This window comes from Lontra canadensis, unplaced genomic scaffold, assembly GCF_010015895.1.
Source record: "Lontra canadensis isolate GAN:19392208 unplaced genomic scaffold, GSC_riverotter_1.0 scaffold205, whole genome shotgun sequence".
In the NCBI taxonomy this organism is placed as follows: Eukaryota; Metazoa; Chordata; class Mammalia; order Carnivora; family Mustelidae; genus Lontra; species Lontra canadensis.
The window spans coordinates 113,107-241,010 of record NW_022631199.1 but is presented as its reverse complement, the minus strand read 5'-3'; the positions used below and the strand labels follow the sequence as shown (position 1 = coordinate 241,010).

Genomic DNA, 127,904 nt, shown 5'->3' with positions numbered 1-127,904 from the left:
TTATTTATAATAATATAATGATTAGATATCCATTAATATATTAATATAATATTATATAAATATATAATATATTACCTATTATATATTTATATAATATATAATATTTATATATTATATAATAATAACATTATTATATATAATAGAATAATTTAATAATTACATATCATATAATAATATATAATGTAATAATATATGACATGTAATAATATATAATATAATATATAAATAAGTTATCTATTATATCATTAATTTTATTAATATAATACATATTACTATTATGTATAATAGAAATGTATAGAAACATAAAAACACATACGTATTTATATTATATATATTAAAGTACAGTAATGTATATACTGTATGTGCGCTTTCATAGACGTCTGCAGCCTTGTAACGGCGGAGTCCCGGAATTCGGGCTGCAGAGCTCCGGCAGCTGAGGGGCGCCGGGCAGGCCAGCGCGCGCCGGTGCCCTCACCGCCCGCTGCAGGCCGAGCGGGCCGGCCGGTCTGCGCGCCGCGCCGTCGCAGAGCACGCACCCGCCGCCGCAGAGCACGCGCCCGCCGCCGCAGAGCACGCGCCCGCCGCCGCAGAGCACGCGCCCGCCGCCGCAGAGCACGCGCCCGCCGCCGCAGAGCACGCGCCCGCCGCCGCAGAGCACGCGCCCGCCGCCGCAGAGCACGCGCCCGCCGCGCGCGGAGGACTCTCCGGAACGGAGCATATTCTAGGTCGAGAAACGACCCTTGTGAATGTAAAGGGCCGACGTCCTACGAATCGTGTCCTCGCCAGGACGAGACGCCGCGAAGCGGACACTGGAGTGAAACACGGGGGTCCGCACACGTGCGGAGCCCCGCAGCTCCGGCCTCGGTCGCGGGTGCGTCAGAGAAAATACCGCGGGCTAAGCTCGCAAACGCTGCGCGCGGAGCGGCGGTGAGCGCCCAAAGTCGCAGCCTGCCGGGGCGCACGGACGCGGCTGCCACGGGTGCGCGCGGCCCGCCGAGCTTCGAACGCCACGGGAAGCCCAGGACAGCTCGCGAAGCCCTGCCGAACCTGCCCGTCCAGCGGCAGGAGCCGCGGAACCGGCGCGCAGCAGACGCAAGTGAGGCCTGACAAAGCGGAGAGCAGGCCAATGAAGCGTGAAACAGACATCGACAAAACTGAAGTTCTTCAGCAAGACCCACAAACCTGACCGCCTTGACCGAGGCTGACGACGGCAAGCAGGAAGACTCACACAACAAAATCAGAATAATTTACACCAAAAGGTCTGTGAGGGAGTGCCGTGGACAGCTGCTTGCGGGCTGTTGAGAAACGGAGGTGGAACGGACGGGTTCGTGGAAAGGCACGGACCACCTAAAGTGGCCCCAGTAAAGTACAGTGTCTGAATAGACCCATGACAAGACATTGAATTAGTAATTTTGAGATATTCCAGAAAGAAAAACCCAAGACCAGCGGCTTTTGGGGGTGAATTCTACCAAGCATTTAAAGAAGGAACACTCATTCACAAGGTCTTCCAAGATAGAAAATAAGGGAGTGCTTTCAATTCATTCCTTAAGGCTAGAAGTTCCTAGACCAGACAAAGACACCCCACAACAGAGACCTACTGACCACTATCTCTCATGACACAGAAGCAAAAGTCCTCAATAACACGCTATCACCTGCATCCAGCGGCAGAATCAAAGCATTTGACACCAGGAACAAGTGGTATTTGTTGGCTTAAGATGCAAACATCAATGTAATAAACTGTATTAAATAGACTAAGGACAAATTCCACATGATCATCTCAATAGGGGCAGAAAAATCATCTGAAAAAGTCAACACTTTTTACAATAAAATACTCCACAGACTGTGAATGGGAGGGATTTCCTTGGCCTGACAAGGAGAATATACAAAAACCCCATAGCTAGCATCATACTTAAGGGTGGAAAACAGTGTCTTTTCTGTAAGATGAGGAATAGGACAAGGATATCTGGCCGCACCAGTTCTATTCTACTCAGCATTCTGCTGGAGGCTCCAGCCAGAGAAATTAGAGGAGAATAGAAATAAAAGGCAACTAGATTGGAAAGTAAGCAGCCAGATGATCTCCACTTACAGATGACATGATCTTGTGTATAGAAAGCCCTCAGGAATTCCACGAAAACTGGTTAGAATTTCTACTTGTTGTAAGATACAACAACAATATGTAGAATCAGTCGATTTCTGTATACTAGCAATTTGAAAATGCAATTAAGAAAACAATTCCATTTACAATACTACCAAAAAGGATAACACATTGAGGGATAAATTAAACAGAAGATGTGGAAGATTTGTACACTGAAAACTACAAAGCCTTGTGGAAAAAAATTAAAGAACTTCTAAAGAATAGAAAGATGTTCAATGTACATCGGTCAGAGGCTTAGAATTGTTAGGATGGCAAGTTGATTACTATAGAGTCAGTGCGGTCCCTAAGGAAATGCCAGGCGTGCTCCTTTGCAGAAATCAAGAAACTGATCCTAAAATTCATATGGAAATTCAAGGAATCCAGAACTGCTAAACCATTCTTGAGAAAAAACAAGGGAGACTTGTATTCCAGATTTCAAAGCTACTAAGTTACACCATGACAGTGTGGTGTTGGCATAAGGATATACACAGAGATCAATGGAAAACAAACTCAGTTATCTGTGGTCAAGACAGTTTAATGGGAACAGAATAATTTCTTCAATAAATGGTGCTGGGACAATGAATATCCACCTGCAAAAGGTTAATTGGACCCCTACTTCACACCATGCTTAAAAATTAGTTCATGGATCATCGGGGGGCCTGGCAGGCTCAGTTGGTAGAGTGAGCGACTCTTGATCTTGAGGTCATGAATTTGAGCCCCATATTGGATGTACAGATTATTTAAATCAATAAACTTTACAAAAAAGGACCATAAACCTAAATGTAAGGGCTAAAACTATACAACTCTTAGAAGAAAACATAAGGGTAAATCTTCATGATTTGAGATTAGGCAATGTTTTCTTAGATTTGGTATAAATCCCATTTCATCATGGTATAAAATCTTTTTCACGTTTCTATTTATTATATGCTCCTTGAACGCAAACTGGTGCAGCCACTTTGGAGAACAGTGTGGAGATTCCTCAAAAAGTTAAAAATAGAGCTACCCTATGACCCAGCAATTGAACTACTAGGTATTTACCCCAAAAATACAGATGTAGTGAAAAGAAGGGCCGTCTGTACCCCATTGTTCATAGCAGCAATGGCCACAGTTGCCAAACTGTGGAAAGATCCAAGACGCCCTTCAACGGACACATGGATAAAGAAGATGTGGTCCATATGTACTATGGAGTACTATGCAGTCATCAAAAGAAACAAAATCTTGCCATTTGCAACGACGTGGATGGAACTACAGGGTATTACACTGAGTGAGATAATTCATTCAGAGAAAGATAATTATCATATGAGGAATTTAAGAAACAAAACAGGTGAACATACAGGAGGGGGAGAAAAGAGAAGAGGGCAAGAAACCCTAGAGACTCCACGATTGAGAAGAGGACAGGGGCTGTTGGAGGGAAGCGGGGGGGGGCGATGGATACCAAGGGGGCAGTCGTTAGGGTGAACATTACACGTTGTGTGGAAGTGATGAAACACTGGATTCTACCCCTGCATGCTAACTAACTAGAATTTAAATAAAATTTTGAAAAAGAAAAAAAAATGCTCCTTGTGTCACAATTTTGATTGATTTCCAAAGTTCTGAAAGAGCGGGTTTGGACAGCTTTCGAAGCTGTTGACTGGGAGAGTGAACTTTCAGGGCAGTGTGATTCTAAAGGGGTGGGCAATGGAGGGTCTCCACACCATTTTGGGACCCGCTGCCCAGAGCTGCACACACGTGGGTTTGTAAAGGTGAGACCTTGCCAAGGACCAAGGGGACATGGGACTCTCCATGCTTTATAGTTTGCAGCTTCTTGCACATTCTTGATCCTTTCATCCTGAGCCCGGCCCCCTCCCCAGCCGACTCCTGGACGTGACTCTGACATGCTCCAGGCAACACGAGCACCATCTCAGCTCTAGTGCCAGCCTCACCAGCCCTCTCCTCACCCGGCTGAACCGTGCTTTCTGAAGGGGTCTCTTGTCTGTGCCATCCACACCTGGGCTATGCCACCCCTGAGGGGCTCTGGGCAGACCTCTCGGCCCCTGGCCACTCTGGGTCTCCCTCCCACACCCCAGCCTTACCTCTGAGTTCCCATCCTGGTCTGCCCTTTGCTGCCCCCATAGACGGTCCCTGCCTTGCTCCCGGCATAGCCCGCGCAGCACAACCAGCCTGGGGATGGAGTGGGCAGGTGGTTTGCCGCTGACCCACAAAGGGAAAAGCCCAACCACGGTGCCCTGTCTGAACCACGGCATGTCACCTAGAAGGCTTCCAGAAAGGGGACTGCAAGTAGCCTTTGCATGCAACTGCTGCAGAATTGGGCACAATCCCCTGATAGGACTTGGGAACACTCCTCCACCTGACCTGCAGCCCCTCCACTCTATCACCAGCCCCTAACAGAAAGCCTCCCTCCTGGCCGTCCACAGACTCCACGCAGTCCGGGCACAGAGCTGGAGGACCTCAAAGAGCAGCACACCCTGAGCACAGGCTCTGGGGTCGGAAACCAGGTTCAAATCTCAGAACCTAGGGGTCTGGAAGAATCACATAGCCTTTGAATTCAAAGGGAAAGCTCAGCTCCTACCACAAGGAAGGAAGGCAGTGCAGCTGCCCGAGGACCCCTGCTGTGCAAGGGTCTGTCATTAGTGACTGGGGGTGACCACTCTCCATCGGCCATCAGGACAGGGTCCTGCTGCCAAACCTGACCACATTGATGAAGACCTGTGATGGCAATGGGACAGCCTTCTCCTGTGTCTGATTTACAGAAGAAAACATTGCACCCAGAGGGCCTGGGCCCATGCAATCAGCAAGGCATTATGGAAGAGAAAGAGGAGTCAGGAGTCTCCAGGCCTGGGAAGACAAGGACATCCAGGGCAGACTGGGGAACAGGGAGATCTAGGACAGACTTCAGGGACAAGAACATCTAGGACATGTTTGGGGGACAGGGAGATCTCAGACAGGCCAGGAGACTGGGATGTCTGGGATATGTCTGGGGACAGAGATATCCAGGCCTTGTCTGTGGACAGGGAGATCCAGGACAGACCTGGAGAATAGGGAGATCTAGGACAGACATGGGGACAGAGACAACTATGACATGTCTGGAGATAGAGACATCCAAGATATGTCTGTGGACAGGGAGATATAGGACGGACCAGGGGATGGGGACAAGTAGGACAGATCTTGGGGACAGGGACATCCAGAACATGATTAGGGGACAGGGAGATCTCGGACAGGCCAGGGAACTGTGATGTCTAGGATATGTCTGGGGACAGAGAGATCCAGGACATGTCTGTGACAGGGAGATCTACGACAAGCCTGAGGACAGGGATATCTAGGACATTCTGGGGACACGGAGATCTGGGACAGATCATGGGGACAGGGACCTCTAGGACAGGCTGGGGGACAATGACATCTAGGACAGAGTGGGGGTCAGGGTCATCCAGAATAGATCTCAGGGACAGGGAGGTCTAGGATATACTTGGGGGCCAGAGAGATTTAGGATATGTCTGGGGACAGGGAGATCTAAGATATGTGTGGGGACAAAGAGATCTAGGACAGACCAGAGGACAGGGAGACCTAGGACAGATCTCAGGGACAGAGACAACCAGGACATGTCTGTGGAGAGGGAGAGCAAGGACAGGCCAGGGGCATGGAGATCTAGGACAGAACTGAGGACAGAGACATCCAGGACATGTTTGGGGACAGGGACATCCAGGTCAGGCCTCAGTGGCAGCAAGGGCTGATGTTTGGTTGGAACTGACAGCGCCGCAGGACAGCTTGGCACCTAGCACCGTCCGCCCTGTCATCCTTCCCATCCCTGTCCCTGTCAGGGACTTGATAAAGTGTGGGGTTTGGGGCAGGCTGCGGGCAGCACTCTGGAGGCTGGACCTCTGAACGTTAGATTACCTGGCAAGTTAGGGAACTTTCCCCAGCCAGAGCCACAGGACGAGGCCCCACATGCGGGTCAGGCAAGGGCCAAGTCTGCACAGACCAAGATGTCCCGCGGTCCAGCTGAGCCAGGCCGCTCCAACCACCTTGGCACCCACATCGCATCTCTGTGGAGGTCCCATGAGTGCAGGCCTGCAGGAGGGCCCCTGGGACCAGGAGCCAGAAGCCCCAGGGGAGAACAGGTGCCTGCTGGTGGGGGCCACTCACCTCCATCCCATGGGGTGGGGGTGGGCCCGGAGGAGAGGGGGACACACCCCACCAGCACGTCGTGATTGCAAGGGCAGCGTCCCACTGGCCTCTGTTCCCATGCACTGTGCACCCCCTCACCAGGACACTCTCCAGCGGCTCAGGGTCCCCTGGGGGCCACATGGTGACATAGGCAAGGCCTGCCCCTCTGGAGCTCCTTCCTGGGCCCTGAAGCCATTCCCCGGCCATTGCGATGAGAAGGAGCAGGGCCAGCCAGCGGCCTCCCCCAGGAAGGGGGCAGCAGCCGCCAAGGCACATTCTCCGGATACAGCCGCCCCCAGCAGGGGCACCCAAATACAGCCCTACACCCAGCTCCGGTGCACGGTAGTGGGGGCCTCCCCTGGCAGGGCCCTTCCAGCAACACTACCTGGTAGCTGCGACTGTCCCTTCGCCTCCAGGTCAGGTCCCACTGCTCACGCCCTCCGCTCCTCACGGGTGTTCGTTATCTCGGTCACCCCACGAAAATCATCATTGTCAACCTTGACCAACAATGCCCCATTCTGCAGCCCCAACTGCTGTTCCTGTGGGTTTAACTGTCCCCTACAGGCCTGGTCCTTCACCCGCATGCCCTCCTGTGTCCCTTGGGCTGTCCCCACTGACCTCCTTCACCCCCACTTTGTCCTGCGTCCCCGGGGCTGTCTCCCTGCACTAGGGACACACTACACCCACACCTTGGTCTTTGCTCTGCTGCCCCCTAACCCAAGAATTGCTCTGGGGAGCTCCAAAATGGACCAAGCCAGGCCACGCCTGTGACACCCGGAACGGAGGGCCTGGCCCTCACGTGGGTCTAGGGTGTCAGCAGCAGGTCGTGGAGTCCTAAGGGCGGGCTCAGCCCAGCCATGGTCACCACCATGTCCCATGCCTGAGCTGGGTCTCACCCATGGCCTGCCCCACCCTCTGTCGAAAGCCCCCCACGAGGCCCCCCCTTAGACCCTGGGCCACCTCCCTGTGCCTCTCATCCCCGGGCTTCCCCAGCAGCCCCGTGCTGACGGTCTGAGAAACATCCCCAGTGACCCGGGTGGGGAGAAATGCACGTGCCCGGGGGAGGCTGGGGGCACCCAGGAATAGGGAGGCAAAGAGGGGCACACCTGCATGTAGGCCTCACCACAGGGCATGTGGGGGCCACACATGGTGGGCCTGGGGACTCAGAGTGCACTCAGCCTGCCTGGAGGGGCCCCATATAGGGCGCTGCCCTGGGCCTCAGCTTCCCCAGCTGTGAAAAGAGGGTCTCACTGGATCTGCCCTGAGAGGTGGTATGAACAGGGAGTACCTGGCCTGTTCTTCCAGACGCGCACGCCCTCCCACAGCTGGTTCCCGTTAGAGCAAGCCTTGCTCCCCCAGCTTGTCAGGCAAATGGGGAAACCGGATCCCCCCAGGCTCATCCCACATTCCAGCCTTGGGAGCAGGCGAGCAGCTCCTCCTGCCTCCTCAGGCCCGCTGGCACCCCACTCTCAAGCGGCTCTAGAAGGTGGACAGGGGCTCCTGGGAAGAGGCGGCCGTGCCATCAGGAGAATCCTTTACAGAGACCCCACTGCAGGGCTTGGCTTCCAGGCTGCTGGGACTTTGAGGGGCGCCAGGGAGCTCCACCCCTTTCCAAGCCCAAACACCAACCCTTCCTGCATCCCCCATGGAGGGCGGGTGGGATTCCCAGGACGGTGAAGGTCCCCATCCCTTGCCCTTCAAGGACCTAGCCAGCCAGAAGGAAGGCAGAAGAAGTCCCAAGACTTCCATCAGCCCACCCTGCGTGCGTGCACAGGGCCAACCCTGACTGCTAGGACCCCAGGTGGCCTCCCCACAGTGGGTCAGCCTCTGGCCTGGCCAAGCCCTGGGGTCCCATCTCCTGACCTCCTTTCCCCACGGGCTTCGCTGTGTCCTCCACAGGCCCTGCTGCAGGTTCCTTGGCCTCAGACAGAGGTTAAAGGGACAGAGAAGGGGTAATCCTTGCGGTGTGTACGTGTGTGTGTACATGTGCGTGTGTGCGCCATGTGTGTGCCTGCGGGCGGCATGCGCCGTGTGCACACTGTGTGCCCTCCATGTGGGCACCTCAGATGGCCCAGGAGCGCTGGGGCCCTCGTTCTCACCCCTGGGCTGACCTTGAGGACAGCGAGGCTGACATGGTCTTGTCTGGCCTGGAGGCAGAGGCCTCCTCCCGCTCCTGCTGGCGTCAGTGGGAGAAGCTGCCATGAGCCTTCACTCCGGAGAGAAGCCTGTGCCACCGGCTAGACACGAACCTGGCCTGGATCCTGACTCTGGGCTCTCTCGCTGGGCCTGCCGGGAGAAGGATGGCCAGGGGAGGGGGCGCTGAGTTCTCTTGCAGACCCAGACTCACACCAGGCTCTGTTCCCCATGCCCCCCTGCCCAAGGGTGCATGCCCAGGGACTTCCTGAGCTGGTGGGGCTGGCGGGTGTGGCAACCTCCTCTTTCTGCTCCCTGGAATCCTGGGATTAGAGGGGGGCCCAAGGCAGCAGAGGCAGGGGCCTGGTGGGCCTGGCACCGGTGCCAGCCAGGCAAGGGTGGACAGTGGTCAACGCCAGCCAAGACCAGCAGGGACCCTGGAGGCTGCCCTGCTCTCGGCCCCACCGGCTTTGTGCTCTGAATGCTGCAGGACTGTCCTGCTTGGGTCCAGCCCATCCCTGGGTCCTGTGACTGCAGGATTCTTGGAAACTGGCAGACAAGGTCTCCACAGCAGGTCCTGCTGCTTCCCGACCCTCCGTGGAGGCTCACCACTGCCCAGGGATTCTGCCCAGACACCACCCCACCCCAGGTGTCCACCTCCCTGTCCATTCCCTCTGTGCCTGGGGCCTGTCCTCGCCACTGCCCAGACCTTAGCCCTCCAGCCAGCACTCAGGCTCTGCACTTTTGTGCAATCTTGCTCCCCGCCAGGAGGCCTCAGTCCCACCTTGCCCTTTGTCAGCCACTGAGGGAAACAATGATCCACACTGGGCATTGAGACAGGGCCATGGGAACACACACACACACGCACACACACACCTGTGTACACACTTGTATGCACACACGCACCTGTACGCGCACATGCATCCACACACTCACGATGACGCGTGCACACACATGAGCACGCACACATGCATGCACGCACACGTGCGTGTACACACAGGAAAACACAGCCACGCACAAACCCTGTGCACATGCATACAAGATGCTCACACACACCAACACTTACACACATGGGATGACACTCACAAGCACTCACGTCCACGCGGGCTCTGGCCACACCAGCTGTGACTACCTGCACCCACACAACCATGTGTTTCCTTCCGAGGACTTTGAGCTGTGGCTGCCCCCACACCTACCCCCTCTCTGGGGGTCCAGTCACATGAGCTTCCTCTGTGCAACAGTGGGCCCCTCAGGGCAGCTCCTGTGGTCACTTGTCCCCATAGGGAGGGCAGGACAGTCCCACACACACCCCTGTGTCCAACAGATGCCAACCTAGTTTAACCGGCAGCGACTCATTCTGGCTCCAGCCGTCTGGGCGACTCTGAGGTCCTGGGCCCAGGAGTGGGGGAGCAGGAATGATGGGGCTCAGCCCCTCGAGGCAGTACGTCACCCACCGCTACAAGGCAGCTAGCCCAGGTCACCCCACAGAAGCTGGGGGACTGGGATCTGTGCCCAGTGCCGGGGGTGTCCAAGCTGGGCCTTAGCAGGTGCATACACAAGCCCACCAAGGGAGGCGTGCCCAGACCTGGGCCCCGGGGCTCTGATGCATCCCCACTCCTGACAGGGAGGCCCGGGGACAAGGTGTGGTGCACCTGGGCTCTGGGCATGCAGTGGAGGCTCAGGCCCAGCGCCTCCGGAAAGGACGGGTTGCATGGAGGTGGGTGGAGGACGGGAGGAGAAGGACCCAGGGCTCCACATCCTCAGGGAGAGCGCCCAGGACAGACACAGGTGGCTCCTGGCAGCTGTGTCTTTAGAGGGAGGCACGGCTAAGCCCCTGTTCTGCAGATGAGAGACTAAGGCCCAAGAGGGACAGGGAGTGAGAAGGAAAGCTGAGCGGGGCTTGGACCCAGGCACCCAAGGGGAAACGGGATCAAGGTGAGGCCAAGGGAACAGCCTGGCGGAGCTGTGGTCCGGGGACACACACAGTCACCTGGAACTTTCAGCGGAAGGAACCATCTCCCCCAAACAGTGCTGGGTTGACTGCGTAGACCCCCTTCCTCCGATAAACCCCCTAAATGAACCAAAATGCATCAGAGACTTAAAACCATACAACTCTTAGAAGAAAATCAAGGCCCAAATCTTAATGACCTGAGATTTGTCAATAGATTCTTGGATGTGACACCAAAAACACAATAATAAGAGAAAAATGGGCCAGTTTGACTTCATCAGAATGAAAGCTTTGTCCATCCGAAGACACAATCAAGGGAGCAATAAGACGACACACAGAATGGAAGAAAATGTGTGCACATCACATACCTAAGAATCTAGTTGCAGGAAACAGAATTCTTACAGAGCAACCACAAGAAAACCATCTAGTGACAAACTGGCCGAGGAGGGTGGAGTGGCCCTCGAGGGCTCGAAAGGATGCCCGTCACGACGGGTCAGCAGGGAAATGTAGGTCAGAACCATTTCGCACCTGCTGATGTGGCTGGGATTAAACAAGCCGGGGGTTGTGCAGAGATGGGAATGTATGCTCACTGGTAGAAGGTGCGTCCATGGTGGATGCGGGGACGGTTTCCCCGGTTAGTCACAGAATGGTCTGAGGACCCAGCAATCCAATGCCTTGGACTGAACAGAGACTCAAGCAAGTACGGGCACCCGACACGCCCACAGCCCTGTCCACAGGCGCCAGAGAGTGGAACGCCTGCCCCGTCGTGCGTGAGGGGAGCAGCTCCCAGCCATCAAAGGGCACGAGGCGTTGTCGCATGCTGAGCAAGGGAAGCCAGACGCGCAGGGCTGCACTGACAGGGCATGTCCAGAGCGCACGCGTCCATAGCCGGCCAGCAGGCTGGTGGTTGCCAGGGGCTAGCGAAGGGGCCAGGATATGAGGTTTTGTTCCAGGGAAACGGGATGCTTCTGAACTAGACAGATATGGTGATGCGAATGCCCCAAATATCGCTTTGGAGAAGGGACCAGGGGTCTTCTCTAAGGCTGCTGGCAGCCCGCCCGCTGGGGGCTGGGGGTCTGGAAGGGATGTCACTGGAGCCCTTGGTCTCCTGCACAGCCACCTGCAGCCTCCCACACACCTCTGTTCCCAGGCCTCCATGCTGGTCCCAGGTCAGTCTAGGAGCTGGGGGAGTCAGACAGGGCCAGGGCCCATGGCCATGGGAGTGGGTCCCGTGGGCCTGCGGTGTTGGTTTCCTCTGATGTCTGTCAGGCTGCTGCCTCATGGGGGCGGGGCTGGGACCTGGCAGACCTTGTGGACAGGGTGTGTGCCCAGTGCCCTAGCCCAACCCAGGCCTGCCCAGCCCCATCCCCCACCCCAGGCCTGTCCAGCCCCACCCCCACCCCAGGCCTGTCCAGCCCCACCCCCACCCCAGGCCCCTATGAGCTCTGTGATGCTACCTCAGTGCCTCTGACTGCCCCTCCAGCCTCAGAGATGTCCACACAGGCCAGCACCCTGAGCTGCTCCACCTCTCCAGGCTACTCCATCTCCCCAGGCTGCTCCATCTCTCCTGGGCTTCTCCATCTTCCCTGAGCTGCTCCACCTCCCCTGCACCTGAGGCAGACTCTGCAGCTCACTCCTCAAATGCTTCTGGATAAAGTCCTGAGGCCTACAGGTTTTGCATTCTATTTTTCGTGTGGGGAAGACCGGATGTAAAGACACCTCAGCTGTTATAAGCTCTATACAGACTCAGAAGGGTCCTGACCGTGCACCAGCCCTGAGAGCATCCTGGGCCCTGGGTGGGGTATTCTCCTGAGTTTTTGCTTCCCTTCCTCTTCAACTTTCCCAGCTGCCTGCTGGCATCTGTCAGGTTAGCATTTGCCCTTGTCCTAGTCTGAGGTCCCAGCCGTGGTTTGCCTCCCACCGTGTGAATGCGGAGGCGGGCCTGAGCAGCCCAACACTCACGTACAAGGGCTTCCCGTTCACGGGCCGGATGGCCAAGCTGGGAAGAGCCTGGAGAGTCAGGAAAATGCCTGAGGCCCCATGTCCACACAGCTGTGACCGTGTCTTGGCTGCCAACCCTTCTTCCATCCTAGCAAAGGGCCAAGATGGTGACACAGGGGGGTCCAAAGGTGACCCCGCCCCTTCTCAAAGCACTCTCTCTAATCCCCAAACCACGTGTGACCCCAAAACAACACCCCCCATGGCCCCGTGATGATCCTGGTAAATGCCAGAGCCAGAGCATTCACCTGGGGCATGAGAGACGAACAGGCTGCGGGGGCAGTGTGCACCCTCAGAGGCCTCAGAGGAGCCCGTCCAGTCCCCCAGAGGCACGACCGCATGCCAGGCGTCATTCTGTGCACTCACAAATGTGGCTCAGAAGGTCCTGCGCTCCGCACGGTGATGCCGTCCAAAGATGCCCGGTGGGAGCCTATGCCTGCCGGGTAACCTCACGTCCCATAGGCCAGGCACGTCGCGAGGGACTGGGAGCATCGCTGTGTTCCGTTAGCTCTCCGCCTACTGCCACCTGTTGTCACTGTCCTGAGCTTGGCTTTCTTGCAGTTCATTCTCAGAGCTGGTTTCGACAGACTGAGAACATGACGCACTGAGCAAACCCTGTGTGTGCGTGCTTGTCTGCATGTTTCCCCATGTCTGTGTGCCTCTGCATACACACACACACACGAGGAACTTAACTGCATAATACCTTCTAAGCCAGGGAGATGGAGAAGTCCTAGGGTGGCCTTCTCACTGGTCTGAGTGGGTTGGCGTGTGTCCTGGGAGCCCGTGGGACAGAGGGCATGCTTCCACGATGTGGCCGCAGAGGAGACGGGGAACACAAACTTGTTCAGGCCCAGCTCCATGGGAAAGGGGTTTGTGTAGAAACATTGTATACATTACAAATGCACCTGACCCCACAGGAAGACACGACACTGACCGGTCACCCCCATGGAGACTGGTAGCCCAGGCCATGCCATGGCTCTCGGTATGTGAACTTCCGGACTCACATTCTGTCTGCAGGTCACCATTTTGCCTGAAAACAAGCTCTGTTTCCTTTTGTGGGTGAAAAAGTAACCGGAGGGGCACCTGGCGAAGTCAGGCGGCTGACGTCCGTCCGCACTGGACCTCGTCTCGGGTCTTAATCTCAGGGTCATGACTTCAAGCTGCAGGCTGGGCTCCTGGTTGGGTGTGGAGCCTACTTAGAAAGACATGTAACTAGAGAAGAAAACTACTTTCTGACATGAATCCCCGTTCCCCTGTCTTGCAAATATGTTGGCTAACGTAGTTTTGGGAGTGCCAGCCCAAGTGGACAGCAGACATCCGCTCTGGAGGGGAGGATGGACCTCGGGCTTGGGGAGAATGTGTCTGCACCATGGCTCTTCAGTTGCTCTGAGCAGAGATCAAAGTTGAACCATAGACCCACCCATCAATCCAACATGCGGAGCAGTCCCCAAGAGATCTGGATTTCACATGTGTCTACGCGGCCTGGGCAGGAAGGGGACACCTCATGGCCCAGTCTTGGCTCCGTTTCCCCGGAAGTTCACACAGCGCATTCAGCATCTGGGCCCTTCAGCTCGCCAGGCCACATCACGTCCCATCATAACCAAACTCACCTGCCAGCCCCAGACAGTGGGTACCTCCTCTCTCCTCAGAGGATGGGGGGCAGCGGCTGCTTTCCTTCCAGGAGAAACTCTCAGGGGTCCCATAAGGGTCTGGGCCCTTGGGCCCGTCAGGGGCTCAGGCACCGTGTCAGCCCTGGTGTCCCCAGCCCGTCCCACCCGTCAGATGCATCACATGGGGCCGTGTACCGCTGGGGGCTGAACCTTGCAGGGCGCCGGTGAGTACACGGTCCTCGTCCTGTGGGGTCTAGCGCCAGATGCTCCCCCAAGGGAGGGTGTAGCCGAGCTTGAGACTCGCCAGTGGGGGTCTGACCACTCACAAGGCCCACGCATTGCTTCTTTAGGGCTCCCTGCAGACCCCGCTTCCACTACAGGTCCTTGACAGTGGGCTGGGTGCCGGCTAGGGCCAGGTTGCTGGCCTCCCACAGGCACTGACCGCCTGGCCCGCGGCTTGCACTGCTGGGCGGCCCGTGGAGTCACAGGCATGCTCTACGTGGAGGGGGTGCGGCTGACTGCTGTGTGGGGAGTGCTCAGAGGGCAGTTTCCGGCACCAGCCAGGGTGCAAGGACGGCTCCCCTGCGTGGGGAGAGTCCGCAGACACCTGCAGCGCGTACCGCAACTGGTTCAGGGCAGTGCAAGTGAGGATGACAGCTCAGGTTCTGCTCAGCTGCAGCCGGAACCGCCAGCAGCCAAGAGCTGAGAGGAGTGTCCACTGCGCAGCTCGGGCACACCACCCAGATGTGCCACATGCACACGCCACATGCACCACATACCTGAGCCCTGACACACACACCTGTGCACACGTGCACTGGGAAATCCCCACACACATGCACATACGTACTCATAGACACACACCCAAGGCCTCACACACACCTGTGCGCACACGCACACGCACCCAAACCTGCACACACCCATGAGAACACAGTCACACAGACCCACGTCCATGCACACACAACCACAGACATTCATGCACGCACCAAGCACACACAGCACGCGCACATTCACACAAACACCTTGCACACACGCCGCGTGTCCTGTGCTGCGTCTCCACCCAGGGCTGGGAACGCCGCCAGCAACTGCCCTGAGGGAGCCTGGTGAGCTGTGGGGACGAGCACTCCCTCCTCCTGGCCGCTCCGTCCCGGAGCCACGCCAGACTTCCCTTTCCCACCATGCTTCTGTTCCCACTGCAGCCACAGACAGCTCCAGGCCTGTGTCCCTGACTGAGCCCAGCTCTGGAGTTGAGGGGAAGAGCTCAGACCTGGTCAGTGGACGGAGGCCCCAGCAGCGGAGGTCAGGATCTGAGCAGGCCATGGGTCTGGTTAGAAGGTGGAACCCTACCCGGGGGGCTTGGAGCGTGTAGTGGTCAGCTGATGCTCACCTGGGCTGCAGGGAGGGTGAGTGTTGACGCGCTTGTCTGGAAGGCTCTCCAGCGTGGACGGGCACCTCGGGGTCACTCTGTGTGTTTCCTGATCACTCTGCAGGGCTTGGAGGCTGGAGGATGTGGGTCCTTTGCTCCCCAACCCTGATGCTTCCAGCAAGTCTCCCTCATAAAGGGAGACAGTTCAGCACCCGTCCCCTTCCTGCCTTCCGCACACGCTGGGTTCCAGCGGCTGGGGGTTGTCACCGGAGATCTGCACAACCCAGTCCATCCCCAGTGTGTTGCCGCCCGGACGGCCTGTGTCCACTACGCTCCTCCGCTACTCAGCCCACGGCACTCTGCGCCTTCCCACTATGGCCGTCAGCTCCCCCCTGTACCCTCCCGGGGCTCTGGAGGGCAGGGTCCGGACGTGACACGTGCCGAGGTGCACGGCCCACGAAGGAGGGGCCAGTCACTTCCTCCAGCTCAGAGCCGGTCCTGACCCCTGCAGGCCACACGCATAGCAGAACTGCATTAGCTCTGGGGCCCCAACTGCTGCTCGTCTTTATCAGACTCCGAACATAAGGAAAGAATCAAGCCGGGAAGGACGTATCATTTCCAAATCTAAGCGGAGGGTTTTGTTTTGGAAACTTCTCCTTTGAAAACCCCAGCAAGCCAGTGCTGACAGGCATACTTTCCTCTGAACTGGAGAGAGTTTTATTGATTCAGGCCCTACGCGCTCTGGGATGGCGTCTGGAGATAGACATCTGCTTCTGGTGAGAGCCTGCGATTCCGTCGTGCCCGGCACACAGCTAGCTCAGCCCTGCCAAAGCAAGAGGCTGGTGGGGGGCGGGCACCCAGGCTGGAGCCCTCCTCCAGGGACGGCTGCTTGCCCTCACTGGCCTCTGCCTTATAGGACGGGACCTGGACATGGCCACCCCATTCTCCCTGGGGCCCCACTCCAGGCTGTGAGTCTCTGCGTCCTGCTTCTGCCCCATGAGACCCAAGTGGGGAGCTGGGGGCTCCATCCAAAGTCACTCCGCTCAGGGGCACAGGCCTTGGGAACTGGGCATCAGGCAGCCACAGCCCTAAGTAGGGTGTGCACCAGCTGCCAGGCACGCCCTTGTGGGTACAGATGGTGCCATCAGACCTCAGCAGGCCCCTCTGGAAGGGTAGGCGAGCCCAGCTGCACGTGGGCTTTGCTGATGCGCTCAGACCCAGATTGGCACTCCGTGTCATCCATGGGCCTGCCTGGGGCTCACCCTGGACACTGATGTCATCTTGCTGCCTCCAGCCCGTCCTTGCCCAGGGGGAGAGCCCAGGTAGCGGGCAGCCCAGAGGCTGCGCTGCTCAGGACTGGGTCCTCGCCAGGCACTGCACCCGGCATTAGCGGGAGCCTGCTGGTCTCGCCCAGGCATCTGCAGGGCTGAGGGACCCTGTGCAGCAGAGCAAGCTCCAGAGATATCCAGACCTTCAGGCCTCCATCTCTCCCTGCCTCTCCCCCTCCCCAAGCACGCCTGTGCCCACAGACAGTGGGCAAACTGACATGCGCAGTCACTGACCGAGCTCATTCCCATGCATACTAGGGGGGGGAGGTCCAGAGCCCACAGTGACCTGCTGTCCCCGCTAGAGGGGGGGGGTCCAGGGTCCACAGTGACCTGCTGTCCCTGCTGGAGGGGGCTCCAGAGCCCACAGTGACCTGCTGTCCCTGCTGGAGGGGGGTCCAGGGTCCACAGTGACCTGCTGTCCCTGCTGGAGGGGTGTCCAGGCCCCACAGTGACCTCCTTTCTGTGCTGAAGGGAGGGTCCTGTGCCCACAGTGACCTCCTGTCCATGCTGGAGGGGGATCCAGGGCCCATAGTGACCTGCTGTCCCTGCTGGAGGGGGCTCCAGAGCCCACAGTGACCTGCTGTCCATGCTGGAGGGGGGACCAGGGCCCACAGTGACCTCCTGTCCGTGCTGGAGGGGGGTCCAAGGCCCACAGGGACCTCCTCTCTGGGCTGGAGGGGGGTCCAGGGCCCACAGGGACCTCCTTTCTGAGCTGGAGGGCGATCCTGGGCCCACAGTGATCTGCCGTCTGTGCTGGCTTCTGCTGTAAACACATGACCACGGTAGAAAGCATTCCATTGAAAACATGTCAGACATTTGAACACGTGGGCACATTTCTGTGCATGGGGCTTGTGTCCACCAGCCTCCAGCTTCAGCTCCTGGCTGCCCCTCCCTGGCTGCTGCCAGTTCTGGTCTGGCTGTCAGCCTGCGCTCAGCTCCCTGGGACACAGGAGGGTGTCTTGGGGACTCCTCTCGCCCGCCAGGCTGCTGCCCTCATGACGGGTTTCCTCACGTTCCTTCTGTGTCCACGTGGGGAGAGGCAGGGCCCTCTCCAGGGCTGCAGCTCTGCAGGACTCCTGGAAGAGGACAGTGACCGGAGAGGCTGTAGTGGTCCAGGCTGGGGCTCTGAAGGGCAGGGACATGGGCTCCTCTGGAGCTCACAGCTTTGTTGCGGAAATGGAGGTTCAGTGGTGGGAAGTGAATTCCTGCAGGTGGCAAGGAAGGGTCCCTGAGGGCCGAGGTGTATACTCCCTGCGGTACGCGGGCAGTGGGAGCCAGACCACAGCTCTGCTGAAAACGGAGGGGCAGAACCCCAGTGCCCCCAGCATCCCTGTTCTGCTGAGCACACAGCCCCTCCTGGTACTCAGCAGTCCTGAGGGTGCTGGGATGGGTTCTGCAGACAGAGTGAGGGTCCCGGATCAGTGGACCAGCAGACATAGCCGGGTGGGCCTGCCCTCATCACCTGAGGTCCTTTCCAGCTGGTGGTCGCGGGAGGGAGTCTGACATTTCCAGCCTGGAAAGGGTCAGCCGTGAGCTGAGAAATGTGGGTAACTCACCTCAGGAGCTTGGAGCGGAAAGCGGGACATCGGCAAGGAGCCAGATTCTGCCAGCAACCTGGGTGTGACCCCAGGAGCCCCGGGAAGCAGTCCGGCCGCAGCCCCGCCTGATTCTAGCATCCGGGGCCATGAGAAAACACATCTGTCTTGCTTCAAGGCACCCACTTTGTGCTGCTTTGTTCCGCAGCCCCAGGAAACTAGCACAGACCCCCTTCCTGTTGTGGGGCCCCACACTGTGCACATGGGGAGTGGCTGGAGAATTCTGAGACACACGGGAAAAAAGCCTCAGGCTTCCTGGAGCAGTCGGCTGTCCAAGAGGGCCAGCAGGTGCCAGCCGAGGTGGAGGGCACCTGTCACGGTGGCAGAGGCCTCCCTCTCCCACCTGGGGAGATCCCCGTGCTGGGGGAGGAGGGGGCGGCCTGGCTTGGAGCCCCATGGAAACCAACGGAGGAGGACGCGCAGAGCCACTCCTGACGGGGTGGGAAGGTCTCTGCCTGTCCATGCTGCAGACTTCCATGGTTGGGAGCGACCCCGTGGGGGCTCTCGGGCACCCAGGCTTCTCTGCAGAACCCAGAGCAGAGGCCGAGCGGCCCATGAGGGCATGGAGAACGCCGTGTTGGTGCAGGTACTACCCACTTAGATGGGGGAGACCAGGGGAGACAGGGTAGTGGGTGTCCAGACTTGGGGCACTGAACAGGCTGTGGACAGGCCCTTCCTGGCAGGAAGACCGAGCAGAGAGCAGGGTCCTGAGTCCCAGGACTTGAACCCTACCAGAGCTCGCCCTGTGGATTTCAGGGTTTCCTTTCCTCCCCCGCTCATGGCCTTCTTCATAGACTCTACTCCTGAGAGCACTTTTAGGTTCGCAGCAGAACTGAGTGGAAGGCCAGAGTTCCCACAGATGTTCTGATCCCATAAATCACAGCTTCTCTCGCTGTCAGAATCCCACGGCAGAGGTGTGTGTTTCCTCCGACAGAAGAGCCCCTGCTGACACATGGCGGTCCCCCTGGGTCCACGGTGTAAGCAGGACGCGGTCCCGGTGTCCAGCGCTCCATGGGGTCAGGTCCCCTGGGTTCATGGTGTAAGCAGGTCGCGGTCTTGTTGCCCAGTGCTCCGTGCGGTCAGACAAATCCATGCACGTTCCAGCGGCATCACCCCGAGCCCCGCTGGGTTCCCCCGCGTCCCCCGGCACCCACGGAGGGGTGTGTCTCCCATCTCCACAGTCTCGCCTTCTCCAGAACGCTGCCTGTACTCGGGATCATAGGGCAAGTGGCCTGGTCGGACGGGTTTCTTTCCCCCAGGGGCATATGACTCCACTTCCGCTGCGTCTTCTAGTGGTGGGGAGTTCGTTTCTTTGCAGCGCTGGTGGTGGGGTGGTCCGGGTGGACCACAGTTCGTTGACCCCTTCTGTCCTCTGGATAACTGTCCTTCCTCAGCTACTCCTTCTGCGAAAAGTGTCTCATGGCCTTGACGGTGTTTCCTGGAGCAGAAGACGTATGTGTGATGAAGGCCCGTCCTCCCTTACGTCCGCTGCAGCTGTGCCCTAGGGACAGGTGTAAAAGGCCTCACTGCACCCAAGGCTGTCTGGGTTCCCCCGTAGTGTCTCCTAGGTTTAGCTCCACATGGCTTACATTTGGGCCCAGACCCATTTTTGAGTTAATTTCTATGAAGGACAGAAGGTCTCTGTCTAGACGTTTTCTTTCTTTGGCCTGTGGATGGGCAGCACGAGTTGGCGTGGAGACTGCCTTGGCTTTTTGCTTTTTGCCCACGACCTGCGGGCTGTGTGTTGGGGGTGTACGCCTGGTCTGCTGCTTGTCCCAGGGAAGCCCCTTGTGTCCTCCTTCACTGCTTCTAGACTGTCTTGATGGTGGTGCCTTCACAGCGAGTCTCCAACAGTCTTTGGCAGCTCTTCTCACTCCGCAGGAGTTGCCTACTCTGAGCCTTTTGATCCTGAAAACACACCTTGTCCTCAGCTTGTTGACATCCTCAGAATAAGCTGCTGGGATTTTAACTGGGATTGCACTAAATCTGTACATCATGTTCGGAAAGGCTAACACCTTGACAGGATTGGATCTTCTCATCTGCAGTTTCCTCCCTTTTCCAATCCATGTATTTCCTCCATCTTGTTGTGTTAGCTAGGGCTTCCAGGATGACGCTGAAAAGAAATGGCAAAAGAGAGCACTTTGCCTACTTCATGATCCGAGTGGGAGATTTTCTGGTTTCTCACCATTAAATATGATGGTAGCTGCAGATGCTTTATAGATGTTCTTTATGAGGTTGAGAAACTTTCCTTCTGTTCTTATTGTTCTGGAAACTGGTTTTTCTTTTCTTTCTTTTTTTTTTTTTTACATGAATGGGAGTTGGAACTTGTCATGTGCTTTCTCTACATCTATTAATACAATCATATAGTTTCTCTTTGGTCTGTTGATGTGATGGATTCTATTAACTGATTTTTGGACGGTGACCCAGCCTTGCACACCGCTTGGTCATGGCGTGTAATTATTTTATGCATTGTTGGATTAGAAGTGCTAATGTTTTGTTGAGGATTTTTGCAGCTATGGTCACGAGACTTATTTTCTGTAGTTCCCTTGTAATGTCTTTGTCAGATTTGTATTAGGGTAATGCTGGCCGCGTAGAATGGGTTAGGAAGTACTTTCTCTGCTTCTATCCTCTGCAAGAGACTGCAGATAATTACTGTAACTTCTTTTTTATGTGTTTGGTAGAATTCAGCAGTAAACCCATCTGGGTCTGGTGCTTTTTATTTGGGTTGGCTATGAAATCACTGATTCACTTTCTCCAATAGATACATGTCTACTCAAATTGTCTATCTTTTGTAATGTGAGTTTTGGCAGATTTTGTTCTTCAAGGACTTGGTCCATTTCACCTTGATTATCAAATTTGTGGGCAAAACTGTTCATAATATTCCTTTATTATCATTTTAATGTCCATGAGATCTGCTCAGTTGTAGGTAAGGTGATTTTCCCCCTTTGGCTTGTTTCAGGAGTTTTTGTCTTTGTTTTTTTAAAGTTTGATTATGATATGCCTGGGTTTAGGGTTTTTCATTCTTGGTTTGCTTTTGCACTGATCTTGTTTGTTGTGCTCTAAGATTCCTGAATCCATAGTTTGGTGTCAGGAGTTAACAAGTGGGGACATTTTCAGTTGTCACTGCTTCTGTTCTCTTCTTTCTTGCTTCTCCTGGTCTTCCCTGCAAATGTATGCTTCACCTTTTGTAGCTGTCCCACGGCCTTGGAGAATCTGGGTTCCTTGTTTTCTGGCCTTGTTTTTCTTTGCTTTCATCTTGGAAATTTCTGTTGACACAGCCCCAAGCTCACAGAATCTTTCTTCAGCTGTGTCCACCATGCCGACGAGCCCGTCAAAAGCATTTCTCTTTTCTGTCATGGTGTTCCTGATCTCTAGCATTTCTCTCCCTCTGCAAACTGTTCTTGGGTGCTGCCTACTGTATCCACTAGGCTCCTAAGCCGTTTTCAATTCCTGGTCTGATAATTTGAGTACAACCTGCTTGCCTGGCTCTGGTGCTGCTCTGCCTCTTCAAGCCGTGTTGTGTCTTTTAGTGTGCCTTGTGATTTTCTCTTGATAGCAACACATGATGTTCCAGGTGAAAGGAATCTCTGTGAATAGGCCTTTGCTGATATGGTGAGGGATGAGGAGGTGTCGGTCTTCAGTGAGCTGGACCCGTCACTGGGGTCTTCACCTGTGCTCGGTTTCATGCACACCCCCGCTGGTGGGGCAGATGGCTCAGCAAGCTGCAGGTTATTTCCCTTCCAGATTCCTTCCAGATGCCTTCCCTGTTGGGAAGACAGGTGGGTGCTCTGGAGTATTTCACAATGGCTATGTCCCCCTCCCTGGCAGGAAAATAAGGGGACACTTTCTCTAATCTTTCCTGGGAGAACCTGGTGCCTCCCCACCCCCGGAGTCTTAACTCTGTCTTGTCCACACAGAGCCTCCAGCAACCTGTTAGAGGGTTACGCACAAGCGGAGTGTCTGCTCCAGTAGTTGTAATTCTCTGGGTTCAGCTGTCTCCAGATTTGGGGGCAACCATTTGCCCCATGACCTCACTTCTCTGAGGGACCAAAAGAGAGCTGCTTTCTCACTTCATTCAGCTTTTGTCTGGCTGGATGTTGGGATGGGGTGGAGACTTCCCAGCTCCTAGTGTGGGCGACCAGAGCAGGAACTATGGTGATGTTTCTGACTTCCATGTTTTTCTCTTGGAGTAGGGACAGTCTGCTGCTCTTGTCCTAGGCCTGTCCCACCAAGTAGTCTGGAAGCAGGTGATTTGCTTTCTGGCTTCAGAAGCCAGAGATGGAGAGGAATGCTGCCCTAGGGTGGCCACACTGAGTCTCCCCCTCCAGCACCAGACTGAGGGGACTCAGATAATGGAGGAGCCAGTGAAATTTAGATGAGACTAGACAAAGATGTGTAAAGAGTTGAGACTTTTGAAGACGTTGGGATGGAGCGAATATATTTTGTATGTGGCATGTGAGTTCAGAGCAATAGAGGGCAGAGTGTAATGGGTTGACTTGTTGCCCTCGAAAAGATATGTCTAAGTCCTGGTTCCAGGATCCCGGAAATGTGACCTCACGCGGAAGAAAGGTCTCTGCAGGCGCACTTACGTCAAGGAGCTGGAGGTCGTACTGGGTTATTTTGTGGGCACGGGATCCATGACAAGCGTCCTCCAGACAGACACAGAGAGAAGGCAGTAATGCCAATGTGGGGGAGATGGAGAGAGGGTCTCAGGCGCCAGCAGGTACCGAGGCGGGGGGGCGGGGGGTCTCCTCTGGGGCCCCTGAGGGTAGTGACGCCCTGACCACACCTTGGTTGCAGAGCATAAATTGTTGTCCCAAGCACCCAAGTGTAGTAGTTCCTTATGGAAGCCCCAGTAACATCACACACCCACAATTTGTTTCCAGGCTAGGTGATAGGGAGACCCCCACCCAGGCTGGCAGTTCTGCGCATGGTGAGGGTTGGGTTCCTACGCTGGGCTGTGCAACAAGGGAGCGTGTTCATGGTAGCAGGTCTTGGACTGTGGGCACCCTAGGGTCAGGGTGTGAATTACTTTGCCAAATGTAGAGGTCAGAGAGAGCTTGGACGAGATGCAGCGATCTCCTTTCTCATGACCTGAACACTTCTGAGGGCGCACAAAGCACGTGAGGCTGCAGGTTTGGGCACCTCCTAATTTCCTGATTTGGGCTGGTCTGGAAGGATCACAGCATGGTTGCTATGCATGCTGTCTTGCTCTGTTCCCCCAGCAATTTCTCCAACCCCTCAGTGACACCCTTTGTCTGGGCCATGTCCTGTGTGCATAGGCCAGTTGGAAAGAAAGCTGGTTTAGCAGGCAGCCACTGATTCCAGAAGGAAATCCATTTCCTGTGGGATGGGGCATACAAGGGTGGGTTTGGATCTACACACTGAGCAGCCCTGGTGCCTCTGGGCCCCATCCTGCGACCTGAGCCCCTCCTCTTCCTTCCCCTCCACACTGTCCTCCCTTCAGGCTCGCTCCTGCTGGCCAGTTGGGATTTCATGTGCAGAGTGGACGGTATCTGCCATAGGCTTCAGGGCTACTCTGGGGCCCCTCCATGAGCCCTCAGAGCAAGACCACACACAGGGGCAGACATGTCTGATTCGCGGATGAAGCATTCACTCAGCACTTGGGGTGGTGCCAGGGCCTTACCCTCTTGACCAACCCCAGCAGTGCCTCTCAGAGCCACTGCCACATTTGGAACCAGTGTTGCATCCACTGGGAAACACAGCCTGTGGTTCCAATGGCGACACCCGAGATTACATCATGAGGCTGTATGTTCCCTGCTTTTCCTTGTTAACCTGAAAAGTTTTTTTGTTTTTTTTTTTTTATGTTGGTCACCATACAGTACTTCCTTAGTTTTTGATGCAGTGTTCTGTGGGTCATTGTTTGTGTATTACACCCAGTGCTGCATGCAATATGTGTCCACCTTAGTACCCACCACCAGGCTCACCCATCCCCCACCACACTCCCCTCCAAAACCCTCAGCTTGTTTCTCAGAGTCACAGTCTCTTATGGTTTGTCTCCCCCTCCAATTTCCCCCAATTCACTTTTCCTCTTCAACTCCCAAGGTCCTCCATGTTATTCCTTATGCTCCTCGAATAAGCAAAACCATATGATAATTGACTCTGCTTGACTTATCTCACTCAGCATAATCTCTTCCAGTCCCGTCCATGTTGATACAAGAGTATTCATCCTTTCTGAAGGAGGCATAATACTTCATTGTATATATGGACCGTATCTTTTTTATCCATTCGTCCGTTGAAGGGCATCTTGGTTCTTTCTGCAGTTTGGTGATTGTGGCCATTGCTGCTATGAACCCTTCTTTTCACTACATCTGTATCTTTGGGGTAAACACCCAGTAGTGCAATGGCAGGGTCATAGGGAAGCTCTATTTTTAATTTCTTGAGGGATCTCCACACTGTTTTGCAAAGTGGCTGCACCAACTTGCATTCCCACCAACAGTGTAAGAGGGTTCCCCTTTCTCCACATCATCTCCAATACTTGTTGTTTCCTGTCTTGTTGATGTTGGCCGTTCTAACTGGTGTAAGCTTGTATCCTAATGTGGTTTTGATTTATCTATAAAGAACTCCTCAAACTCAACACCCAAGGGGTAGATAATCATACCAAAAAATGGGTAGAAGACATGAACAGACACTTCTCCAAAGAAGACATACAAATGGCGATCAGACACATGAAAAAATGTTCATCGTTAGCCATCAAGGAAATTCAACTGAACTAGTTATTTTATCAGCAAGAATGGGTTTATTCCGGGATAAGACAGAATTGCAATTCCTGACACTAACAGTTTCTCATTGGCTGGACCGAAGGGTGGTCGATTTCTGGTAGAACATGCAGTGCATACCTTTTCCTTCCGGGCCTGTACCTGATGACTTTCTGGTTGAGCATGCTTCTCTTGGGGTCTGTGATTCTGAAATGACAACTCTTCGTGCCCCCCTTCTGGCCTCCCTGGCTAGCATTTGAGTCAAGTTTAGGGACTCTTCCTTCATTTTCACCTCCTTGCCTTACAGTGGCTGCCCCCACCCTCCCCAGAGCATCTGGGCACCTCTATGCAAGGATCAGCCTCACCAACTTCTGTGCCAGTGCATGGCCAGGCCACTGTGTGTGGGTGGGGCAGCCCCAAGGGCAGTGGTGTTGGCTGTGTCAGCACTTCCCGGGAGGCCTGTGAGGCCCTGACCCTCCTCCACCTACACCTGGGTTTCTGCACCCTGCAACCAGAGGGACACAAGCCCTTTGCTCCTTCTTGGGAAGATGCACTTTTCCTGACCTCCCTGTCTGCTCCAAGCAGGTCAGTCGGGGAAAGCAAGCCATCTGTCCTCGGCTCAACTTCTCTTCTTAGGGTGAGAGAAAAAGGCAGGGGTGGGGACAGGAGATGGCGAGCAACATCTAAAGGACCCTGCGCAATCTGGTGGGAGAATGAGCCAGAGGGTCGGTGTGGAGCACTGCCCTGGGATGGCAGTTGTGCCTGACAAGGTACCAACCGTGCTTGGAGGACATGCTTGCCCACACCTGCTGGAGCCCTGGGCATGCAGGCCAGGCTGACAGAGCCCAGTCTGCACGCCGGTCCTACCCACCACTCCCTGCCCCCGCAGCCTAGGGCTGCTTACTGGGCAGCATGGCCCCCCACCCTGGACACCGAGTGCAGCTCCTGGGATCTGCAAAGCGATACCCTCCCTCTGCTCCTGCCTGCCTGCTTGTGCTGAGGAAACCAGGGGCCGGGACTGAGCGGCCCTTCTGGGAAGCAGGACCACCCTTGCCTCCAGCCCTGTGGCTTTTCACTTTCAAAATGAATCAGGGAAAATTACCTCCTGGACAGGCTCACTGCTGTTCCAAGTTTCCAGATGGGTGCCAGAAGTTTGAAATATTATGTGAATGTGGAAATCAGTTGCAAATGTGAAAACTGACTACAACTTGCATCTTTCAAGTTTTACGCAAACCTATAGCTAATAATTTCAACTGGCAGCAGGTGAGAACGGAGGGGCTCCTTGCAGGTGAGGCTGGAGGTCTCACGCCAGGATCGATCCCCAACCAACAGAGCTGCCTCCGAGAGAAGTTTGATCAGACCCCAAACCCAAGCAAGAGCCCCCACCCTGACTGCCTGCACATAGTCAAGTTCTGGTGTGTGTGGTGTCGGAAAATGTCTCAAGGATGTTTGTTTTTTCCTCTCCTAAAATGTCTGCGTGTGCGGATTTGGGGGTCTGTAGAGAAAACCACTGTAGAAACCAGTGCCAGTCATTCCCCCCCTCACCGTCCACCCCTCTCCCAGCTCTGCCTTTTAAGGGGCCGGGACTATTGCCATCGCTACAGCCTCTGAAGCTCGGGGCAGCTGAGCACGGACCAGGAACGTGTGGCGATCTCTCGGCCCAGGCCACACTCGAGTTTGGGGCTGAAGAGGGCCATGTGTCACCCTCCAGGACAAGGCCAAGTACAGCCTCATAAGGAACACACACCCCTGCGCAGGTGGTGGGCCTGCCACGCGTCCTACAGCTTGCGTGCTGGGACGAGTTTAAAATTCAAGTAGTTCAAAGGTAACATCCAGAAAAGAAACATTTCACGACACATGGAATTAATGCCACTCAGATGTCATGGGCAGCTTTATCCGAACACAGCAAACCCATCTGCTTACAAGTCCAGGCTGCGGTCTCGTAAACAGCCACCTCCGGTGCTGCAATGGGCATCCCACGGCTCAAAAGGTGAAGGAGTTACTTCTGGGCCTTTTATAGAAGATATGTGCCCATCCCTGCCCCAAAACACTGAGTAACTCAGGACTGTTCGGTCTTGAGAACCAGCAGTCTCATGTCAGCCCAAGGCTGGAGTCGCCGCTGCAAAGAGTCTTGCTTCTGGCCCAGTTATGCCGAGCAAAACCCAAAAGCATGTTGTGTTTCAGGGTGTGCACGCACCTCACAGGGGGACAATGGACCAAGACAATCCCACTCATCAGCTGAAAGGCAAACCAATTTTGATACAGGAACAAAGCACCTGGGGACCTCAGCCCCACGCCAGGACTGAGTGCCAAAGTCAGAGTTCAAGTCCACATCAGGAAAGTAAAACAGGAAGGAGGAGATGCCAGAGGCCCCATTCCAAAGAGCTGGGGGCTGCTGACTACAGTCAGACCAGGATGATCGTCCTCACACTCCCCAGAGTCTACTCACCTGACCCAGAGAACTCGGCTCCAGCCAACGCAGCAGTTCCCAGGCTACCCGAGGATCACAGGAGAGACCCTAAGCCACACTACTCACCTGCTTCCCCTAGTCCAGCTTTCAGGAGCTATGCTGTGGCCACTCCTGGTATGTTCTCTACAAGACTCCAAAACATGGAGGCAGAGGCAGGCGACCCAAACCAGGGTACAGTAGGAGGAGAAGGAGTGAGTGCCCATAAAGAGAAGCGTGATAGGGATAAAGTTAGAGCCCCTGGAGAGGGGAGCACTGTAGAGTGCAGTTGGAGCACTCGGGGTGGGAGCAGTGGGGCGTGGGGTTACAGTACTCGGGGTGGAGAGAAGTGGGGATAGAGTTAGAGCACTTAGGGTGAGGGGCAGTTGTGGGAACCGTGGCAGGTGGTGGGGTACACCTGAGCTGGAGTTGGGCTTTAAGTTACTGCCGGTTTCAAAGGGTTTTGCACTTCTGTGTCTGCCATGGAGACGAGCAGTCAGTGCCACAGGTCGGGTTCGGTGCTGAGGCTCCGGGCACATTGGGTTTGGCTATGGATTTTGTGCCACTGGAAGGGTCTAAGGTGAACAAGTCTGGGGTCAAGTCAAGGTTAGTAAATACCATGAGACGATCCTGATGGACCTTTCTTCTCAACACGGTAATTCCGCAGAGAAACAGAGTGTAGTTTCTATCACTGAGGTGTTTATGGGAGAGAACGGCCCGGACAACGGCCCTCTAATAACGGCACCATGCCTTCAGTGCCACACACCTTCTCGCCCGCGGTCCCGGGCTGTAAGCATCCCAGCAACAGCAGACTCGCTCTGGGCAGACTCCTGTCACTGGCCGAAGTGTGTGCGGTCCCTGGGCCCCCGGGTGCCGAGCAGTGCCTGTCTTCAGGACAAGTGCATGCTGGCTGACCTCCCTAGCAGCACCCTCCAGCGACTCAGGACAGGGTCACAGAAGGGCAGGCTTGTTTCCCCTCTGCTCAGGGCTCTCTCCACAGACGGATATGGATCCTCACTGTGCTGGGAGCGCTTGGGAGCAACCGCTCATGCCAGTGCTAGAGAGGACAGGAGCACTTCTCACTGGCAAGGTCGAGCAGTACAGAGCGAATACGGCAGCTGGAGATGAGCAACAGAGTTCAGCACACTGAAAGAAGGGGCAGAAGGCCTAACCATGGGCCTGGAGAAGCTCTGTGCACACAGAAGGCAGGGTCCCGGCGGGCGGACTCAGAACTGGAAGGACCCTGCGAAGGCTATTTTCTGCGACTGCTCCTTCCTGTGTCTTCAAGAACAGGTCAGCCTCCAGAAGGCAAAGGGCTCCTGGAGGACTCCGCCAAACCTTGGAATGAGACCTTAGTGGAAACTGCCACACAACGCAAAGGTGGGCCCGACGAGCCAAGGGATGGGCGATTTCAGAGCGGACAGTGGCAGAGGACAGGATAGGAGGAGATGCAGCCACGGGCCCAGAATCCCTGGCCCCGCCCCCCTGAGCTGGGAGAGGCAGGAGGGAGCCCTGGAGCCTTCAGAGGGAACAGGGCCCTGTGACACCCTGCTGGCAGACTCCTGGTCTCCAGACCCAGGAGACGACACAGCCTGCTGTCCTGAGGCCCCTCATTTGTGGTCACTCATTAGCAGCCCCAGAAAACCAGCTGGGACTCAGAACGCCAGCACAGGGCCTGTGGAGGAGAACCAGAGAATAGGTGCCTCAAAGGGGCAGCTCGGCAAGGCCCAAGGGCAGCTGTGGGTGCACTGCCCTCGGGGACCCTACTCCACGGCAGTCCGGAGGGACCTGCTCTGCCAGGACAGGGGAAGGGGTCACCTACCTCTCCAACCTGCCCTGTCTGTCCTTCCCCAAGGGGCCCTCCCACTAAGACACTCAAAGCCAAGCAAAAGGCAGCAGAAATGCAGGTCTTCAAAATATATTCTAAAACTATGATTGCTCTTTTGTTTCTGGACAGAAATGGGGCATTTTAAGAAAAAAAAAATCAACAGTTCTTAAAATAGGTACAATATGTATTATCTTCACACTTGGCTACAGGTGAGCAGTGAAAAGAATACTCCCGGTGTTTGCAGGACAACCTCGAGACATACTGGACTTCAGGTAAAAGTCAGTCTGACCAACAAGAAACCGGCCTGTCAGAAAAAACCAGAACCTGCGACTAGGGAGGGGCACGTGCAGAGGAGCCTCAGAGGGGAGGCAGGCGTGGGCCTAACCATGGTCCTGGAGAAGTTCTGTGGACACAGAAGGCAGGGTCCCGGCGGGCGGACGCAGAAATCAGCACATTCTTTCACAGATTTACACTGCCCTTTTACCGCTAGCAAGAACAGAGAGAGAAGACAGTTCAGCCGGTGGGGACGCTGGCCATGCAAAGCAGCTACCGAGCCCTGGGTGCAGCCGGCCTTGCAGGAAGGGCCGTCCTGCTGCTGTGACCCTCTGAAGCGCTCAAGTATGAGTGGGGAGCCTGGGCCTGCCTAGAGCAGGGCAGAAGGAGCCGCGGCCTGCAGGGAGCAGGGGAGAAGGGAGCTGGAGCCTGCAGGAGGCAGAGGAGAAGGCAGCTGAAGCCTGCGGGGAGGGGGGCAGACGGGAGCTGGGGCCTGCAGGTTGTTGGGGGGGGCGTGGGAGAAGGATCTGGGGCCCAGGGAAGCAGGGGTGTAAGGAGCTGGGGCCCGTGGGAGGCAGCGGGGAGAAGGAACTGGGGCCCTCGAGAAGCAGGGGAGTACGGAGCTGGGACCTGCAGAAGGCAGGGGAGAAGGGAGCTGGGGCCTACGGGCTGTAGGGGAAGAAGGAACTGGGGCCACCATAGTGGGTGTGGGGCTGGGGGTGGCTTGCTGGATCTGCAGGCAGAACTCCCCTCCCCGGGGCCGCCTCCTTCCTGCGTGTGCTGTGCTCTGGGTCACATCACACAAGCCCTCCACCCTGAGGCAAGCCTGCACCTTCTGCCGCAGAGCCTCCGGCTACTAACGGGCCCCTGGGATGACTCCCGCGTGCACGTGCTGAGAACAAAGTACTCGGAGCCGTGACTGTCGTGAAAACCAGGCACGTCTTCGCTCTCCTGTGCTAGGTCAGTTTTTTGGCACGTCGGGTGTGCTTGTCGATGGTTACGGTGGTCCGGTCAACAGCCGCAGTGATGCCGTCCAGGGCCTCATCCTGCCTCTCCAGCTCTGTCTCCGTGTCCAGGGCGAGACTCTTCAGCTTCCTCAGGATCTGTAAGAGTAGCGCACAGGGCAGGAGGGGCTGCCATTTCTTAAACTCTCAACAACAGACGGTATCTCTGTCCATCCCTTTTACAGTACTTTGGAAATTGTGAGTTGGGGGGATGACAAACACTCTGTCCTCCCATTCTGGGTTTGGGTCTCGGCTCTGCAGCTCACCAGCACTGACCCCCAGGGTGGCACCAACCCCCAGGGTGGCACGGACCCCCCAGGGAGCGCTGACCCAGGATGGCACTGACCATCAGGGGGCACCGACCACCAGGGAGCTCTGGCCTCCAGGGCACACTGAACCCCAGAGAGCTCTGACCCCGGATGGCATTGCCCCAGGGAGCTCTGGCCCAGGATGGCACTGAACCCGAGGGAGCTCTGACCCCTCGGGAGCTCTGGCCCCCAGGATGCAGTGAGCCCCAGGGAGCTCTGACCCCTTGGGAGCTCTGGCCCCCAGGACGCATTGAACCCCCAGGGAGCTCTGGCCCAGGATGGCACTGAACCCGAGGGAGCTCTGACCCCTCGGGAGCTCTGGCCCCCAGGACGCACTGAACCCCAGGGAGCTCTGACCCTGGATGGCACCGACCCCCAGGGAGCTCTGGCCCCCAGGACACACTGAGCCCCAGGGCAGCAGAGCTGAAAGAAAGGTGAGGGGTCAGCCCTCTGGCCCTGCTCCAGGCCACAGCCCCCACGCCTCCTGACAAAGTCCCTGGGGCACTGCTCTTCCAGTCACACAGGAGCAGGGAGGGCTGGCCCAGGGTACAAGCACGACCCAGTCCTGGTCTTCATTACCTGTCTACATCCGTGTCCTGACTGCCGAATGGGATTTAAAAGGAAAAGCCAGCCCCGTTTCTTGCTGATCTGTAGAAAACCCCTCACTATACCTCCACACGGCTTGAGGGGAGGAAGCAGCTACCAAACACAGCCCTGGGGGCACTGTAAGAAGAGGGGCTACCCGTGGAACAGCAGGCCCCTCAGCCTTCTGGGGACTCACGTCACGCTGCAGGCGTCTCAGGCACTGCTGAGAACGGCCGCTTTCCTGCAAGCCCGTCGAGACCACTTGCACTGTGAAATGTGGTGAGCCTGCACTGAAAAATTTAATACCCTCAAGCTGACAACAAAAAGGAATGATTTTAAGAAGAATCGTAATGACCACCTACCTGCAGGTAAGTGTTACTACCTCTTGGAAGGAGAGTGTCAGGCCGCTGGCTGCGTTAGGATGAAGGACCTACAGACTGTCGGTCCTCTGAGGAGTCCTGGGTGCCATTTACCACCTTCCAAGGGATCTAGCGGGTACAGCTGCGCTCCAAGTCCGCTGCCCCACGGGGATGGGAGTTGGCAGCGAGGGCCCCAGACCTAACGCAGCCAGCAGCGCGCCACACACGGATGTCGTGGTCACGGCTCGGCCGGTGGCGCTGCAGCCTGGGGGCGGCCCAGGCCGAGGAGGGCATGTGGCACCTGGGGGCAGGGGGACGGCGTGGCCACAGTGCCCATGCGCTTCCATGAGGCGGCCTCGTGCCGCCCACCACCACGTGGAGCAGATCAGAGGCAGGGAGGTGGTTAGAGGCCAGTAAGGTCAAGCGGGGAGGCTGGAATGAGCTCACAAATGCGAACAAGCTGTGAAAACTACGAAGTGGGGCGTGAGGAGCCCCCGCCAAGTCCTGGAAGGCTCCGCGGCAGGGGCCCCGCTGCAGCCGTGCCGCGGAGGGCCTGAGGCTGCGTGCGGTCCGGTGCCCGGACGCGGACAGGCTAAGCCGCACCTCTGTGCGCACACGTGGCCTCATCCCTCAGAGCCCCGTCCGGGCGCAGGGGCACGTCCCTGACCCAGGCAACAGGCTCAGACGCCAAGCTCTGTGCCCTCTGGGAGCCGCTGAGTCACTGGAAAACCGGGACGTGGCTCCGGAAAGTACATTGTGGGGTCAGCCGGCTCCGAGGGATGGGCTGCATGACCTCATGTAGGAGGTCTTTTCCACCACGTTCCTATGACCTCATGTGGCCGAGGCCCAAACGGCACAGTAAACAGCTCAGCACCGTGGGAGGCAGGTCCTCCGTGCCGCTCTGCTCAACGACCCCTCCCCATCGGCCTGCAGGTCCCCGTGCACCAGGTATACGCACACCACAGCCCCGGGGAGGCTGGCTGTGGACACACGCTCACACCTGGCTTCACACCCACGAGCGGCCCCTGCCCTGCGTGGGTCCTTCAGGCCGCCCGTGCTGCTGACAACCTTTGTGTCCTCGTCAACCACAATGATGGTCCTTCGGGGCCAGCAGGCTCTGTGACCGGTCAGCACTGTCCTGCTCCCGGACTCACGCTGCAAGGAGGAGGTCAGGACACAGGACTAGAGAAGAAAGGAAACGTCCTGAACCCAGTCAGACAAGCAGTGCGAGTGGCACAGGGGCGTGACCCTGTCCACGCAGCTCCGTCTCCTGCTTCCTTGTCCCCACCTGTCCTGAATGAGGGTGAGGGCCGCGGGGCTCTCTGAACCCTCAAACGGACTGTTTCACACGCTGGGCTGAGAGGGTGTGCCCAAGACCCCACGCTCTGTCTGCAGCTGCCCACAGCACGGCCCAGATGCAAAGAGCCGGCACTTGCGTGTCCCCACATGAGGACGCAGACGTCACGGCACTGGCACTGACAGGAATAGCACAGGTCTCTTAACAAGGCAAAGTGACCTTCCCAGGGATCAGCAGCCATTCAGGCAGCCCTGGGAAGGTGGCCTGAGAGCCTGGTTTGCTCCTGGAGCTGAGAGCAGCTATGGCGAAGGTCCCATGTAAGAAGAGCCACACCTGTGACTTTAGATTCTCCAACGCTCACATTCTCAACGGTAAAAAAGAAGCATTTCTTAAAATTTTATTTCTTTAAGTAATCTCTACATCCTCACATGGGGCTCGAACTTACGACCCCAAGATTAGTCGGCTCTGATGGAGCCAATTGGTGCCCTGCAAAAATGAGAAACATGGCTGGTGTGACCCAATCGGATAAAAAGTCATCGTCTCCACACGAAAGCAACACACGGAACAAAACACAAGATCGGTCCTTTGCTGCTTGATGAATGCTGTGCTCTCTGCACATGTCCGCAGGGTTCCCCGGCTGAGGGCCCCACTCTGGGATGGCCCCGCTATCCCCCGCCCAGAGGAGAGCCACCATGGCCCGCAGGTAACCCACTCACGCACAGACACGCAGCAGTAACAGGCACTGCACTCCCTTTGTGAGCAAGACCAAGCAACTCTAACCTTTCATGGAGTCTAGGGCGTCCACACAGGGCTCCTCCCCGCCGACTGGTCCAACTGCCGCGCCGTCTCACCAGGACCCCCCTCCCCGTTCAACGGTCCAACCGCGATGCCATCTCATGGGGACCCCCAACCCTGTCGATTGGTCTGACCGCAGCGCCGTGTCATCGGGACCCCCTCCCTGTCCAACGGTCTGACCGCGACATCTCATCGGGACCCCCGACACCGTCGATCAGTCCGACCGCAACGCTGTCTCGCTGGGATCCCCCCTCCCTGTTCAACGGTCCGCCCAAGACGCTGTCTCATTGGAAACACCCCAGCAGCTGTGAATGCCTCACACTGCACCTGAAGTGACCTCACAGTGCAAAACCCCGAGGGACCTGCACGGCTCGTGAGTCTGCAGAGAGGACTGAGGAAGCTTCCAGCTAGGGTCCCTCTGGAGCACTGACTGGTCCGGCGCTTTTCCCTTTAAGGAAGAACATGGGTGGAAAGAATGGGGAACGCCAAGTCTGGCCGGACCGTCATGCAGCTGTGACTTCTGCGGCCCAGGATGACAAGCTGTCCAGTCATCAGTGTGTCAGGATGCCAGACTCTGAAGTATCAGCTGGCAGGAGGCTGTGTGCTTTCTTCTGGAGCCCCTGCCTCGCTAGAAGTGGGCCTGTGACTGGCCCTGTCTGCGGACACGTCTACCCCCACACAGCACATGCACAGAGCTGAGGGGGAAGCAGCCCTCCGTGCACACGTGCACAGGCAGACTCTGTCCTGCAGTAGCATCAGGAGAGAAACCGCAGACATGCTCAGTGATCTGGAGCCCGAGGGCCGCAGACGCTCCACCAGGTCTGCGCACGGGTGGGGTGTGTCCGAAACCAGAAGGCAGTGGGGACACGTGCATCTAGAGAGCCTGGGCTGGGAGCGGGACATGGTCCCCGGGACAGAGCACACACTCCTGTGGTCTCTGCTGCCCTGGCCACACACGGCATGACGGCCTCTACTTGCCAACAACAGACACAAGCAGACGCAGAGACGTCTCCATTGTGTGCGTACAGACGGGGGAACGGCTCCTCCAACCGAGGAGCTATGCTCACTGAGGCAAATGTGCTTAACCACATGTGTGCCCCTCAGGGAGGCCGTCCCGGTGTGGGCTTCGGGGAGCCCGAGGCCCTGGAGGGCCCCGCCTCGGGTGTCCACCACGTACCTGCAGCGGGGAGGGCACACAGAGTGTTCCCACGACCCTGTAGTGTGCTTGTGGCCTCACCCATGGTCTGAAGGAAGACGTTCTGCTCTACTTTGCGATGAGACTCCAGGACTCAGAGCACTCCTGTGTTCGCAAGAAGTACCTACAGTGAGTTTAGCATGAGCTAGGCTGTCTGCCCTCGTTTTGTTATGCAGCTGACTCACTGGAAAACTGTGAATTTTCTGACAGTGAGAAATTAGCAACCCTTTAAGAACAGAGCTGGGATAAATCAAGCTGTCTGCACGTCCAAACAGTTCTACCAGTTGGGGCCATTAGTGTGCCACAGGGAAGGCAGAGAGGGAAAAAGTGGCTTCCAGCACAGTCAGAGCTCTGGAGACTGTACAGAACATTCTAGGCTACGATCTGTCACATTCAGCACTCACAGACCACCCCCGCGTCCCACCCGTCCCTTCGGCTGCATTCCTGCAGGCCACAAGGGCCATCTGTGGACAACAGCACAGGCTTCCTTCCAGGGAGGCCCCTGCCGCGGCCCCTCCTCCACACCCCTCCGAGCAGCTGTAGGGGGAAGCGGACGCTCCAGGTCCCCACAGCACTGCATTCCCACAGCCAGACTCCGAGCACTGAGTCCTCAGGGATCCGTCAGCGCTCGCTGCAGCTCCCAGTGGCCTCCCAAGGTCCAGACATGGCCAGCACAGGGCGAACACCTCCCAGGGCTAGAGGGGGACCCTGGGGACTGGCCTGCTCGTTGCCAGGTCACGATGGGTCCAAATAGGATTCATCCCAGAATGTAAGAAAATAGACCAAAGTCCTAAAAACCACACATCACACTGAAAGATATTAACGAAGACCGAAACAGTGAGGGGGTCCTGTGTTCCCGGATGAGCAAGACGCCCAGACGCCTCCAAGTGACTTACACAGTCGACGCAATCCACATTAGGTTTCCAGCAGCCTCTTTACCCCCCCAGAAATGGAAAAAAGGATCCGCAAATCCATTCAAAACCGCGAGGAGCCAGAGCAATCCTTTTCTTTATTCGTGTGAGAGTTGAAGCAGGGAGAGCTGCACGGGGCGAGGGAGAAGCAGCTTCCCTGCAGAGCGGGGAGCCCAATACGGACTCGATCCCAGGACCCCAGGATTGTGACCCGAGCCAAGGCAGGCGTCCGCTTCACTGACTGAGCCCCCCAGGTGCCCCAGAGGAATCCTGACAGAGAAGAAGGAAGCTGCAGGACTCACTTCCCTCATCCGTCGCCGGCGGGAATGTGAAACGCTGTGGCCGTTATGGACAGCAGCCTTGCCGCTCCACGTGGAACTATCCCAAACGGAGCAATTCCACCCTGCGCATGCTATGCGCCCCCGAGGAGCAGAGACGTGACCCACAGATGCCATGTGTGGCGTTTGCGCGACCACTGCGGACAGCGAGCCCCCTGCAGTATGCACCACTGCACTGTGAAAGGAAAGACAGATCAGCCTGAAAACACAGCGGGAAGTGAGGACAGCCGGGCTTGAGAGGTCATGTGTGTGGCAGAGAGAAGGCCACCTGGGGCAGGGCACAGCACGGCACTCGCGTGCCGTCGCTGGGTGGAAAGGCAGCAGTCAGCACCCTAAAATCAGCATTCTAGAAGACAACCGGGCGCTCGACAGTAAGACTCCCGCAGAGCAGAGGTGAGCACTTCAGGAAGGTGGGACGGCGTCCGCTCCCTGGCCCTCACAGGCCCTTGCCCTCCTCCCTGCACAGCCCTGCAGCGCTCTGAAGATGCTCGCTGAGTCATGGAATCTCTGGAACCCTAAGGCCCCTCATCTGGCACTCCCACCCCGCTCGTGTTTCTGCGACAGTAGAGGGACAGCCTGTGGTCCGTGCCTTCGTACGGCCCAGCTCTGTCCCAGCTCGGTCAGAGCGGGTGGGGGCCCACCAGCCCCAGACAGCACACAGGCCTGCCCTGCAGTGGGGCCACAGCTGACAGAACATGAGCCCTGCAGCAGCCCAGCCCAGGGGAGGGGTGCACAGGAAACCAAAGGGGGCCGGGGCGGGGTGGGGGGCGTGACAGCAGGCTCGACGCTACCAGTGACCACGGTAATGGCACAGCAGATGGGAAACCCATGATGTTGTCCCGTGAGTCAGCTTGCGTCACTGTGGACGTTTCTGCGGCAGGCGGGGACTGGGCCAGGGAGGCACGCGGCCCCCCCAGGGATGTTGGGGCTGACAGGGCAGGGCTCCTCCTGCGACACGTGTCCTCTCGCTGAAATGTCAACCGCCACAGACGTCAGAAGCGACAAGGCCCCTCATCCCCATGACCCAGGCTCCTCTCATGGTTTAACAGATGACACAGGACAGGACGAACACTTGTGAGTAACACCTGGACTGGTATTAAAGCCACAAGCACAAACGCTGACAACCTCCTCCCCTTTTTACTGTGCCCGGAGAGTAATGAAAGGAACGAACCACATGGAAAACAGCTCACAGGACCTGTCCCCCTGCCTGGCACGAAGGTGCGGGTCGGTGGGTTTGTGGACATGAGTGGCTCTTCGCAGAGCCCCCTCCAGCAAGGCACCTGCGTGCCCTCCCAGGGCTGGAAGGCATCAGCCCTAGCCCGCCGTCACCCAGCTACCCGCACAGCCAACCCCTCTTCCAGGGACGTGTCAATTCTGGAATGCCTGTCCTGCCATCGCTACGACAGGAAGCAGGGAGGCGGGCTCCACGGCTGGTGTGACGCCCCGGGACTCTGCGCGGGCAGCCATCCAAAAATCCGAGCTCGGTCGCTCCTGCGATGTTAACACGCCCAGGCCAGGGAAAGTGCGACGCGGACAAGACATTAATTTTGAAGCGAAGAACAATGCGTTAAGCCCGATGCTCTTGCGTCAAGGTGGCATGGGAGAAAGGCCGGGAGGGGCTCACGGGCACTAGGACAGGCTTGAACACTGGCTATAGACACGGGAGAGGAGAGCTGGCGTGAAAGGAATTCTGCTCCTCCTGCACGGGGACGAGACACTAGCTCTGCAGAATCCCAGCACTCGGCCGGCACCAGCAGGAGAAGGCACAGGCAGAGGGCATGCGGGACCTCGCGCTGCTCCTGTGCTCCCTCCCGCCACGAGCCCGAGCTGCGCCATCTGTGAACCAACCCTCGGTCTCCCTGCCGGATCCTGGGCTCTGTGGTTCCTGCCTATGGAGCATCACACGTGGACGGCACAATGGCGGCGCTGCCTAAGCTCAGGTAAGTCCAAATCCACGACCTGAACCCTGGGGCCCCGCGCTGCACCCCCGCCATGGGGACCGCGACCCAACGCCCGGGGTCCCTGCGCCACCCCACCACAGAGGCTGCAACCCGAAGCCCCGGGTCCCCGTGCCGCGCCCCCGCCATAGGGACCGCGACCTGACGCCCCGAGCGCCCGTGAAGGACAGGAGCGCCTACCGGCCCCCGTCCTATGCCGTGCTCACTGTTTCTTCAGGTCTGGGGTGCGGAAAGGCAGAGGCGGGACGGGACAGAGCAGTGAGGGGAGAAGTCTGGGAGAGAAGCTGGGGACACTGGGATGCCCTGAGGCAACAGGAGCGACATAACCAGGGGCGGGGACAGACACAGATTTCGTAACGAAGCGGCAGCAGCAGCTCCGAGGCAGGACGGGCACATCAGACCAGAGAGGGTTCAGGGCGCTCTGCCAAACCCATCCCAGCACATCCACTTCCTTTCCGGCCACCGACACCACACGCCCTCCCCGTGGCTGGCAGACGCTGCAGTGACGGCTGCCGAGGCTCTGTGTGGTGGGAGCTGGCACAGGCAGGGAGCACACTGGCCCCGGGGCAACCACAGCCAGTCGCGTCTCTCAGCATCCCACTGCAGGGCAAGTCACCAGGACCCATTTCCACGTAAGGACGGTAACGGCATCCACCACAGAAACCACAGCGGAACGGGGGGGCGGTTCTTACATTTCTGTTTTCCCCAGAAATTTACCTCATTCCTACTTATGCTAGAGCTTCAAGTGCACAGCTAAGAATTCTTCTCTAAATAGGAACCATGTGTTTTACCTTCAGGAGACCGTCTCTGGGCGGACTGCACTGTCCTGCAGGGAGCAGGACGGGCAGCCAGCCGATGTGAATCCCTGCTCTCCCGCGGCGGCACGCCCCAACCCCACGACTCAGGGTTCGCCACTTCCCCGGCCTGCGTTCAGTGTCCTGCTCGCGGCCTCTGCTGCTCCCAGCATGAACGCAGAGGGCTCAGGGCCGGCCCCACGGTCACTCTCTCGTGCACACAGCAGCTCGTATCTTCATCACGACTGCTGCCGTCTCAACTCGTAGGGCAGAGACCGCTGGTTTGACACAAGGGCCCTCTCAAGCTGCACAGCCTCCACCAGAATTTACAGAGAGAATCCTGACATCTCCCACACAAAGCCATGGGATGCCTTTGCACAAGGGTGGGCAAAGGGCCCCCAATCCCACCAACCTGAGGCATGCTGGCTCACATCCACCCTCAGGAGAGGGGAGCGCTTCCTGCAGAGGACGAGGGTTTGTCAAGCCCCCAAGCCATGTTCTGGGGTTAGTAAGCTGCAGAAGCTGCTGGCTGCAGAGAGGAAGCAGCGTTTTTGTGGGTCGTCACTCAGAGTGACTAAGTTAGACCGGGGAAAGAGTGACAAATCGTGCATATTTAACATATCCCATAGCAAAGATGAGTGCTTTTTTCCAGAAAGGAAAGGGCCAAGCCTAAAGGAGGCAATGCTGATGCAGACACGTCGGGAAGACTTCTTTAAAAACATGTGGTTAGCCACACGGTCCCCCTGTGCCCTGGTGGGAGTCTGTGGCACCATGAGGACAGGGCCTCCTCGCGCAGAGCCTGGATCCGCAGAACCCCTGAGCAAGGAACCAGGGCAAACCAAAATCTCAACGGAGAAACAACGGAGTTTCCCTACAAATACACTGAGAAGCAAACGGCAAGGACAGAGGGAAGCCATACCCTAAGACGGTCTTCGCTGAGCGGCCGGCACAGGCCTCAAGCGGGCTGTGAGCCAACAAACACGCAGCACGTGTCCTTGAACCAGACAGCTGGTGTCTGATGACCTGAGGCAAGCACAGCGCGGCGTGGGGCTTTTTAACATTTTCTACGTTCTAAAGATGTGCACGGAGGTCTGCGTGAGTGACGGGACACAATGTCTAGGCATCTACTTCAGAACTACTTGAAAAGGAAAAAGCAGCAGCACTGAACCATCCGGCCACAGGCTGAAGAGCACCCGAACGTAGTTCTATCAAACAGTGTTTCGATTTCTACTTGCTGGACACACAGTGGCAAGCATCCTCAGGAACCCACTGTCAGGCCCTTGAGAGACACCGCGGAGAGTGAGCATGTTCTGTTGTACGTGTTTACGTGTACCTGTGGAGCCCACACAACGACAGGCCCGCAACACACACAGCACGCACAGGGACACAGGCACCGTACACACACGGATAGACACACGGACACACAGCGTGCACGCGGACAGACACATGCACAGTACACACACAGACACACACATAGCACCCACATGGGTAGACACATGCATAGCATGCACACACACGGACAGACCCGCAACATGCATAGTACGCACACAGACTGACACACACACATGCACAGCGTGCACGCAGACAGACACACATACCATACACACACAGCACACACACAGATAGACACATGCATAGCATGCACACACACGGACAGACACGCAACAGGCACAGCACGCACGTGGACAATTACACAGAATACACATGGAGAGACATACGCACAGCACGCACAAACGCGGATATACATGCACAACATGCACACAGACAGACATACAAGCACAATACACATATGGATGCACGCACACTATGCACACAAACACCTACATGGACACAGCACATGCACAGAGCACACACACGTGCACACATGTACCTCGACCACACACGGGGACGGCACACACATGCACAGAAAGCCACCATGTGCCTGCATATCCCGCACTCACACAGCCCACATGTACATGGGAACATGCACACACTCTAAAGGGGGATGCAGCCACAGGCCGAGCGCATGCGCATGCCAGGAAACACAGGAGCTTGGACTGGGCACCGCTCTTGCTCTATGTTCTCCAGCTCCAGAGAGGACAACAAAGCGGGTGGGCACACGGCAGGCCCTGTTGATGAGGGGCCAGCATCAAGCAGCAGGGAGCCGTGTGCAGGCAGGCAGGAGCCCCATGCAGGGGCACAGTGGCCCCGTGAGTGCACAGTACCTGTCTTAGCTCCTGGGCCTCCCCGTCGGAAACCAGCGGCCCACTCATCTGCAGTGGAAGCAGCTGGGCCTCCTGGCTCGCCAAGCAGGGCTCGCGGTGCACAGCATGGTCCATCAGCCCAGACGCTGGAATGGAAAACCAAAGGGCAGTGACATCGTCTGGACGTGTGAACCACGGGAGAACTTTCAGACCTCCCATGGGAGGCCGGCAGGGCTCTCCGGACAGATGCAGTGTTTCCAGCTCACCCACGGTCTGGCAGGACTCGGCTCTGCTATGCTGAGCTGGGGTAGGGGCTGCCTATGTGCCCTCAGACCCCTGCCCACGCTGCCTCCACACCCTGCTCTGATCGGAGCAGCACGGACTGGGCTCTGGGTTTGGCTCCATAACTGCTCTCGCAGGAAAGGGCCTTCATCCGTGTGCGGACATTTCTCTTCTCTGGGGCAAAGGGCTATAGGTGGGAGCCTGGAGAAACGCACACAGAACACCCTGCTGGAAACCGCGGCATCATCTTGTCCCCCACACAGTGCTGAGGCTGTCTGAGTGCAGGAAAGGGCCAGCGGGCTGGGCCAAGCCACGCTGGCTGTGTGGCTGCACGGATGCGGGGGTGCGTCAGAGCCCTGCACATGGCCAGACCCCGCTCAGGGGTGTTCCCAGGCACAGGGCACCTGCACCTAGCCAGGCTCCCCAAAGGGTGGAAGGGCAGCCTGGAGATGCAGTGATAACCAAGGGGATCTTGGAAGCGGCCGTGGTGTGCGACCCGTCCTTTGTTTCAAGCGCTGACTCGAACCCCAACCCTGGCACCACAGGGCCCAGAGAAGGGCCTGCGCCTCCCCCAGGACACAGCACAGCCACGTCCATGGACAGCGATGCCGGGAGGCAGATGGCTGTCCGGAGGCCGGACCAGCTCCTCTGAGCACGTCTCTGGTCCTGAGCAACGGGAGGCCCAGAGGGCCCATAGGACCCTGGCGGCAGGGAGCAGAGCTGCGTGATGAACACACCATCAGGAGAGGAAGGACCAGGCCTGAAGAGCAGGAGCCCGACTGGCCATTCCCGGCGCACAGATATACCCCTGCTATGCTCATTTCTCAAAGTAATCCCTGAAGACGGCCTGGCCGAGCAAAGAAAGCCTGGCCTCGTCCAGGAGAGATGCAGGCTGGAGCGAGGAAGACACGGGGTTCTCAGGGTCCTGCAGCGGAAGAGGGACCAGGCCCGATGCAGAGCTTGGGGACTGGTGCGTGAGCAAGAGCTGTGCAGAGGCAGGACCCCAGGTCCCAGCCTGCCTCTGCTGGAGGAGGCGGTGTGCAGAAGCCCCTCTGCTGTGTGTGTGCCCTGGGAAAGCCTACAGAGACCCGCCACACCGCAGGTGTATTCAGGCAGCCAGAGAAAACCCCTACTGTACACCATGCACACGGATGTCTGCTCGTCTACGTCCTTCTGTAAGAAAAATAAAAGCTGATCGCAGCCCAGCAAACTGATGTCACAACCTGTGTTCTAAAACCTCAAAGCTCTGTCCCAGTCTGGCTCCCTAAAGGCTTTTCATTAGCAAGGAACTTTTGCAGCACGCAAATCAGCACTGTTCAGCCTCAAGGGATCTAAATGTCACTACCTAAAACGTTACACAACGACAAGCACTTTTCTGAAACCGTCAGAGCGAGCTGGAAGACATGATGGCAGAAATAGCAAACGCAGACGTGAACTACCAGCTATTATTAGCCTCAAGAAAAGGCCAACCCATGCCCACGACGTTAACCAGTCCTTGGTGCTAATGCGATGACAAACACTGGTTCCACCTCCCCACTTGGCCTTGGCCCTCCCCTTCCCTGCTTTCTACTCCCCAGGCTCATGGACTCCTGCTCCAGCCAGCCTGGCAGCCCATCCTTGGAGGCTCACACACCATCCCCAGTCCCCATCCCTAGCTCCCCATCCATGGCCTGCTAGTACCCTGTCCCTGGCACCCTGTCCCCAGCCCCCTGGTCCTCTGTCCCTGGCCCACCGCCACTCTGTCCCTGGCCCCCGGGGCCCTGCCCGCCGTGCTCCTCATTTGCACACATCACACACGCAGACGGCCCCCAGCACAAGTGTGATGGCATGTCCTCCACTCTGCGGCTCCATGAGCGACAACCTTCCCTCGTCTGTCCTGCCATCATTCCGCTTGCACACCTCTGATATTAACATGCTTGGTACCGCACTGCTTCTCTGAGACCAAGGCCCGCGTCTGACTCACACGTGGGCCTGGCCCTGGGCCCCTTTAGCACTGCTGTGCTTTCCATTCCAAGACCCAGAGCTATCTTCCAGAGGGACAGGCTGATATTTCTTTGAATATTTAACGGAACAGCTTTTGCTGAGGCAGAAGCCCAAACAGAGAATCTTTCTTCCCGGAATACACAGAGTCACGGTATCTTTCACGGCCAGCAGGATGACACCTGGCATGGAGCTGGCACCCCCGGTGCTCTGCACTGAGACCTGAGTCACGGACTCAGTTCAACGCTGTGAGCCATCTTCTGAAAACATCGATTAAGATGGTTTCTGTCTCTAGAGCCACGAATAATCACAGTCAAACACAATCAGCACAAAGTGTTCAAGCTGCAAGGGGACTTACGCGTGATCTCACTTCCTGGGAACAACAGCTGGGCTGGCAGGGGCATCTGCAGATGCCAGTGTCCTTTGTGGACAGGTCTGCATCCGAGCAAGAACTCCCCAGCCCACTCTCACCCAAAGCCTGTCTGCCCACGGGACCATCTTCCTCCTTGTCCCTGGGACCCGAAAGCCTCATCCATGACACAGGGAAGGAAATGCCTACCTTACCCAGGGACAGACCCAGAAGCTTAGAGAACTGGGGTGGGAAGCCCTTTCCACAAAATCCCAAGTGCCCAAGCCCTCAACACTGTAGGAAGGTAAGAGAGAGAGCAAGCCTACTCAGCAGAGAGAAAGTAAAGCCCTCGGCAAATGTACCTTGGACCCAAGCAAGAGTCCTCCGAAGATCAAGTGGGTGAGAACCGACAGCTCCCAAAGGTCCACAGGGGCCAGGGGTGGTCTGTGAGAGGTCAGCGTGGCGCCCATGTCCTAGTGACCGCACGGCTGGGGGGGTCTGTCAGTGGTCAGCGTGGGGTCCGTGTCCTAGTGACCACACAGGGAGGGTCTGTGGTCAGCATAGTGTCCGTGTCCTAGTGGCCACACAGGTGGGGGGTCTGTCTGTAGTGAGCGTGGTGTCCATGTCCTAGTGACCACATAGGTGGGGGGGTCTGTCTGTGATCAGCGTGGGGTCTGTGTCCTAGTGACCACACGGGGAGGGTCTGTGGTCAGTGTCTGTGTCCTAATGACCACACAGGTGGGGGGGTCTGTCTGTGGTCAGCGTGGTGTCCCTATCCTAGTGACCACACCGGTGGGGGGGGGGTCTGCCTGTGGTGAGCGTGATGTCCGTGTCCTAGTGACCACATGGGTGGGTGTGGCGTCTGTGTCCTAGTGACCACATGGGTGGGGGTGTCTGTTTGTGGTCAGCGTGGTGTCCGTGTCCTAGTGACCACACAGGTGGGGCGGGTCTGTCTGTGGTCAGTGTGGTGTCCATGTCCTTGTGACCACATGGGTGGGGGGTCTGTGAGTGGTCAGCATGGTGTCCGTGTCCTAGTGATCACATGGATGGGGGGGGGTCTGTCTGTGGTCAGCATGGTGTCCGTGTCCTAGTGACCACACAGGTGGGGGATCTGCGAGTGGTCAGCGTGGCATCCGTGTCCTAGTGACCACACTGGTAGGGAGGGGGGCCTGTCTGTGGTCAGCGTGGTGTCTGTTTCCTGGGACTGGAACTCCACCACTTGAAGCCCAAGTCTTAAATGACAGTGTCCCCAACGTGTATTACTGTGAAATAGATGTGTGTGCTCCTGATGCCAGGGGCTGTTCTGGGTACTTGAGAGGTGGTCATCAGGAGACCAGCTGGGTCCAGTCCGGACGGAGTACATGTCCCAGTGTGAAAGTGTGGCAGACCACCAGAGGGCGAGTGTTGTCTCTTAAATGAGGAGGTCAGAGAAGGCTTCTCTCCAAGGTGGCAGTTGGCAAACAACAAAGACAAAAATAAGTACCAAAAAGACCATAAAATGCTATGCACGGGCCATGCTGTGAAGTCTTCTTCCTAAAACCGGTCACGCCAGGACCCTGAGACAACATGCAATACAGTGCAACTGGGAAATACTCTACAAAACCTCAGCACAACTCCTGCAAGCTGCTGAGACCCTCAAAGCAAGGAGAGCTCAGGGAGCCGCCACAGGTCACACGGGAGTCCAGACGAGGGTTCCGGGACAGCAAGCACGGGGGGATCTGGAGAGAAGGCGGACAGGCTTGCTAGCTGTGACAGAGAGGATGGCAGCCGCAGGGGACCATCCTCCCAGCTCGTCCCCAAGCCTGAAAATACCCTACTTTAAAGGTGCTGTACACACAAAGAGCCATTTTCCGCTGCTTTTCCCCGGGGTGGATGCAGTCCACCAGTGTCATTCCCAGCCCCTGAAGCCCAGGAGACCCTGGCGCCTGCCCCTGGCCGATCCACCTCCACCACGCAGGACTGGAGGTCTCTGGAAAGTTCTCCAGACGCTGACTCAAGGCAAACCTGAGTTCCGTGGCAACACTGCCACCTGCTGGCCACGCATTCTACCCAACTGGCTTATGGAGGAGAGGCATCTGTTTCTGAGAAGTCAAGTCATGGTTTCCACCTCTACGGCCTCTGTTTTCCAGCGTGGGAGAGGGAAAACACCGGTGCTGGCAAAAAGCAGCAGGAGAGACAGAGAGGGCCTGCCCAGGCCTCCCGCGGAGCCCTCGGAAAGCCGGACACTGTCCCACGTGTTGGCCTCCTCCCTGCTTCCCCTCCTCCCCGCCAAATACCCCCATACTCCGGAGGCAGGGTGCCTCACTGAGGGAGGATGGCACCTCTCGGTCCACGTAGACAAGACACACTGTGGGAACCCCCCTGCTCCCGCCCCCGAGGCTCAAGTGAGCACCAGGGTGAACACCCATCTGTCATCACAGTGTGGTCCGGTTCCCTCCGCACCCACACCGTGGTCTGTGACGGTGATGGGTGAGGCCACACATTCCCAGTCCAGGTCCTGCTGGGAAGGTGTCTGAGGATGTGGTGAGGGCCCCGCACCGGCTGACCTTCTGTGAGGGAGCCTGTCTGTGCCCTCCCTGAGGAGGAAGATGTGCAGCCCGTGTGCCCTTCCCGACGGCGGGCCCTGAGGAACCTGCACTCACCTGGCTTCCTGCCGGGGGGCCGCAGTCCTGGCATGCACCTCCCACCCTCCCTCCCTGTCTGCACCTGGACACGCAGGGTCACAGCGGGCCCAGCAAGCCTCTTCTCCCCTGTATGGTATGTGCTTCCCCTGCCACCTGTCTCGTGACACCCTGTGCCGTGTCCTCTCTCTGGAACCACCCACGGATGTGCTGGAGCTCCGTGAGAACAGGATGGCAAGTGCCTGGCCCAGGGAGTTCCCCATAAGCACTGGCAGAATGAACAGCTGGTGCGCTACCAGCCCTGGGGCTCCTCACGGCCCAGGCCCCTCCCAGAGAAACGGGAGGGCGGGGGCAGCCGATGTCCTGCCTGGGCCTCTCTCAGGCTCACTGCGACTGCCCATCCTTCTCAGCCCCTTTATGCGCTGCCCAGTGCCGCCTTGAGAAAAGGGCCAGAGAAAAATCTGGAAATGCCACAAAATTATATTTGTACACTAACACTTCCGATATTTTGGTGCTTATGGGACCACATCTATTTTCAGGTACATTTCTTTCGAAACACGAAGTCATGTAGAATAATGTAAAAATATTTATGTGTTAGGGAACCAGGTTACACATTAGCACTGAAAAACAATCACTTTAGAGCAAAAAGAACCTAGAACAGTCATAAGCATACTCCTCCTGTAACAGACATCCAGGATTCAGAGTTAATAATAAGGGAGGACTATTGGCCTGTTAGGATCACGGTAACACAGACACAAGCTCACCTGGGACAGTACCAGTAAATAGGGTATTTTGTGACTCTGTGACTTCTTAGGCTGGGCACAAAACAAGCTGACGGGGAATTTACCCAGGTAAGGATTTCTGTCATGGAGAATGACAATCTGGCAGAGGGACAGGTAGCTTCCGAAGCCAACGGGACGCACAGCTACAGCATGGCAGGGACTCCTACAGAGCCAGAAAACCAAGCAACGGCAGAGCAGAAAACAAACACAGACGAGGCAACCCTCAGAGAAAACTCGTGATGCCCGAAAACAAGCAAGCAGCATCAGACTCGCCCTGTCACCGTCAATCACAGACACGAGAACACACATGAGCGAGATGCTACCTGACAGCGTCCAGATGGCAAACCCGGGATGTCAGACGACCCTGGGCTGGGACCCAGGACCCAGGACCCAGGACCCCTGCTGCAACTGCCCAGCTCCATGCTCCCACAGAGAGACTCAGAGGGACAGGAGGAAGGCCTGCAGACCCAAAGAAAGTATGCCGCAGTTTTCAGAGACTGATTCGTAAGCAAGTCCCTGGAAGGCGGGACAGGATGACTCTGATGCTGCGCTCAGGGGTGGAGGGACTGGCTGCCCAGCAGGGTGGGCAGGTCGGTGCCAGCAAGTCCCATGGAGGAAAGGAGGAAAGCCTCATGTGGAGCCTTCCTCTGTTCTGAAAGGGCCAGCAAGCCCTGCCAACCTCGGGGACAGCCCTTCCAGCCCTCAGGTGTGAAACACACCTGAGCTCTGGGACTAGGGAGAATGGTCTGGAGGGTCTTCATTTACAAACAACGGACAGTCAGTGGTGCACTGCAGGCGTGCCGTGTCGGACCTCGACCTTGGAGACTAGTGCGCAGGCCGGGCCGGAGCTCACTCACCCGCCTGCCAGACGGTGCAGCCCTTCTCTGCTGGGGAAGACATTCTGGCACTTCTGGGCATCAAGGCGCCTTCTAACAACTCCATCTTCTGGCTGAACTGCACCTCCAAAATGGGGAGAGCCTCTGGCATCCTGGCGGATATCAGGCGATAAGCTATGTCTGGCTTCCCAATGAACCGCTGGCGAATGCTAATTTCATAAGGCGTGTGAACCTTAATGTCATCTATATCTTCTCTTGCAAATCTGTGCATGAGCAAAGAGCCTGAGTCATGGATTTCCAACCCCGACACAAGGAGGGTGAGACTTCCTGCTTTAACATGGCACCCCGTCCCCTGGGAGACAACAGCAGGAATTCGGACCACCACCCCTTCTTTTCCAAGAGCTTTGGGACCAGCCGTTGCGGTGCCTCTCTTGGGCTTCGATTCTGCCGGCGTCTTCCAAAGCTTGGAGCTAAAGGGCCACCAAGAAGGGGACTCCAGCTCTGTCAGCAACCTGAAAGCCCAAACAAAACACAGAAACACAGTGAACGGAGTGTTGATGTTTTCTTGAGAACCCCTTTAGCGTTTATAACGCAGTTAGCCTTTTTATAGTGTTCTTTTCCAGAGCCGCCCACGCAGCAGCAGAGCAGGAAGCCCTCTGCCTGCTCTAGAAAAGAAAACTGAGGCTAAGAGCAGCATCTCTTAGGCTTACACACACAAGCCCATAAGCAGTAAACACACAATAGGAACACACATCCTGACTAGAATGCTGGCCTTTTCACATGGGACTGTGGGTAATTCTGACTCAAAATAATCTGCAGTAACCTGTCCTGTTCAATGTGGTAACAAGCACATGGGTCTACAGGCACCTGAGTGTGACTGACCCAAGTGGGGACCGAATTTTCAACCGAAGTACCTGTGGCTAGTGGCTACCGCACTGATGGGACCACCGTGAAATATCCACGAATACCAAGAGATCTACCCGTAGCAAGAAAAGGGAAGCAGAAAAGGAAGAACAAAGGAACACAGATCAAATGGCATAAGCAGAAAATAAAACTCAAGAGGGTGCGGTTAGACTCCACCATATTAGTAATTATGCTACATATAAATAGATGAAATCCTCTAATTTACAGGCAGATTGTCAGCCTGGATTAAAGAAAAAACCAACAACATACAGAGGCATCTTCTTCACAACAGACACTGTGAAATATAAGGACACAGAAACATCAAAAACACCGGGGATGGGGGCGGGCGGGGGGAGATACATTGTGCCAAAAGAAAGCTCTCAGACAGAGCCTGTTACCTGGGAAAAAGACAGACAACACACAATAAAAAAGAAAGTCCATTTGACAAAAAAAGTTAGTGCTAAACATGTATATCTAACAAAACTCCAAAATGCACTGATCAAAAATTAACAAAATTGTAAGGAGAAATAGACAATCACAGCTGTAGACTTTAACAAATTTTCTCCATAATGAATAGAGCGAGAAGACAAAAATGACTAATAAGAACATAAACACGATTCAATTCACTCAGCCTGGTGTTTACTGAACATTATCCGACCACTGAATGCACTCTCTTTTAAAGTACATTCAGAAAAAAGAGCAACACATCTCAATAAATTCCAAGGTCTGAAACCCTACAGAGCATACCATCTGTCCCCAAAGAAATGAAATCTGAAATTAATGACAAAACACTAATACAAATTCCTCAAATATCTGGAGATTAAGCATAATTCTAAATGGAATCAGAAAAGTGAATGAAACAAAATGGAGCGAATGAAACAAAACCTTATGTAGGAAACGGCAGGATGCAAACAGTGCAGTCATGAGGAAAATTTGTAGCTCTCAATGCATGCATCTGAAAATGTCTTAGAAAGGGTTAAATTCAGTGATTTAAGCTTCTGTTCCAAAAAGTTATAAATTAAACCCAAAGTAGAACAGAAAAGCAGAAATCAATGAAATTGAAAACAGAAAAAAGAGAATATTAACAGAGCCCAAAGTTGGTTTTTCGAAGTCATTTTTAAAAAGTAAACCCTTACAAGAAATGATCAAGAATAAAACAAGGAGGGGCGCCTGGGTGGCTCAGTCGGTTAAGCCTCTGCGTTCCACTCACGTTGTGATCTCAGGGTCCTGGGATTGAGCCCCGCATTAGGCTCCCTGCTCAGCAGGAAGTCTGCTTCTCTCTCTCCCTCTGCCCCTCCCCCTGCTTGTGCTCTCTTGGTCTCTGTTAAATAAACAAATAAAATCTTAAAAAAAAAGAATAAAACAAAGAAACTGCATATTACCAATATCAGGAACAAAAAAGGCATCACCATAGATTCTTTAGCGCTTGAAATAAGGGGATATCATATCCAACTTCACACCAAGAAATGGGACAACTTACATGAAACAGATAAAATACTCCCAACACCCAACCTTCCAAAACTGCAGCAAGAAGTAGTTTAAGACTATAAATACCCGGGCGCCTGAGTGGCTCAGTGGGTTAAGCCTCTGCCTTCAGCTCAGGTCATGATTTCAGGGTCCTGGGATCGAGCCCCACATCAGACTCTGCTCAGCAGGGAGCCTGTTTCCCTCTCTCTCTCTGCCTGCCTCTCTGCCTACTTGTGATCTCTGTCTATCAAATAAATAAATAAACTCTTAAAAAAAAAGAATATAAATACCCATAATGAAGTGGCAGCAAGAGAAATTTGGAAAAAATCCCATTTACGAATATTCCAAAAATAATAAAATACCTTAGGGATAATTTGAACCAAGGAAGTGGAAGGCTTGTATTCTGAAAACAAAAACAAAAACAAAAACTGAAGACACAAACAAATGGAAATACATACCATGCTCATGGATGACAATAATTAATACTATTAAAATGTCCACACTACCCAAAGCAACAGACAGATTTAATGCAATCCTTATCAAAATACCAGAACATTTTTTTCACAGAACTGAACAAATAATACTAAAATTTGTATGGAACCACAAAAGACCTCAACTAGCCAAAGTGATCTTCAGAAATAAGAACAAAGCTGGAGGTATCACAATCCCAGATTTCAGGATTTATGACCAAGTTGTAGGAATCATAACAGCATGATACTGGCACAAAAACAGACATGCAGATCAAAGGAACAGACCAGAGAGCCTGGAAATACACCCACACTTATGTGGTCAGTTAATCTGTGACAAAGGAGTCAAGAATAGACAACAGGACAGTCTCTTCAACAAATGGTGCTGTGAAAATGGGACAGCCACATGCAAAAGAATGAAACAAGACCCCTTCTTATACCATACACAAAAATTACCTCCAAATGGATTAATGGATTAAACTGAGACTTGAATCCATAAAACTCCTAAAAGAAAACATATACAGTAAAATCACATTGACATCGGCCTTAGTACCATATTTACAGATGTCTCCTGAGACAATGGAAACAAAAGTGAAAACAAACTATTGTGACTACATCAAAATAAAAAGCTTCTGCATAGTGAAGGAAATCACTGACAAAACAAAAAAGTAATCTACTGAATAGAAAAAGATATTTGCAAATGATACATCTCAGAAGGGGTTAATATGCAAAAGATATACAACTCATAACCAAAACATACAAACAACCCAATTAAAAAATGGGCAGAGGATCTGAATAGGCATTTTTTCAAAGACGACATCCATGTGGCCAAAAGACACACCAAAATATCTCAACATCACTCATCATAAGGAAATACAAATCAAAACCACATTAAGATATGGAATGGCTAAAATTAACAACACAGGAGAAAACAGGAGTTGGTGAGCATGCAGAGAAAGGGGAACCCTCATGCACTGTTGGTGGGAATGCAAAATGGTGCAGCCACTCTGGAAAATGGTAAGGAGGTTCCTCAAAAATTAAAAATAGAATTACCATATGATCCAATAATTCCACTACTGGGTATTTACCCAAAGAAAATAAAAACACTAGTGATAAAGATATCGTATCCCTATGTCTACTGCAGCATTATTTATAGTAGCCAAAATATGGAGGCAACCCAAGGGTCTCTCCACTGATGAATGGATAATGAAGAGGACACACACACACACACACACACACACACCAGGGACTATTACTCAGCCACAAAAAAGAATGAAGTCTTGCCATTTGCGAGACTCCATTGTGGATGGAGCTAGATGGTATTACGCAAAGTGAAATAAGATAGAGAAAGACAAATGCTACATGACTTCACTTACATGTAGAATCTAAACACCTAAGCAAAAGAATAAACAAAGAGCAGAAAGAGACCCATAAATAGAGAAGGGATGGTTGCCAGAGGGGAGGGTTGGGGGAGAGGGTGGTTCAGGCTTCCAGTATGGAGCAGATAAATCATGGAGATAAAAGGTACAGCCTAAGGAATACGGTCAATGATACTGTAATACCAACACAGATGGTAGCTACGCTTGTGCTGGGCATAACATTCACCTGTCAAATCACTACGTTGCACACCTGAAACTAATACGACATTGTGTGTCAATGATACTTAGTTAAAAAAAGAGGGGGGCATGGACATCATCCCTCAGTGAACTATACTGTAGTGTGCTTTCCCCTAATTGGAACAGTGTCTGAAAACGTAAGTGAGGAGTCACAGGTAACAAGGGAAACTGTACCGGCTCAGTAGAGGGGGCCAGTAACAAGACCCCACTCTAATTCTCCCAGCCAGGGTACAGGTGCAGGGAAGCGAAATCCCACCCCCAGCCAGCAGTGACAGGTGTCTGTACCTACTGCAAGGCACAAACTAGGGCCAAGTGGGGAATTGGGGCTCTCGCTCTCACATGGCAGTAACAGGAATCAGTGTTTTTCTTTCTTTTTTTTGGAAGACAGAAGGTGAGAGGGGAAGGAGAGAGAGAATCTCAAGCAGGCTCCACGCCCAGCATGAAGCCAACATGGGGCTTGATCGCACCACCCTGAGGTCACCACGTGAGCTGAGATCAAGAGTTGGAAGCTGAACCCACGGAGCCACCCAGGTGCCCTAAGAGGAATCAGCTTCTTACTCCCAGGGCACCATCAGGGAAAACTAAACAAAAACAAGACCCAGAGTTGTCCAGGATACAATGAAGAATCACCCCGCCAAGAACCAGGAAAAGTTCCTCTTAAATAAAAAATACAAGCAAATGCCAAAACCAGGATGAAACTGATGGGATTACTAGACAGGGATTCTAAAGCAACATCAGAAAAGTATTTCCACAAGCAACTATGGACATGTTGGAAATAAATTAAACCACAGTCTCAGCAGAGAAACAGAAGACACAGTAAAGTATCTGAGAATTTTTGAACTTAGAAATACAAGAACTGATATAAAAAATGGGTCGATGGAGACTGCAGCCAGAGATGAAAGATAAAAGAATCCATGAGATTAAAGGTCAAAGAAGAGAACAACAGAGAGAAAACACTAAAAACAACAATGAGAACAAACCCAAGGGTCCAAAACAAAAGACTGAACACTCATATCACCAGCACTCCAGCAGAAGAGAAAGACTGCAAGCTGGAAACGTACTCAAACAAATATTGGCTGACCATTTCCCAAATTAGGCAGAAATACGTAAGCCCATAGGATCAAAATACACGAATCAGACCCACACAGCATACCAAAGAAATCACTATGAAATTTTATGTTAAACAAAGAAAAGACCTTGACAGTGGCGTGAGAGACCCCTCACCTACAGGAGCAAACCAAATCGAATGACAGCACACTTCTCGTCAGAAACCATGCAGCCAGAAGGAAGTGGCACAGTGGTTTTCAGTGCTCAAAGAAAAGAACTGTCAGTTCAAAATTCCACACTGAGTGAAACTTTTCTTCAGGAATAAAGAGGTAATTGAGTTACTCTCAGAGGAAGAAAACCCACAAAGAAACTGCTGCTAGCGGGTCTGCCCTGAAAGAACGTCTCGAAGAAGCCGTCGAATCAGAAAGGAACTGAAAAGGGTAGCTAGCAATTCCAGAACATCAGGAAGGAGGGTTAGAGAAACAGAGTAAATATACAGGGAAATAAAATACACTCACTTTTTCTCTTGAGCTGGCTAAAATATGTAAAAGTGGTTCTCAAATAGGCACACCAAGTTAAGATAATCACCCTACGGGATTCCTACAAATCGTCTTCTAAGTTAGAGACATAAAGACAGGTTAGGTTCCTACACAGCACTGACCCGTTACATGTCCACGCCAGCACACTGTGCCCAACTGCGCGTATACAACGTAGCACCTAGAGTGACTGGCGAAGGTTCTGTGTGAGGAGGCACACTGAGGTCAGTGCACGGAAGTCACCATGGAGTTCTGAGATAATATTCAGGTAACCTGTAGGAGGTGGGGGCGTGGGGAAGGAAACAAACAACAGAGGGAACAAGTAACACAAAAACAGAGCAGCAGATGTCAGTGTTTTTACACCACACTAATAATTACATCGCCAGGATGGCAAAACTGTTCCACGTTCAGTCCACTTTCTGTCAGACTCCTAGCTGGCTCCCGTGCAGAAGCTGGCCAGTGAACCCTAAAGTTCATACAGAAATGCAAGGGCCCTGGAAGAGCCAGAATGATCCTGAGAAAGAAGAACAAAGCTGGCGGACCCTACCACCTGCATGCAAACCCTACTACAAAGCTCTGGACATGAAGTTGGTGTGGCGCTGTCACAAGGTCAGACACATGGATCAGTCTAGAAGCAAACCTTCATGCGGAGGGTCAGCTGGCCTCCAGCAAGGATGACCAGACAGCTCACCAGGGAAGCAATGAACTGAAATACTGCTGAGACCGCTGGATATCCACATACAAAGAAAAGAAGTTCGGCCCATTTCTCATGCCGTGAACTCCAAGTGGATCCAGACCTTAACAGAAAAGCTAAAGTTTGGACCACGCAGTGAAGCAGACATGACACCAAAGGCAAATGATGAAAGAAAGTCAGATACACTGGACCTCGTCAAACTTTAAATCCTTTAGGCTTGCACCCAGGCAGGCCTGAGCCACAAGCAGGGGAGGCGGTCAGGCCCTGGGACTCTGGCATCCCGAGGAGAAGCTGAGGATGTGGCCAAAAACAGGGCCCAGGTGCACGTCTGCCATGGTCATCTGTCACAGTCGGACCATGCTCCAGGGAGGGAAGTCTGCTTGGCAGTGTGTGAAGGAGGCAACTGCAAAGCTCTGAAATGCTCACTGCTTGAATGCAGGTCAGCGTTGCATGCCGCATCAAGAACACGAGTAAGAAAGGGACACTTGGTACTCTTATGCTGAAGCCAAAATAAAAACAAGAAAGCATTTTCTCTGGTCACTTAAAACAGAGAAGCCAAAACAGGACACAGACACTTTGCCTCGTCTGTCAGGTTGGACCAGTTTTTCCCACCAGGAACACAGGAGATGGGGGAGGAATTCTGTTTTTTAACATGTACAAAGTAAACGATTCTCTTGCTCTAAGTTATTTTAGGAAGAAAAAATGAACAGTTATGAGCTGGGAGCATCCTAACATGTTTTGAAAGCTGTTCTAAAGCAAAGTGGAGTACCTGGACGGCTCAGTCCACAGAGCATGCGACTCTTGATCTCGGAGTTATGAGTTCAAACCCTACATTTGGCAGAGAGATTACTTTAAAAAAATCTGAAGCACTAAAAGTGGACAGATTATTATTTTCAAACCTGACTCTTCAACCAAATGACACACTTTGTACATCCTTTGTGAATATCATGAAGGCCACTGAAGGGACTTAAAATTGTTAACGTGCAGTCTGAGGAGAAAATGTCTATTGGGAAAGTTGAGGATAAAACTTTCTTTCACTCAGTCTGTCCTATTTAGTTCAAAAATAAATTGTGTTGGATTCCCTAGAGAAAAAAAATTAAAATTCTCTGCTTCAAAGAATATCTTTAAGAAAGTAAAATGGGGGGACCTGGGTGGCACAGTTGGTTAAGCATCCAGTTTTGTTTTTTTTTCATTTTTATTTCTTTTCAGCGTAACAGTATTCATTGTTTTTTGCACCACACCCGTGCTCCATGCAATCCGTGCCCTCCCTCATACCCACCACCTGGCTCCCCCAACCTCCCACCCCCCCGCCCCTTCAAAACCCTCGGATTGTTTATCAGAGTCCATAGTCTCTCATGGTTCACCTCCCCTTCCAATTTCCCTCAACTCCCTTCTCCTCTCCATCTTCCCATGTCCCCCATGTTATTTGTTATGCTCCACAAATAAGTGAAACCATATGATAATTGACTCTCTCTGCTTGACTTATTTCACTCAGCATAATCTCTTCCAGTCCCGTCCATGTTGCTACAAAAGTTGGGTATTCATCCTTTCTGATGGAGGCATAATACTCCATGGTGTATATGGACCACATCTTCCTTATCCATTCGTCCGTTGAAGGGCATCTTGGTTCTCTCCACAGTTTGGTGACCGTGGCCATTGCTGCTATAAATTGGGGTACAGATGGCCCTTCTTTTCACTCCATCTGTATCTTTGGGGTAAATACCCAGTAGTGCAATGGCAGGGTCATAGGGAAGCTCTATTTTTAATTTCTTGAGGAATCTCCACACTGTTCTCCCAAGTGGCTGCTCCAACTTGCATTCCCACCAACAGTGGAAGAGGGTTCCCCTTTCTCCACATCCCCTCCAACACATGTTTCCTGTCTTGCTAATTTTGGCCATTCTAACTGGTATAAGGTGGTATCTCAATGTGGTTTTAATTTGAATCTCCCTGATGGCCAGTGATGATGAACATTTTTTCATGTGTCTGATAGCCATTTGTATGTCTTCATTGGAGAACTGTCTGTTCATATCTTCTGCCCATTTTTTTATATGATTGTCTGTTTTGTGTGTGTTGAGTATGAGGAGTTCTTTATCGATCCTGGATATCAACCTTTTGTCTGTACTGTCATTTGTGAATATCTTCTCCCATTCCGTGGGTTGCCTCTTTGTTTTGTTGACTGTTTCCTTTAAGCTCCAATTCTTGATTTCAACTCCTGATCATGATCTCAGGGTCGTGGGACTGAGCCCCTGGGGTTCATAACTCTGTGCTCAGTGGAGAATCTGCTTGAGATTCTGTTTCTCCCCCTTTGTCCCTCCTCACTACAGGTCTAAAATAAATAAAGAAATCTTAAAAAAAAAATAAGATGATAATCCACAGAAAGGAAACAAATATTCTCAAATCATGTATCCGATAAAGGGACTTCTATACAGAATATATAAAAGACTCTTACAAACTCCATAATAAAAACACAAGCACATAGAAGATGGTCAAAGAGTGAAAACAAATCATATGCATGGAAAAAAGTGTATGAAAAGATGCTCGTTATCTTGAGGAAAATGGAAGTCAAACCCCCCAGTGAGATGCTACCTCACACCCACTAGGAGGGTTACAATGGAAAAGACAGATGAGAAAAAGTGTTGTGAGGTTGTGGGGAAACCGGAGTCCTCACACGTTACTGGTGGGGATGTAAACTAGTACAGCCACTTTGGAAAACAACTGGTCAGTTTCTCAAAATGCTGAGGAGACCCAGCAATTTCCCTCCCAAGGGAGATGAAAACAAACATCCACAGCAGCTCTACTCATAACAGCAGCAAAGCCGAAACAGCAAATCACCCGTCCAAACTGGTCGACGGATAAACAAAATGTGATCCATCAGACAACGGAGTATTAGCCAGAAACACAGAGCAACAGGACGCCTGGCTGGCTCAGTCAACAGAGCATGTGACTCTTAACCTCAGGGTTTTGAGTTCAAGCCCCACACTGGGCACAGAGCCCACCAAAGACATGACGCTTATGCGAACTCTCTAGAAGAGACAAGGCTATGCACAAAGAGTAGATCAGTGGTGCCCTGGGCAGGATGAGGACAGAGTGACTGCCAAAGGGCTCGAGGCCACTTTTGGGAGTGACAGAGAGGTCCTAAAATTGGACTACAGTGAAGTCCGCACAACTCTGTAAATTTACTAAAAATCACTGACTTGTTCACGTACAACAAGTAAGATTTATGGTATATAAATGAGAAGACTGTTGTACAAAGTCTACAAAGACACCTCAGAATAAAACATCAGCATATCTAGGATGGGCGAAACCGGCAGCCACAATCCTACTCAACTTGCACTAACATACACGAGGAAGACAGTGCAAAACATCCTCAAAGTGCTGGGCTACATCAGGCTCAACCATGAAGTCAAACGGTCACTCAAGAGTGCCACCCTCCAACATGCGACACCAAGGCCACGCTGCTTACTCACACACAGCAGTGCAAATACAACCGAAGTAATCACAACTAGATTCCTGCCAACTCCTAATATCAAAACCAGGTTACCAACTTGTGTTCGTTTCATTTAGAGAGAGATACAGAATACCAGGAAGTAGGACACGTATACCCCAGAGTTTTAGTGTATATACACAAATTTGTTATCTGGATGTCAATGGGGCCCTCTGGCTGCTTTTGGTTGTGACTGCGGGGAGGTCAGCAGAGAGGTCTCAACTACCACGGACTGAGGCGGATTTCCAGCCATATGGATTCAAGGGGACAAGACCTATTTCCTTCTCCTCTCACAGGAGCCAGGTGTCTAAGAACATCTTTGTCCATTCATTAGCTGAATGGAGAGAGACAAAGCAAGAGAAACTTCAATGACCACACACAAGAGAGACATGGTTTGCAAGCACAGTTTGGAAAGGACACGAAGGTCCGCCCCGACCCTCAGTAAGCGAAGACCACCGATCCCCAAGGAGTAGGAAAATTAGGGTTCCAGATGGAAAAAGTTACATATTAACTCGACATATTAATTTCAGGGACACAAATACTTAGTCCATAACAGACTTACCACACCATAATAGAATGTGTAGTTCTCAAGAAAACAATTACAAAACATACAAAGAAAGGAGGACATATGGCCCATTCATAAAGCCCATTCCCGTGTCTGAGGAACCTCTGCTATTTTAATTAACTAGTTAAAGATGTTACACCAGAATCTTAAAATGTGTTCAACACGCTAAAGGAACATAACAAGTAACTGAAAGAAATAAGAAAAAAGTGTCTGAATAAAATAACAACATCGGTAAAAAGACAGAAATTATGAAAAGGAAGCAAATTCTAGAGCTGAAAAATAACCATAACTGAAATGAAATAGTGACCAGAGAGATTCAGTAGCATACTTGAGCAGGGAGAAGAGAGAATCAGTGAACTCGAAGGTCATACCTTTGAAACTGCCCAGTCTGAGGAAAGAAAGGAAAAAGAAGGAAGAAAAATGAAGAGAGCTTCAAGGGCCTGTGGGACTCCAGCAAACATCTACAAATGCACTGTAGGAATCCCGGGTGGATGAAAGAGAGAGGACAGAACGTTCCTTAGAGGGAGCAATGGTTGACGAAGTCTGAGGAAAGGCGTGCACACCCCAGCTCCTGCCCCCAGAAAGATAAACGTAAAAACATCAGGACCAAGACACGCCGTAGTTAAAGCGTTGAAAGCAGCGCACAAGCGGCCTCCCACATTCAAGGCTTCACCATAAGAAGCGGTCAAGTAAGCGGCTCAACAGCCCGCAGCGGAGACTCAGGAGTGGCCTCCAGACCGCGAATGCGGCAGGGGCCGTGGCCAAGCTGGCCTTGGTGAGCTGGCGCCCATGTTGCTGAGAGCCATCACAGCTTCTGTCTGTCACCACGGCCACTTTACTCATGGGCCCGTTGGGCAACCGCAGGACACACTGGGGAAACTGGCTGACTGGGATCCAGAGAACAGGCCACCCTGTCCCCTTAATGATCACAATCCTCCTCTGCTGAAGAGACACTGCTGGGAGTTCTCATGGAACGCATCTTTGCCTCCTGTCCCTCTCACAGACGTGGGACATCTAGCCACATTCTTCTGCCCCAGACCTCCCTGTCTTCAAGTTTCCAATCGAATTTCCTCCCTTCCCCACGCATCCAGCCAAACCACTGGCCACAGTCCCTCAGCATACAGCCGAGCCTCTGGCCATATGTCCTTCCAAGGAACCTGTTTAGCAGAGGACCACACGACGGTCACCTGTCAGGAACTCCAAACACTTCTGCCCACAGCATCTTGGTGCTGGAGGTACCACAGGACACACATGGTCAGGCTTCGTTCATCTTTGTTCACATACAGAAGAGAGAGTTCCAGTAGCGGACACTGCTCTCTCACCGCCAGCAGGTGCTCCTGGCAGCTGACGCACAACAACTGGCTTACATACTTCCCTCTAATGCTGCAGTTCAAGAACCACTCCGCCCTAACACAGTCTTAACTACATGAGGCTGGGGGGGGCCCGAGAGCCACTGACACGCATGTTTCCGTAGAACAAAGAGCCCCAGTTGTAACAAGGAAAGCTATTCCCCTACAAGGGAATGAGCCTGGCACGGGCTGTGTGTTCCACCCCTAAAGCCCATTCTTAGGAGGCTGAGAGTGGGCTAACAGACTTTATGCACAAGACTGCCTTCCCGGCACAATGAATTTTCCAGCTGCATGGCCTGAAGGGTTCCCGGGTGGTGCCTATGCATTGCACAAAACCATCTGTAACCCAGGCCCCACTATTCTCCTCCTCAGTCAACGGATTGTGGGGCTCTCCCCATGCAGGAAGTGTGCCCTGGTGCCCTAGGTGCAGGCAGGGAGAGAGAGGCGGTGTGGCAGGAGTGTGGTCCATGTGACCTAGCCCGTGCTTTCAGCGCCTGCTTAAAGCCTGATCTCCTGCACCCAATCGTTCTGTGGTGCGTGCCACACTTCACAGCTCAGTGGGTCAGACAACACCTACATCAGATCGCGCGATAATGTGGTTGTCCACGCTCAGGCGTTCTGTTTCTACAAAGGCCCAGAAGCAGGCCAAGAGCTGTTTCTCAAAAAAAAGAAGTTATCCATAGCGGATGGCGGGGGTGCTTTGCTCCGAAACCCTATAGGCACGGACCGTGGCCCAGTGACTCCCTAAAGAGGTGTGCCAGTGGCTCCCAAGAGATACCTGGCGTGGCACGGCATCTACAGGACCGTGTGCCCCAGTAGCACCTGGACCTGCATGGAGCCTTCCTGCTCTGGGTCCCACTCAAAACTAGCAACTTTCCATGTCACTTGGTAAGCTGGCCAGAGCATCACACCCAAATGAGGACTGTGTTGCCTCCAAAATGCTGAGGGGCTCACTATGCGCTGTGTCTCCTTTCTGTCTTGTTTTAGATTTTATTTCTCTGACGCAGCGAGACAGTGCACGCAAGCATGTGTGTCAGTCGGGGAGCAGCAGAGGGGAGGGCAAGAGTCTCCAGCTGACTCCCAACTCGGTGTGGAGCACGACATGGGGCTCAACCTCATGACCATGAGATCAAACCTGGGTGCTTAGCAGACTGAGCCACCCAGGAACCCCAGCTGTGCCTTCTTTCTCATTGTAAGAAGAACCTATCCTTCACCATAAAACAGATACTTCAGGGAGCCCCACTCCACACTGGCTCCCTAGAAATTTCCACGAGAAGCAAAGTCCCTAACTTCTGTTGACATCTTTCCACTGCATTCCGAGTAGCTCCTGCTTCTTACTCACTTGACCCGTCCATGTGGGACCCCCTAGGTAGTAGGCCAGCATGCTATCCTGGGATGGGAAAGACAGTTGGGGCCCTGGGATATACAGCAGGACCCAGGGCTGCAGAGCTGCAATCCCCAAGCTGGGATGGCGGCTGAAAGCACGCTGGTCTGCTGGTCCTCCCTGGCAGCATGGAAAGACAGCATTTGCCACATGGACCACCGCACAGCAGGTTCCAGAGGCCATGTTCATCCATGCAAGCACCTGAGCAGCGGCTGGAGTTAGAGTGCCATGTGTAAGCTGAAGACAGCCCCTCCTGGTTCTGCACGTCGGGTGCGTGAGCCCAGGGCCAGCGATGCAGGGCTCCCCGTCCACACACCCTTCCAGTCCTCGCTGGGGGCATGGACCTCCAAAATCCCTCCAAGAAGGGTTTACTCTCCTAGGCCATCCAGAGGCTCCTGCTTGGCCTCGGCCAGCAGAAAAGCCCTCACCACACAGGTCAGGGAAACCGTGTGTGATTCCACCAGTGGCTCAATGATGTGTTCCAGGACTGGGAAAATAGCCCTGGGATAGGTCCAGGCCTACTAGGCCCACCGTGAGCCTGTGAGGCGGACCTGAGCCAAAACTCCACTGATCCCGTAACCCCTGGAAGCCCCTACTCTGGTCTGCTGGAATCAGTGTCCAAGGGTCCCGCGAAGTCTGAGGGCTTCCTGCTCCCCAATGCACAGCCACCCTGGTTTGATGCCACAATTTCCGTGGGAGAAGGCTGGGAAAAAGAACAAAGGTGTAAGCCTCTACCAGCAAACTGGGGTCCTTCCAGCTTCCCCCTCATTCAAGGGGTTTCAGACCTGCAAACTCAGTCTTCAAGTCTGGGAGCTGATTCAGGGGCCAGCACCACTTTTTCATCCAAATTATAGGCTTGCTCGCTCGGCCTAGCCCGAGGAAGAACCGGGTTGACTGCCCGTCTACTTCTCCTCCAGGGGCACAGATGTCTGGGAGTCAGACCATTCTGATTATGGCTCTGGCTCTGCTGTCCGTTATGGTGATCATCCCGCTTGTCTTCAGTGGACAAGGGCCAGCATCTGGCCCCACCACCTCAGGATCTAGTTATGCCTGCTGCAGAGCCCTCTAGGTGGAAAGACACAGAATACCAGGGATCTCTGAAAACAGGTGTGAAGTTGGGCCTTGAAACCCAATAGACTGGAAGTTCCCTTAACAAGACCGCGCTTGGATCACCAACATCACCCGCTGGTGCTGCGAGGCCCCACCTCCATCTGGTCACCACGGAAGGGGGCATGCTGAGCTGAAGGCAGGAAATGGGAGCAGACGCCTCACCCAAGCTGGGACACACACCCCAGCCCCCTCCTAAGGCTATCCAGAAAATCCCAAGAGAGAAAGAAAACAGCAGCCCAGAAAACAAAACAGGCTACCCAAAAAGGAACACTTAAAGATTAAATAAATCTTAGAAATTAAAAAGATCACAAAAACGGAAGGGTAGGAGGAAGACAGAACTCAAAAAACAGTAGAACAAACAAGGAGAGAATGGGACGCCATCAAAGATCAAAACAGGATGGCCAGTAACCAGACGACGAGAGTTCGAGAAGGAACACACTTTAAAAGGGAAAGGCAGAACACATCTCATGCTCACTGAACACCGGAGCCAACGACCCCCATGAGCCAGGAGGCCCCCACAAGCCAGGAGGCCCGTACGAGGAGGGCCCTTGGGCAGCTCTGTGGGAGCTCTCCGTGGAGCTGTGGCACGTGTGGCCTGTGCACACCCCTCCGGCTCGGGCTTCCGCAGGTCAGTCCTCCCTGCGTTTTTGCCATCCTGCTACTTTGCCCATTTGAAAACTCTTAAAGTGGTGCTCCGCTGTCCACGTCTACGTGCAACTTGGTTTTGTTTTATAACCCGCCTTTGGGGTGGATCCAAGTTGGTTTGTGCAGCTCCACAGGAATCCTCGCATTGCGTCTGAATCAGCAGTGATGTGGGAAACAAAGGCAGAAGAACAGGCAGGCGAAGTTAACTGTCCTTCTCACCTGCAGCCTGCTGGCAGACCCCTGAGGCGGGCAGCCTATCCCGCTCCTCCAGGAAGCTCCCTTGTTACAAGGAGAACCACCCTGGCTTGACAAAGCAAGGGCTCCGGTATTCTGTGCCTTCCTCAGCAGACAAAGACCCTTCTGGAAACTCCCTCGTCTTTACTTCCCCCACCCCCAAAGTATAGAACCCTCTGCTCGTCATAACCCCTGGCAGCAGGTGGCAGCAGGTGGCAGCAGGCGGCAGCAGCTCTCTCTGCCCACAGGTCCTGTGCCCAGGCTTTGATGAAATGACCACCATGCGCTGAAGGCGTCTCAAGAACTCTTCCTTGGCTGGCGGCTCTGGCCGACCTCCATTCAAACACTGCAGAGTCGTGACTCATCGCCGCATGCCCTTGGGGGCCGAGTGACTACGGCTGCCTCGGCACGTGTGCCCCTGCACATACACAGGGCTTGGTCATGGGGTCTGTGCACCTTCGGCTTTGATAGGTCCTGCTGGTGGCCGAGCCAAGTTCTGTCAGTGATGGTGACACGAGACTTCTCATCCCGACCCACACCCTGTCCAGCCATCGGTGTTATCCCACACCTACACGTGTTGGTTTAATCTACCTTTCTCTACTTACTGGGGTGCCAGTACCTCCCTTTTGTAGGCTGGGCTCACCTGCTTAAAGACAAGGCTGGGGGCCCTGGCCCTCCCCGTGCCCCTTCCCGGTGGCTTGGTAGAATGCCGCCGGCAGCTTCTGATGCAGCCATGGAGCCAACATGGGGCCCTGGGCCGTAAGCCAGAGCACAGCCCGCAACCTGCCCAGGACGCCGACCTTCCTCTGCACTTCCGTGTGGGGAAGCAACCCCAGGATCGGTGGACCTCTGCGACAGCAGCCGGCCCTCAGTCAACAGCCTGCAGCCATCTCTCTACTGAGTTCTGTCCTGCGAGCTCTCTGCCTAGCTGGGTATACCTCCCTGGGTGGGAACATGAGTGCGTGTTACAAGATTCTTCTCCTCTCCTCAGGCCAGCTTCTCACTTTGCCTTTTGTTAAAGGAACATTTCTAAACTGGCAGATTGGTCTCTGAAAGGGTTAACCAACAGCAGTGTGTGACAATGCCGATTCACTACCCTCCAGCTGGTGCGTCTTCTTCCCTAGATTCTTACTGTTTAATGCCGACGTAGCCCTCTAGCGGAGGGCTGGGGCTGGGCTGGCTCCGGAAGGCTGTCTGGCCAGCTCTGCAAGGCCATGTGGCCTCCAAGGTCCAGCTCAGGCCAGGGTCCCAGGGTAGGTTCTCTGCATGAGGCCACAGGTGAGGGAAGATGGACGGCAGGTGGGGTGGCAGGCGTTCAGAGACTAGGCCTGGAAGTGACCTACGTCACTCCTGCCCACCACTCAGTCCCATGATGTCCCTGGCCCCACGATGGCACAAAAGGGTGGAAACTGCCCAGCTATGTTCCCAGGATGGAAACTCACAGAAATCTGAGGACCTCCCACCTCGGCCGCCACAGGTACCCCTCCTAAGGGTAAGATCGGGGGCCCTGTCCCCTGCAGCGCTAGCCCTTTACCAAGCAGGCACTCGGGACAGAATATCCCAAAAGAGCCACAGGTGCTTAACCGCAGAGTGGGGTCATGTGGGGCCATGCAGCTCTGACGTGAGGCTCGGTGCCTACGCTCAGGGCCCATAGCGAGAGCTGGCCACCTGGTCCGACCTCTCAGGCAGCCCTCATAAGCACGAAGTGCCTCTCAGACAGAACGCAGCTTAGGGTCAGTGCCGCGCTGGACAAGCGGGGCTATCCAGGACCTTCTGAGGTCTGTTTCTTCACAGTGGCACCAGGTGCCACTCAGCTTTTTGCCCTCGCTGTGCTGTATGCGCAGGGAGCACCTGCAGCCCCGGGACACAGGAGCACACGAGAGGCAGGCTGCCGACGCGGGCGGGAGGCCCGGCCCTTTCTGACAAAGTCCTTCTGGAAGGAGATGTGGAATCTTGACAGCGCCACTCTTCCCACTAAACGTGTCTGCTCTAACAAAGCTAGTCTTCGTGGGCAAAGGTACTTACGCTACGAGGTCGTGGGTTTGTTATCACGCTTTTCAAATGAACAGCTCGTGATTTTTCAATGCCTCAGTTTTTACAAAAACACGGCAGGACTGGCATACGCACTCACATAAACAACAGCCCCTTGGGGTCCCTGATGTTTGAAAGGAGGGGGGTCCCCGGTTTGGGAGTGGCTGTTGTGGCAGCAAAAGTGGCAGCTCCTGGAGCCAGAGCCTCAGCTCAAACCCTGCGGCTACAGGGCTGTGCAGAACTGCACACTTTGTGCGCGTGACCTGGCCTCTCGGCCAGTTTTCCCCATGGGATGAAATGAGCCATACCCCTTGTTCACATGAAACGAGCTCTGCAGCAGGCCAACGCCCGCCCACTGTAACCGTGCACGGCAGGGGCGTGACCCCTGTGTCCGAAGCACCCCAGTACCTGTCAGCCACATCTAGGTCAGAGTCCATCTTCTCCAGGCCCCTGGTGATGCTGTCTAGCTGCTCGCCCTGATGGTGGAGGACGCGGGCTGTCTCTTCCAGGCGCTTCTGGGAACAGGCCATCAGACCTGTCAGCTGCTTCCCCTTGGTCCCAGGCACCGGCACTTCTGCCGGAGACAGCAGCAACTCTCTCCAGAAATGCTCGATGATGCTGAAGACCACATTCCGGCTGGGCTGCAAGGAGCTGAACCAGTGCTTGACGTGGTCCTTCTCCAGAACAGTGATGGAACTGAAGACAAAGTGAGAAGCCTCCTTCTTGATCTCAATCACACTGGACAGGGGGAAGCTGACCAGGGCCTCCCCGGTTTTATCAGCTGCAAATCTCAGGGAGTGAGATGTTAACGAAAGCTTTCCAGAAACCCATCGCTTCTCCGGTTCTAAGTAGTAGGAGCAAGGCCAGGAGTGCACGCAGATCTCTCTGCTCATCTGGCTCCCAGGCTGGTCTGTCCCACGGCCACGGCCACAGCCACTCTGCCTCTGGAGGAGAGGGGCAGGTTAGTGGAGGGGTGAGGCGAGCATGTGTCAGCACACCTGGACCGCAGATAATAGGACAGCTTAGGGTGCTGAGGACACTGGGGACCCATACCACCCCGGTACAGGCAGGACGGAGGCCCACCCCACCCGAGCCAGGGTCCACGGCTTGATGTGACTGCCAGAACCTTCACAAGGACACCACTTCTGCTGTGACAACCCCACCAACACATACTCCTCACACGTTCCCACACTAACGATCTCCTTTTGAAGTCTTCATCATAAGGAAACCGTCCTGCGGGCAGACCTTTCTCTTCCTGCATTGCCCACAAATTTCATCACGTTCTGTGTCATCATCTAGCCCCAGGTATACATCTGTCTGTGTTTTGACACAACCATAAGCAGCGAAGGTGCACTGTTCACATCTACAGTTTGTGTTTGCTGACGAAGTCTGCAGTCAGGCACGACGGATGTGAGACAGCCCTTCCAGAGCACCGTGTGCGCCCTCTCACTGACCACAGAGTACCCACAAAGCCGGGAAGAAGGACAACCTCTGCAAGGTCACACCACAATTACATGATGAGGACCTGGCCACAGCTAGGCTTGGGAGTGCCTCATGCACCTCCCTCGTGGCCTGAGGTCCAGTTGTCTGGGGTCCGTCTTCCACCCGCCTGCCTCCTGCTGCCACGGGCACACACGGTTATGGAATGGTCTCACTTGTAAACATGGGAGAACAAGTCACTGTCGTCACCTCTTACGATACCGAGAAGCGTGGCCTTCACATTGTGGCCAGGGCCTCAGGGAGTCTCTGAATCCTGGCCGTGGGCTCTGGGCCCCACAGTCCCTGTGGAGCGGCAGGCCCCACAGAGCTGACACCGACATACATGGTCCCTAGCTGCTGCAGCTCAGCGTCCACAGAAACCCGATCGGCTCCTTCATGGAGTGACACTGTAGTAGGACCCAGACTGCTCTGTGAGGCCCCATCAGGCAACAAAGGATGGGCAAGATGAGCAAAGGGCTTGCGTCGCAGGGAGCTTCCTAATTACACAGAAGCAAGTGCTGGGGGAGTAGGCGATGCATCCACCAGACAGCAAGCCCCCCGGGGACCTCAAGAGGGCTCTGGGAGGGGCCAGTAAAGGCCCAACACCAAGTCACCTTCCAGAGAGCTCACACACGAGTCCTCCGAGCCTATGGGGCAGAGACACGGCGTGGCTGCCTCTCCTCTGGGACCTCGTCTCTCGCTGGACAGTGGGAACCAGAGCGCACACGTGTCCTGCTCAGACGTCTGTCCCCAGCAAGAGGGACATCCACCAGACTCTGGAACAAACACAGACCACAGGGTGCGGCCCGCCTGGGGGCCCATCAGCCCAGACCCGCGAGGTCCCCACCAGCACCCTGGTGCCGTGGGGCCGCTGCTGTCACGCGGACTGAAGGGGGTGGAAAGACCTCTATTCTCAGAACCTGGGGATACCAACCAGAGTTCTGGTGTTTCCCAGTCCAAGACCAAGGTCAGATGCCAGGTGCTGGGGCTCCACCCCAGACCATGCTGCCTGTGCCGGTCAGCACCTGGAGCCAGTCTGGCCCTGGTCCTCCTGGCCAAAGGGACCCTGCTGCCACTCAGCCCCCCGAGCACCACACACCATCTCCCACCCACAAAGAGGGAGGGCCTGTGTTGCTCAGCACTGTCCGTGTTGGCAGCTTGCTGCAGTGTGCACGCGGAGTCCCTCCCAACAAAAGCATGTATCCCGGACTCCTGAGCTCCAAGTCCAGCGATGGGGTAGGGCACTGCAGGGTCTGCAGCACACTCCTTCCCCTCTGGGCCTGTCTACCCTCCACTAAAATGACTGAAGACGGAGGGACAGCACCAGCTCTGAAATCCGCCAGAATTCAAAGACCAAGGACAAGGAGACAGGAATGAACCGTGAGCAGGAGGAACGGAGGACCCGTCACTATGTCCCCTGCTCCGTCCGAGCCACTCTTCAGACTGTGTACCGAGTGTGAGGGCTGCGTGTCCCCTGCTTTGCCCGGGCCACTCTTCAGACAGACTGTGCACCGCGTGTGAGTGCCGTGGGGACAGCAGTCAGGCCTGGTGACTCCAGGAAGAAGCACGGGGAGAAGCCATGGCCTGCGTGCTTTCTGCCACAGGCTTACAGACGAGTAAACAAGATGAAAGGGACGGCTGGGGCAAGAACAACAATCCTACGCCCTCGCTCTCCCTCAGCTGCAAGCTCACCTGCCACACCTACCCTGGGTGTTCTGCGGGTCCCCTGTTCCCCAGCACTGACAGGGGGAAGCAGCGCCCCTGCTCTTGTGCCCTCGATCCCATTCCACTCCTACAACGTCTACCTGTCCATCCTTCCTTCCCACACCTGGCCATACCACTTCTCCAAATGCCAGACAGTGAGTGCCTTAGGCTTTGTGAGCCCGCGGTCCCTGTGGCAAGAGCACAGCTCTGGCATCATCGTACAGTAGGAGCAGCCGGAGACGGCAGACACAGGGCTGTGTCTGTCCTCACTCACCACACAGGGGCCACCACGCTTGTCCTCCCTGTCCTAGACCCTCTCCCCAGTTAGCACAGACTCCCTAAGCTCTCCACCTTAGGGCAGATCAGAGGCCCCTCCCCACCTCCCCACAGCCCTCTCCAGTCACCGTTCCTCCCAGAGATGCCCACTGCAGCTCCCACCGCCAGGTACCTCCCCTCGGATGGGTTGCTCCGCCCAGGCCTCCCGGTGGCCAAATGTTCCGCCCACCTCTGTCTGACACAGCATGCTTCCTCCCTGGTCTCCCACCCCCAGCCCCGGCGCCTCCAGCGGCCCCCTCCCCTCTCCTGCCCATGGCCACCTCCAAGGGCTCCCTTTCCCTGGTAACAGACCCTCCGCCAACCATACGGCGCCTGCCAGAGCTCCCAGGAGCCTACACGCTGACAGGCCCTGTCCACACGCCGGACGAGGCTAACATGAGGAGGGTGCCATGGGCACAAGGCCAGCCCGTCATGGGCAGCAGGTAAACACATGGAAACAGCGACTGTATCCACCTCAACTGGCCTTCCTCCTCCCTCCTGCTGACCCGGGCGTCTGACCTATGCTATGCTCCCAGAGGCCTCGTCTCGTCCTCGCCTCTTCAGCCTGGAGCCCGTGTCACCCTGAGCTGACCCTGGGACGGAGCTGAATGAGGATGGAAGATCCCGGGACAGCACTGCAAGGACACTCGTGGCGAGGCGTGAGCAGGCATGTGAATGGGGCACGGCCCTCCGTACGATGCACTGTTGGATGTGGACATCGTTCAGCGCCGGTGCCCGGCCTGTGGCCTGGAGTGGGCCTCGGCACCGGGTAAACACCCTATATTTAGTCAGTTTCCAGAGGGACAGAACCAGTGACGTCTCACGCCTGTTCCAAGGCCTCCTGAGCACAAGGCGGTCTGGAGGCAGAACAGTGGCAGCAGTGTCTCCCGGCGTCTGCGGCCACCTTTTCCATTACCTCCACCTCCTGCTCCCACTCTCGACCTGGGAGGTTCACATGAGCTGCTGGGGGGTCTCAGGGCCACAACATGGCCTACTCCCATGGCGTGCACCATCCTTCTCACCCTCGGAAAGGAGAACAAGGACCTGTCCCTGCTTCTGCTGCGTTCTCGGCCACACGCTACCGTGACCGTCCCCTCCGGCTGTGGGCACAGCGCACGGCTGGGCCCCGTCAGGGCTCCCAGCAGCATCCTGCCCGCCCCCATGCTCTGACTCAGTAGGTCTGAGTGGGGCTCAAGAAAGGACGTCTCTCAGGGTTCCCAGAAGGTGCCAGGGGCCTTCGGGGACACAGCTGGCACCGCAGCCCGAGCTCCAGCACCAGAGGGCCACCGTGTGGACGAGAGGAAGCACAGCACGGAACACAGCGTCCCATGTCCCAGCCTGGCTCCTGGCTCAGCTGTGCCAGCAATCCTGGGGAGCACAAGGACCTCTGGCCCAAAGCCTCCCCCTCTGTAGGAAACTGGGTTTCAAGACCCGAGCTTCAGGGAGTCAGAATCCTGGGATTCTTTCCAGGAAACACCTATCTCAATTTCATATTTCTCCCGAGACACACACTTTCCTCACGTTTTCTCAACCTTCGGACAACGGCAAACACTGCTTCCCACACTCTTCCTGACTGCCTCCCAGGATCCGCATTCACAACCGCAATCCAAAAATCAAGGAGCATTCAGTCGATTTCCAGCAAGATGAGGACAGTGCGTGGTCACTTATTTTAAAAAAGCCTAGAAACAGTAGACGCTTACACACACACTTCAGAGACTGCTGTGTGTGTGTGTATGGGGTGGGGAGAGGAGGACAGACAGACTTCACACAGGAAGCAATGAAGGGATGCCTGTAAAGACAGCTGCATTTCAAAATGTGTTGAGGAGTCCAGCGTGCACGGGACCAGGGGGCTCCTGCCCACAGTGACCGGCCCGCACGTTCTCCCTGACTCCGTGCACACACTGGCCCCGGGAGGAGCCCCACACGTGCACCACACCAGGCACAGCGAGGCCACCAGGGCAGGCAGCTCCGCACACACGGGATCACGCACTCCGTGCTGCCCCGTCTGCCTGCCTCGCTGGTGTGCTCAGCTCTGCCCAGGACGCAGACGCTCCCAAACTCATTGCACTCCCAGCCCCCCTCCTCTGCCTTTCCTGATCTGCGGTCCACCCTGCTCTCCTTCAGGGTAAGCTTCAGGAAACGTGGCCAGGGTCCCCCTCCAGCCCCCACCAAAGCTCCGAGTCCCACCTGGGGAGACCTCCCTTCTCCCCTGCAAAGGTAACAGGGTGGCATCTTCCTCATTCGACAGAGGGGCGGCACCCACCCCGCCCACCCTGCCCTGTCACTCAGCGTGTCCAGGAATGACGTAGGACGGCACCCAGACTTCTCGAGGCATGGTCACCAAGTCAGAGCTGGAAATGCGCAGCTGCAGGGCTGAGTCAGGCCCCTCTCACCGCGTGCAAGACTGCCCAGGTGCACCTGCCCCTCCGTCACAGGGATGAGCGGCCCTGGTGGTTCCTTCCTTCGCCTGACCAGTTGGGAGACCAGGGAGGCTCTGCCCAGCCCTGTACCCTCTAGCGCCCGCTCCGCGTATGTGCCATCCGCAGGCTCCTGGAGCAAGGAGCCTGCGCTCTTCCCGTCCAGACTGGCGATCACACGTTTCCTCTAGCATGCTCAGACCCGGACCTGTCACCCCTCCACCCCCCACCTCCCCACCCCGCTTCCGTCCTGATGCGCAGCTTCAAACCCTCACTTTGCATTCCGCACACCGGCATTCCCTCACCACCCACTGCAGGACTCCACCACCCCTTGGACCCCAAGCATCTCCTACAGGTCTCCTACAATCCCCCCGGACCCCAATATCCCTCCAGGTCCCCTACTGTCCCCCCCGGACCCCAGCATCTCCTCAGGGCGCCCACGCCCCCTCCGGGCCCCCACCGTCCCCCTCTCGGCCCCCGGCACCTCCTCCGGGCCCCCAGCACCCCCTCCGGGCCCCCACCGTCTCCCCTCTCGGCCCCCGGCATCTCCTCAGGACCCCCACTGTCTCCCTCCGGGCCTCCAGCATCCTCCTCAGGGCCTCCACCGTCCCCCTCTCGGCTCCCACCGCCCCCTCCGGGCCCCCCCCCTCCCCCCCCCGCCCCCCCCCGTCCCCCCCCGGGCCCCCACCGCCCCGCGGACCCCACCTTTGGCCCCGGCGCCCCTCGGTCAGAACGGGAGCTCTTATCGCGGCAGCAGCAGCTGGCGGGACTAAGCCGGAGACGGCCGGAAGGAGTGCGGCCCAGGCCCGACCGCGGACTGGGGCGCGGCTTACCTGTGTCACCGCGAAGGTGCGCAGACGGCGAGACTCCGCTCCGGAGCTGTGGCACGCCGGACGGACCCCTAGCTCTACAGGCGCTGTGGGCCGCCGCCGCGCCTGCGCAAAACGGGGGCCGTAGGCTGCTCTGCGCGTGCGCCCAGGGTCTGGCGCACCGAGGTTCGTCCTCGGGCAGGAACTGTGGCAGCGTTCTCTTGATTCCGCTTGCCGGCGCCGGGCCGACCTCAGTCTCCGAGAGTCTGTGCCGCGCGGTTTTCGCCCCGGCTGGCACGGAGGCGTCTGCTCCGGAAGTAGTTGTAGCGAGTACTTCCGCGTCGCCTCCCGGTTTAAAGGGCCGGGCAGCCGGCGGCCTGAGGCGGAGCCGGACAGGGCCCGGCCGGGCAGGGGATGGACCGGGAGACGCGCGCGTTCGCCGAGAGCCACTTCCGACGCCTGCGGGGGCAACCGGCGGGCGGGGCAGGCGCGTCCCCGGGCCGCGTGGACTTCATCGCGAGCCCCGCCTCCTTCTCGTACGCTGACTTCTTCAAGCGCTACCTGCTCCCCAACGTGCCGTGCGTCTTCTCCGGCGCCTTCACCGAGGGCTGGGGCGGCCGGCGGCGCTGGGTGACGCCGGGCGGGCGGCCGGACTTCCAGCACCTGCTACGGACCTACGGTGCAGGCCCGGGCCAGGGGCTCGGGGCGGGGGGCGCGAGGCTCGGGCGGGCGCGGGGCTCGGGCGTCACCGCCTGTCGGTGTCGCAGGGGACGCCGTGGTGCCGGTGGCCGACTGCGGGCGGCAGGAGTACAACGCGCACCCCAAGGAGCATATGCTGCTGCGCGACTACTTGCGCTACTGGACGGAGCACATCGAGAGCGGCTACTCGTCCCCGCGGGGCTGCCTGTACCTCAAGGACTGGCACCTGTGCAGGTGAGGGGTGCGGGGGTCGTGTCCCACGCCCGACCCAGGTGGCTGGTCCTTCCCCTGCGTGCACCTCGGGCTCCGCCCCCCATGGGGCTGGCCACGCTGCGTCGGGGCTGGTGGGGAGTCCAGGTGGGCTGAGGCCGGTGCCTCCCTCGTGTCCTGGTGGCTGGAGCCACCCGTGCAAGCCTTACCCCTCCGGGGGCCGCACTGGGCTCGGCCCTTCCGGGCAGCCGTGCCGCTGGTACCGCTGGGCCGGGTCTGGCTTACGCTGGCTCCCGCCACCCCCTCCCGTCTTGCACCGTCTTGCTCCCCTGTCTCGGTTCAGCAAGGCAGGGCCCGGCCGCACAGCGTCTTCCTCACCCGCTAGCAGAGACCTGAGGTCCGGCCACAGCCTTCTTCCCTGCGGGGAGCTACCACCGGTGCTCTGGGACAGAGCTCACGCTGGTGGGGGCCCCACCCCATCCACATCCGTGCTCGGAGGGGCTGCTTGGGATTCGTGCCCATTCCCCACCCAGCGGTGTGCTGGCACAAGCAGAGACCGTCTTCCTCACCCCAGCAGCTGTCACAGATGCGGTACCGGCTCAGTTCTGTATGAGCGGGTCAGTGATTGAATTCTGGTTTTCCTAACGTGAAAACCAAGGCTCCTTGCGGTTCCCAAGACCCGTGCAAAGATGCATCTCGACCCGTCGTGCCCTGGATGCTCCCTGCCTTGCTGCCTCTTGTCTGGCAGGGAGAGCTGGCCAGGGGGTGGATCAGGGACACCAAGGCCCTGGCCGAGGCCCCCAGGGACTCCTGACCCAGGGGCACCTAGGACTCCTGGACTCTGTGCTCCTGCACGGTGGCTGTGGGCTTCGGTTAGGCAGTAAGTGAGTTCTAGGTATTAGACTTGCCTGTTGCTGGGAGGTCAGTTTGGACTGAATATCACGTATTTTCTCTGGAAATCCTGGAATAAGCAGTAGAGGGAGGTCAGGAAGACAGAGGTGGCCCAAGGGCACATGATACCTGAGCAAGGTTTTGAGGGCTCCATGGGAGTCTGACGGTCGCAAAGGCATGGCGGCAGAGGGAACAAGTGGTTGGGTGCTCTGTGGGCTCTCCCTGATCGTGGTCTCCGACCTTGAGTGATGTGTGAGCTAGTCTGGAAGCTTGCTCCGTGTGTTGCTGGGAGAGGTGCACTCTGCCTGGGGCTGGGTTGGTGACTCCCCTTGGAGGGACCGTTGTTTTGGTGGAGGGGCAGGCTTTTGGACCAGGAGGAGTGGGCGGCGGCGGGGTAGGGGAGAGGGACCTCAGCGACACGGGCCAGTGGTCGTGCATTTGCTCTGCGGACTCGAGGTCACAGGCGGGGCGAGAGCATGGGTGAGGCCCAGGGGTCCTGGAGAGCAGCGGGATGCAGATGAGGTACGTAGAGCCCAGAGGTCCTGGACGTGGTCCAAGAGGGGGCTGGAACAAGTGCGGGGCTGCCTGCGTGGGTCACCTAAGCGGCATCACGGCCCCCAGTGCTGTTTCACCTGCTCATGATGGGGCTTCGTTCCCAGGATGGCGCTCAGGTGCGGTCACTTGGGGCTGTGGTCACATGGTGGCTGGACGGGCGCAGGTGATCAGCCTTAGGGTGGACCCTGGTTGCAGAAGGCGGCTCAGGGTCCTTGGTGCCTGTCCAGACCTCTGGCTGTCCCACGGGCTTGTGGCACAGGTGCCAGGAGGGGGCCCTTCCTGCCAGAGGCTCATGGCACTCCCTGCAGGGACTCCTCAGCGGAGGACGTGTTCACCCTGCCCGTGTACTTCTCGTCTGACTGGCTCAACGAGTACTGGGACGCCCTAGACGTGGACGACTACCGCTTTGTCTACATGGGGCCTGCTGGCTCCTGGTACGTGTGTCCTCTCCCGATCCCCTTTCTGCGCCTCGCCCGTGCCCCCCCACTCTCCCCCACCCTGTCTGCTCCGCCAGGGCCTCAGAGATGCCTGGGCCGTGGGCGGCTGCCCGAGGTCCCTAGTCTCCGTGCGCACTTTGCCCTGGGCTCTCAGACGGGGCAGGTGTGAGCTCGGGGGCCTGTGTCCGCGGCCGTCTTCCTGAAGAACCAGAGCAGCTGTGGTTCCCCAGATGCCAACAGGAGGTTCCGCAGGTCGCCGTTCCATGCCGACATCTTCCGCTCCTTCAGCTGGTCTGCCAACATCTGTGGGAGGAAAAAGTGGCTCTTCTTCCCTCCGGGGCAGGAAGAAGCCCTGCGGGATTGTCACGGCGGCCTGCCCTATGACGTGACCTCGCCCGCACTCCTCGACAGCCACTTGTACCCCAGGCGCGGGCACTGCAGCCCGGCCCTGGAGCTCACGCAGGAGGCAGGCGAGATGGTCTTTGTGCCCAGTGGCTGGCACCACCAAGTCCACAACCTGGTAGGGTGGGCACACCCCACAGCGTGTACACACCCCACCGCGTGCGCCTGCGACATGGCCCAAACAGGTCGGCGGCCACCCTGGGGCCCCGGAGGACCCATCTCTCCATTCATCTGTCCCTCAGCCTGCCTGGCAGCGCTGCTCACCCTTGACACGTTCCTAGATGCCTTCCACAGAGAGAGGGCCGGGGTGCCCCTCCTGATCCCACAGTGGGCCGACTGCCCCCTGGGAGGGTCTGGGCACGGGTCTGCACAGACGCCAGAGAGGGGCCGCCAGCCCCTCTTTCTTCCCCACCCCCGTCCTTGTTCCCTGGGCCGTGGGTCCCTATATACCCGGAGTTTCCCCGGCTCCCAGGGGAGCCCCGCTCCTGGTTAGCTGTGTACTCAGAAGACAGCTCCTGTCTCCTGGGAGATAGGAGCAGCCCTTCCCTGCTGAGGGGACTGCGGGGACCTCGGGACAGGGGCTGGGGACCGTCTGCCGTGGGCTCGTGGGGACACCTCGCCCCACCCCATACAGGAGGACACCATCTCCATCAACCACAACTGGGTCAATGGCTGTAACCTGGCCAACATGTGGCACTTCCTGCAGCAAGAGCTCCGGGCCGTGCAGCAGGAGGTCAGCCAGTGGAAGGAAACTATGCCAGACTGGCACCGTCATTGCCAGGTAGGCTAGCCAGGGTGGGAGGGGAGGAATGGGAGGGGAGGGGGCTCTGCAGGGCCCTGGCAGGGCCAGGGCTGGGGCTGCCGGGGCTGACCGGTGGGGCTCACTGCGAATAGGTCTGCAGTGGTGGAGGGCCTGGGGCAGCCGGCATTCTCAGAGCAGGGCTTGGTCTGTGAGGCCAGAGCTGCGGTCTTGGGGACACGGTAGCTGCTCTCCTGCCTGTGAAGGTCAGTCCGATCCTGAGGCGGGATGCTGGGGCTTCCAGGCTGCAAGACTCAGACCCATCTCCGGCTGGCTCCCAGGAAGCTCTGGGCCCTGCCCATCATCCATAGACCCTTGTCTAGAGCTGTGGGCAAGCTGCGACTCACAGCTGCTCTTCTCTGGCCAGGTCATCATGAGGTCCTGCACTGGAATCAACTTTGAAGAATTTTACCACTTTCTCAAGGTCATCGCTGAACGGAGGCTCCTCCTCCTGGGGGAAGGGACGGACTCTGGTGCCGTGGAGGGCGGTGCAGGCTCCGGGCTGGGCCCCCATCAGGCTGCGTTTGATGTCAGCCGGATCACAGAGGTGCTGGCATCTGTGGTGGCCCACCCTGACTTCCAGAAAGTGGACACTGGCATGTTCTCCCCACAGCCGGAGGAGCTCCTGCAGCAGCTGGAGGAGGTCGTGGCCAGCACTGTGTCTCTCTAGTGCATGAGGCTTGGCCTGGAAGGCAGGCCGTCTGTCCCACAGTCTCTTCCGGAAATAAAGTTTTGTGTACTGTGTGCCATGGGACCTGTCACCTTCCCGTGCAGCCTCGTGGCCTCAGGTGTCCCAGCTGTGGCTCCTGCTCTTAAGGGTGTGCTCTTTTCCTGGCTGTCTGTTGGCATCCTGGGACCCTGGTGCCTGTGCAGAGGGCTTGGGCCCCTTGTCTTCATGATGCTCGGCAGGGCCGAGTGCTCTGGATCCAGTGAGGGGTGGGTGTGGAGGCCCTGCAAAGTGAGATCTATGGCCAGGAGGCCCCAAGAGTGCCTGGGGACCCATGCGTCAGGGCAGCATGTGGCTGGATTCCTGACAGCCTCAGCCTTCCCTCAGCAACGACCAGCATCCAAGCCCACAGGCCTCCCATGAGGAGGCTGGCTCATCTTGTGTGACCCCCCCCCCTGCAGTGGGACTGCGTCCCTGCTCTTCTCCATCTTCCGCTGCAAGCCCCTCTGTGTGTGGGGGGGCACTCTGGGCCCAGGGCCTCCATGTCTGTCTCCCCCAGGACACCCACTATTTACATAGAGCCTGCCTTCCCTCTGCTGGTCTGTGTCCCCTGTACTCCCACCCAGAGTCTGCAGCTAAAGACGTCTGTGTGGTCGGGCGCTGGGCCAGGCCTCCTACTTTGCCCTTTGTGCAGGCCCCCAGCCATCACAGGAGCATCATTCACGGGCACCTCAGGGTTGGCTGGCCCTGTAACTTTACCTCACTTGTGACAGCACTGCCTTTGTTCGTCAGGCTCTGGGTCCACCTCTGCGACTGCGCACCCGGCGATGGCCTGGACCTTGCCCCAGGTGTCCAGGGCCCCCTGTCATCCTTCCCTCACCCTTCCCGTGTGCTCACTGTCTGAGCCTATGGCTTTGTTCAGAACCCCTGCACAGATCTGCACCATTCAGTGTCGCTCAGGAGTGACTGTAGTAGGGTTCTCCAGAGAAGTGGAACCCACAGGATGGAGCAAGAGTTGGGGGCAGGTGGGGGAGAGGAGCAGGGCAGTCCAGGGACCCAGGGGAGGGGGACTTTGTGGTCTTGGGTCCAAAATCTGCAAACAGTCTGGAGGCAGAATTGCTTCCTTGGGAGACCTCTGTCCTTGCCTTCAGGCCTTCCACTGATTGGATGAGGCCCACCCTGATTGTTTATCAAGGTTGTTTATCAAGGTATGTGCAGTTCAGAGTTAATCCATCTGAGGGGTACTTTTAGAGCAGCATGGAGACCGGCATTTAAGCAAAGAGCTGGGCACTGTGGCCTGGCCAAGTCGAGGTGTCCAGCTGACCAACATAATCCCTCCCCTGTGCGTTCTGGGACTCAGTAGGCATGCCAGTCTGTCCCATGCCCACCTCAACGCGCAGCAACTGCTCCTTTCCCAGCAGCCATGGGCAGTCCTGCACTGCCCTGTGCAAAGGCCTTGGCACCTGTCCCCCTCACACACACACTCTGCTGTTGGACATTGTGCCTGCACACCTCCTTGTGTGCCGTCCAGCCATGCTGGGGCTCACACTTACGGGGTGGTTCAGCAGTTCTTTGCACACTTGTTTGTCCCGTCAGTCTCCACCCCTGGAACTTCTGCTCTGCATGCACTCACTCCTCCCAGACACCGCACATGTCCCTCCAATACCAGTGCTCAGGCTCCTCTCCAGTCAGCTGCATGGTTTGCACACTTGCCGTGTGCAGCTCAACGACCTGTGTGTGTGGGCTCCCCTCCAGCAAACCTGCACTGTTTCACCGTTGCTCCTCTTCTCTCCATCAGGCCTTTGGTTCTAGCACACCCACTTGGTGCTATTTGATGATGTCTCCCTGAACACTCACAGGCCGGGTGCAAACTCGGCGTCGTCGTGCTCCCCGTGGTTCCTTCTCCACAGCCACGGTGTGCCATCCAGTGGGGCTTGTGCCTTCAGAGTGAAAGCCCATGACCACGGCACACGCAGTGATTCATCAGTCCCTCTGGCGCCTTCATGCTGTGCTGTCCACCCCACTAAACCACCCAGAACTGCCACGTGTGGTTCACCAGCTACTGGCTCCATGTTGCTCTCACTTCTGTCCCCCTCTTGGACACCCACTTGCATTCAACAATCTGCACCGTCACTGGGCCTGGGCCTGAGCCGTGCTGGGCAAGTGGGTGACATCTGCAGCCATTGGGGAGGAGGGGGCTCACTCAGCATTGTCCCCGTCGTTCACCCGGCTCTTGCCTCTGCAGCGGGACATGTTGGCAGTAGGAGACCAGGTGCACTGGAGACCCCCTGGCTTGCCTGGTGCAGCCCTTCAGCTCCTTGTCCCGGGGAAGGACCTGGAAAGGCACTCCAGCCAGCTCAGGGCACGTGTGTCTCCCAGCCGGATTGGAACCATTCCCGTATTTCGTGGGTGAGGCAGTGTGCGTGCTGCCCATGGATCATCCTTTCTGGTAGCTCCCCTCTGCTCAGGTCCTCATGGGAAAAGTTTGCATCCCCCATGACTTAAACAGGACACAGTCATCAGGCATCACCCAGACAGGAGTGACCACAGTGGGCGCCATTTCTGGGGTGAACTCTTGTGCAAGGCATTGTGGGGATGCTGGAACTCCTTGTGTACAGGGAGCAGGAATGCTTACGGAACAAGGTGCCACTGTGTCTAAATTCTGCATCGCAAATCTTTACCGTGGATAAAAAACCAGCAGCAAAAGGAGTTCTGAGGTCCCAGACAGAACCGCAGGAGGATTTAAGTCTAGGTAAAGCCAAAAAACAGATGCAGTGAAAAGAAGGGGCACCGGCACCCCAATGTTCATAGCAGCAATGCCCACAGTTGACAAACTCTGGAAGGAGCCGAGATGCCCTTCAATGGACGAATGTATAAAGAAGATGTGGTCCATATATACAATGGAAGATGACTCAGCCTTCAGAAAGGATGAATACCAACCATTTACATCGACGTGGATGCTGAGTGAAATAAGTCAATCAGAGAAAGTCAACTGTCATATGGTTTCATTTACTTGTGGAACATAAGGAATAACATGGAGGACATTAGGAGAAAGAAGGGAAAAATGAGTGGGGAGGGTAATCGGAGGAGGAGACAAACCATGAGACACTGTGGACTCTGGGAAACAAACTGAGGGTTACAGAGGGGAGGGGGTGGGGGGTGGGGATAGCCCAGTGATGGGTATTAAGGAGGGCACATGCTAAGATGAACACTGAGTGTTATACACAACTACTGAATCGTTGAACAATACATCAAAAACTAATGATGACTGTACAGTGGCTAACTGAACATAATAATAATAAAAAAGTAAATCTAGGTAAAGGGTTGGCCGTGAGGCCCTTGGGGACAGTTGCGGAGGTCATTTCCTGCCTGCTTTTAGTCCACTCACCAATCATCTTCCTTTGGCCTCACCCTTTCCACATTGCACATTCTCCCCTGTTTCATTTTTGTTTTGTTTTTGATTTTGTATGATTTTCCCCACTCAGGGCTGATGAAGTCCTGGCATTTGTTCTTGAAAACTATAATTTCCCAATCGGTGGTCAGAAGAAATCTTAGCAAGAGAGGCAGAGTGCGTTCCCTCTTCCCCCAAATTGTCCTGAGAATGGGAATGGTCCTGGCAAGTGTTATTCTTAAAAGCTCCCAAATTTTAGTGGTCGCTGTGCCTGTGAAAGTGCCTTCAACCTCTAAAAGCCAGGATTCTGAGGGGCTGTCTCTGCTCGTGTCCAGGGTCCCCAGACTGAAGTGTCCTCCTAGCAAAGGGCATCTGGGTGTGTCTCAGTGAATGGGGAGTGATTCTGTGTTTCATTTAAACACAGGAAATGAAATAACACGATCACAACTGCCAGCTGTGGTAGAAAGAGGATTTTAAAACAGTAGTCAAGTGTGGCTTTTGCTGTTTATGGCCAATAATGTCCAAATCAGTAAACTTTTTTTCCTATTGTACAAAAATTCAATTGCTCTTTTAGCTCTTCTGAAACTGTCCCTTCCCACTGACCACAACTGCTGTGGTCTCAAAACCGCTGGTGCCTGGCATTGGCAGGGGCACGAGAGGGTATCAGTGGGACACAGCTGCCCCTCCTCACTTGGAAAAGAGCGAGGTGTGTGAAGAGGGTCTCTCCTCTCCTGGGCGAGGAGTGGGGGGGGGGGACTCTCGCTCACCTTTGGCCTTGATGATAGAATCTGAGATTCCACCCACCCTGAGAAAGTCTAGAGCAGTGGGAAGCAGAGCCTGGACCCTTAGGAGGGTTGTGGGCAGATGCAGACACGAGGAGAAAATGGCAGTCATCAGACCCCCCCATGTAAGCAAGTGCTCTGTTGTGCCTGTGGGCACAGGTGGCAGGGTACCATAGCTGTGCAGGGGTGAGGGGAATTCCTGGCTGTAGGCAGGGCTCTGTGCCCATTGGTTGTGATCTTTGGCTGGGGTCAGCTAGTCCTCGGGCTCTCAGAAAGCAGATGGTGCCTAAGGCAGCAGGTGCTCCACAGGGTTCCAGGCTGGGCTATCAACCGTCAGGTAACCCAGCCATAGGGGAGGTTCAGCGTCTTTGGTGATCTGGGCTGGCCTGCTGCGGGGAGGGGAGGCTGGCCTGGGCCACTCCAGTTTGTGGGTGTTCAGCCACCCGGTCAGCCATAGCCTAGAGATGGCGATCCTGAGGCTGGCATTGCACTTCGTGAACTAAAACAAAGTAAACCTAAAAAGAATGTTAGAGCAGTGAATAACGTAACTGAGAATAGGAAAGCAGTAGAGAAAGTCAGCAGAAATTGCTTTTTTTTAAAAAAACATTTTATTTATTTATTTGACAGAGAGAGAGAGATCACAAGTAGGCAGAGGCAGGCAGAGAGAGAGGAGGAAGCAGGCTCCCTGCCAAGCAGAGAGCCCGATGCGGGGCTCGATCCCAGGACTCTGGGATCATGACCTGAGCGGAAGGCAGAGGCCCTAACCCACTGAGCCACCCAGGCGCCCAAGAAATAGCTTTTTAAAAAAAAACTGGAGTGGGAGACAAAGCATGAGAGACTGTGGACTCTTGAGAAACAAATGGGGTTTTGGAGGGGAGGGGTGGGGGGTTAGGTGATCCTGGTGGGGGTTATTATGGAGGGCACAGATTGATGGAGCACTGGGTGTGGTGCATAAACAATGAATCTTGGAACACTGAAAAAAATAAAATTTAAAAAAATGAAAAAATTGTAAGAACAGCTAGATTGACTAAGAGAAATGTAGACAGGACTCAAATAAAAGGGTTTATTATAAGAGACTATGAACAACTGAACATCAAATTGGATAATCTAGATGAAATACACAAATTCCTAGAAACAGAGAAAGTATAAAACCTTTTACTGGTGAATCCTACTAAACATTTAAAGAAAAATTACCACCAATTCTCACCCCCCAAATAAGAGACCAAGATGTTTGTCCACCTGTAGACAGCAACTCTCCAGACCCTACTTTGGCTGCTCCTCTGTGGCGATCTTCTAGGCAGAAGAGGGAAAGTGACCATCTGTGTCAGTCTCCTTCTTCATAAGGAGGACTGTCCCCTCCTTGGGGGAAGGGCTGCCCCTCCACGTATGGGCTGTAGGGGTTTGTATGGGTATTGCTATGGGCTCCTCTGCCTGGGTGTCCTCTGAATCTGCTGCCTGTCTGCCTCCCCCCAGCACCTTTTCCCCAATCATGGCTGCCTGGCTGGACTAGTCCCTGGAGGGTTTCTGTCACCTTCCATACCTTCCTCTCTAAGATGCTAGTGGGCCAAGCAGACCTGAACATGCTGGTTTGGACCTGCTGCTCTGCCCAGATGCTCTTGCCTAGCTGGACCCCACGGAGGTCAGAGGGCCAGAGGGCCAGAGGGCCAGGAGACCTAGCCAGATGACAGTGAGGGGGATGGCCAAGTAAGACAGGAGCAAAGAGTGACCTCAGCCCATGACTCTGGTGAACTGCAGTCTGGGGACACTTCTTAGGATGTTCCTCTGGGGTTGGTCTGGGTTTCTCTTCAAGGCAATGGGGTGTTTTCTGTTTTGGGAAAGTCACATGGTAAGGTGATCATATGGGTTAAACAGTCCTCTGCCTGCAGCTCAAGTCAGCTCTAAGGCCAGTTCTAGAGCTAACGACAGCTGTGTCGTCAGCACAACCTCCAGCACCAGCTCCAGAACGAGGTGTAGACCCAGAGCTGCCTCTGGGTTCTGTTCCAGGGCCACTTACAGAGTTATAGCCAGCTCTGCCACCAGCTCCAGCTCCAGAACCAGAACCAGTTCCAGAATGAGAGTCAGTGCCAGCTCCAGCTCTGGCTCCATCACTAGCTGCAGAAACAGTTCCAGCTCCAGCTTCAGAACCAGTTCCAGAATGAGAGCCAGCACCAGCTCCAGCACCAGCTCCATCACTAGCTGCAGAACCAGCTCCATCTCTATCACCACCTTCAGCACTAGCTCCATCACCAGCTGCAGAACCAGCTCCACCACCAGCTCCAGCTCCAGAACCAGTTTCAGAATGAGAGCCAGCACCAGCTCCAGCACCAACTGCAGAACTAGCTCCAGCTACAGCTCCAGAACAAGTTCTGCGCTAGCACAGTATCAGTCTAGCACCAGCTTCAGAGCTTTGGCCCATCCCAGAGCTATCCAGCTCCAGAGCTAGCATGAGCAAAAGCTACCAGAATAGAGAAAGCTCCACTGCCATCTCTACCACAGCTCCAGAGCTAGCTCCAGCTTCAGCACAAATATTAAAGTGAAATTCAGTTCTAACATCAGCTCCAAATGTCCCGACAGCTCTGTTGCCAGCTTCAAAACTAAAAAACGTCAAAGCCAGATCCAGAGCCTGGCACTATCTCCAGTGCCAGACAGAGAGATGGAGTCAACTGCAGCACCAGCTCTTGCCTCATCTCTCAAGTTAGAGCAGCACTGGCACCAGCTCCAGGCTAGCTCTGGAGCGACGGTCATCACCACCTTTGAAGCCACCAAAGATGCCAGCTCCATCATCAGGTTTGGCACCGACAGAGACACAGAGACAGAGACTGCAACACCACCAGCTCCTGCGCCAGCTGCAGAAAGAGCTCTTGGTCTAGAACTAGTTCCAGAACTAGAAACAGTACCAGATTCTGAGTAAGAGCTAACTCCACCACCAAGCCTAGAACTAGTTCCCACCAGACACCAGAATAACCATCCCTGCCCTGTTGCTCCCTTGGAGCCCTTGGTGGATAACATTCACACTGCAGCTCAGGTGGGATGCTGGGGAATAAAACTCACCTGTGGGTGTGAGCAGGCGTGGGCTCCCCAGTGCCCTGTGGGCAGAGGAGTGGGTGGCAGGTTCCAGGGCTAGGAGAAGGACTGTGAGCCTCCCCTGTGTCCCTGGGTGCCCAGTTCACTCCAAAGCCATCTTATCAGGCCTGGACAATGATGATGGCCCCACTGCCAAGTGAAGACCCAAGGCTCTAATGAGGGTGGTCTTCTTTCAAGACTCTGGCTGGATCTGGAGTCTAATGCTCGGCCACATTCTGAACCACACCAGCTCCTTGATCTCCTGAGTCCCTAAGCCACTCCACTGGAAGGACCACCACGGGTCTTCAACACAGTGGGACATCCCTGGAGGAGTCCAACAGACACTTTTCCGATTATGTGGATGCTTCAGGTGACCTGTTCCACACACCCAACTTGTAGAGGAGGAAATAGACCTTCTTTCCTGTAGCCCATCCACATGAGGGTTGGGCACAGGCCCTATCCTCTCCAGGATGCTTCACCAATGGCTCTGACCCAGGCAGGCCCCATGGTGTGTCAGCCTGGCATTTTCCCCCTCCTCTCCCTCTGGGCCTGGGCATCCTGCTACTAGGCTGGCAGAGCTGTCTTCAACCTCTTTCTCCTCCACCCTTGCCACCTCCAGTGTCTGCTTCTCCTCAGGCTCCCCACCCATGCTCCCCACCTGGAAGTCTCTGTGTGTGAGGGCTGGGGGTGGGAGGATGCCCAGAGGAACAGAGATTACAGGGGAGATCCATCATGTTCCTGTGAGATATCATTCTCAAAACATAGACTGTGGGAAGAGTTGAGCGAGCATAGTCGGTTAAGATGTAGAACCAACGGTCTTGTGTCAGAGACAGGGGTGAAGTGTGCTGAGCCAGACCAGCCAGTAGGGAGTGGGCTTCTGGGCTGGAGTAGAGCTGAAGTTTCTGACTGGGTCTGTGTTCAGGTTGGAGTGTGGGTTTAGTGCTGAGAGTTCAGAGTTGGAGCAGAATTTCAAGATCATATGTTAAATCTATATTTAGCTTTTTGATGAGCTGCCGGACACTTTCACAGCGACGGAGATGTTTTACATTCTCATTAGTGATGTTCTAGGGTTCCAGTTTCTTCACATTCACCAACTCATGTCCATTGTTTTTATAATAGCGCTTCTGATGGGTGTGAGGAGACACAGGCTGTGGTCTTGATTGGCAATCCCCTGAAGTGGCTGTCCACTGCGACCCAGCCATCTTGCCACCTATCACCCTATTCTATTCACCTGTCCCATGTTCTCCTCAGGATCTCTGATGTCTCCTTTTCCATGATGCCCTATAGAGGGAAGTGCAAGCATATAATCCACTCAGCTTGGCTGCTTTCACCTAATCATACGCATTAAGATCCATCCGTGTTCTTGCATGGACATGAGAGATCATTCCTTCATACTGCTGACAAGTATTCCATTCATGGGTGCTTACATGTACCTCACGAGGCTATTAATTCACCTTTTGGAGGATACCCTGACTTTATTTGTTAAATTTTTATTTATTTTTTAAATTTCTCTTCAGTGTTCCAGACTTCATTGTTTATACACTACACCCAGTGCTCCATGCAATCCGTGCCCTCCATAATACCTACCACCCAGGTTCACCCAACCTCCCACCTCCCAACCCTCCAAAACCCTCAGTTTGTTTTTCAGAATCCACAGTCTTGCATGGTTCATCTCCCCCTCCAATTTCCCCCAACTCCCTTCTCCTCTCCATCTCCCCATGTCCTCCATGTTATTTGTTATGCTCCACAAATAAGTGAAACCATATGATAATTGACTCCCTCTCCTTGACTTATTTCACTCAGCATAATCTCTTTCAGTCCCATCCATGTTGCTACAAAAGTTGGGTATTCATCCTTTCTGATGGAGGCATAATACTCCATAGTGTATATGGACCACATCTTCCTTATCCATTCGTCCGTTGAAGGCCTTCTTGGTTCTCTACACAGTTTGGCGACCGTGGCCATTGCTGCTATAAACATTGGGGTACAGATGGTCCTTCTTTTCACTCCATCTGTATCTTTGGGGTAAATACCCAGTAGTGCAATGGCAGGGTCATAGGGAAGCTCTATTTTTAATTTCTTGAGGAATCTCCACACTGTTCTCCAAAGTGGCTGCACCAACTTGCATTCCCACCAACAGTGGAAGAGGGTTCCCCTTTCTCCACATCCTCTCCAACACTTGTTGTTTCCCATCTTGCTAATTTTGGCCATTCTAACTGGTGTAAGGTGGTATCTCAATGTGGTTTTAATTTGAATCTCCCTGATGGCTAGTGATGATGAACCTTTTTTCATGTGTCTGACAGCCATTTGTATGTCTTCATTGGAGAAGTGTCTGTTCATGTCTTCTGACAATTTTTGACATGATTATCTGTTTTGTGTGTGTTGAGTTTGAGAAGTTCTTTATAGATCCTGGTTATCAACCTTTTGTCTGTACTGTCATTTGTGAATATCTTCTCCCATTCCATGGGTTGCCTCTTTGTTTTCTTGACTGTTTCCTTTGCTGTGAAGAAGCTTTTGATCTTGATGAAGTCTCAAAAGTTCATTTTCGCTTTTGTTTCCTTTGCCTTTGGAGACATATCTTGAAAGAAGTTGCTGTGGCTTATATCAAAGAGGTTACTGCCTATGTTCTCCTCTAGGATTCTGATGGATTCCCGTCTCACGTTGAGGTCTTTTGTGGATAATCTTTTTAATGTTCTGTTGGATTCCACCAGCTAGGATCTTGTTGAGAATCTTAGCATCCATATTCATCGGGGATATTGGTCTGAAATTCTCCTTTTTGGTGAGGGCTTTGTCTGGTTTGGGGATCAGGGTAATGCTGGCTTCATAGAAAGAGTCTGGAAGTTTTCTTTCTGCTTCAATTTTTTGAAACAGCTTCAGGAGAATAGGTATTATTTCTTCTTTGAAAGTTTGGTATAATTCCCCAGGGATCCATCAGGTCCTAAGCTCTTGTTTTTTGGGAGGTTTTTGATCATTGCTTCAATCTCGTTACTAGATATTGGTCTATTCAGGTTGTCAATTTCTTCCCGATTCACTCTTGGAAGTTTATAGTTTTCTAGGAATGCATCCATTTCATCTAGGTTGCTTAACTTATTGGCATATAACTGTTGATAATAATTTCTGATGATTGTTTCTATTTTCCTGGTGTTAGCTGTGATCTCTCCGTTTTCATTCATAATTTTATTAATTTGGGTCCTCTCTCTTTCCTTTTGGATTAGTTTGGCCAATGGTTTATCGATCTTATTGACTCTTTCAAAAAGCCAACTTCTAGTTTCACTGATGTGTTCTACTGTACCTTTGGGTTCTATCTCATTGATCTCTGCTAGAAACTTGATTATTTCCCTTCTTGTGTGTAGAGTTGGCTTAATTTGTAGTTGATTCTCTAGTTCTTTAAGGTGTAAAGACAGCTGGTGTATTCTGGATTTTTCAATTTTTTTTTTGAGGGAGGCTTGGATGGCTATGTATTTCCCCCTTAGGACCGCCTTTGCTGTTTCCCATAGGTTTTGGACAGAAGTGTATTCATTCTCATTGGTTTCCATGAATTGTTTAAGTTCTTCTTTGATCTCCTGGTTGATCCAAGCATTCTTAAGCAAGGTGGTCTTTAGCTTCCAGGTGTTTGAGTTCCTTCCAAATTTTTCTTGTGGTTGAGCTCCAGTTTCAAAGCATTGTGATCTGAGAATATGCAGGGAATAATCTCAATCTTTTGATATCAGTTGAGCTCTGATTTGTGACTCAGTATGTAGTCTATTCTGGAGAAGGTTCCATGTGCACTTGAGAAGAATGAGTATTCTGTTGTTTTAGGGTGGAATGTTCTATATATATCTATGAGGTCCATCTGGTCCAATGTGTCATTCAATGCTCTTGTTTCTTTACTGATTTTCTGCTTGGGTGATCTGTCTATTACTGAGAGAGGTGTGTTAAGATCCCCTACTATTAATGTATTCGTATCAATATGACTCTTTATCTTGGTTAACAGTTCTTTTATGTAATTGGCTGCTCCCTTATTGGGGGCATAAATATTTATAATTGTTAGATCTTGGTGGATAGATCCTTTAAGAATGATGTAGTGTTCTTCTGTATCTCTGACTACAGTCTTCAGTTTAAAATCTAATTTATCTGATATGAGAATTGCTACCCCAGCCTCCTTTTGAGGCCCATTGGCATGAAAGATGCTCCTCCATCCCTTCATTTTCAGTCTGGGTGTATCCTTAGGTTCAAAATGGGTGTCTTTTAGACAACATATGTATGGGTCCTGTCGTTTTATCCAATCTGCAACCCTGTGCTGTTTTTTGGGCTCATTTATTCCATTCACGTTGAGAGTGATTATTGAGAGAGATGTTTTTATTGACATTGTGTTACCTATGAAGTCTTTGTTTCTATAGATTGTCTCCATAAATTTCTGTTTAATGTTATCCTTGGGTTTTTTCCTCTTTTAGAGAACCCCTTTAATATTTCTTGTAGTGCCAGCTGGGTGGTCACATACTCTTTTAAACCTTGCTGGTCTTGGAAGCTCTTTATCTCTCCATCCATTTTGAATGTCAGTCTTGCTGGATAAAGTATTCTTGGCTTCATGTTCTTCTCATTTAGTGCCCTGAACACATCTTGCCAGCTCTTTCTGGCTTGCCAGTTTTCTGTGAACAGGTCTGAAATTATTCTGTTGGGCTTTCCTCTGTATGTAAGGAATCTCTTCCCCCTAGCTGCTTTCAAGAGCTCCTGTCTAAAATTATGATTCATCATTTTCACAATCAGATGTCTTGAGATCTTTCTAGATTCTATGATCCTGGGGGGAGCCCTTTCTGCCTCTAGGACACAAACACTGGTTACATTCGCCAGATTGGGAAAATTTTTCATGGAGACTTGTTTAACTATATCCTCAGGTCTTCTTTCTTTCTCTTCCCCCTCAGGGATTCCAATAATTCTGACTTTGGAACATTTCATGGCATCATTTATTTCCCTAATTCTGTTTTCATGGCTTCTAAGCTGTTTGTTCCAGGCTTTTTTCCTGATCCTTTTTCTCTATCAGTTTGTCCTCTAGATCACTAATTCTATCTTCTGCCTCAGTTACCCTGTTAGAGAATTTAGATTAGATTGGAACTCATTGAGAGCATTGTTAACATCATGACTGGTGGCTTTCACTTCTGCCATAATGAATCCCAATTTGTCATTAAAGGCGTTCTCCAACCTTGCCATTGCCTGGATAATTGTTAGCCTGAATTCCCTTTCAGACCCACTGTTTATGTCCATATCCAATAGCTCTGATTGAGAAGGCACGGTCTCTGAATTTTTCCTCTGTTGGGCATCCCTCCTCCTAGTCATTTTGGTGAGAGATGAAGGGATATGTAGCTGAATGTATCGAGATGATGTATCTTCATTGAGAGATGAAGGCTGAAGGGATATGTAGCTGAATGTATCGACCATGGTGCAGGCAAGGTGCACTCTGGAATGCTTCTGAGCAATTGGGAGTCCCCACCAAAAAGAAAGAGAAAAGAAGAGAGAGAGAGAGAGAGAGAGAGAGAGAGAGAAGTAAAAAAAAAAAAAAAAGAAAGAAAAAAGAAAAGAGAACACCCAGCCCTAATGAGCCCTAAAGGTAAGATTTATAAAGTATACAAACAAAAACAGACAAACAAAAAGACCAAAAAAAGTAAATGACAAGAAAAAAAAAAAAGAACCCAGCCAAAATGAACCCCAAGTATAAGATTTAGATACTACCAGAACAAAAACAAATACACAGAAACACTGACAGAAGAAAAAGACAGGAGGGTGGTTATAAATTCTCAGTGTGGGTGAGGAAGTTTATTTTTTATTTTTCCTGGATGTATCTTGATATCTTTGTTAAAGGACTCAACTTTCCTGAGATAAAGGGACATTAAAACTGGTTTATAATAGGGGTAGCATTGATTGGGGAAAGGGGATTAACTTGAAGCTTATCGCTATATGAATATTAAAAAAAAACCAGAAAAGCAAAAGAAAATACAGGTATATGTATCAAAAGAGTTCAAGTTAAAAGATTATTATGGAATTTGTTGTACTGAACATCTCATTGTGACGGTAAATAGGTTAAGAAATTATTAAAAAAATTGAAAAGAACGAGAATAGTGGGAACAAATTAAAAGTTGTATCTATGAAGTAGTGGTGGTTGTCCTCTTGTTGGTTTTGTTTTGTTTTGTTTTGTTTTTGGGCTGGCTTTCTGGGGGAGGGGCCTCCAGCTTGGTTTTTCAGGTAGTCTTGCTAGAGTTGAGTCCTCCTGCCCCCTATCAAGGGGCTGGGCTCTGAGGAAACCAGTTTTTTAGGCTTTTGTTCTCTGGAGGTTTTTGTTTGTTTATTTGCTTTGTTTTTTCTCCCCTTGACAGCTTTTCATGGTTCTTTAGAGGTTTATAGGAAAGCAATCTGCACCCAGACCTCAGTCTCAGAGAGAAGCCTCAGTCTGTTCCCCTCTGGGTGCTCCAGGGCACATAAATTCTGCCAGCAGAGCATGTCCCCAGTCACGATGTCAGGGGTCGCAGGAGCTCCTGCTTGTGTCCCAGTGTTACCAAAACCATGAGAAGTCCAGAGAGCGGGTTTCCAGTGGCTGCCTCTGCCGTGGCTGTCTGGACAGGTCCAGACCACCAGAGAGGTCCCAACCAGAGATAGCACACTGAAATTTTCACTCTGGCCTGGGCTATGAGTGTTCAGACTCTCCCAGTCCTAGAGTGCACTGCTAGCACCTGCATGGACCTCTCTCAGGGGAGAGTGTGGAGTGCGACTCAGACCCTGGTCGTGCAGTGCGCATGCAGAGTGCAAAAGGCTGTGGTTCTAGAGAGTGCCGGCTGGCATCCACACCAGAATCTCTCATGGGTGCCGTCACCCAGACGCTCTCATGCACATCGGTGGCTCAGGGACCAAGGTCTGGCTTCTTCGCTGCACTCTCTCTGGCTCAGCACAGTGGTGGCTGTCCTGGGTCTGTGGACTAAGCCCCTGTCCCTAACTGCCTGATTCCACCAAATTCCCCTTAAGATCTTTTCCTCTTTTTGAGTGCTTTCAACCTGAATCCAAGTTAATGCTGGTTCCCAATCACAGGGCACTCTAATATTAGGGTATTGCTTTCCAATGGGTCACTTCTCGTGGCTCCCTCCCCACTTTTGTTTATCTTCTGATATCAGTCCGATGTTCCCACTCCGCTTTACCTGTCCACTGGCATCTTCTGCCCCTGTAGAGATCCAGAAGTGTATAATTCTATTCTCAGGCTGATTTCATGGGTGATCAAAGTTCTTTGGTAGATAATCAGCTCACTTTAGGGGACCAGTTGAAACAGCACCTCCTACTTCTCTGCCATCTTGTCACCCCCGGGTACCGTGACTTTTTAAAGGTGTTTGGTCATCATGAAGAAAGAGATGTACATAATTGCCTACTGACTTTTTCTTGGATAAGAATCTTCAAAGCAGTTGTCCAAATACCCAGAAATGCAATTGTTGGCTTTCATGATGAGAGCGTGTTTAGTTTTGGAAAACACTGCCAAACTACCTTCCAAAGTGGCTGTACCATTATGCATTCCACCTGCAAAGAAGGAAAGTTCCTGTTGGTATTTTTTTCCTGACGATCTTAGCTATTTTAGTAGGCATGTAGTGTTATGTCACTGCCATTTTTATTTGCTTTTCCCTGCTGATGAATTATGTTGAGCATTATTTTGTATACTTATTTATTTTATTTTTTTATTTATTATTATTTTTATTAACATATAATGTATTATTTGCCCCAGTGGTACAGTCCGTGACTCGTCAGGTTTACACACTTCACAACACTCATCATAGCACATACCCTCCCCAATGTCCATAACCCAACCACTCTCTCCACACCCACCCCCCTCAGCAAATCTCAGTTTGTTTTCTGAAATTAAGAGTCTCTTATGGTTTGTTTCCCTCCTGATCCCATCTTGTTTCATTTTTTTCCTTCCCTACCCTCCAAACCCACCACTCTGCCTCTTAAATTCCTCATATCAGGGAGATCATATGATAATTGTCTTTCTCTGATGGACTTATTTCGCTCAACGTAATACCCTCTGGTTCCATACACATCATTGCAAATGGAAAGATTTCATTTCTTTTGATGGCTTCATAGTATTTCACTGTATATACCACATCTTCTTTATCCATTCATCTGTTGAGGGCCATCTAGGCTCTTTCCATAGTTTGGCTATTGTGGACATCGCTGCTATAACATTTGAGTGCATGTGCCCCTTCAGATCACTACATTTGTATCTTTAGGGTAAATACCCATTAGTGCAATTGCTAGGTTGTAGGGTAGCTCTATTTTCAACTTTTTGAGGAACCTCTATGCTGTTTTCTGGAGTGGCTGCACCAACTTACATTCCCACCAACAGTGTAGGAGGGTTCCCCTTTCTCTGCATCCTCTCCAACATCTGTCACTTCCGGACCTGTTAATTTTAGCCATTCTGACTGGTGTGAGGTGGTATCTCATTGTGGTTTTGATTTGTATTTCCCTGATGACAAGTGATATGGAGCACTTTTTCATGTGTCTGTTGGCCATCTGGATGTCTTCTTTGCAGAAATGTCTGTTCATGTCCTCTGCCCATTTCTTGATTGGATTATTTGTTCTCTGGGTGTTGACTTTGATAAGTTCTTTATAGATTTTGGATACTAGCCCTTTATCTGATATGTCATTTGCAAATATCTTCTCCCATTCCGTCAGTTGTCTTCTGGTTTTGTTGACTGTTTCTTTTGCTGTGCAGAAGATTTTGATCTTGATGAACTCCCAATAGTTCATTTTTGCCCTTGCTTCCTTTGCCTTTGGCGATGTTTCTAGGAAGAAGTTGCTGCAGCTGAGGTCAAAGAGGTTGCTGACAGTGTTCTCCTCAAGGATTTTGATGGAATCCTTTCTTGCATTGAGGTCTTTCATCCATTCTGAATCTATTTTTGTGTGTGGTGTAAGGAAATGGTCTAGTTTCATTTTTCTGCATGTGGTTGTCCAATTTTCCCAACACCATTTGTTGAAGAGACTTTTTTTTCCATTGGACATTCTTTCCTGCTTTGTCAAAGATTAGTTGGCTATAGAGTTGAGGGTCTATTTCTAGGCTCTCATTTCTGTTCCATTAATCTATTTCTGTTTTTGTGCCTGTACTATACTGTCTTGATGATTACAGGTTTGTAACAGAGCTTGAAGTCTGGAATTTTGATGCCACCAACTTTGGCTTTCTTTTTCAACATTTCTCTGGTTATTTGAGGTCTTTTCTGGTTCCATATAAATTTTAGGATTATTGTTCCATTCATTAGAAAAAAATTGATGGTATTTTGATAGGAATTGCATTAAATGTGTAGATTGCTTTAGGTAGCATAGACATTTTCACAATATTTGTTCTTCTAATCCATGAGCATGGAACATTTTTCCATTTCTTTGTGTCTTCCTCAATTTCTTTCATGAGTACTTTATAGATTTCTGAGTACAGATGATTTGCCTCTTTGGTTAGGTTTATTCCTAGGTATCTTATGGTTTTGGGTTCAATTGTAAATGGGATTGACTCCCTAATTTCTCTTTCTTCTGTCTTGTTGTTGGTGTAAAGAAATGCAACTGATTTCTGTGCATTGATTTTATATGCTGACACTTTCCTGAATTCCTGTACAAGTTCTAGCAGATTTGGAGTGGAGACTTTTGGGTTTTCCACATAAAGTATCAGATCATCTGCAAAGAATGATAGTTTGACTTCTTTGACTATTTGGATACCTTTAATTTCCTTTTGTTGTCTGATTGCTGAGGCTAGGACTTCTAGTACTATGTTGAATAGCAGTGGTGATAATGGACATCCCTGCCATGCTCCTGACCTTAGCAGAAAAGCTCTCAGTTTTTCTCCAATGAGAATGATATACACTGTGGGTTTTTCATAGATGGCTTTGATGATATTGAGGTATGTACCCTCTATCCCTACACTTTGAAGAGTTTTGATCAAGAAAGGATGCTGTACTTTGTCAAATGCTTTTTCAGCATCTATTGACAGTGTCATATGGTCTTATTCTTTTTTAAAAATCATTTATTTTTCCATAAGATTTTATTTATTTATTTGACAGAGAGAAAGATCACAAGTAGGCAGACAGGCAGGAAGAGGGAGAGGAGGAATTAGGCTCCCTGATGAGCAAAGAACCTGATGTAGGGCTCCATTCCAGGACCCTGAGATCATGACCTGAGTCAAAAGCAGAGGCTTACCCCAATGAGCCACCCAGGTGATCCATATGGTTCTTATTCTTTCTTTTATTAATGCATTGTATCACATTGATTGATTTGCAGATATTGAATCAACCTTGCAGCCCAGAAATAAATCCCACTTGGTCATGGTGAATAATCCTTTTAATGTACTGCTGGATCCTATTGGCTGGTATTTTGGTGAGAATTTTTGCATCTGTGTTCATCAAGGATATTGGTCTGTAGTTCTTTTTGGTGGGGTCTTTGTCTGGTTTTGGAATCAAGGTAATGCTGGCCTCATACAATGAGTTTAGAAGTTTTCCTTCCATTTCTATTTTTTTCTATTAGTTTCAGGAGAATCAGTATTAATTCTTCTTTAAATGTTTGGTAGAATTCCTCTGGGAAGCCATCCGGCCCTGGGCTCCTGTTCATTGGGAGCTTTTTGATGACTGTTTCAATCTCCTTACTCGTTATGGGTCTGTTCAGGTTTTCTATTTCTTCCTGGTTCAGTTGTGGTAGTTTATATGTCTCTAGGATTGCATCCATTTCTTCCAGCTTGTCAAATGTGCTGGCGTACAGTTGCTCATAATATGTTCTTATAATTGTTTGTATTTCTTTGGTGTTGGTTGTGATCTCTCTTCTTTCACTCATGATTTTATTTACTTGGGTCCTTTCTCTTTTCTTTTTGATAAGTCTGGCCAGGGGTTTATCAATCTTATTAATTATTTCAAAGAACCAGCTCCTAGTTTCATTGGTCTGTTCTACTGTTCTTTTGGTTTCTATTTCATTGATTTCTGCTCTGATCTTTATCATTCCTGTTCTCCTGCTTTAGGCTTTCTTTGCTGTTCTTTCTCCAGCTCTTTTAGGTGTAGGGTTAGGTTGTGTACTTGAGACCTTTCTTGTTTCTTGAGAAAGGCTTGTTTCACTGTGTATTTTCCTCTCAGGACTGCGTTTGCTGTGTCCCACAGATTTTGAACAGTTGTGTTTTCATTATCATTTGTTTCCATGATTTTTTTTAGTTCCTCTTTAATTTCCTGGTTGACCCATTCATTCTTTAGTAGGATGCTCTTTAGCCTCCATGTATTTGAGTTCTTTCCAACTTTCCTCTTGTGATTGAGTTCTAGCTTCAGAGCATTGTGTTCTGAAAATATGCAGGGAATGATCCCCATCTTTTGATACTGGTTGAGACCTGATTTGTGACCAGGATGTGATCTATTCTGGAGAATGTTCCATGTGCACTAGAGAAGAATGTGTATTCTGTTGCTTTGGGATGGAATGTTCTGAATATATCTGTGATGTCCACCTGGTCCAGTGTGTCATTTAAAGGCTTTATTTCCTTGTAGATCTTTTGCTTGGACAATCTGTCCATTTCTGTGGGGGGGGGCGGTTAAAGGCCCTTACTATTATTGTATTATTGTCGATGTGTTTCTTTGATTTTTTATCAACTGGTTTATATAGCTGGCTGCTCCCATGTTAGGGGCATAGATATTTAAAACTGTTAGATCTTCTTGTTGGACAGAACTTTTGAGTATGATATAGTGTCCTTCCTCATCTTTTATTATAGTCCTTGGCTTAAAATATAATTTACCTGATATGAGAATTGCCACCCCAGCTTTCTTTTGTTGTCCATTAGCATGTTAAATTGTTTTCCACTCCCTCACTTTAAATCTGGAGGTGTCTTTGGGTATAAAATGAGTTTCTTATAGATAGCATATTGATGGCTTTTAGTTTTTTATCTATTCTGATACCCTGTGTCTTTTGATTGGGGCATTTAGCCCATTTACATTCAGGGTAACTACTGAAAGATATTAATTTAGTGTTATTCTATTTCCTGTAAGGTGACTGTTACTGTATATTTTCTCTTTTCTTTTCTGGTCTATTATGTTTACACTCTCTCTTTGCTTAGAGGACCACTTTCAATATTTCCTGAAGGGCTGGTTTGGTGTTTGCAAATACTTAAAAAAATTTTTTTTTTAAATTTGACAGCAATCACAAGAAGGTGGAGAGGCAGGCAGAGAGAGAGAGAGAGAGAGAGAGAGGAGGAGGAAGCAGGCTCCCCGCTGAGCAGAGAACCTGATGTGGGGCTTGATCCCAGGACCCTGGGATCATGACCTGAGCCGAAGTCAGAGGCTTTAACCCACTGAGCCACCCAGGCGCCCCTGCAAATACTTTTAATCTTTGTTTGTCCTGGAAGCTTTTTTATCTCTCCTTCTATATGCAATGATAGTTTAGATGGTTATAGTATTCTTGGCTGAATATTTTTCTCATTTAGTGCTCTGAATATATCATGCCAGTTCTTTCTGGTCTGCCAGGTCTCTGGGGATAAGTCTTCTGCCAGTCTAATATTTCTACCATTGTATGTACAGACTTCTTGTCCCGAGCTGCTTTCAGGATTTTCTTTGTCACTATGACTTGTAAATTTTAATATTAGGTGATGGGGTATGGACCTATTTTTATTGTTTTTTTGAGGGGGGTTCTCTGTGCCTCCTGGATTTTGGTGCTTGTTCCCTTTGCCATATTAGGGAAATTCTCTACTATAGTTTGCTCCAATATACCTTCTGCCCCCTCTCTCTTTTTTCTTCTTCTGGAATCCCAATTATTCTAATATTGTTTTGTCTTATGGTATCATTTATCTCTCAAATTGTCCCCCTCATGGTTCAGTAGTTGTCTCTCTTTTGCTCAGCTTCTTTATTCTCCATCATTTGGTCTTCTATATCACTAATTCTCTCTTCTGCCTCATTTATCCTAGTAGTAAGAGCTTCCATTTTTGATTGCAACTCATTAATAGCTTTTTTGATTTCAACTTGGTCAGATTTTAGTTCTTTTATTTCTCTAGAAAGGGATTTTATTTCTCCAGAAAGGGGTTCTCTAATATCTTCCATGCCTTTTTCTAGCCCAGCTAGCACCTTGAGAATCGTCATTCTGAACTCTAGTTTTGACATATTACCAATGTCTGTATTGATTAGGTCTCTAGCCATCTGTACTACCTCTTGCTTTTTTTTTATAGTGAGTTTTTCTGCCTTATAATTTTATCCAGATGAGAATATACTAAGGAGAGAATAAAATACTATAAAGGGTTGCAAAGACCCCAGAAAAATGTGTGCTAACCAAGTCAGAAGAGATCCAAGAGATCCAAGAAAAGAAAGGGGGAAAGAAGAAATAAAAAGCATATATATATATATATATATATATATATATATATATATATCCCTACTTGATTTTGGGTGTCTTTTAGTCTGTTAGAAGAAACTACCTCCCAAAATTTTAAAGAAAGAAAAAGTTATATATATACAAAAATAAGGGTAAACATGATGAAGGGATGGAATGACTGTAAACATGAAATTTTAAAAAAATTCTAAAAAAGGAATTGATAAGTTGGTTGGAAAAAGAAAAAAAGAAGAGGAGGGAATGGGCTCAGGCTGGAGACTAGAACAAAGCTGTGTGCTTGAGTAGGGTATATTTTGATCTATTAGAAAAAATTGTTTCCCAAAATTTTTTAGGAAAAAAAAAACTATATGTATACAAAAAATAAGGTTAAATACAATGAACGGATAAAATATGACTATAACTATGAAGGTTTAAAAAGATTTTTTAAAAGGTATTGTTAAGATGAACTAGTTAAAAAATGTTAAAAGAAGAAAGAGGAAAAGTTAAAAAAATAGAATAAGAAAAAATAAAATAAAAATATTTAACTTTGAAAGAATAAAGAATCATGGGAAAGAGTCATGAATTCTGTGCTGCTTCCCCCTAGCTCTGGAGTTCTGCCATTCTCATTGATTAGGGAATTTGGTCTTGGCTGGACATTGTTCTTGCTGAACTTCTAGGAAGGGGTCCTGTTGCCATGATTCTCAAATGTCTTTGCCTGAAGAATTGCACCACCCTTGCCAGGGTCCAGGCTAAGTAATCTGCCCAGGTTCACTCTTGGCGCTTTTGTTCCCTGAATGTTTCCAAGGACTCTGGAGGATGGGGATGGAAATGGCAGCCTCCCAATCTGAGGCCTGGAGGAGCTGAGATTTTGGGGTTCCACTCCTCAGTGTGTCCTCAGAGATAAGCAGTCACTCCTCCTCCAGACACACTCCGAGCTCATCCAGCCTGTGACACAGTGTTTCTGCATCTGGGGCACAGCCCCGTTTGGAGTCTCCAAACTCAGTAGGTTCCTTTTGAGCTGCTCCTCCCAGAGCAGGAAGGTGGGGTCCCTGCATGAAGAGCAGTGGCCCGACTGTGCCTTGGATCACAAGGGTTTAAGGTAACCCCAATCTGAAAGCTCACTCCTTGGCTCTGTCTCTGTAGTTGGTTCCCTGCTGTGATACCTGGAAGCTCTGCCACACTCAGACACCTCCAATCTTTCTGTGACCCGGTGGGACCCGAGATCACACTGCCCCTTGAGGGTTCCACCCCCACTTAGCCTCTGGAGTGATGTGCCTCAGTGGAGCAGAAATCTAAAAGTTCTGATTTTGTGCTCTGCTGCTCCACAGCTTGCTGGGAGCTAGCCCCTCCTCCTTTGTTCTATGTTCCCATGGCTTAAGATTCACTCCTCTGCATGTCCTACCTTCTGGAAACTGGTCGATTTTCTGTTGCTAGAATTGCTGCTCTTCTTCCTTTCTATCTCCTGTTGAGTTTGTAGGTGTTTGGAATGTTTTGATAACTATCTAGCTGAACTCCTGCGACCTGATGTCATTTCACTCAGCTACTCCTCCGCCATTTTGCCTCTCACTCCTTGTATGCTTATTTATAATCTGCATATCTTGTTTGGTTAGGCGTGTTTGCAGAGCTTTACCAATTTTTAATTGGATTGTTTGTTTTCTTTTGGAATTTCTTTGTATATATATTTTTTTCTAGGGTCTCTTTCATAAGGGGACATTTTTGGGTCCTTGAACAATGTGGGGGTTAGGGCTGCCACCCCCTCCCCGCCCCAGTGGAGAACTCATGTATCATTTTACCACTAAAAGGCTCAAAGCCTGCAGTTGTCCAGAAGCATTGTTGATTACATGAACAGTTGATTAACATATATTTTGCCTGTTATGTATTTTATATACTCTGGCCTTGCAATAATGGAAGCTAGAGAAAATAACATTTTATTGAAGATATCATAAAGAAGAGAAAAAGCGCTTACAGTGCTGTACTGAATTTATTTTTATGAATCCACGTATAAGTGGACCTGAGCATTTCAAAATCTTGTTCGAGGGTCCACTATCATCCCAGTTACAAGGACAACATCTTAATGACCTATTCACCTGGAGATCCCTTGCTCTGGCACCATCACAGTGGGTATTTAGATTGAATATATGCACTTTGAGGAAACACAAATGTTCATATCATAACACTGATATTAGAATAATTTCAGTTGACACTGGCATTAATGAAAAAATAGTATGACCTATTGTTAATGTTAATTTTCTCTGCTATATTTTAATCCTTTCAAATTTCATGTCACATTGCTCGCCACACTGCCATGCCACTGTATGTTTCTTTTTTTTAAGATTTTATTTATTTACTTGCTAGAGAGAGAGAGAGCACAAGCAGGGGGAGCAGCAGGCAGAGGGAGAGGCAGACTCCCCACTAGGCAGGGAGCCCAACATAGGACTAGATCCCAGGACCCTGATATCACAACCTGAGTGAAAATCAGACACTTAACTGACAGAGCCACCCAGGCTTCTTACCACTGTATGTTTCTTCTGGTTAAGACAGAGATGACTCTCCTCAAAATTTCAGTACTTACGCATTCAATGAATTGTGATTGGCCTTGGATGAAAATTCTCTTCAGAATATACTGACATCAGAACATTTATAATCCATCTAGAGCACTGAATCATTATTGCCTATAAATAGGAATTGGACACAAATGAAAAATTGCACACTCACCATTCAAAAAGAAACTATGCACATTGTTTGAAAATTGACAAGATGTAGAAGCAAATATACCCATGCACAGAATGCTGGTCAGGCATCTTGAGAAATGTGCCACAGTGACAGCACTTCAGCCCCACCTTCTCCCACATGCTGTGTTCTGCAGGACCACACAGCCCTGGAGTCACTGAAGTCATACTAAGATGAGGCCCCTGACCCAGGGACCAGCCACCCTTGGAACCAGAAGGTGGGGCTATGGATATGGATACAGGGTTTGGGTTCAGGTCAGCTCAGTCCTAGGTTCGGGTTTGGGATTTAGGGTTCAGGTTTGGGATCCAGGCTTGGGTTTGGGTTAAGGTTATGGTTCAGATTAGGGTTAGGGTTCATGTATGGGTCAGGTTGGGGTTCATGTTTGTGTTCTGGATAAGGATTGGGTTTAGGTTGGGTACAGGTTCAGGTCAGGTTCGGTATCAGGTTACGGTTCAGGTTAGGGTTAGGATTTGGATTCATGTATGGGTTATGGCTGTGGTTTGAGTTAAGATTTGGGGTTTGAGGATTGGTTTCTGTTTCAGGGTTAGGATAAGTTTAGGGCTAAGGTTAGCGTTTGAGTAAGGGTTCCAGGACAGGTTCAGGTTCTGGTGAAGTTCATGTTATGGTTGATGTTCTGGTAAAGTTTCAGATGAGTACTTGGTTTTGGGATTTGAGTTCAGTTTTTATTTTCCTGTTCATTTCTTTTTTTTTTCCTATTTTTTAAAATCATGTAATGCTAGTCACCATACAGTACATCATTAGTTTTTGATTTAGTGTTCCATGATTCATTGTTTGCATATAACACCCAGTGCTCCATAAGATATGTACCCTCCTTATTATCCCTCGCAGAACTAACCCATCCCCTCACCCCTCCCCTCTAAAACCCTCAGATTGTTTCCCGGAGTCCATAGTCTCTCATGGTTCATCTCCCTCTCCGATTCCACCCCTTCATTTTTCCCTTCCTTCTCCTAGTGTCCTCCATGTTATTCCTTATGTTCCACAAGTAAGTGAAAATTGTATGATAATTGACTTTCTCTGCCTGACTTCTTTCACTCAACATAATCTCCTTCAGTTCCATCCATGTCGATGCAAATGGTGGGTATTCATCCTTTTTGATAGCTGAGCAATATTCCATTATATACATGGACCACATGTTCTTTATCCATTCATCTGCTGAGGGGCATCTTGACTCCTTCTACGCTTTGGCTTTTGTGGACATTGCTGCTATGAACATTGGGGTCGTGTTCCCTCTCTTATTTATTAATTTTTTTTTTTGGCCATTCTGACTGGTGTGAGGTGTATCTTGATGTGGTTTTTATTTGTATTTCCCTAATGGCAACTGATGTGGAACATTTTTCATGTGTCTGTTGGCCATTTGTATGTCTTCATCAAAGAAATGTCTTCATGTCTTCTGCCCATTTTTTGACTGGATTATTTATTTTTTTGGGTGTTGAGTTCGAGAAGTTCTTCATAGATCTTGGATATCAGCCCTTTGTAGTGTCATTAGCAAATATCTTCTCCCATTCTTCTCTTTGTTTTGTTGACTGTTTCCTTTGTTGTGCAGAAGATTTTTATCTTGATGAAGTCCCAAAAGTTCATTTTAGCTTTTGTTTCCTTTGCCTCTGGAGACATATCTTGCAAAAAGTTGCTGTGTTCATGGTTGAAGATGTTGCCCCTCTGTTCTCCTCTAGGATTTGGATGGATTCCTGTCTCCTTTTGTCAATTTTGAGTTTATCTTTATGTATGGTGTAAGAGAAAGATCGAGTTTCATCCTTCTGCATGTGGCTGTCCTATTTTCCCAGCACTATTTTTTGAAAAGACTGCCTTTTTCTGTTGGACATTTTTGCCTGCTTTGTTGAAGATTAGTTGGCCATAGAGTTGAGGGTCCATTTCTGGGTTCTCTATTCTCTCCCATTGATCTATGTGTCTGTTTTTGTGCCAGTCCCTCAGATTAAAATGATTGTTTCTCCATTTGACAACATGTTCCATTTAACTAAAGTTTTGAATATAGAACAAAATCAATGTAAGAAGAATCTGAACTGAGAAATGGTTGGGGAAGAAGTCTTTAGAAATAAATATACAGAACAAAGAAAAAGGAAAAAAGAATCCTGAAACTGAGGCACCTGTGTGGCTCGGTCAGTTAAGCATCTGCCTCTGGCTCAGGTCATGATCCTGGGGTTCTGAGATCGAGCCCCACATCAGGCTCCCTGCTCTGCAGGGAGCCAGAGGAGTCTGTTTCTCCCTCTCCCTTTGCCTGTCACTCCCCCCACTCGTGCTCACTCTTTCTCCCTGCCAAATAAATAAATAAATCAATAAGATCTTAAAAAAAAGAATCCTGAAAAAGTACAAACAGGAGAATAAATAAAAATTAACTAATTTGGAAATGATATAAAATAAAGTTGAGAGAGACGAAGAGATTAAGGGTGAGCCTGGTGGTGGGTATTATGGAGGTCATGCATTGCATGGAGCACTCGGTGTGGTGCATAAACATTGAATTCTAGAACACTGAAAATAAAATAAAATAAAGATAAAAGATAAAAAAGATAAAAAAAGATAAATAAAAATAAAAATAAAAGAAAATAGCTTAATAAGTATAAAAGTGAAAGAGAACCATTGAAAAGATGTAGCTGATTCAGATATGAAACAGAAAGGTGTATCAAAAATAAAAAGATGATTTTTAAAATCTCATTTTATTTTATTATTTTTATTGTTGTTGTTTTTTAATTTAAACTTTATTTTATATTTTCAGTGTTCCAAGACTCATTGTTTATGCACCACAACCAGTGCTCCATGCAATACGTGCCCTCCTCAGTACCCACTACCAAGCCCAATGTTCATAGCAGCAATGGCCACAGTCACCAAACTGTGGAAAGAGCTGAGACGTCCTTCAACAGACGAATGGGTAAAGAAGTTATGGTCCATATATGCAATGGAGTATTATGCCTCCATCAGAAAGGATGAATACCCAACCTTTGTATCAACATGGATGGGACTGGAGATTATGCTGAGTGAAATAAGTCAAGCAGAGTGAAATAAGTCAATTATTATATGGTTTCACTTACTTGTGGAGAATAAGGAATAACACGGAGGACATTGGGAGTTGGAGAGAAGTGAGTTGGGGGAAATCAGATGGGGAGACAAACCATGAAAGACTGTGGACTCCAAGAAACAAACTGATGGGTTTGGGGGGGAGGGGGTTGGGGAGTTAGGTGATCCTGGTGGTGGGTATTAAGGAGGGCACCTATTGCATGGAGCACTGGGTGTGATGCATAAACAATGACTATTGGAACACAGAAAAAGTAAAAAAAATTTAAAAAATGTATATTTTCCTGTATATTTTAAGGTCGCATAAGTTATATCACGGACCTCGTGTTGAGAATTTGGTCACTGAGTGAGACAAAGCAATATGCTTGTTTTACATGAAAGTTTCAGAAACTTGAAACTCAAGTCTGAAGAGTCACCATCCCAGCCTCAGGGATGCTGCACTGTGGCCAGTGTAACACTGAGGATTGGCGTAATTCTGGTCACTGAGAGAACTAAACTTCTGGTTAGTGTACCATCATTGTTCTGGAACCCTGAGGAATAACTTACAACTTGGTTCAACTTGGGAGCAATCTGTTACATCAGAAGGTAATTGTGCCCTTGTAGCTGATGATCTTAACGACCCTAAGAGGAGACACTCCTCACCAAGGAGTAGAGTTTGGGCTCCTGTGTACATGCCATGCTGAGTCTTTGTACACGAGGCCATTTCCACTTTGGATAACAAAGTAGTTAGTGCCCAGGGGGAGATGAAGTCACACAGTCCCTTCCCCATAACCCTGACATGCTGCTATTGTGTTTCAGCACAGCCTGTGAGAGTCGTCCTCTTGCACTGGGTCCACAGGCACTGGCTTTGGTAAAGATGTTGCTGCTGAAACCGGGGCTCAGGGCTGCAAAGGAGATAGTAAACCCTTTCATGAATTCTACCACTCACTTTATTCTCTTTTTTCCAAGTCTAAACATGATCTTCTATCTCTTAAAATTCCCCCTCTGTTTCAGATTTCTTGTTTATATTAATTTATTTTATGGTACAATAAGCATTTTGGTTTTACTATACCAACTTTTAAAATTTATTGTTTATCTTACTTTTCTGTTCTATTAGTTAATTGCTCATTAACTAAATTCTCATCTCTATTTTTTAAAGTTTTATTTCATTTTTTTCACTGTTCCAAGATTCATTGTTTATGCACCATACCCAGTGCTCCATGCAATACAAAATTTCTCCTTTGGCTTTCCTGATCTTATCTATCTTTCTTCTTTAATTGCATTTATTTAAAAAATCTGTCTATGTTTAATTGAGATAACTTTATGAGTTTATTGCCTTACCTATACTTGATGACAGGTTGAAATGTACCATGGATGAATTACATCACCTATTCTTTGCCTTCTTTCTTGTCATCCCTGCCTGCTCCTTCACACGTTGGAGCTTGTCTGACTTACTACTCATTCCATTTCTGTTCTTTGCCTTCTTTCTTTCTTTCTTTTTTTAATGTATTTTTTATTATGTCCAGTTAGCCAGTGTAGAGTACATGATAAGCTTTTGCTGTAGCGTTCAATGATTCATTAGTTCCATATAACACCGAGTGCTCATCCCAAGATGTGCCCTCCTTAATACCCATCACCTGGTCTCCACATCACCCCACTCCCTCCCTTCTGAGTCCCTCGGTTTGTTTCCCGGTGTTCACAGTCATTCAGGGTTTGTCTCCCTCTCTGAGTTTTTCCCATCTGATATTCCCTCCCTCCCCCTGAGGTCCTCTGCTCTATTCCTTAAGTTCACTCGTGATTGAAGCAATATGATAATTTTCTCTCTCTGCTTGACTTAGTTCACTCAGCATAATCCCCTCCAGCTCTATGCATGTCAAAGTAAATAGTGGCTATTGCTTTCTTTTGTTGGTTGCACTTTCTTTTTAGCTTTATGCACTTGTTTTGGTGGTTGTTGTTTTGTTTTTAAAGATTTCTGTATTTATTTGAGAGAGAGAGACAGACAGAACATGGGGCGAGGCAGGGACAGTGGGAGATGGGGAGAGAGTCTTGAGCAGACTCCATACTGAGCATGGAGCCAGGGAGGGCTCACTCTTGCTACCCATGAGATGATGACCTCAGCCAAAACCAAAAGTTGGATGCTTAACCAATTGTGTCAGCCAGGCACCCCATAGGCTCTTGTTTTTAGGGCATTGCTTTAATACTTTGCTGTCTTTTATTTCTTTTAAGTATGCATATAACCATGTCCCCCCACAAGTTAGTATTTATATGTAATTTTTCTCTTTCTTCCATTTATCTACTTCTACAACCCCATAACTCTCTCCCTTTCTGCTAATAATTACAGTATTTCTGCTGTTGCCAAGATCTTCACTACCCTACCCAATTTTTAGAGGCATATTTGTTGTTCCTTTGCATTTCCTCCTCTTTTCCTTTGTTTCTTTTATACTTAATATTCCACCTTCTAGCCTGAATACAGTGTGAATCTCCAAATACATTCTACAAGCTGTAATTTGCTCTTATGTTTGTGGCAAGTAGCTCCTCCTCCCTGGGGCTTGTTAGCACACTCCCTTTATATTCTTCATTTTAATGTGGTAAAATCTTTTAATATTTTTATTTATATTTATGCTTCTTAAAAATTTAAGAAAAACATATCTGGTCTAATCTCTTGAAGATATTCTCTGTATAAATTCTAAAATATTTAATGGATTTGTTTTTACAGCTAAGTGTTCAATGCATAAGAAAATGATATTTTATAGGACATTATATCAGAAATATCTCAGATCATACTTAGAAAAGAGCTAACACTATCGCTGTAAAAGCCCCTTCTTTTCCCACTTCTCTTCTTTACTGCATCATGTATGAGGACTAGAAAAATGTGTTGATTGACTGCTGGGAACTCTAATTTGTTTCCTAGATGGCTCCTGGCACCAAACCCATCATATCTTAATGATGTAGCTTCATACTCATTTACCTTGATTCTTCATGGAATAATTGTGTAAATACTTCTCTTCTTTTAAAGTTGCTTTGACTATTTTTGACCTTGTGCATATCACATACATTGAACAGTTGGGAAACTCATTTTGAGAATCAGATCTGGATTCTATAATATTTATATATCATTTTGGAAATGTGGACATCATTTACATATTACGTCTTTGAGTCTTTGAACATGAAAAGTTACATGCTTTTTCTCTTACTGCTTTCACATGTCTCTTGTTTTTATTTATAGTTACTTGATATTTTTATACTGTTTATGTAGTATCTCAACCTTAAACTTTGTTTTATAGAAATAGAGTTTGTTTCTGCTATAGAATTGCAAATGATTATTATATTGTGATATTTTTACCCTTTTACCTTGTAAAAACTCTCTTCTTTCTACATTTTAAACTCTAGAGTCTTAGGGAGTTTATACATAGAAAATAATATCATCTAATGAGAAAATTGTGGGTATTTTTCCCTTTCCAAAATATGTATTAGTCATTTATTTTTTTGCCTTAAGTTGTACATCAGCTCCTCTGGTACAAAAATAATGAAAAGAGTTAACGTGGTATTTTCCCACTCACAGAGAGTCTGCAGTATTTTGTCATTTTGCAGGGTGATTAGGGTATAATTAGGCCCAGATTATAATTAATTTCCTGGGTTAAGCATGTGCCACTTTATTCTTAGTTTTCTATCATTTGTTTTAATTTTAAAACTATTTTGAGTTTTATCAGGGATTTTGTTTGTTTGTTTATTTATATTTTCTCTGTTAAAGTATCCTTTTTTTTTTATTATGTTATCTTAGTCACCATACAGTACATCGTTAGTTTTTGATGCAGTGTTCCATGATTCATTGTTTATCTGTAAGACCCAGTGCTCCATGCAATATGTGCCCCCCTTAATACCCATCACCATGCTCACCCATTCCCCCATCCCCTACCCTCCAAAACCCTCAGATTGTTTCCAGGAGTCCATAGTCTCTCATGTTGCATCTCCCCTTCTGATTCCCCCTCTTCATTTTCCCCTTTCCTTCTCTTGATGTCCTCTGGGCTATTCCTCACCACAAGTAAGTGAAACTGTATGATGATTGACTTTCTCTACTTGACTCTTTCACTCAGCATAATTTCCTCCAGTCCCATCCATGTTGATGTAAAAGTGGGTATTCATCACTTCTGAAGGCTGATTAATATTCCATTGTATATATGGACCACATCTTTATCCACTCATCTGCTGAAGGGAATCTTGGCTCTTCCCACAGTTTGGCTATTGTGGACACTGCTGCTATGAATATTGGGGTGCATGTGACCCTTCTTTTCACTACATCTGTATCTTTGCAGCAAAGACCCAGTAGTGCAATTTCTGGGTCATAGGGTAGCTCTATTTTTTTTTATTAAGTTCTTAGCCAACATATTTTACACCAATAATTTTTTTTAAAGATTTGATTTATTTATTATTTATTTGACACACACACAGAGAGAGAGAGAGAGAGAGAGAGATCGAGAGAGATCACAAGTAGGTAGAGGGGCAGGCAGAGAGAGGGAGAAGTAGGCTCTGAGGTGAGCAGAGAGCCCAATGCGGGGCTCAATCCCAGGACCCTGAGATCATGACCTGAGCTTAAGGCAGAGGCTTAACCTGCTGATCTGCCCAGGTGCCCCACACCAATAATTTTTGATATAGTCTTCCATGATTCATTAGTTGCATGTAACACCCAGTGCTCATCAAGGAATTTTGATGCAAGTATTGAGAAGATCATACTTTAACTTTAAATATAGTTAATTTTATTTACTAATTTTCTTAGGAATAGGGCAAATTTGTTTTCTTGGGGAAACCTAACTCATTCATGGAAACTATCATTTTGTATATTGTTGGATTAATTAATTGATTTTGTTCAGGATTACATCTTCATAAATGATATTGATATGTTACATATTTTCATTTCTTGGTTTTATTTAAAAATTATACTAGTGTAATAAAATGAGTTGTGGAATGCTCACAATTTTAACTACTGGCCAAAATGTAAGTGTGGAATTACTCCTATCTTGACCATTGAATAGAGTTCACCATGATATTCCCTGGGTCTACAGTTTACTTGTGGAAGGGTTTTGGAGACTGTGCTGTAGGGGCCACTTCTTAGACTCCAAATTAGGACACTGGTTCTTCAGGGGAAATGTTTCTTCTACCTGAAAAACATTATTTAGAATTTCCTTTTGTAGTGACTCTGTGTGTGCGTGTGTGTGTGTGTCTGTGTAGTGTGGTGTGTTTGCATGTGTGCATATGTGTCTTAAAATATCTTCAGTCTACCTTTACTCCTAAGTAGCATTTCCATTGGTAATTAATTTCTAGGAGTTATTTTTTTATCACACTAAATATATAGTTCTGTCCTCTCTGATTTCCACTAGAAGTGTTGAAACATTCTCAAGAATGATAATCTGTCTCAACTTTGAGCTAAGTTCTATTGTTTTCTTCATGTTTTTACTGTGATAAAATACACATAAGATAAAATTAACTCTTTTGACCATTTTAAGGTCTATAATTTAGTGGCATTATGTACATTCATAATATCAGGTGACCATCACCACTATCTAGTTTTGGAACATTTTCATTATTCCAGTGAAAACCTCATGTCATGTGGGCAGTTATTCCTCATTCCCTCCCTGCCCTCAGCTCTGGAAACTGCTACTCTGGTCTTCATCTCTGTGGATTTACCTATCCTGGATATTTATATTTATATAAATTTATACTTAGTATAAACAGGATCATACAATATGGACGCCTTCTGTCTGGCTCCTTTTGCTCGGCATAATGTTTGCAAAGCTCGCAGTGTGTATCAGCACTTCGTTCCTTTTTATAGCTCAGTAATAGTCCAGCATATGAATGTACTAAATTTTGCTTATCCATTCTTCTGTTGTTGGGCAAGTAGGTTGTTTCCACCTTGGAGCTATTGAACTGGATATGCTATGAATGTTTGTGTACACGTTTTTGTTTGAACACTTATTTCCCCTCAAGTATATGCCTAAGAGTATAATTGCTATTATATAATTGATATATAATTGCTATTACATAATTATATAATTAATATAGAATTGCTATTGTATAATTAATATATAATATATAATTATTAATAATAATATGTTTAACATATGGAGGAACCACTAAATATTTTCCACAGGGGCTGACCACTTTACATTTCCACCAGCAATGTGTGAGAGTTCCAACTTCTCACATACTTGTCATTATTTTCTTTCTTTCTGATTATGATACTTGTAGTGAGTGTGGAGTAGTATCTAATTGTGGTTTTGATTTCTTTGCCTTTCTCTAATGAATAATGGTATTGAACACATTTTCATGTTTTTCTTGGCCATTAGAATATCTTTGGGGAAGTGTCTGTTCAAGTTTTTGGCCCGCATTTTGGTTGAGTTGTTTGCCTTTTTGTGTTGGGTTCAAGAGTTTTTTTTTCTTTTTTAATGTATTCCATATAGCAGACCCTTATCAGAGACATTATTTGCTAATAACTTTCTCAATCTTTGGGAAATCTCTTTATTTGCCTGATAGTGTCTTATGATGTACTAAAACTTTTGATTTTGTGAATTCCAATTTAATTATTTTTCCTTTTGTTGCTTTATGCTTTTGTTGTCCTATTTAAGATAACATTGCTGATTTCAAGAACATGAAGATTTGCCCTATGGTTCTTTAGTTCTTTGATCTATTTTGGGTTAATTTTTGTGTATGATGTAAAATAAGGGTCCACATCATTCATTTGCATGCAGATATTAAGTTGTCCAACACTGGACACTGTTTCCTCCCAGCTGATTGTCTTGGGACCCTCATCAAAAATCAGTTGACCATTGATACAGAGTTTTTTTCTGGACTCTGTATTCTACTCCATTCCATTCATCTATATGTCTATCTTTATGCCAGTACTGCTTTGATTTTAGCTTTGTTGAAACTTTTGAACTCAGGAAGTATGAATCTTCAGCCTTGTTCTCTTAAAAATTGGTTTAGCAGTTTGAGGTTCTTCAAAATTCCATAGATGCTTTAGGCTTAGTTTTTCCATTTCTGCAAGAATGGCCATTGAGATCTTGGTTGGGGCTAAATCAAACCTGGTGATCCCTTCAGGGAGTATTGCCATTGAAACCAGATTAAGTCTGCCACAAATTGAGGATTTTAGATGGGAGGGGTGTGGGGGGATGGTTAGCTGGGTGATGGGTGTTAAGGAGGGCATATATTGCATGGAGCACTGGGTGTTATATGTAAACAATGAATCTTGGAACACGACATCAAAAACTAATGATGTATTTTATGTTGACTAACATAACACAATAAAAAATATTAAGTTTTCCAATCCATGGACATAGGATATGTTTCTATTCATTTGTGTTTTCTTTAAATTTTTACTGCTATGTTTCTTAGTTTTTAGTGTATAAATATTATACCTCCTTGGTTAAATTTATTCCTAAGTATCATGGTCTTTCAAATGCTGTTTTAAATTTTGCTGTCCTAAAAAAATACTTAGATTGTTCAGTGCTAGTGTACAGAAATACAGCTGAATTTTGTGTGTTTATCTTGTATCCTGAAAATTTGCCAAATTCACATACTTTTTTCTTCTTCTTAATTATTATTATTATTATTATGTTATGTTAGTCACCATAGAGTACATCATTAGTTTTAGATGTAGTGTTCCATGATTCATTGTTTGCATATAACACCCATTGCTCTATGGGATACGTCCCCTCCTTAATACCCATCATTGGGCCAACACCCCTCCCCTCTAAAACCCTCAATTTGTTTTTTGGAGTCCACAGTCTCTCATGGTTCATCTTCTCCCCCAATTTCCCACCCTTCATTTTTCCCTTCCTTTGCTAATGTCCTGCATACTATTCCTTATGTTCCACAAATAAGTGAAACCATATAATAATTGACTCTCTCTGCTTGACTTTCTTCACTCAGCATTATCTCCTCAAGTTCCATCCATGTTGATGCAAAAGTGGGGTATTCATCCTTCTGATGGTTGAGTAATATTCCATTGTGTATAACAGCCACACCTTCTTTATCCATTCGTCTGTTGAAGGGCATCTTGCCTCTTTCCACCTTTTGGCTATTGTGGATATTGCTGCTATGAACACTGAGGTGCAGATGGCCCTTCTTTTCACTACATCTGTATCTTTGGGATAAATGCCCAGTAGTGCAATTGCCCGGTCATAAAGTAGCTATATTTTTAATTTTTTGAGGAACCTCCATGCTGTTTTCCAAAGTGGCTGCACCAACTTGCATTCCCAACAATAGTGTAAGAGGGTTCCCCTTTCTTCACATCCTCTCCAACACTTATTATTCCCTGTTCTGTTAATTTTGGCCATTCTCACAGGTGTAAGGTGGTATCTCAGTGTGGTTTTGATTTGAATTTCCCTGATGGTTAATGATGAAGAATACTTTTTCATATATCTGTTAGCCATTTGTATGACTTCTTTGGAGAAGTGTCTGTTCATGTCTTCTGCTCATTTTTTGACTAGATTATTTGTTTTTTGGGTGTTGAGTTTGAGAAGTTCTTTATAGATCTTGGATATCAGCCCTTTGTCTATAATGTCATTTGCAAATATCTTCTGCCATTCTGTGGGTTGCCTCTTTGTTTTGTTTGCCTGACTGTTTCTTTTGCTGCTTTTGCTGTGCAGAAGCTCTTTATCCTGACGATGTCTCAGAAGTTCTTCTTTTTTCTTTTTCTTTATTTAAAAAAATTATTTCTTTTCAGTGTTCCAGAATTCATTGTTTATGTACCACACCCAGAAGTTCTTTTTGCTTTTGTTTCCCTTGTTTTTAGGGATACGTCTTTTTTTTTAAATTTTTAAAGATTTTATTTATTTATTTGACAGAGAGAGATCACAAGTAGGCAGAGAGGCAGGCAGAGAGAGAGAGGGAAGCAGGCTCTCTGCCGAGCAAAGAGCCTGATGTGGGGCTCGATCCCAGGATCCAGAGATCATGACCTGAGCTGAAGGCAGAGGCTTAACCCACTGAGCCACCCAGGTGCCCCTAGGGATGCGTCTTGAAAGAAGTTGCTGAGGCTGATGTTGAAGAGGTTACTGCCTATGTTCTTCTCTAGGGTTTGATGGATTCCTGTCTCTCACTGAGGTCTTTCATCCATTTAGAGTTTATCTTTGTGTATGTTGTAAGAGAATGGCCAAGTTTCATTCTTTTGCATGTGACTGTCCAGTTTTCCCAGCACCACTTATTGAAGAATCTGTCTTTTTTCCATTGAATATTTTTTCCTGCTTTGTCAAAGATTAGTTGACCATAAAGTTGAGGGTCAGATCTGGGTTCTCTATTCTGTTCCATTGATCTATGTGTTCTTTTTTCTGTCAATACGATGCTGTCTTGATGATCAGAGCTTTGTAATATACCTTGAAGCCAGGCAATGTGATGTTCTCAGTTTTATTTTTTATTTTTCAACACGCCTCTAGTGATTTGGGGTTATTTTCTGGTTCCACAGAAATCAGTTGCATTTCCATACACTAATAATGTAACTGAAGAAAGAGAGATTAAGGAATCAATTCCATTTACAATGGTACCAAAACCCATAAGATATCTAGGAATAAACCTAACCAAAGAGGTAAAGGATCTATAGTCTAGAATCCACAGAACACTTATGAAAGAAATTGAGAAAGGCACGAGGAGATGGAAAAACAATCCAGGCTCATGAATTGGAAGAATAAACATTGTTAAAATGTCTATGGTTCTCAGAGCAATCTACAATTTCAATGCCATCTCTATCAAAATACCATTGGTATTTTTCTTATAGGTGGAACAAACAATCCTAAAATTTGTATGGAACCCCTGACTTCATTTTAAACAAAATTTACTTTTATTAATTTTTCACAGAACATGTGATATTCTTCATAGACATTGCGTTCTCTTCCTTAACAGTTCTGTTCTTTAAGAATCTCGATGATCCATGGGTCTGGTATAGCTGTATATTTGCTGATTCTGCAGGAAGACTCCCTGAAACTTGAAAACTTACTCTTCAGTTTCAATCACCTTTAATATTTACATTCATAATCAAATTGTTTGTCTATAGGATGTACTGAACTTGGTTTGAAGATCTAAGCGAGACTGAGAGACAATGATTTCCAGTGACATAATTTTTGGGATCTTCTTTATCTTTCAAACTTGTATTGGTTTCATGGGGAATTCTTTGTTATTTACATTATATATGTACACTTTCTTAATTCTTCCTCATAAGAAGAAGCCTTTAGATATGATTCTGGCCCACTAAACTTTGGCTAATGCCCTGACACTCATATTCAGAGGGATTCCAATTATAATGTCATCCTTTGGAATTAGGCTGGAGATGGGCAATGCTGGATGTAAAATAGTGCTCTATATTCAGAGAATTACCCGGAGTCTTTCTCTGTGCACCACCGCTCTTCAGAGTATGTTTCAGGCAGTGACTATTACTCCAAGTAATCATAAATGGGCCTGGCTCAAGCACAGAATCTCTATATTCATTCAACCTTCCTTACTTTTCTTCTGGATGATCAACATGTCCATCTATTCTGTGGTCATTTTACAAACCGAGGCCAACAGGAATGCTATTGTTGATGGACTTGGGTATCATAGTCCTTATTGCAAAAACAATGCATATGATCGCTGTATAGCACCAGTATTTCTAAGTACAGTATTCATTCGAGATTTTTTTTTCTCTCTCTCTGATGCCATGTAATAGGATTTACATGGTGAATATACTTTACAGACACCACAAAACAGCTCAGAATGTCCGCAATACCATCCAGTCGTCATTACCCTCTCCTGAAAACAAAGCTACCCATGTTATTCTCATACTGGTGAGCTGCTTTGTTTTCTTTTACTGGACCAACACCTTTCTTACTATTTATGCATTTTATACAAGTAAGAAAAAGCAGCAACTGGAGAAATTTAGCAACTTTTTTTCATCATGTTACCCAACCATCTGTTCTTTCTTTCTAATTAAAAATGAGAATAGAATTTCTAGAAGAAATTTCATGAAAGCGAGAATCATCTTGAAGAAAATTAATTGATCATAGGAAGCATTCTGCTACACCACAATACTCATTTGTATGAATGCAGAGGAATAGGCTTATCAGTGACATGAGTTATATTCATGAACCCCATTGAACTGAGTTGCCAATCCAAAGAAATAATGTTTTGTGAATTTATGAAACATTTTAGACATTAAATGTAAGGTTCACATTATGCAGCCATGTTTATAACTTTTAAACTTTTCAAAAAGCAACAACACATAAGTCATGTAGAAAGTTTTTAATACAAGAAACACTATCCTACAATTACAGAAATCAATACCCCCTTCCCCCAAGGATCGTGGTTACTTTTTGGTGTAAGGTCATGCGAACCCTGAGCAAGGTGATGAAATATGTGTGCTTATTAAATTGTAATCTGTACGTTGGTATGTCAGAAATAGGTCTGAGAGTCAGTGGAAAGGACATATAAAAGTTTTGAGAGGCTGAGGTACAACTTATTCCCTCGGGGAAGATTGGTCTAAAAGAGAAGGCGAATCCCAGTCTCCCTGAACTGTGAACTAAATGAACCGTGGGCAACTGAGAAGTTTATACCTACACGTTAGTGATTAGAGATGGTGATAGTACAGGAAGGTGTTTATTTGCGCAGCAATGTAACTGGCACTCAAACTTCCTCGTAAATGCAAAAGTAGAGACATGTCATATTTAGTTTTCAAAATAAACGGAATTATTAATATTTGCATGTAAACTCAGAAATGTGTGCAAATTTGCAATAATCTTTTTATAGTTTAGATAAAGAGAGAACACCAGAAAATAAACAAGATCCCCAAACACCTAGAAGATTATTGTCCTGAGAACTGTTGAACGTACAGCTGACTGAGGTTTACATTGAAGTGTGAAAGAAGGAGGCATAATGGTCCACACCCAAGAACTAGGCATCTCCCACAGGCAGAGAAAATCGGACAGCTTGTCACAATTACACATTAATATCACGTGCTACACGTTCAGCCTACGGCACAGTAGGGTAGTGCAGAGTAGATGGGTCTGTTATGTGCTTAGGAAGTAAGATGCTGATTTGGGTTTGGGCTTAGAGTCAGGGTCTGGGGTTGGCATTTGGGGTCAGGGTCAGGATTAAGTTTAGACGTAACTGGCCCTCTTCCCCTCCTCCATCTCCCTGGGCTTCCAGGGCGGACGGGACTTGCCCAGTGTCACACATGAGTCCAGGATTGAGATGAATCCTTGGTTCTCTGCCCGTCAGTCCTGGGCTCTAATAGAAGAGTGAAACATCTCCCTGGTCAGTGAGTGGTTCAAATTCAACCCAACCCCTGTCAAAGGTTGTAGATGCCATCAGAGGTCATGGATTCTTTTCGTTCTCCCACCTGGGAAGAGTTCTGCTGGCCCCATTCTGCCAGGGCAGCTCGGTGCCCGCATGGCCCTGACCCGTGAGGGCACTCAGTACGCACGCGTGGATTTATACAGGACCGGGTACGGAGCCCGGCAGTCCCCACGTTCACCCTTTTTGCAGACTGGTGGGGCCTTCCTTGCACCCTTCCCTTGGATGCACCCATTTGCTTATGGATTCATCTACTGAAGGACTTCCTGATTTCTTTATGTTTTTAGCACTGATGGAGCTCCTGTGTACCATGGCGTGCTAGTTTTTGTGAGGAAACAGTTTCTCAAAGCACTTGTCTAAATACTAGAAGTGTGATTGCTGGATACTCAAGTGACATTTATTTATCCTTGATAAAACTGCCAAGTTGTTTTCCAAAGTGGCTGTATGTGTATCCCCAGCACGAAGGAACATTCCTGTCATTCCCCATTGCCAGGAACCAGTATCCTCATCTCCTGGACTTTAGCATTTCCCGTGGGTGTGCTGCACCATTGCACTGTTGTTTACGTTGATTACTTCCTAATGATAGAGGAGGGAGAGTGTATTTGCATGCTTATCTTTTATCTGTACATCTTCTTTGTCCAGGTGGCTGTGCAGATATTGACCCCGTGTTAATTAGGTCATTTGTGCTCTTGCTATTGAGTCCTGAGAGTTTTTTCTGTACTTTGAATACAGATCGTTTATCAGATGTGTGTTTGGCAAATATTTCTCACAGTTTGTGGGTTGTCTTTTGGTTCTCTGAGCAAGGTCTTTCACAGAGTATTAGTTTTAACTGTATAAATTTCACACTATCACTTTTTTCTTTCCTGGGCAGGTATTTGGTGTTGTGTGTTAACACCCATCCACCAAATCCAAGTCGTGTAAATTTCCTTTCATGTTTTCTTTCTGATATTTTTAAAGTTGTATATTTTAAATTTGTGTACAATTTTGAGTGAATTTTTTGGAAGTTGTAAAGGTTTTGTCTAGATTTCATTTCCTATCATATGGTTTCCATTTAATTTTTCCTTGAGTATTTCTGGAGACGCCAGGATATTGTACTCTATTTCAGTTACAAATTTCCAAGGTTTATTGGGTTCAGCTGGACCCAGGAAGGGGCTAGGTGCATCCTTGCAACCAAGTGCACCGCCGGCTGCTCTGCCTCCTGCACTGCCTGCGCCGCCCGCAGGGGGCGTTCTGGAGGAGCTCCTGACCACCATCCTTCCCTCCCTGGGCTTGCTTACTCAAGAGGCCTTGGGCGCCTAGAGCAACGGGGAGCCACACTGGGTTTGCACGCTTCCGGAGGACCTGGGGCCCTGTGGGCACTACAGGAGCCCCAACCTCACCCGGAACCACTGTGGAGACCGTGCGGCCGCCTCCACGCTGCGGATCTCGGCCCTCTCACGATGTGCTGTGGAGCCTTTGGGTGGATGTGGGTTCACCACCATGATATAGGAGCCCGGCCTCCTCAGGACACGCTGTGGATGCTTTGGGAGGATTGGGGCTGCGTTCACGCTGCAGGAGCCTGGACCTCGTTGAGAACTCCTGTAGAGAATGTGGGTCCTCGTCACACTATGGACCTGCTGTGGAGGATGTGGGACTGTGCCCACACTGACAGGACCTGCTGTGGAGGACATGGGGCCAAGTCCACGCTGACAGGACCCACTGTGGAGGATTTGGGTCTGTGTTCACTATGACAGGACCCCACTATGTGGGGCTGCCTGCATGCCAACAGGAGCCTGGCCTCCTCAGGACCAGGTGCAGAAGAAGGTGAGGAGAATCCAGTCCTTCATTTTTTTTCACTGTGACCAAACATCACAACATTGGCCACTTCAAACATTTCCAGTACACAGTTCTCTGGCCTTAGCTCAGTTCCCATGACTGTACATCATTCTCCAGAACTTCTTCATTCTCCCCAAGGGAGACTGTATGCACGAAACACCAACTCCCCATTGCCCTTTCCCCTCATCCCCTGCAGCCACATCCAACTTTGTGTCTCCAGATACCTCATCCAAGTGGAATCATACAGGTTCTGTCCTAATGTGAAAACCAGCATCCTGTCCTTGTTCCTGATTTCACAGTAGAGCTGGCAATTTTCATACTTGAGCGTGGTGTTTGCCATAGATTTATTGAAAAAAATTACCCCCTTTTCCCTCTTTCATGAGTGTTTATATCAGCAACAGACATCAAATTTTGGTTAGAGTATTTTCTGCATCAATTAATATGACCACATGTTTTTACTTAAAAATTCATGGTGGGGGATAACATTGCTTGGTTTCATTTTATTGAACAACCTTTGAGATGTTTGTGAAGAGAAACTTATTAATGGGGCACAATATATGTATTTTAAAGGTTTTATTTATTTATTTGACAGACAGAGATCACAAGTAGGCAGAGAGGCAGGCAGAGAGAGAGTGGGGAGGCAGGCTCCCTGCCGAGCAGAAAGCCCAATGTGGGGCTCAATCCCAGGATCCTGGGATCATGACCTGAGCCAAAGGCAGAGGCTTTAACTCACTGAGCCACCCAGGTGCCCCAAGGCACAATATATTTAAGAGCTCTTGGTTTTGCAATTTTTCTGATCAGCCTCCTTACACCTATTTTAAGAAAGGTATAGGAATGTATTTTGCTGACTTTGTGTTGATTTCATTGGGGTTGGTATTAGTGGTTAGGATGGTGGTTAGGGTTAGGGTTAGGGTTGGGTTAGGATTAGGGTCTCTCTGTCCTCTCCTGCACAGAGCCCATTCTCCTCTGGTAACCAGAGTGATCTTTTCGGAACATAACCTTTGGGACTCTCTGTGGTCTGTCCCCCTCCTGTGCTTTCTCTCCAGCCTCACCTCTCCCACTGGGGCCCTCCCTTCTATGGGCACCTAGCGATGTGGTTTCCCACATGTGCCTCGGGCCTGACTCCAAGCCCTTACATTCTCTCTGCCCTCTGTCAGGAGCACTATTCTCTCCCCTGTGTCTTGTCTGGCTTGTTTCCCCATTGGCTGGGCTTCGATTTGCCCCTTATGACCTGACTCATTCCTGCTGTGTGCGTGTGTGTGTGTGTGTGTGTGTGCTTGCCATCTACTTAAATGTAGGGCTCCATGGGTTTCCAAATTTCTAAGCCTTAGGGTCCCCTTTGTAAGATGGGGTGCTGATGGCCCCATCTCTGGGAGCACAAGGCAGGGAGGCCCCATGGGCAGACTCACTCAGGACAGGCTGGGAGAGTGGCTGTTGCTTAAAGCAGCCCAGGGCTTGCCCCCTTGAATAAGGTGCACATGTGCATGGCCTCCAGCTCTGAGGTCCCGATGCCAGCCTCTGGAAGTGACCCTCCTCACACCCTGTCTCCTGTCCCTGTAGTTATGTGGTCTTCCTGGAGCTGTTCTTGATGATGGCCGAGAAGCCCTTCATAGTGGGACACAGGGTCACCTCCTACATCTTCACCGACAAGCTGCTGGAAGGCCTGTGTGCCCCTCTGGGAGGGCTGGAGGGTGGTTGACCTCATGGTGGACATGGTGTCACCTACTACATCTTCACTGACCAGCTGGTTGCCATGCTCATGTGCCCCTCTGGGAGGCTGGAGGCTGGTGGTCCTCGAGGTCTGCAGTGCCCTACACTGGCAGGATGTGTCCACGCAGCACATGTCAATGGTCAGCTGCTTCTGTGAGCAGCACTTCCTCTGCGAGGTGGATGACTTGGTGGGCAGACGTAGACCTGAAGTTCTGTGACGACATTGGTGTGGAGATCCTGTCCCACCTCTTTGGCACCCTGTACCCCAGTTTCTACCAAGATCATGCAAGGACTTCAGCTATGAGTGCCAGCTGCCGTGCCAGGCCCACATCCTCAGGGATCAGGGCAACATTCACTACATGGGGGCTTTTTTGGGGTATCAGTGGAGGAGGTTCACTGACTGACCTTGGTCTGTGTCCATGCAATGGGGGTTGACCTGGCCAATGGGATGGAGGCTGTGTGGCATGATGAGAACCACCGGAACATTTATCTGCTGAACCACAAATTCACCAAGATGTTATCCCTGGATGACCCATGGGACCCATGGATGCTGGGCTGTCCCCAGAGGACCTGTGGGAACCAGAGGTGCTGAGATACCCCCTCACTCCCATCCCCCATCATGAAGAAGCTGAGATTCATGGCCATGCCCAAGAATCACCAGGACACCAGGAATGTGTGAGGGGCTCTCCATCAGGGGGTGCTTTCAGTGGAGCCCTCAGAGAAATGTCCTTCTTCTTTACCCTCGAGGGAGACTGTGAAGTCCAGACATCCAGAGCCCCCAGTGACACCCGCACATGGGAGGCCTGCCTGGGGACACAAGTTCCTCTCCTTGTGGTCACTACATTTTGATAACTTCTGGGTCATTTGCAGCTGTGACAGGTTCCATTTTTATGTCGGATGTTTTTCTGTGTCACTGTGGAGCAACTGTTTAAAAAGAACAATTGAGGAAAACATTGTCTCCCTGGTTCTAAATAGACAAAGGTTGGTGGGATTGAGACAGGCCCTGGATGGGTCTTCCCTCCCAGTCCCCTCACCTCACCATGGCAATGGGGGTTCAGCATGAGCAGTACTCTGAGCCACTCGTCAGACCCCCAATCCCCTTACCACAAGAGGCTTTGGTGTGGGCGCTAGCTCGGCCTCCAGGAGCATGGAGCCCTCTGGGTTATATGTGGTTCCTGCCTTGGTTTTAAATGGCTATTTCTGTGCTGGTGTTTGTGAAATGTGGGCACTGGCTCTGCCTGGATATGCATCCTTTCGGGTTTTCTCAGTGCCCACGAGCACTGTGGGGGCCTGTACTCATACCCTCATCTGCCTTCACTGTGTCCTAGCAAGCACTCACTGAGTGCCTGCTGTGAGTGAGAACTAAGATACAGGATTCCTGCTCCAGGGCCCTCCTGGGACTCGTGGTGGCCCCGTCCTCCTGACTCACTTCTTTCCTATTGTGGTGTAACAGACATACAACTGATACCATTATGCATCTTTCAGGGTCAATTCAGTGGCAATAAGTACATTCACTGTTCTGCACCTGCCAACTCCATCCATTGCTACAAGCTTGTCATCATCCCAAACTGAACCTCTACTTACCCTAACCCTAACCCTTCACTTCCCCTCCACAGCCCCAGCATCCAGAAGCTCTTCTACCTCTATGAAATCAGAGCGTTCTCTGACCCTCGCAAGTGGGGCCCCCAGTCTCAGTTGTTTAGGGACTGGCTTATTTCATGTAGCACAATGGCCTAAAAGTCTGTCCCCATGAGCCTGGACCTGACCCACTTTTCCCCCTAAGGAGTCACTCGGCGCTTTCCTGCTCAGTCTCCTCTGCTCCCCTCATCTTCCTCCTCAGCCTGAAGACGATCCCAATCAATCTGCAGCTTTGAGACCTGTTCAGTCCAGATGCCAGGAACATACCCCTGGGGTCTTGGGCTTCACCTACCCCATCTGTCCACGTCAGGTGCCTGCAAAGGCCATCCAGACAAGCTTGTGCTGAGTCTGAGGAGGGGGCCTGTGTGGACACCCCAGCTGCAGACACTGCTGTCCGTTGACGCCCCATCAACCCACCCCAGTGCACCTGCAGCTGCAGGAGTGCCTGCCTCCTCCTGTCTATGGAGGGCCCTTTCCTGGTCCAGTGGTGCCTCTTCCCCTGTCAGCCAGAACACACTGGCAGCCTGCAGCCTGAGAGTGTGGGTACCCCGAGTTCCTCCAGCTCCTGGGGGAGCTTGTGTCCCCTCCTCTCTGTGGAGGGCTCCCTCCGGCTCCAGCTGTGCCTCCTCCCATGTCAGCCTTCAGCCTGGGTGCATGGATACCCCGAGTTCCTCCAGCTGCTGGGGGAGCACCTCCCCCCTCATTTCTGTGGAGGGCTCTCTCTCCTGCACCAGCCATGACCCTCGTCTGCCAGTCACTGCCAGACTGCAGCCTGGGAGGGTGGAGACCCAAGTTCCTCCAGCCTTGGGGACAGAATCAGCGTGGGTGGGATGTGGCCTCCCAACGGGCTTGAACGCCAGGCCCCCACAGTGCTCACTCTCCTCCTGTGGGCTCACTGTGCCAAGTCCTCCCTCAGGATCCTGGGCCAAAGTCCTCCTCTGCTTGAGGACCATCCTTGGCCGAGGCTCTACACGCTGGGACTAGAAGAAGGTCATGTGGACCTTCTGGAGAAGACTGTCAGAGGAGACCCAGCACAGGCAGATGGAGGTCACTGCAAGGGAGATGCCAAGTGACCCCAGAGGGAGCACCCAGGCCTTGCACAAAACACCGAGCTCACGGGACCCAGCATGGATGCCAGGCACCAGGCCACAGGGCATGGGAAGTCAAGGCGGGGGAGGCTCTGAAGGGGGTGGGGGGCGGGGAATCCATGGAAGCATCTCAGAAGAGGCAGGAGACAAGGAAAATGACAGGACAGAGCTTCCACAGGTGGTAGATGGAAGGGTCAGAGGGTCATAGAGACCCTTCAGAAAACTCAGAGGCCCTGGGGATGTCATTTGTTCAGAAAAGTTGTGTCCCAAACTCCCAGTCAACAATGGACGATTTACTCTTTGCTGGTTCTAGGAATCAGTGTGTATGGGCCATTGAACTCACATTGCATGAACTCTAGGAAATATTTACTTTTTGTCACTTTTCAGGGCTAGATTCTTCTAGAGGAAGTGCTAAGCATGGGTCTCTCCATTCTTTTCTTTGTGCAACTGGCCTGTGTGTTCAGGAGCAGATTCCTGGTGCTCATCACCACAGTTAGCCCTGAGAACTGCCCCTGTCACCTCCCACAGTGGACATAACCAATCAGGTTGGGGAGTGCTCACTGGTGAATCCCCAGTGCTCAGTACAGAGCAGGGATCCCAGGTCCTCTGCTGAATGAGGGAGGGCATAAGGGAGGATGGGGGTGAGGGAAAGAGAGAGGGAGGGGGGATGGGAGAGAGGGAGGAGAGAAGGGAGAAGGGAAGGGAGGCTGGGAGGGGTAGAGGGGAGGAAGGGAGGATGGCAGGGAGGGAGGGAGGGAGGAGGAGTGTGAGGCGGGGTATGGGAGGGGGGATAGGAGGAAGGCAGGGAGAGGAAGGAGGGAGGGGTATGGGAGGGAGGCAGAGATGGAGGCAGGGAGGGAGGATTGAAGGGAGAATGGGAGGGAGGAGGATGGAGTGGGGAGGGAAGGGGGTAGAGGGAAGGAAGCGGGGAATGAATGATGGAGTGAATAAATGAGGTAGGGAGGGATGGAGTGGAATCACAGAAGTTGGTCCATGCATCAGGAGGCATTTTTGGGGGTGAGTCCCGAGGGCATCACAGCCCAGGCCCTGGATGGAGGCTCAGGGCACATCCAACTGTCCTCCCAGGCTGACCTTCTTTCTTCTTGGTGTTTTGTCACCCTGTAACCTCTCCACCTCCTCAAACAATTCTGAATGTTCCCAAGAGCAGGGTGGCAGGAGGGGGGTCTCTGGAGGTGTTTCCTGGATCCTGTGCCTGGACGACCCTGGGACAGTAGCTACAGGACATTGTATCATGAGTACTGGGACTGCGCATCCCATCCATCTCCTTGGGCATTAGTGTTCTTCCATTCCCTGCCGTCCCCACCACTGCTGTGCTGGATACTCCCGAAAACACACCGGTGAAAAACCACGCCAGAGTTTCTGGGGCTGAGTCTGAGGACGAGCCCTGCTAGGTGATGTGTGCTCACTGTTCTCCCAGACAGGGGTGTCAGTCTCCCTTCTCTCCAGGGGACCTGCACTGGACCTCTGCTTCCTCACGTTCTCCCCAGGGCTGCTGCTCCACAGATCAGTCACCTGCTGGTCTGAGGGTGACCTGCCCTGCCTCCATAGTGTTCCCTTTGTCTGAGTCCTTCCCCGGGAGCTCCTGCATCTCCGACACATACTCCCTGTGCCTGTCCTCCCCCTTGAACTTGCACGTGTTTGGTCTCTGTCCCTGTGGGACCCCATGACTTGGAGCATGTTCTGGAGCAGATCTATGGGAAACATTTTTCTGGCCTTGCGTTGTGAGCGATGCTTTTGCCCTCTATGGTGTGTCTTCCAGTTTTCTGCTTTTTCCTGGTTTCTGTGTGGGCCACAGGAGGAACTAGCCGTGCCCTGTCTGGGGTCAGGCTGTGGTGTCCCAGCAGGAACAGGGGCCTCAGCCCTGAGATTGTGCTCATAATTCCTAAAGGGGCCCCTATGATGACAACTCATCTGTAATCCATTGGACATTTCAACATCAAGTAAGGGAAATTCTATGTCAAACACAGGAAAAAATGAGTCTACTTTAAAAACAGGTGGGCAGACAGAAAGGCACCTATTGAGTGATTCCACTTACAGAAACCTCCAGAACAGGTGAAGGAACAGAGAAGAAAAACAGCTCTGGGGTTGTGAGGGGTCGGGCTGGGGGAGCAATGGGCAGGGAGGCCTTGGGCTCAGGGTCCCCTTTGGGGAAGGAGGTATCCTGCAGCGAGGTTCTGTGGTGTGGCGGCACAGCGTCGGGAATGTACTTCATGCTCACATGAAAACAAGTAATTTTACTTAAAATAAATAATAGACAGCGTACAGAACATGAAAAGGTAGTATAACAGTTACTATGTATCAGAGAGAAAGAACACCGTGGGAGGGGGTGAAACATTCTGGTGGGACTTTGGGGTCGGGGGACGGAATTGAGGGTAGTTGTACAGGGAGCACTCCCCGCAGAGCAGTGGGCTCTGGGTGTGGTTCTGGGAGCCCTGCAGGAGTAGGAGTAGGGACAGGCGTTGGGATAGGGGAGAGGACAGATGCAAGAGCAGGGACAGGGCCAGGGGCAAGGGAAGGGACAGGGTCAGCAGTAGTTGCCAGTGTAAGATCTAGAGCAGGAGCTGGGTCAGAGACAGAAACAGGAGCACTGGCAAGGGCAGGGAAAGGGACAGGAGCAAGGGGTAGGAGCTGGGTCTGGGGCAGGGACAGGGGCACAGGCAGGGGCAGGGGAAGGAGCAGAAGCAGGGGCAGGAGCTCAATCTGGGGTAGGAACAGGATCACAGACAGGGGAAGGGAAATCCATCCTGGCAGGGGCAGGGGAAGGGGCAAGGGAAAGGGCAGGAGGAGGGGTAGGACATGGGTCTGGGACAGGTGCAGGGGCAGGGGAAGGGGCAGCAGTCCTAGCAGGGAAAGGAGAAGGGACATGGGCAGGGGAAGGGGCAGGAGCAGTAGGTGGGGCAAGTGCAGGGGTGATGGCTGGTGCAGGGTCAAGGGCAGGAGCTGGGTCTGGGACAGGAATGAGGGCACATGGAGGGGCTGGGGAATGGGAAGGATCAAGGGAGGAGGTAGGGCAGGGACAAGAACAGGAGCACAGGCAGGGGCAGGGGAAGTGGGAGCAGCTCTGGTAGGGGGAGGGGAAGGCAGAGCTGAAAACAGGTGGGCAGACAGAAAGGTACCTATTGAGTGATTCCACTTACAGAAACCTCCAGAACAGGTGAAGGAACAGGGGAGGAGCAGGGGAGGGGGCAGGAGCCAGTTAGCTAGGTCTTCCTGGACAGCATCAACCTCTCTGTGAGCAGGTGCCCTGTCACCTCCTGGGTCCTGATCTCCTGCCGAACTCTCTCCAGGCACCATCTCTGCCTCCTGAGCTGCTGATGTGGCTGGGTCTAGCTCCTCAGTTGGACCACCTGAGAGGAGAAAAGCTCACCCGCTTGTCTGCCTCTCCCTGTGTCTTTACAGAGACAGAGCACAGCCCAAAGAAGGGCCCCCCAAAGCAGCAGCTGCCAGTAAGGAACCCTCACCAGGAAGTCTCCCTGACTGCAGTGGCTGTGACCCCGGACAGACTCTGTGCCTGCCCACCAGGCATCTGACCCCCTGGGTGCTCTGAGCAAGTCATTGCTCCTGGCCCCGCACCAGCCTGTGGGGGCTGCTCACTGTGGGGCTCAGCACCGACCCATCCCCACACCTACAGACGCCCAGTCCCAGCCTTCTCACTTTTCAGCTCAGCCTCTGTGGGCTCCGGGTCCAGGACCACAATCCAATGTAGTGCCACTGGGGACAGTGGTCTGAGAAGTGTTGGAGGCCTTCCCAGGACTAGGGACTCCTGTGTCAGGGAGGAGGGTGTGTCTGCCAGATTCCTTTCATCATCTGTGGTCTTCTGCAAAGACAGGGACCAGTAGCCAGCATGGAGGCATCAGAGTCCTGCCTGGCCATCCCCACCATCCTCTTGCCCAGTCCCCATGCTGCTCCCAGATCAGACACAGACTTGTGTGTGCACAGCTCTACACCTGGTACAGTGACCCATCCCTGCAGGGCTCTCGGGATAAACCCTGGGCAGAAGGGTGCAGCCCCACACTCCATCCCGTCCAGCCAGGCTTGACCTGAGGTGTGAACACGACTTGCCCACCAGGCATCTGACCTCTCATCAGCTTGCTCCTGCTGGGGCGTCCCCCCCAACCTGAGCCTCTTTACACACACACACACACTTGGGGAGGGGACCTGGGGCTACACAGGTTGGTCAGAATGTGTGAGGCTGCTGACTCTTGAGCCTCCCAGTGTCACCTTTTGGTTCTTCCTGACAAATGGCCAGAGGCATCGGGCAGCCCTGACACAATATCCCCATGGAGGGAAAGTGTTTGCAGGGCGCTTCTTCCTCTGCCTGCAGCCTCTGGACTTTGGTATGCCACAGGAGAACATCTTGTTCCTTTGAGGATCTCCAAAGAAATGAGCTGGTGAGGGGGCTGTCTCTAGAATGTGGGTGCCTGGTTACGTGTGTTCCAAAATCTGTTGGGCTCTGTTGTCAGGGAAGTGAGGTCACCACTGCCTGGGGACCCCTTACCTGACTTCCTCTACACACCAGAGCCCCCTGACGGTTCCCCTCCCCCAGCTGCTCAATGCTCACCCTCCACTACATGCCCCGTTTATACAGTGACACCCACACAGCCCACCCACAGTCCCTGGGAGGTCTGGGTGCAGCCAGTGTCCCTGCTGTGAGGACACAGAGCTGGGGTCAGACTGGGCTCCTGCTTGTGCCCAGGACTGTGACCCTGGACAGACTCTGTGCCTCTCAGGGCCTCCCCAGGCTCCCTGTATGCACACTGGGGATGTTCTGGCTTCTACTTCTAGGGACGCCATCATGGGTATGACCTCTACATACATTCTGTCCCTGCTATCACAGGAGGCTGGTGCACATGCTTGGCAATGCAAGGATGGACCAGGGGCTGGGCGGGCCATGGAACACAGCCCAGAGGGTCCTGGATCTGCTCTGGGGTCCAGGAAAAGCCGCCGTCCTCCTGCCTGTTTCCCAGTCCTCATGGGAAGTTGAAATGAATAGATTCCAAATTTGTCCCTTGGTGACACAGTCTTCCAGGGGCTCCCATGAGGTTTAGATCCTAGGTCCTTGTCTGTGTCCACATGCTGGGCACTCCCCATGGTGATTCCTGGGCATTCCCAAATCCTGGTCACACATCCCTGTGGAGTCCCTCCCACAAAGGGTTGATGACATGTGTGACTGAGAATGGGACAACATGATGGGATGTCATTTCCAAGCTGATGGAGGAAAGTCTGTTACTTCTCCTGGTTCCCTCTCTCCTGTGTTCAGTGTCTGTCTCTGTCTTTGTCTCTGTCTCTGTTTTTATGTGTCTCACAGGAGCAGGATCTGTGGGCTCCAGGAGCGATGTGAGAAACCTTGAAGCCTCCCTTTTCTCCATTCCCCTCCTGTCCTTGTGCTTGGTTTCTCCCTGAGACCTCCTCAACCCAGCCAGAACACTAACTCTGGAACCTCTTCCAAATGGGAACCCTGAGGCTGCAACAAGGATGGTCCTGACCTTGGTCCCCAGACCAGTGGTTCAGTGCTCTGCTACATTCTGCAAACCCAGGTCCTCAGCCTCTCAAGTCCCCAGGCTGTCCTCTGCACAGAAGGACCTTGAGGGAGTACAAAGCATTTTCCCAAGACTGGGAGCACAGTGGGCCAGGGATGGAGATCCAAGGCGAACAGGCTCTCTACAAGCCTGTGGGAACCTAGGGACACCCTGGCTCTATGGTCTAATTGACAGAAGAGTAAGCAGAGGTCTTTTGCATTATAGCCCTGTCCAGACAGGGGGGTGTCTTAGTACGTCCAATAGTCCAGGGTGGTGAGAGACACCAGACCCCAGACCCTGTCCTCTCACAGTGCCCTGGCAACCTCCTGGGCCTCTTGGGGACCTCTTACCATCAGCCTGACCTGTCTCCCATCCCCATGCTATGCATCTGGGTTCTTGTCAGGAGTCCTGATGCTCCTGCCCCCATGGCCCAACTGTCTCCAACCTCTTTCTTCTTTCCCCCTTGTCACTCAC

At 51.4% G+C, this 127,904-nt stretch overlaps 2 protein-coding genes and 2 pseudogenes across 5 annotated transcripts; 3 read left to right on the top strand and 1 right to left on the bottom strand.

Annotated features, from left to right (window-relative positions):
- Positions 1-30,467: 30,467 nt before the first annotated feature.
- SNAP47 (synaptosome associated protein 47) lies at positions 30,468-72,424 on the bottom strand. 3 transcript variants are annotated; one of them, XM_032848481.1, is made up of 5 exons: positions 72,394-72,424; positions 66,054-66,589; positions 48,135-48,625; positions 41,285-41,409; positions 30,468-30,639 (listed from the first exon to the last, which is right to left on the bottom strand). In XM_032848481.1, the coding sequence occupies exons 2-5, from the start codon at positions 66,536-66,538 to the stop codon at positions 30,493-30,495; spliced, it is 1,248 nt and encodes a 415-aa protein (XP_032704372.1). In that variant the 5' UTR covers positions 66,539-66,589; positions 72,394-72,424; the 3' UTR covers positions 30,468-30,492. The 3 variants fall into 3 exon arrangements, with proteins under 3 accessions (XP_032704372.1, XP_032704371.1, XP_032704373.1); XM_032848480.1 differs by lacking the exon at positions 72,394-72,424 and adding an exon at positions 72,266-72,381; XM_032848482.1 differs by lacking the exons at positions 41,285-41,409; positions 72,394-72,424 and adding an exon at positions 72,266-72,381 and having other exon boundaries at positions 30,470-30,639.
- Positions 72,425-72,763: 339 nt separating this feature from the next.
- JMJD4 (jumonji domain containing 4) lies at positions 72,764-77,113 on the top strand. 2 transcript variants are annotated; one of them, XM_032848490.1, is made up of 6 exons: positions 72,764-73,048; positions 73,137-73,302; positions 75,033-75,158; positions 75,450-75,681; positions 76,198-76,344; positions 76,730-77,113. In XM_032848490.1, exons 1-6 carry the CDS (start codon positions 72,784-72,786, stop codon positions 77,030-77,032), a joined length of 1,239 nt encoding a protein of 412 aa, XP_032704381.1. In that variant the 5' UTR covers positions 72,764-72,783; the 3' UTR covers positions 77,033-77,113. The 2 variants fall into 2 exon arrangements, with proteins under 2 accessions (XP_032704381.1, XP_032704380.1); XM_032848489.1 differs by having other exon boundaries at positions 75,414-75,681.
- A 36,301-nt stretch (positions 77,114-113,414) lies between these two features.
- LOC116861725 lies at positions 113,415-114,348 on the top strand (annotated as a pseudogene).
- A 1,387-nt stretch (positions 114,349-115,735) lies between these two features.
- On the top strand, positions 115,736-121,038 carry LOC116861724 (annotated as a pseudogene).
- The last annotated feature ends 6,866 nt before the right edge of the window (positions 121,039-127,904 follow it).

Coding starts and splice junctions, on each gene's coding strand:
- SNAP47 (XM_032848481.1), bottom strand. CDS start 66,538: ATGAGCAGAGAGATCTGCGTGCACTCCTGGCCTTGCTCCTACTACTTA. Junction 41,410..48,134: donor CTGCACCGTCTGGCAGGCGG/GTGAGTGAGCTC, acceptor TTTCCATTCCAG/CGTCTGGGCTGATGGACCAT. Junction 30,640..41,284: donor AGGCCCAGGAGCTAAGACAG/GTACTGTGCACT, acceptor CTACTCTTACAG/ATCCTGAGGAAGCTGAAGAG.
- JMJD4 (XM_032848489.1), top strand. CDS start 72,784: ATGGACCGGGAGACGCGCGCGTTCGCCGAGAGCCACTTCCGACGCCTG. Junction 75,682..76,197: donor ACCACCAAGTCCACAACCTG/GTAGGGTGGGCA, acceptor CACCCCATACAG/GAGGACACCATCTCCATCAA. Junction 76,345..76,729: donor ACTGGCACCGTCATTGCCAG/GTAGGCTAGCCA, acceptor TTCTCTGGCCAG/GTCATCATGAGGTCCTGCAC.